We start from the raw sequence: 144,179 nt of genomic DNA on the forward strand, positions 1-144,179 counted from the left end.
AAAACCCCGTGATAAAACAATATGGAAGCTGTGGACCTGGCCGTCAATCAAAGGTAAGTATGATGAGTAAGTTCATTAATTTTAATGGAGTAAATTCTTCTCAATAACGCACCAGCCTCGCTGCCATTATCCCCATTTCTTGTCTTAATACAGTGCTTTCGCCCAGACAGAAGTCTTCCTCGCTCTCCGGTAAGCCATGAATCAAACAGCGAGAGGTGAGGGCAGAGAGAGAGGGGAGATGGAGGGAGGATGAGGAGGGGATGGTAGAGGTTAAAGAGAGAGTACAGAGGCCTGGGAGAGCTTCGGAGACAGATTAGAGACATGCCCCTGGCTCATTTTCCAGCTCTGTGGACAAGGTGATGCTACTCCACCTTTTACTGGGGGATCCCCCATAGAGAGAAAGAGAGAGAGAGAGAGAGAGAGAGAGAGAGAGAGAGAGAGAGAGAGAGAGAGAGAGAGAGAGAAGAAACAGAGGGGGGCTGATAAGGGACAGAAGAGACAGGGAGACCCCCAGAGAGAAAAAGTGAGGAGAAACGAGAGAGAAAGTAAAGATGCAGGACGAGAGAGAGAGCTGGGATTTAGATTGTGCAGCAGCTGGAGAGAGAGAGAGAGAGAGAGAGAGAGAGAGAGAGAGAGAGAGAGAGAGGAGGGGAGGGGAGGAGAGGGGAGGGGAGGGGAAAAGTTGGACGCGGACAATCTTGCAGTAACTTTTTTTGTTCTTTCCTCTCTCCGTAGAAGAAGCCTGCAGAAAAAAAAAAAGTCAAGGGGGACAAAAAACACACTCACACTGGATTACATTTGAATAGCATTTGCATCGCAACACGAGATTTCCAATCTGGTCCCTGGATACACGCGCGCCTTTATTTGCGGATTAATGCGGTCGCGAATTTGTGGATGTATCAGTAGTTGAAGGTATGGCTTTTATTGACTTTAATGGAGGCTGGCGATGCGTGGAGCGGAGAAAAGCGTTTGTGTTTGAGCGTCGCTTAATGGCAGCAGGATTGCAGAAATACAGTGAGGAAAGAGACTGGAGTGGAACTTTATGGTGAAACTTTTGCAGGAAGTTAACGTTGCAGCAAGACTAAGACTTAACTGAGACTTAATACTGTACATCACATGGGGATATCACAGGCGCATTGTGCAGCAGATTATGAAGTAAATACTCCTGTAAATTCACTCCTGAGCATCATAGATAGTCCCAGTGGGAGCGTCAGAGTGATACTAAGGAAAAATGTAATGATTTTAGGAGATAAAATACCATAAAATATAAGCAGGATTAGCCCACTTTCTCCCAGTGGAGATCATTAAAGTTACATCTGCTGAGTGGCCCTGACACTGGTTGCATTGTTGTATTTCTTTATTGGAGTTTTTTTCAAGACACTTTTAAACCACAAATAGTTGGTGTTGCTGCTGGCAAAAGTGACGCTGACTTTCCTTTCATATCCAAGCCAGGCCTTAAGACAAAACATTATGGGCTGAGTTGTTACTGTAAATCTTGTGGCTTGCATCCTACCCCTGTGGCATGGAAAAGCCTTCTGAGTAGCACTGTGTTTGGGTCTCTTTCATGCATAGATCATTCAGGCTTAGTACTGTCTCAGTGTAGCGCTGCGCTGGTTTGAGATCAGTGGGTCCACGAGTGTAACTCCTCTACCTGGAAAGAAAGGAAAGTGCTGAGGAGGAAGCTCGAATTCTACGGTCACATCTGTTTTCCTCATGACTCAGCTGCCCCATGTTCGCTGGCTTTTGCATCCTGTCTGTGCATTCCCATAAAATGCTGAACAGCTCAGCGCTGCATGTGTTTAAGTCATCACAGAGTTGCCTCCTGAAAGAAGTCAGGATTTGTTCCTCTGATTAGAGAGTCACTCTCTCTGTTTTTACCTCCTCATCTTCAATAAACAACATATATCTTTTCTTGAAGGGTCATTTAAGTAAAAACAGAATTTAAGGACCATGGACATTAAAAAGTGGGAACCCTTATGTGCTGCAGTGTCTCTTGGGACACTTTTGTCCCCGGCAATAAGTTCTACTCCCTCTTCAGACCCTGGGGATTATAGCCCTGTAAAGTACAAATTGGTGTTCTTGAATTTAACTACACATTAAAAGTTGTTCACTTAACCTGTTGCATGCTGTGTTAAGCTGAGGGCTGTGCAGAATCTGTTTCGCTGACTTCTTCTAGTTCACACCAGTGCTGCTGGCCTGCAGCCAAGTGTATCATCCACTTGACTCTTTGCGTACTCTGGTCAGCAGTGACATGAACATAAAGCTATCAGAACTGTGAGGTAAAGCTGAAGAAAGGCATCAGGTCGTCCGCTGACTCAGCCGTGCACACCATGTGCTTGAGGCCAACAAGTTCATGTCGTCAGTGTAGGCGTCACCTTACATCAGAACTTTTGTAAGTGGACCAACGTGTCCGTGGCAGTGGAGCTTTGAGGCAGCCCTGAGCAGAGGGAGGGTTGTATGTATTGAACACTCCCAATCTGCAACTGTGTTGGCCTGTCTCTCATTCACAATTATTCAAGGAAAGGCCCTGAACACTGCCCAGAATGTAAGACGAGTGAGAACTTGCCTCTGTCTCTGTTGAGTGCCATACAGGCTGCTTTGCAAGTTTGCGGGTTTCTGTTGCTGCCGGTCAATGGAAATCTGGAGTGCCTATTAAAGCCTCAGGACATCTTTAGTTTCTTTTATTCACTCCTAGTTCCCCATTGGAACAGGCCTGCACTGCGCTCTCAGGTTTGGCCTGAAGCACATCTGAAGTTCAAGGAGCCAAGAGTGTACGTGAACATGTTGTTCAAGATAGCATACAGGTATCTGGCAAAAAGAAGTGCAGACGGACAAAGAAAAGAAAGCAGCACATTGACTGATGCCAACACCAATCTATTATTTATTGATTTGGTTATGTCAGAGGATGAATCTTAATAACTTTTGTGATCCCCCAAGCGTTTCCTATACCCCCACTAGAACCTCAAAGTTTTCACTTATGCTCTGAAATATCTACTGGATGGATTAACTCAAGAATTGGTGCAGGTATTCATGGTTCTCACAGGATGAGTCCTGCTGACTTTGGCAATCCTCTGACTTTTCCTCTGGCACCAACATGAGGTGCACATTGTGGTTTTCAACAACTTTTGCATGAACTGCGATCAAATTTGGAATTAGGATTAATTGTAAGGATAAGCCTTTTTGATCCATTGACCTTTCATATAATACTATCATCAGGTTACAATTTGTAGCCCTTACAACCTGGAAGGTGCTTGTGCTTATTGCTGAATAGTGATTAGTTTCAGTTACTACCTCATTACCACCTCATTAAAATCTAACTAAATAACTTTACTGATTACTTCCACCAAAAAGCAAAGTGTTGCTGTGATAATTCTTTATAATGTCTACTTTGAAATGCAGCCAGATCCCAGATATCCAGATATTGATAATTTCATGTCCAGATAAGAATACATATCACAATATAACACGTAAGGCCTCTGTTTTAAGCACTCGACTGTTCTTTTGTGGCTGGTAGTGTTTCAGTACCGGTTTCTGGTCCGTGTCAGACTTTTCATACCTAAAGCACATCCATGTGTCAGACGTAGCCCTTCTTTTAGGTACGAGCTCCTTGTTTTGTCTTCGCTGGTCGGAATCCTTCTCCTGTTCGGAATTATCCTGTTCTGTGGCTTCACTCTGCTTTCCATCATGCATGCCAAGTGCTGGACTGTTTGCTGTTTTATGTTCCAAAATGCAGATGTCACTTTTTGTTAGTGATTGTAATGCGCAGAACATGGTGGTTTATGTTGCTAATTGTCACTTTTGTGCTGGTTTGTAGTGCTAACTAGTCAATATTAGCATGCTAACATGCTAAACTACACTACACCTGCTAAACAGCAGCATTTTCATGTCATTTTGAGCTTGTTAGCGTATTGTTGTGAGCATTAACTGAAAGCATCAAGGAAAGAAGGATGTCCCCACAGGGATCCATGTGGACACTTGCAGAATGGGCATATGACATCACGACCACTCAGATGCAGAAACTAGGGTCGTTTCTCAATACCAAGTACACCAAGTTCGGACTTAGCAAGTTCGACCTGCGAGTACAGTCTCTACAGGACGGAAGGATGCAGGACGGTCATTCTTCAGTGGGACGGCAGCGTACTTGATGATGTTAGCAGGGCGACACATCTCCGAAAACTTTGGAGCAAATTTTAAACTGCACGCTATTGTGATGAATCGACCACTGATTTTAAGTTTTAACATCCACTTTCTCACATAAAATAATCTTAAAGCCACATTCCATACTACTAAAACAGCAGTATTTCGAAACTTGTAACTTACAGTTGCGAGTCCTCTCCTCTGCCATCGTTGCTACGAAATGCATTCTGGGATACGTGGCTGCCCCAAGTCCACACAAGTCACCACCCGATGCATCCTCGATAAAATGAGAGGTGCAAGAACACATCCGGGTATTTGACTGTACTTGGCGAGATGTTGACTTTTGAATTGGAACAGTACTTGGACTGAGACTGATGACGTTTCTGAAGTACACAAGAACACAAGTTCAGAGAAGAATGCATATTGAGAAAGGCCTTAGGCCTTAAGTACTTTCTCATAGACTGTTAGCATGGCTGTAGACTTTCTCAATCGCTTTCTCAATCGCTTGTTAGCAGCTGAACAATTAGTTTGGTTCTCTCACAATAAAAATTACCCCAACTCACAACAAAAGCAACTTAACAGATTGGCCTCCTGACTGTCTTCTTGGATTTATATCTCTCTACCTATCTGCTTGTCTGACAGAGTTAATGATCTGTCTCACCCCGTCTTTGTACAGTATCTCTGCCTCATTTATCCTCTGTGTAACACATACTGCACTGTACATATAGATTGTCTTTGTTTGTCAATGAACATATGCAATGCATTCACATCTAACTTCTCATTATGCATGTCTTCTGTTTGAGGGTTACATTCCAGTCAACTTTGAAGCACCTACCTACACACCCTCTGCTAAGAAAGAACTTTCTCTGGAGGATTCAGTAAGGGTCACAACCTCACAGACACATCCGAAGATTGTTTTCACAGCCCAGCACCCGGACTACTCTTGACTATGTGTTTGTATGTGTGAGATAGATTGGTAACAAATAGCCTGTGAGTGAGCTGTCCATCAATCTTCTTGCTGTAGTACGCTTGGAGAGACAGCTGGAAAGGCAGCGAATTCCCAAATATCACGACTGACACATTTATGCCAGGTTCTCCCATTTAAACAGATGCAAAGTAGTCTAAACAGTGGGCTGCTGGTTCGCTGTTATTTAATCATCCGTGTCTGGGTCGCTAATAAGCAGTTCTCTTGTCAGGCCATCAGGAGGACATGTTTCATTTAACTCTGTCAGTGTGTGTTCGTCTAAACATGCTTGTGTTGGTGCTGTTCCATCTGTAAGCAGTGGCAATGATGATGAAATGTGTGACAACAAACATTGCTTAGCACTGAGCACAAATGACCTCCATTGTTATATAGGAAAATATCAGTGCCTCTTTTGTCCATTTATTCCAGCCATAAAAAGCACTGGAACTGATAGCTGTACTGGAAATAGAAAATAGGCAATAGGTCTGGACCAAGAACCAGAATGACTGCTGAGCTACTTTGCGGCTTCAAGGGAGACACATTGCTGTAAAAAAAAAAAAGAAAAAGTCAGTGTTGGTCAGCACTTCTGTCTGGCTTTGGTCTTCAGGCTTGTTGTGTTGGAAGACGTTCAAATATGTCATTGTTTTCCTTCCTGTATTGGCTTCGTCCTCAGTGACCCGATCACTCGCAGGCCTACTTCCCGGGCTCATGGCCAGCCCAGCGGCCAAGCCCAGTTGTCTAAACGCTGTACTGCCTTTATCTGCTATAGCCAGCTGGGTGGCCGTGAAGCTGCAGATGGAGTGCAAAGAGAGGAGAAAGAGAGACATCCATGGCAACACATATTAGGAAGCCTATTAAATTGTTTTGGATTACGGCCAGACAATAATAGCAATGAGCTGTAACTTTTCCTTCAGTCTGTGTTCTCTCGACTGTGATGCATTATGTATTATGTACTGTTTGAACTTTCTTATTATTGTGATCATGTGGCATGAAGCCTATAATAATGGCTGCAGCTTTAGAGTGCTCAAACTCTGCCGTCGAAGGCTTTGATTAACCTTCCACCCATCCAACTGCAGGGGAAAACTTTTTTTAAAAAAACTATTCTTCTTGCTGTTTACCTTGCAGCTACTTTTACGTAAAAAGCCAACGGTTGTGCACACAGATAAATTGCGCCATAGCATGATTATACAGTATCATGCTAAGATCTTGCTCTTTTCGTGAAAGTGTAACCTGGCCTTTTAAAATGAAACAAGGGAAGCAGCCAGGCCCCCAAAATTGAATGCATAATTCACAATGTGGGACATGTCAAGCTGTCCCTGTTATTTCAGAGCATAATTTGAATTATTGTCCTCCACCACATTGTCTGTTAACAGCCCGCTGCAGGCAGTCGGGTCAGGCTAGATGGTATTCGCGCCATGTCCTCGGCCGGGCAGGAGCGCCACATTGTGTATCCCCGGGGGAGTGTGGGGGTCATTTCTCCTGGCAGACGGGACAGGTGTGTGTACAGAGACACAGTCTGCTCGCCTGCCTGCCTTGAGGGCCCTGGTGTACCTGTAAACACTGCAGAGTTATGGGGTCCTCACACATGCTGAGGGCAAGTCCAGGTCAGCTGGAATGTGTTTATGCGTGTCAGAGTGGGCGGCATGGGGGTGTGTTTCTCTGCATGCATTCTTGTATGTGTGTTTATGAATAAGGAGTTGTAGTGAGAGAGAGGGACGGTGGCGACTGGATATAATGATTATTGAGACGTGGCACACATTTTAATCAGTGCATGATTCTGTGTGTGTTTGTGTGTGTGTGTGTGTGTGTGTGTGTGTGTTTGTTGTTGGGCCACGTGGAAGCATCTGGTGCAACACAACCATGGCTCCAGTGGAATAGTCTCCAGATGTGTTTGTGTGTTTTGGCCCCACTGTCTCTTTGACTCTGGACCAACCAGCCTGCATGCAAATCATTTGCATTGTGCATTTTGCTTTGTTGTCTTGCGTTTATGTAGGTATATGTTTGCAGCAGTATTTGTACTTTCTTTCTGACTTTAAGAATAGTTCTCTAGATTTGGGTCACGCGTGTGTGCACTTAAGTGGACTTTGTCAAACATATTTAAGTGTGTGTGTGTATGTGTGTAGCAGCTGCCCAGTCAAAGGGCAACCAGATGGACAGGATAATGATTATGATCAGACTTTATAGAGTTACACTCCTTAATGAGGGACATTCTGGTTAATTCATATGCCACTAACAAAGCCCGCATCATACCACATAATTAACACATCAACTGTGACTGACTCATAAATATACATCAATGTCTATTTAGAAGTCAAGCATAATGTGCAGCTGTCGGCAGAGTGAGCAGACTGGATGGCATGCTGACAGAATGTGGGAAGGATTTGACTTTTCTGACTTTCTCTTTTTCTGTTTGTTCATCCATCAGTTGGTGGCTGAGCTGAGCTGAGCTGAGCTGAGCTGAGGTGTTTTTGGAGGAGTGAAACCATGTGGCTTCTCTGCTCCTGTCTGACTCTTTTGGCCCTCAGCTTCGGATCATGTGACACGCTGACATCAGAGGAAGGTGAGTTTCCTCTTCTCTGCTGGTGTTTTCCAAAATATAAGCTTCAGCAGTGGTTATGCAATGGGAAAAATGTATCTTGCCTCCTTGCCAAGACATAAAGGAGAAGATGGACCCTCATATCTGTCCTTGAAATATAAGGCTACAGCCAGCTTCTGGTTAGCTTAGCCTAGCATGAAAACTGGAAACAGGGGAAATGCACTAGGCCTAGCCTGGCTTTGTACATCTCAGCACCTCTAACGCTTGCCACGTTAGCAGCGTAGTGAGCTTCAGGGTGGCTGGTTGGAGTCTCCACTGTTTGTCTTGCAACAACCTGGAAGTCTCTGCACTAACAAATATTCTGGCACAAATCCCCACATAAAACCATAACATGCAATCTTTATACTGTTTTTTGTGCAGATTAAACTAACATGATGGAACATGTCACCTAGTGAGCTTTGATGCTGTCAGGGGGATTTTGTTACTTGACACAACCCAGACTAGCTGTTCACATCCATTCCAGGCTTTGCACTAACGTAAGATAATTGGCTGCCGGCTGTAGCTTTATATTTACCGCACAGGCCTTAGGTCAGTATCAATCTTCTCATCTAACTCTCTCCAAGCAAGCGAAGAACTGTTGAACTACCGCTTTAACAAAAATAAGATTTTAAATAAGATGAAGATAAACATTTATTCCAAATTGGGTGTAAGCAATAAAATCACTGCATTGCATTTACAGCGAATGTGGAGCTCTATTAAACTCCTTTATCCCTCCAGCATTACTGCTGCCTACCAATGAAGGTGAATAAAAAATCTTAAATGGTAAAGGCCATGAATGACGAATTGTTCTCAACCAGCTGCTTCTCAGAACAATCCTATATATCTTCATTTAAATGCTAAAAGGACTCCAACCATTATAACTCTTAGAACCGAGACTTTTTTCAAATGTTTAATCTGCAGTTGTTTGCCTGACCAACTCGCTTTGGAACCCATCTGACTTCGATGGACCTGTGTCCGTCTGTGTGTGTGTCTGTGTGTGCATGCACCCTGTCCTGTAGCTTATGTCTTATGGGGCCCAAGGCTGCAGTGGTACTGGGCTGTAATTACAGCTTATGTGCGTTTCACGCTGGTGGCTGTAGGTTACAGTTTGGTTAGGCTGTGGTAAGGAGGCGTGTGTGTTCACAATGTGCGGTTATATTCCTGCTTATGGGCCATCACTCTGAGTTTCTGAAAATTTGTATTGGAGAAACATGAGAAATGCTAGCTTATTTGTCTGTTGGTGTGTTGGAGAGAATGTGCACGTCTTTCTATGTGTACCCAGGTGTGTGTGTTTTTGTGTGTGTGTGTGTGAGACCAAGACAAAAAGAGACAACCAAGAAATCAAGTGACAGAGAGGTGAAGAGAAATCTTTTTTGTTGTCTCGTTTTATTTATTTATTTCGTTCTGAACTGTCATACTCCCACATCACACTGTCACTGTGTTCTCAGGGGCCGGCCCTGTGATATCACTCAGGGGGCCGTGCAATCCTCAAAGCTTGTGGAGCTCTGAAGGGAGCTTTGTGGAGGATGGGTCCCTCTTGGGATACCCTAGTCAGAGATTTCCAGATGAGACTGAGTCTGAGCTTGTCGCTCCCCAGAGTCTTTTCCCCCAGTGGTTGGAGGAAAGTGCTTTCTCAACTGCGTCTATAACACTTTGCCACAGCAAGCACCACACACACACACTATCACTATTCCTCTGACTCATCCGAATCTCTGCTTACTGGTAATTTGCTGACATTACAGCAAGAAAGCAGGTTTAAGTAAAACTAGTGTTGAGGAGTCGAGCCGGATGATTGCGCTGGAGTTCTGTAATGTATCAGCCAGAGAGACTAGCCCCCATAGTTACATTAAATTGCTGAAATTCCTTGTCTTTGGCAAAGTGTTGCTGATATGGTTTTTTTTGTGCACCACAGACCCTGCACGCTCTGAAGTAATGGATTTATGTATTGATTTGTTTTGACTCAGTTTCCTTCTGTCTGTGTTTGAGCTAAGTTGTATGTTTTCTGGTTCCATTGAATTGTATTAGTAATAAGCTTATTTGCACACAAACAGGATTTAGAGAAGAAAATCAGCTTGCAGCAAAAACAGATACGCATTACTGTGCCTGGAAAAGTTAAATTCTTTCTTGTCGTGAGGATGAAAACGATCACACCATCTGTGTTACTTGTATTCTGATAATGATACTGATTACAGTCTCTGGCCCCATATTTATACGAGGGCTGGGGAGTGTGACCTACAATTTATATCACAGTATTATTATTTTCTTTCCTTTTTTTACAGCAATGGTGCAGAATGCAGAAATAAAAGGGATACTCCACTCAAAACACGATTCCAGCTCTTTTCATTCTGTCAGCAATGTAAGGAAACATGTCCTAAGAAGGAGAAAATTAGTTAAACAATAATTTATTGGCTTCAAATAGGAATGAATGAGGTGTAGACCTACATGTATTTTGGAAGGAGTAACCTGCCCATTAATGTGGGTTAATTAGTAAATGTAATGTGATTCTTTTCTGCAAGAAATGGGATTAGTCATCTCAACAGCATTTATTTGGGAAGAAACCCAAAGTATATTATGTAAGTACAGCAGTCAGTGTACCACAGGTCATGTCTATCAAGCACATTTACATACGGCAGCAACACACACACACACACATACCCACGCAGCACACAGCAGAGAGGGAGCTTTCCTGTAACAACAAAACCAGCTGAGCTTGTGTTGCAGTATGAGGTGTGGAGATAACGTTAGCTCTGGCTGTGTGAGATGACACAAAATGCTATGTGAAAAAACAGTTTCCCACACTCAAGCTACTACTGGCTTCAGTTGAGGCTTAACATTTACACAATTTCTCTTTACTCTCCTCAATATGAAATACGCCAGCATTGCTCAGGCGTGTTGGTCTACAATAGATGGTACTAGCCACATTAGCTGTGGAGCATGCTAACGCCAAATACAACAGGCTAGTCAGCAGAATAACGGTTCTAAGTTTGATGGCAGTCCTGCTTTCTATTGGCCCTCAAAGCAGTCAGAAAAAAAAGATTAGTTCAAATATAGCATAAGAGTTTTCCAGCTGTTGTGGGGACATTTGCATCAAGTTAATCCACTGGGTCTCCACTTCCTCAGATGGTGGGAGTAGATGAAGATTTTTGTTTTCATTCTTGCAGTCAACAGCAGAGAAATTGGCGTGCTTTGATCATAATGTTACCTTCCACATCTTCGGCATTATAGCAAGGAGAATAGTAGTTACTGGATGTAACTCCAGTTCTATGAGTGCATACATACATAGCTCTCTACTGCATGCTATCGCAGCCACAGTAAAGCACATTGTTTTTAATATGCTTAAACCTTTAGCACAGTAATGACAGTATTCTAAAATCCATATTGGTGACGGTGACAAAACCAGTATATCGCCCACTCCTAACTAATAACGAGTTAACAGTAAGTAAAATATTCCTTCACATGCAGTAGACTTTCTATGTATTAAAATACCATTAAAGAGTTTTTTTAGAACTAGAAAAAAAAGGTTATTGTCTTATTGTATTGAGTAACTAAGGCTCAGCAATAAAGTAAATGCACATTTAAAACACATTTAGGAGCACACACATACACACACGCACATGTAGAACAGGACTAATTTCAACCAAAACATAAAACATATAATAAAACACCAGAAAACAATGTACAATGCAGTCACACACTGAGCTGTGTTGGGAGTCACTGACGGAGTTCACTCTCATTTTAGTTCTATTTTGGACTCCACCAGCTCCTGTGAAAAATGTGTGCTTCTTTAGCTGCTAAATCCTTCGCTTTCTTCTCCAGCAAGTCACTAACTTTGTCTGTCTGCCATTTCATGCTGGGCAGTATTGTACAGTGGATTTATCAGAGCTTTTTTGCTGAAAGCAGCTGCCTGCTGCTGCTGCTGCTGCTGCTGCTGGAATCGAGGTTGATGACCGCAGTGAAGCTGAAGTTACAGGTCAGAAAAACAAAACTATCAGTTCAAAAGATGTGAAATTGCACTGTAGAGCTGGCAGGAACTGCAGAATCAGGTGATAAATTTGGGTTTGCTACCACTGTGTGTGTATCCCCCTATCACATTATCATCATTATCCATTTTTAATATAAAATATTGAGATGTGCAGCTTTAAGCACTCATTAGACGGAGTCTTGAAAGTAATGTTATTGAGCATTAATTTTGTAAAGACCATAGCATGCCATGTTGACATTTTTATTTTAGAGAATTTGAAGCGGACCCTTAAGCATTAATTACTCTGACTCCACTGCTGATGGGCAGTTTTTAGAGCTGATGGGTAACCTTCAGGGTGTGATGAGGCTAGTTTGTAAGCTGTAACGGGCAGTGCCTGAACATTACTGGCCAGAAATGAACTTGAGCAAAACCCTCGATGACCATGTAACTGCTTGAGGGCTGCTGCTTCATGAATGAGCCTGTCTTGTGGTGCCAATACTCTCTGAAGAAAAAGAACTGCTGGAAAAAAAGCATAATCGGCAAGCGATAACCTTAAAACACCATTAAGTAAAGTAGTATCGAGTCACATCTCAATACTGCACAGTGCATGAAAATGACCAACAAGTGACTAATGCGGTCAGAAAAATAATTGAAAATGTTTGACAGCCAGTTTCCTTTCTGTGATGGTCTAACCCAGCCTCACTACCCAAATTGTATATGTAACACACGGGATGCCAGACATTATGTCAAACAGAAGATCTAATTTGAGAGATGTTCAGACTTTTGCATGTCCTGTCCAAGTTTATTGTTGTGAAAAGCTTGTAAATTTGTGTGTGTCATGAGTCAAGTCTGTGTGTGTGTGTGTGTGTGTGTGTGTGTGTGTGTGTGTGTGTGTGTGTGTGTGTGTGTGTGTGTGTGTGTGTGTGTGTGTGTGTGTGTGTGTGTGTGAGTGAGAGAGAGAGAGAGAGAGAGAGAGAGAGAGAGAGAGAGAGAGAGAGAGAGAGAGAGAGAGAGAGAGAGAGAGAGAGCTTGAGAGAGTGCACTGAATGTGGGCCAGAGGCCTACAAGGGGAAAATGAGTGAGCTCATCCATCTGAAATGCAGCGTTTTAAGTCTTTCCACTCCTCTGTGCTGCAGTTTTATCTCTGGAAACCAACCAGGAAAGCTCTCTCTTGTCTGCTTCATTTGGCTTGGAGGGCAAGTGAGACACACACTCTCCCTCTGTTTCAATCCCACCCCACCCCCCATGTTAGCCACGCATTGGCCGCTCTGAATCATTGTATTCAATTGTCAACCACATTACCCAGCATGCTTTTTCATCCTGTATGTTGCATGTGTTTAATAGTTTCAGAAGATGGAGGATTCACCCTCTGAGCCTGACTTTCTGCTGATCAGCAGCCCAGGCCAATTATCTTAGAATGCCTCATTGTGAAGCACATTCAATAACGACCATAGCCTCTCTTATTACAACCCACACACCACACACTCTGACACTGGGAGCACACTTCTGACCTCTTCCCCCTAATGAAAGCACTCTGCCAAGTGTTTGCTGCTAAGGAAACAGAATTAAAACTCAGAGGCAGTTGGTTTCAGGGTACCTAGGCCACAACAAAGCACTGGTAGATCAGGCCATTGATTCCTAAACCCTCTGAAGGTTGTTAAATATCAGTCACAATCCAAGAAATGTCACACTACTTATTTTAGCTAGGATAATGCAGTGGGTCAGCTAGAGTTGAGGTAGTGCTGTACACCTGTTTTGTTCTTTGTCATAATGAGTGCCTGAGGAGTAGAGCTTTCTCTGCTCATTGGCCTGAAGGCATGCTATTTTTGAGTTTCCTGACACTCTGGACCCATTCACAATAGTCAAATCCTCCAGGTTTCTCCTTGTCTGACACATTTCATTTGCACGCCCTCCAGGTTAAGCGTAAGTCTGTATACATCAAAAAATAGTGCTTCACTTCTCTAAAAGACCTAAAATGTCCTGAATTTTTATCTTTGGCAAGGGGGAGACTTGGGGGAACTCTCACAGCAGTGCACTGCATGACTGCCAGTGTAGTATCATTACCTGCTTTGGCAAGACTCAAACACATCCCATCAAAGAGGAAGTGAACTCAGCCAACACCATCCAATCTCTTTAAGGCTACACGCAGCTACTAGCAGGATCCTGGAGTGGCACGCATACTATGTGCTAATTAGCTTGTCAACAAGCAAATGCTTTCCTTTGATCACAGCTTGAGAGGAAATGGGGTTCAAGTTCCGCAGTGTGTCCTCTGCCAAAGTGCCTGGGTACGCAACAGTCCACTAAAATATCACCCATCCTCTGAGTTCTGTAGAAACAGCTGCTTTCTACCATGAGTATGAGCAAAAGTCTGTCAGTGTTACAAGTAAACTCAGCATTTAACGTGATTCAGAGCTTTAAAGGTGCTATGAAGTGATTGAAAGTGGTTTCTGATTTATCAGTGTGCGAGATCAGACAGTAGATAACCTCTTGTGACCTCTGTAGAACATCTCAGCCTCAGCTTTTCAATTTTACCTTTGACTTTATGCTCAGTGTCCATCAGTCTAAGCTGTGGCTTAGCTCAGCCTCATCTGGTTTTGTCATTTTCAGCCTTACGCCTCGTTAGTCTCTGATGTTGCCACTACACTGGCAGACGACAAGGTAGTTCATTTCTTGAACAAGCTGTTTCCACGCATTTTGTAAAATTTATGCTCCTGTTACCATTTAAAGGAAATATTTTTCTATTAACTCTAGGTCACCCATACTCATAAGCCCACAGAGAATAATTCTCTGTCTATCATCCAGCTGCAGTTCCTCTCAGGGGACATCTTAGCATCTTTCAGCACTTTGTTTTGGTTTCACAGCTCGCAGCTGTTTACAGTGAAAACCTTCTGATAAAGCTATCAGCTATCTGATGAAGATTCCTCGGTGATCAGATCCAGGTTTCAAGTTACATGCCCTCCTTCACAAGCAGACAGAATGTCATGTCCTCCCACCCCACAGATTTTGTTAATAATTACCAACTATCCACGGAGCAACTAATAAAAAAAGAACCCAGGTTTCATTTTCCTGAATGAAATGCCAACACAGTGGCATCAGCAAATTCTTGTTTTGCTTTACGTTTTTAAAACTCTTTCTACATATATCCTATCCATTCAACTTAGTTTCACTCCATATTTTTTCCCTGGTCATCTATGCCCGCGAGGGGGGCGCCTCCTGGTCTGAGAGCCACTGCACTGTTATCAGCTATCCTCCGATTTGTTAAAGTTCTCTTGCACAGTGGAGTGGAGTCGAGGCTGTTGGTTGTCAGTCCTGCACATCAGCATACATTTCCATAAACTCGAAGTTTTCTCAACTCCCCCACATTGTGCTGATGTTCTGAGTCTCAGCTGCTGATGTTAGTGTGTGGTTCACCTCATGATGGCCAAGATCCTTCTCTGTTCTTCTTGACAGTATGTGTGGGAAGAGGGGGGTCAGGTGTACTTTGTTAGCTGTAGCTCTAATTCATGAACCTCAGCTATATTTTGAACTCTGCGCTTACATGTTAGCATACTAAAGTTTCAAGTTGGGAAGTTAACATCTTTGTATTGTGTGAAACTAATGCTATAGCATGCCATGCTAATGCTTTCAGTCTGCTGTACAGCTGAACTGCTGAAGGATATTGAGCTATAAGCATGCTAAAACTGATGAAAGTTGGGTCAAGTCATGCAACATAGAGCATGAGTCTGAGATGTCTTAAAATGGACATAGGAGAGATGGCACAGTCTTTAGGTTTAAAAAATAAAATAAAAATTGTCTTGTCTTTGTCTCAGGATAGAGGTGCTGCAGATAGCCAGTCTTGACATGACCTCAGAAAAGAAAAAAAATAAATAAATAAATAGCGTCAGCAGTGCTTGTCCAGGTGTTAAGGGCAGGTTGCTTTTTGTCAAGCAACACCTCTCTCACCTCCCATGCCCTCCTCTTCACTTTCCCTCTCTCCGCCTTCTCTGTTCTCTGTTTTTATTTTACTTCATTCTGCTGCCCTCCAGCAACGATTACTCTTGACAAAGCCTTCATCTTGATTCTGTCTGATGGAAATGGGGCAGTGATGAAGAACAACAACAACAACAACAACAAAAGAATGAGAAAAAAGAAAGAGTAAATGGTGAGGAAAGTGTCTTACCATCTCTTGACTTCAAAAAACCTGCAATGGGAGATGTGAGGATAAGTTCTTGGTATGTGTGTGTATGTGTGTGTGAATATGTATGTCTTTAAAAGGAAGCCATGTCTTTGTGAGACTGCAGAGTGCACTTTGTGCTGTGTCAGCAGATAAGATTTCACGATGGACCAGTCAAGATATAAATACAGTATGTGTGATTGTGTGTGTGTGTGTGTGTGTGAAGATAGTGTGTGAGAGTATCAAAGGGCTCAGAAGACTCTAAACTTGTGCGTGATGTTTCCTGTACTCTCCACCGGTATCTGTTACTTTGTTCAGGTAAAACATTCAAATCGGGATATTTCTTTGACTTTTCATCTCGAGTTTTTCTCGGCTTCCCACAACACCGCTGTTTGACATCTCTTTTCCGCACCTTGACTTGTATTTGTAGACAGAGAATGACAGACTGCAGGCAGACACGCTGAAATTTGCTCTGTTTTGAAACGGTCTTTGTGTTTTTAAACCAAGATGAGCAGAAGCTGCAGGGTGTCAAGTGATGAACTTGATAATAGGTGATGAAGCGCTAAATGTGATTTAATTCTTTCTTGCGCCGGCCTCCGTGAAATTAAATTCCTAGCTCTTAATTAAAGTCAGTTAGATGTTATTATTTTATATTAGGCTCTTTCCTTGTTTTGATGAGACTTCCAGCCTGGATAAAGTGAAATTGTGGTTGGAAACACAGATAGTGTGCTGGCATTGCACGTTCAAGGCAGCCCACCATGCAGTGCACTGACTGTTTCGTCAAAGACATTCTTAACAACTTTATCACACTGAATCCTTAAAACTAGGCGACAGAAAAACATTACTTCTGTTTGAAATGCATTTTTATACTCGGTGTCTAAGAAAGAAAACTTTTTCTTCAGGCTTTCGTCTTCTTCCCTTCAATAACCTCGAGTAACACCACCACCATAACCACCACAACGACCATTGCACACTGGGCATGTTAAAAAGATTGACATCCATGGTCAATTATTGAAATCCATCACCCGCCACCCCCACCACACCATAAACACTCTCGCCCATAGAGATAAAAAGTTGTTCAGTGATAAAGGTGAATACCCCCTGCAAATTGAACCATTGTTGACTAATGTTAGAATAACTGCAGCAGAGATGCATTGAGCTGCACGGTGCAAACAGTGCTAACATGGCAGTCTCTCCAACCTTGCTATACTCATGACAGCAAGCTGATTAGCTTGACCACAGAAAGTGAATTATTTGGTGTCGCACACTTTCAGTTTGATGATTGATAACGAATGGTGGAAAAATGCTGCCTAAGCCCTTGGGGGAAAAAAAATATGTATCACTGGAGGAAACAAAGATTTAATATCAGTGTGAGAAAAGGCACATGTGGCGTGAGATCTGTGTCAATTGCGTAAGCCTTGTGCTCATCAGAGTTGGCAGCACTTCATGGCTGTTAGCATGTTTGTCAAGCTTTCTGTTCTTGCATTAACACAAAGGTCAATTGTATCAAATATCATTTATTTTGTCTCCTTAAATGTCCTGAAATAAACAGATTTTACCTGCTATAGCATAAGCTAATGCTAGCACTATCTCCAGCTGACTTTTGAATCTTTCCGTCTGATGGTACAAAAGCTAGCTGTGTGAAAACCTGCTTGCATAAGCAGCAGTGGTTACATTATGCTTTAATGTTTGAATTTTAACAGTATGCTGCACTTTTACATGAGAAAAGGCAAAGTTAGTACTATCTAATGCTAGTGCAGCTGTTTGAGTGTTTTTCTGAAGGAACATGTATAGCAATATAGCTTATGGTCTCTCAACTCTGGAAATAACACAAGACTTTATCTTGCTGGTTAGCCAGTCATGCTAATGTTTGCAGCTTACCTTAGAGCAAATAAACATGGAGGTAAAGCTAGCCCTTACTCTTTTACTTTGTATTTTTTGCTTCTCATTAGTTACAGAGAATCACTCTTATTTGGTCCGCATGGACATTATTTCAGCATGAGTGGTAAAACAAGGCCAATGAATGAGGTTAAATTAAAATATCTAACCTTCAGCTCACATGTTAATAATTTAGATTACAACTGACAGCAACAGCTCAGAGAAAATGATCAAGTTTTATTTTTGGTTAGCGTAGGGCACCACCTGCTTTCAGATTTTCTGCAGTCATGGTAAAAATAATCAAAGAAAAAAAATCCACTTTTTTGAAAACTGTGCCCTCCAGAACGTCTGGCCCGAGGCCTTGGTCCTTGGCCCCAAAGAGATCAATTAACTGTGGATCACAGTGATTCACAGGGTTCATGTCTACCTGTACTTGCCCAGTTTTTCTACTCCGTCTCACATCTCCCGCTCGCTCTGACAGGCAACACTTTTCTCTGTAACCTCCCCTGACAGGGTGAGAACATATCCATCAAACAGAGGCTACCACGACAGACAAGCTTGGTGCTAGACAACCTGTCAGACCGGGTTGTGTTCCTCCCTGCGCAGCTTTGCCCTCATTTCATCTCGCTCTCTGTGTTTTACACTCTTTTTTTGACTTGTCTTTCACCCCCACCAACTCCATCTCTCTTTCTTCCAGATCAATATTTCTGTTCCTTTCAAATGTGTGTGTGTTTGAAGTTGCTTGTTCTCTCTCACGTAAACTCTGCCCATTTCACCCAGCAGTAAGTGTGAAAGGTTATATTTGGGATAACTTCTCCAGAGACTGATGTGCTCCTCTTGACAGCTCATGAATGCTTGAATTATTGTACATTTCAAGGCTTTTGCTGTTATACACACTAACTTTTTTGACTTCTTATTTCCTTTGCCTCCGCAGATGTACAATGCCCGTCCTTACAAGTGGATGAATGGAAGTTTCCTCAGACGGCCAGGCACAATATCACCGGTGAAAAGACGAGTTCTGATATGCAAACAGACATATCCTTCTCTGAGTTTTATTTATGTGGGCGCTGATGTATGCCATTTGTTGTCAGGATTTAATCTGGTGAGGCGATTCTCCCTGCTCAAGAGTGCAGATGTCAAGAAGATCCGCAACCCTCGAGGACCTGTCATCCTCCGCCTGGGCAAGACTGCACTCCTACGCCCCACCGAGTAAGTTCACAGTACATGTCCCACACTTGCTCTTTTCCGAGCACCTGCAGATAAAACGCGTCTTGCGCTATGTGTACAGCTTTAGGTAGCAGGGAATGTATTACAGGAAGTTCTGTTGGATTTTCAGCTTTCTGTAGGCCTATGTCGACAAGCTCTGGCATTTTTTATGCCATGTCTGAACAAAGAGAGACTGAACACCCTACGGCTAATCAGCCTCTGAACCCTCGCTCAACATGTCAGCACTGTCCAATGACTGTAGCATAAAGCGTGCACTTGGTAAACCATGCACCATGGGTCAAACTCTGATTGCATTTCCAGAAATACCACTTAATTTCCCTCACCACTGACACTGGCTTGTAAAGCTGCACTGTAACAGCCTTTTGGTTTTCCGGTTGTGGCCGCATGTACTTATTGTAAGTAGTTTTTCTTATGAAATGCCTGGCTTATTTGCTTGAGCACAAACTATAGGAGTGATGCCTTAATGACTTGACATGATGCTGATGCTTGTAAAAAAATAAAAGAGTTACAAGGGTATGAATTTAATAGCGGTGTTCGAGAGCCCAGGCTTGTTCTGAGCTTGTTTCTGGGTGAAGAGACCTGCAGCCATACTGTAAAATCCAACTGAGCACATCTTCCTTGCACAACATGGTTTTGCAGCTTGACATGGTTTAATTATACTTTACTGGGTTTTCATGTCGTTATTACACAGCAGTTGGGTGTAGATTATGTTTGGAATTGCGTGACAAGTGCTTATTAGGGTTATGGCTGGCTGTTTTTCAGTCCACTTTTCTTTCTTTTCTTTTTTTCTTTTTCAGTTCTAGTGAATTATAGCTGGTTTTCAGGCGGCTGAGCTTCTTTCTACCCACCGATAAAGCAGTTTTTCAGAACTTGCCAATTGGGTCAGCCTAGAGTATTTTATCACTCTGTCCAGCGCTGTGAGCTCCACTTGCTTGAAGGCCCGATAAATCTGTCTACAAAACAGTCTTTTTCGGTAGAGACATATTGTTCTAAAAGTGTCACATATATTGTTTGTCACAGGCTTAGAGAGTAGTTGTCCTTATGAAAAGGGGGGAAGACTAAAAAACTGTCACTTCTCAGGAAATCAGTATCTTTGGAGCCAAAGAGAAAAATCCAAGATGTTTGTGTTTTGCCTTTAACCACACAGAGAGGACAGGAACACCATTCTCTATCTCTTCTCTGCTGCCGATTTGGGATTTTGTTATGGTGCAGTGTTTATTGAAATTTTAATGCTATCGAGGGCTTTGCTGAAGAACGCTACCTAGGTGACTTAACTCGGGCAGAGAATAATCAGTGTTTGCACATAAGCCTTGCCTGTCAGCTGCGCTTCAGTCTGCTTCTCTCTCGACATAAAACTTCCGATCTTGTGTTCATGTTTCTCAAACTGACTAAACAGAAAGAAAGCGAAGCTTGGTTTTTTCCATTTGCCTTTTCCCCCTTTGCCTTCTTGCCACTCTGAAAAGCAGACAGAATCACAGACGACTCAATGTCAGCATCAGTTAGGCATAATGCTTCCCATAATGCTTTGCTTTTCTTTTTTTTCCACTCTTTCCTACTTAAATTGCATTGTATGGAAGGGTTTCAGGCATTTATAAAAGAAGAGTGGAGGTGGAGAACAGATGGGCGATTAAGGGATGTAGCAGTGAGGGAACAAGAGGGTTAAAGGTTTAAATCCAGGCAATAAGTGAATGCATCAGAACAAACCCTCAGGCTTGTTCTGTGGCTTTTTCTCTTGGTAACAGTACGACTGTGCTCAGCATTTATACATGTGTGTCCTTGTGTGCAATGGTGAGCGTGTGTTCATGTGCATGTGCGCGTGTGCAGTTGCGGCATCTTTTCAAGTCCTAGGGTATAAACTGTGTTTCTGAAATTGTATAATACACGGCGCCCTCCCAGCACAGGCTCCCTGTCACTCAAGCAGCTTTATAATTCTTCGCTGGTGAGGTTGACTGAAGTGTGAGACGTGTGTAAAGTAATTGGAAAGCAGCGTTTTGCTTTGTATCAGAGGCTAATCCATTCAGATAATCCAAGCTAACGCAGATGAGTGACAGCCAGATGAAGCTACTTGTCTCTCACCTCTCTCAGTTGTTTGCTGACAGTGAAATGGGCACCAGTCACAGCTGGACACATGCATTTTAATTCCAGTGAAATGTGATTTGATTGCTTTGGGCCTGTTTCTTTTAAGCAGATATGGAGTGTAGGAGAGACGGGAAGCAAATCTGTGATATCATGGCATGAGGCCAAGATCACAACTATTTATGAATGAATGTAATGAGTACTTGTTATCGCATCAGCAAAAGTGGTATAATTTACAGTTTGCTTATACATTAAGCATTTTGCTGCAGATCTTTAAGAAAGAAAAGAAAGAAAGACATCCTTTATTAGTCATGCCACACAGTACATGCACACACATACAGACACACACGCCATGCTTGGTGAAATTCTCCGCTTTTGACCCATCCTTGGTAAGTCCTTCCTCTGCGGCAGAACAGGAGCGGTGGGCTGCCAGCTGACCGGCGCCCGGGGACCCAGTTTCTTTATCGTCACCACTGGTCAAGTGGTGATCTTCATGCATGTTTTTTTAGAGGGGGGTTTCATTTATGGAGGATCAACTGTAGAGTTAATTTTATTTTTTTTAAAAATCAACCAAATTATAAACAACCAAAGATGCAAAGCTGAGGGCATTGGTGCAAACATGTAGGAGGTGAATAAGAGAAAAGCTAAAGGGCAGAATCGTGATTTCATTTTTAGAAAACAAATGCAGAAGGCAGATAGGGGATATGAGTCAATGAGGAGACGGTGGTGTACTTTTTACAGAGATGTTTCAGCTTTCATTTGTGGAAGAGGGGGTGATTTCCTGTCTGAATATGCTGAACTTTTTTCTGGCATCCCATAAGCCTGGCTCTAGGGATGACAGTGGCAGTAGGTCAGTCATTCCACCACTTTGGTCTCTAAGCAGCTCTTAGCCATAAGGATTACCATGAAATGTTATACAGACATTCATGGTCTGCAGAGGATAAATTCAAGTTACTTTTCCTCCTCACTTTTCCTTCTTAAAAGACATGTTTGGCTTTTAGTGTAGTGTCTGGACCATCAAAAGGACTGACATGACATTTTGTACATTCATGGTGCCCAGAAGATGAATGTGAATGGCATTAGCGACCCCCTGACACTTCATCTAGTGCCAGCATGACTCTTACATATGTGGCTTTGAGCGAAATGTCTCAACAGTGGTTACATTTGGGATAACATCTCCAAAGACTCATGTACTCTTCTTCACATGCTTGAATAAGAGTACATTTCAACTTTTACTAATTAGCAAAGCAACACACAAAACTGAGATGGGGAACCTGGTAAACATTTTGCCTGCCAAACATCAGCATGCTTAATTATAGCCTCACATGGCTGTAGACTAGCCTTGTGTTCGACAGGTGAATAGCATGTCGCTAAGGGCCTGGAAAAGACTTGGGCCTGTGCTGACAGTGGTGATATTAATCCCAGCGGGATGCCATCACCAGTACATAAATTCCCATATCCAAAGTATACTTCTCATAACAGTTGTCAAGGTACGGGCTGCTGTCACAGTTCATTTTCTTCCTAAAGTTGTACACATATTCTTTAAAATAATAGAAAAAGTAGAAGATGGCCATTGGGAAAAACTGCTGTGTCTAACATTTGGCCACTACAGCTTGAAACTTTATTCTTTCTTTTACATCTCAGCGTCGAGCTGTTTAAAATTCCTATCAGTCAGGTGTGTATAATACATTCAGGGACAGAAACACTCTCCACTGAAAACAGTTGATTTCAGCACAGTTAGAACCCGGTATAAGGGTGCTTATATACCTCTCCAGGTGATTTTCCCATCTTAAACCAGAGATCTGCTTTTTCAACATTAGATTTCCTCTTCCCCTCCTCCCCTGTGCCTCTCTGGTTTGCACTGACTTTTTTTTTTAACCAAAAAAAAAAAACAAGAGGAGCAGAAGTAACTTTCTCTCAGAGTTGGGAGAGGCTAGATCTGAATCTGTCTGGCCCATACTGAGTGATTTATCTCCCTGTTGCACGATTGTGTGTATGTAGGTGTGTGTCTGTGGTGTTTATGTGTGTTTTTTTCCAGCACTGTGAATGTTATCGGCCAAGGTGAGGTACTTTCAACTTAAAAGTCAATAGTTTGTGAGTGGTTTTCTGCCCTGCAGCTCATGTCACTAATCGACAGCAAAGCAACTCTATTTTCAACATTGTGTCTTTCTTTCTTTCTCTAAACATCTGTCTGTATCGCTATCTGGCACACACTCACTCTTTCCATCTTCATATCGTCTATCCAGACACTTTTTCCACAAAGTAGTTAATGTCAGACTTTCATAAATTTACATAATATAACAGAATTTCTTGGTCACTCACAGTAGTTTTCTCTCCTCTGTCTCTCTTTGTCTTTCTCTCTCTCTCTCTCTTTCTCTCTCTCTCTCTCTCTCTCTACCCGCACTCCCCCCCCCCCCAGTGCCCCCCGGTCTCCAGGTTCAACCTTTTCTCTTTCTCACCTTTTCTCCTACTCATCCTCTCTTTGTTTTGACGTCCTGTAGTTGACTGTTTTCCCTTGGATCTTCCCTCAGTCATAAATCACTGTCACCCTACTTCTAAGAGTGGAAAACCAGCTGCCAGCATCAACAATTTTGTGTGTGTGTGTGTGTGTGTGTGTGTGTGTGTGTGTGTGTGTGTGTGTGTGTGTGTGTGTGTGTGTGTGTGTGTGTGTGTGTGTGTGTGTGTGTGTGTGTGTGTGGATGTGGATGTGTTCTACCCATGTTGTGGGGGCATAAATGTGTTTACGCAGTCACATTGTGGGAACTCGCCTTCTTTATGGGGGACAAAATGCAAGTTCACGTATTTTAAATCATTAATTGTGGCGTGAAGACTTTGAGTCAAGGTCCGGCAAGTAGTGGTTATAGTTAATTTAAGTCTCCAGGAACTGAATGTAAGTCTATGTAATGTCCTCAGAAGTGGTCGAGACACAACTGTATAGGTATGTGTGTGTGTTTGTGCAAAGAGGGAGAGAGAGAGAAAAAGAGCATTTCAGAGTGTTCACCATCTCAGTGAGCATGCATTTCACCGGACTTGTTTGTGAGCCCTTCATCTCTCAATACATCTTCACACACCCATGCACTGAATATTTGTGTGTATATGTGTGTGTGTGCGTGTGTATATATATATATTTGTGCGCTTAGATGCCCTTGACCAAAACTGAGCGATGAGACTTGCCGGACTGTATCTGCTATGAAAATTAATGCCAGGGGGTTACACACAGCGGGCTTTGCATTGTACTGCTGGCTGCAGTCACAATGTGAGGAGACAGGCAAGAAGGGAAAAATAGGGTGGGGGGGCAGGGGACATGCTTAGAATATAAAGATGCTCACACAGGAAGCCAGCATACTGTAAGACCACTTTATCACTGTACTCGTCTGGGCATCAAAGAAAGATATGTGAACCCAACAGCTGTCTTAATTTATCAAAAGACAGTCTTTATTTTCAGAAATACATGCAGTATACACAGTATGCACTCAATATACGCCTCTACACATGTACGCTACTGACTTATACAACTACAGTACTGTTGTAACACTTAACACTAATGTGATTTCTTTTTTAACAAGCACTGAAAGGGATTACAATTTAAAATTCAGCTACTAGTCTCAGCAATGCTCAGTTTCTTGCACATTTTTTGAGGTTGTTTGGTCTTGCAGGGAGGCTTGATTGATCAGTTTTCTCTGTGTAGTCAGTAGAGAGACTAGTCTGGGACGTGTTGGCTTCACACGGGGCTGGAGTTGTGGAGAAATGTTTAGCCTCTACCTGAGGACATGAAATGTGCCTTATTTTATTATCGTTTTAGCTGTTTGCCAGCCAGCGGTAACCTAACCTAAATTTATCTGGCAAGCCTACAGTACAGCTGGGTTTTGTCGGTTGTGAACACCACAGCTTCATAGTGAGGAGAGAAAATGTGCAGTCACTGGGGTTAAACTAACACTTGAAGGTCAGTAAATACTTTCAGACTGTGGACTGGCGAACAGTTGGAGTTATTTACAGGCACCTTTGATGGAGCTTTGGTAAATATATTGCATCTTATAGCATCTTTAGCATCCCAATTTGTAACAATGGGTGCTATAAATTTGCAGTCTCCAAGACCAAGCCAATATAACCCTGATGACATCATCATTTTCTCACACTTGACAAAGATCCTCCAATCACAGTAGATGATATCAAACGCTGATGGAAGACTGACATATTTGTATAAAGTTGGTGGGGCTCCGCTGTACTTAGTTTCACTATTTCTCAGCTGCCACGTATTCACTGGTGATGTTTCTCCAACCCTCCCGAACTTCTGCGTTCCAGTCAGGTGTTTCCTCACGGCTTACCTGAAGAGTTCACCCTGATCTTCACCCTGGCCTTAAAGAAAGCTGCCCTGAGAGACACCATCTACCTCTTCCAGATATCTGATCAGCAGGGATACCCACAGGTGCAGCTCACTCTCTGTTTCCTCATCGCCTGCTTTGAGTGCTCCGACCTCTCTTTCCTCCCATCACCACTCCTTCCCTGTCTCATTTTCTCCTTCCCTTTGCTCTCTCTTCCTCGATCTCTCTCCTTTTGTTCATCATGCCTTTTGTCTACTCATTCCTCCTGTCTCTCATCTCTCTTTTGCATAGTCATCCACTTTCCCCTTCGATTTATTTCCTCCTGTGACACCTTTTCAATTCTCTCCCCCGCTTTCATTCCACGCATCTTTTGTCCTCTCTTATTCTTCATCCGATCCCCCCCCCCCCCCCGTCGCTCCCCGTCACTCTTCCCTCGATCATCTTCCGCTCTCTTCTTTCATTCACCTTCATTGTTATTCATGTGGGTTCCATGATGAAGCGCTGGAGTCCCTCAGAGTCCTCGTAATCACTAAGACTCTGAGGCCAGATTTAAATACTCAATGTGTATGATGGATGGAGGCCAAGTTGCCTCATTAGGAGTGATTGATTGGCTGTACTGCTCGCGTGTGTAATTAATATGTCTTCCCCTTTGCCTCATCTCTGCTGCTGTGTTCTACAGCTTTGTTAGGTGCTAGCAGCATGTACATATTACTCTTTGTTGCCAGTCAGACAGCTACATTCTTCTTATGCGTTGGCATGTTGAACGCATTGTTTGGTGTTTAATTAGCACTTGAGCATATTCATCTATCACTTTTCACCCACCCCTCTCATCGTTGTCCCCTCCCCACCTCTCTGACCCCCATCCCTCACATCTCCCCTCCGAAACCAGCTCTCTGTAGACTTCAGCGGCCCCGACGGCACCCTGTCCCTGCGTGCCAGGGGGGTGGACCCCGCAGCTGACCTGATGACCAGTGTTTTCACTGGAGAGGGGGTGGAGGCTCTGATGGACTTGCGCTGGCACAAGGTGGCCCTCAGCGTGCAACACGAGGCCGCCTCCCTCCACGTGGACTGCAGCTCCATTGAGACCAAACCCCTGGAGCCCCGTGGAGTTCTGCCCACTGATGGACACACTCTGCTGGGCATTCAGGCTTCAGATGCTCGGCCTGTGCAGGTATGGATCCATGTAGAACTGGCAAAGTAAATACTGAAATGAGAGAATTTCTGTGAGCTTTTGAGTGAGTGTTCTGCGTGTGGCTGCCCACTGCCCATGGCTACTGCAGAGCTTTTGATCAAGGTTAAGCTTCGCAAAGTAAATAAATCATCTGAACTTACTACTTAAAAGTGTGATTACCTTTAGTCTCTCTCTGTATGCGGAGCGAAATAATTTCACTGACATCCTTCATTCTCTCCATGCTTACATGTGCCCATTCATATATGTGCTTGCGTATGTGCATTTTAGATCAAAGGCAATGAGTTGCTGTTCCTGATTAAAAAAGGAAACAGACTACCTGGGAGAACGGGCCTGTAGTGAGTCGGGACTATTAACGCTGAATAGATCCAGGAAGTGTTCATACATACACTTACACATGCATGTAAACCTCCTGACAAAGTGCTTTCCTAATACTTAATATAAATGAGAAATTAATTGGCTCTCAGCCTTGTTTACTGCCTCATTCAAACTCTATTTACATTATTAAATAAACAGCCCAGAGGACTTACGGAGACCTGCAAGTTAATGGCAATCTCTCTCTCTCCCTCTCTCTCAGATGGACATTCAGCAGGTGATGCTGTACTGCGACCCCTCCCTCGCCATTCAGGAGGCCTGCTGTGAGATACCTGGGGCACGGGTGAGAATGGAAACCCTCACTAACTGTTAAACAATGATTAACAATAGCAGTGAATTTGTGTGGCGCACAGACTCTTCACAGCTGCTCTACGCTAAATTCTGTCCTGCAGCAGCTTATATAATGCAAAGAAAAGCAAACTTGAAATTTAGAAGAAATGTTCACCTTTTTGGGAAATACTCTTTTTGCTTTCTGGCAGAGAAAGTCTGTACAGTAAATATGAGGATGCAGCCAGCAGCTGGTTAGCATCGCTTAGGATTGGAAACAGGGAAAAAGCTAGCTTGGTTATGTATGAAGCTCCCTCCCACCACTCAGCAGATTTAATCAACATTGGGTAACATGTTACATCGTGTTTGTTTGATCCATACAAAAAAAAAAATTTAAGTTTGCCTTTTGTTATTGGGTACTGATTATTTGCTGGATTATTTCTTGGCTGGAGGCAGTATTTTCCTGGAGTCTCTGCTGTTTGCCTAACAACTAGCCAAGAATTTGTTCAGGACATAACCCTCTAAAAAATGGCTTATTGTCAGTCTTACTTTATTTTTGCACAGATAAAACAAATGAGATATAATGTGTTAAAGGTCCAATATTTAAGATTATGGGATCTACTGGCAGAACATGACAGAAATTGAATATAATATCATAAGCATGTGTTCATTAGTGTGTAATCACCTGAAAATAAGAATCGCTGCATATTCGTTACCTTAAAACATAACTCTTTATACCCGCAGAGGGAGCTGGTCCTCATCTACAGAGTCCACCATGGTGCTCCACCGTGTTTGTACAGTAGCCCAGAGAGGACAAACTAAACACTGGCAATGCAGTCTACAACCTCACTGCTAGATGCCCCTAAATCCTACACACTGGACCTTTAATTGGCCAACTTTGCATGTGCTGGTTGGCTAACTCCCTTTACCTTTGGACAGAGCCAGGCTAGCTGTTTCCCCTTGTTCCCAGTTTTTGTGCAAAGCCAAGCTATCTGGTTGCTGGCTGTAGGTGTATATTTATATTTATATTTATATTTAACTGATATGACAATGATGCATTAATCTTCTCATCTAACTGGACCAGGAAGCAAATAAATATTTCTGGAAACGTCAACGTGCTTTAACAAGTGTGATTGTTCAGCAGCAGCTGCCCAGGGATTCAGTGGCTTGCACAAGGATGAGTCAGTAGTGCTGATGCATCTCAGCAAGGGGCCTGGACCTTTTATGGCAGCTCAAATGAACCCATTTTAACCAGTTGTCCCAGTTGCCAGAGTGACTTATTGCTCTCACCCCAGCCCCAGCATGGGGCAAAGATGGGTATGAGTGTGGAACATCATCTCAGGAGAAGGCTTTGCCGTGGCCTTAAAATGATTTCTGTAGAGGTTTCAGGCTCACACGAATCTTAACCTCAGTCAGAAGGTGCCTTCCACACTTCAACTTATCCACTGAAAAAATTATTGGAGCAATTTTGAGACACTTCTTACCTCTTCTAAACCTAATCGAAAGACACCTGTTGCTGCTGCTTCACAAGAAAATTTGCAGTTATTCCATTTGTTGTGTTCCCAATAGCAGTTAATTATTTAACTTAAGCTTACACACATATGAAAAAGCTTTTATTATCAGTGCCAATTAACAACGGCTCGATTGTGTGCAGTTTTGTCACGTCAGCTGCTAATATTGTTTACTCCTAAAGTGTGACTGAAACCCTAATTGAAAAAATTGCTTGCTCTCTATTGCAGCTTCAGGAATACAATTACGCTATTTGTTGTTCTTTTTCTTCCTCTTCTCTGTCTATCTCCTCTCTTGATCTGTTTTTTGTGCATTTATTGTATTCAGGCGTCAGAAAAAAGCCTCATCAAAATAGAGAAGAGGCTAATTGAACATAAATACACCTTCTTGCTGATAAATGAGGACATTTATTTATAGATAAATGCCTCCTAATAAGTGAATAAATAAAGAATTAATCAGGAATATAAATGATGCAGAGAACAATCAAACAGATGAATAAAAGATATAAACAGTGAGATAAGACTTTTTTTCAGTGGATGATAGTGAGGGGAAGCAGGTGATTTAGTTATCAGAAAAAAGGGATGTGAGATGCTAACATCAGGCGCAATCATCTTCTTTAAAGATGATTATTTTATTAAAAATCAGTTCTTATCACAGCAGCAGATGGAGGTTTTGCCTACTGAAGCAGTCTGTTTTTGTCTGCTGGCATGGGAGGTGCAGGCCTGTAACTCCAGACTATTTCATGAAGGAGCCCTCCAGGTTCCTAGGCTGCCAAGTCCTTGTGACATTGTAGTTGAATGTCCAATAAAACTAATCTGGCTACACTTCTTCAGCTAGGCTTGAGTAATTCCACTGGAGGAAAACATCCGAGGCCTGTTTGGAAAAAGGTTCAATTCTGTGCGTACTACAAACAAAATAGGTAATAGGTTCATTGGTAACAGGTGATAGTATCATGATTGGGTATGAAAGGGGCCTCCTCAAAAGGCAAGGATGTAGCAAGGTTCACCACATGCAACCCACTATCACACCAAAGCGTGTAATACACCAGCTGGTGACTGGTGACGTCACTTTGGCTTGGCTCAGTCATCAATCTGCTTGGTTAGGTTTCGGAAAAGATCACAGTTTCACTCAAAATAACTACTTCCTTAAAACAGTCAACACAGGATGTTTCCATTGTTTCTACAGGAAGAGACATCCTAGAGAAAATGTGTCTTGCAATATTGCAAACATTGGAACTAAATAAAAAGTTTAGCACTTTATCAATCCTGCTTGGGGAAATTCAGTTTTTACGCTCTATTGTTGTATTTTCATTACACAAACAGAACCTACAGATACTCATTAGTGGAGGGATGTCAGAGTGATGGGGCTGCAGTTAAGGGTGTGGTGCCTTGCTCAAGGAGGTGAACCTGCACCTCTCCAGCTACCTGTTCACACTCTGTAACATGGTCCAAGCTGGACCTGACCCAGCAACCCTCCAGATCCCAGGCCAAGCCCCCTACAGACAGAGCTACTGCTGCAACACATCAAATACACAGTGAAGCATCAGACTAAATCAGGAAATATTTCACTTTTGTACTTCAGGTCAGATCTCTGGAGTCTGCCAAATGACTCAACCAGCATCAGGACGCACAAAATGCAGGGGAAGTTTTTATGTCCGATTTTCAGATCCCGCCCAGAGTGGAATTATAGGATTCAGGCTGGAAAAAACCAAAGTGTTATTTTACCTTATCTGAAATTATGTGTTCATTGTACGTTTGCAGTGCCCACCAGACGCTCCGAAGAGCCGCCGTGCTGCTGAAAATGACCTGTTGGAAAACACTTTCAACCAGGTAAATCAAAGCCTGCACCCACCGACTCACAAAACCACACAAAGAGAGACATTTCAACAGTCCGACAGAAAAAACAACAGTGCAAAACACGTGTGATCACACACAAACTGCATACACCAAACACCACTGAGAATACACCTCTTAAGCTTTAGTCATTGGAAAATCAAATACAAACACTTAAGATCCAGAAATAAATTGAGGGACAAACACAAACACTGATGATTCCATCACAAATGATCACATTACACGGTTGCCATGAGACAGGCTTACAGACATGGAGAAGCGCTTGGCCTCAAACAGCTTTGTTCTTTAGACAGGTCGAGTCGTCCTAGATGATCCTGCTGGGAAGCAAACACTGGCCTGTAGGACTTGAACCAAATGGCGCAGTTGTTTTCCTTTGAAACTCTGCTGAGGAAAACATGTTTTCTACTCTGCTGCAGTCTGAGTTTTATACGACTTCAGTTCAGTTAAGTCTGCTGGTAGCAATCGTTCAAAGTGTCGGCGGGCAGTGTCGAATGCATGACAAATAGAGCCTTGTGCAACACATGGGAGCAGTTTTTCCACAAATTTCCACGGTGCTTTTTTACGGTCGCTTCAACGCAGCCTGATACATGAAGTTTGTCCAATATAACGTAAAGGCAATTTATTTTTGCTTCCATACCCGCTTGTTTCATCATTCATATTAATGGGATCTATATCCAATTATCTATTCATTAGGGCCTGGTGTTTGTCTTGTGGAGTGCTGGTGTTAACTTAGTGCTCTGGCAGACTTCAGGACACAGTAATCAATCCCAGAGATGGCTTCAGCCAGACACAGTTACACTAACTCAGGCATCCTGTCTCTCTCTGTGTTTCTCTCTCTCTCTCAGCTGCCATTCTTTCTCCTTCTCCTCTCCTATCAGTTGACTGTGGACTGAATATAATATGTGTATTATGATGTTTAGACTTTTATAGTGTAATGTTCCAGGCCTAGTAGCATTACAACCATCTTCCTGATTACTGTGTAACAGATTCATAACAGCCATGAATGCAGCCCAGACACATTTCTGTCATATTTTCCCATTTTTATATCTATTCTATCTCCTTTTTGTTTTGCTCTGTTTCATAACCACGGACGCACATGCACACACTAACTTGAGTTGTTTCTGTTTGTGTCTGTACCTTTGCACACAGTAAATGAAAAAAAGTCCAAGATTCTAGTGTGCAGGCCAGATGTTTCTGAGCCACAGCACTGCTTCCATTAAACTTACGGAGCGACATATGAAACTCAGAGTACTTGGAATGTCATGTGTTTCGTATGTGGAAAGAGTACTCTACATTTTGACTGCGGAGTGAGCACAGGTTAAACTGGGGTTATCTGTCGGTGAATCACCATTTCTGTCACGTGTGTGCTCCTTTATTAACCCTGTAACACACAGTTTCCCCCTTTTTACTCCTTAAGCAGCCTTCAAGGGGAACTTTTACACAAGAAAGTCTGTTAAAGGTCTTGGGGAGTTGAGACTGAATGTGTGGAAAATGTTTAAGAGGGAGCTGCACAAAGTCTGGCAAATTGCCTCATGTGATGTCACTTGGGTCAGTGTGCCGGTTCAGGACTAAAACTTTGATAGACCTAGACCTCTGTAGCCTGTAACTAACATAACACACCCAAATCTTGTAAAGTTGGTGGCGGTTGGTGGTTGGTATTGTCATTGTATTGTGAGTCAATCTCTAGAATGATCTATTCTCGGCTTGATTATTGCAGTGTCATTCAGAAAAGGGTGTCCTCCAGTGTTCCCTCCACCATCTGCAGTTGGAACAAAACGCTACTGCTCGTCTATTACTGGGACAAAGAGGCTTGATTACATCACCCCTGTGCTTGCCTCCCTACAGTGTCTCCCTGTTAAATTTCAAGTTGATTTTAAAATTTTATTGCTTACTTTTAAGGCCTTAAACATCTTAGCTCCCATATACATTTCTAATTTATTGACCTGGTATGTGCCCTCTCGACCATTACGATCCATAGATGGAGCCCTGCTGGTTCCTCCCAGCTCACAGTGTGTGACTCAGGGTGACAGGGCCCCCACATTATGGAGCTCTCTGCGGACTGAACTCAGACACACTAAGGCTCTGGCTTCTTTTAAATCTCTCCTTAAATCTTTTCTTCTTAGTTAAATCTTTTTCAAATGCTTGATATATGTTTTATTTACATATTTATATTACTTACATATTACTTATTTAGCTGATTTTATTGCCTTTCCTTCCTCTGTCCTCATGTCCTTGGCCTTGTCTCATTTTATCCACCTTAGCTGGTTTTATTTTTTTCTTTTAGGGCACTTTGTTACATTGTCCGGGAAATTGCTATAAAAATAAAGTTTATTATCATTATCATTATTATTATTATTATTATTTTCTTGCTAAGAGTTAGCAAACAGCTAGCCTGGCTCTGTTTGAAGATCAGAAAACTTGACTACCAGCACCTTTAAGGGTCACTTAATTTTGTCTTTCATTTAATCTGCACAGCAATTGAAGTGTACCAACAGGGTATATGAATTTGCAGGGAGTTACATGCTGGACACAGTAACTTTGTGGAGGCTGCACTGGTTTTCTTGAAATTACAGCAATGAGATATTGTATAACATGTTGCATAGCTAGTTACTTTAATTAGTGTGAATTATTTCAGTCATGCTAGCTAAACTGAGCTAGTTAAGACAAGCTAAATAGCTGCTGGCTGTAGCCTTAAATTTAATCCTCTCATCTAATGCTCAACAAGAAAGCAAATAAACATATTTCCAAAGATTTGAACCACTTTTCCATGCTGTCAGACAGTTGAATGATGCTCACTCTGAGCAAAATATTCAACCCAAGACTCAGCCAAACCAAGCTTTTGATGTTTACACCATTCTGTCAAATTGAAATATTCTTGATATGTTGATTATATTTTACACTGACATGGACATGTTTGGCATGTTTGGCATCTTTATGATTTCCACTGGCATCTGAAATTAAGTTCTGTTGGTTTCAACAAGTTTTAGCCGCACAGCATTAGTTTGCGGTGACTGCCCCCTCAAGCTGAGGATTCCAGGACTTAGTTACCTGACAAACAGAAACAAACTCCATTTTCTGCTGATGTTAAACAATCAGTCTTTGCAACAGCTAGTCGAAATCAGGTTTGATGCACAGCTGCGTGCCACTGCTTCTGTCTGTGTGGCTCACAGCGCTTACTGTCTCCCTAAGGTATGACAAATCTCACCCACACTGTTTCATATCTTTCAACACGTATTTTCTCTTGCTTTCAACCCAGCTCCCAGTTGAAAGGCTATATAGTCCTCAGAAGGCGCAAAGGCTTCTTTGTGTCATGTTTCCTCGTTCTCAGTGTGATTCTACTTCAACTTTTTGTGTCGAAGTCCAAAACCAGGTGGAAAATGTCATCTCCCCTCCTCTCTTTGCTGAAACTCTTCCTGATTTCTCTCCTTGCCACCTTGAACAAATTGTTTGTGTTCATTTGTTCAGTACTTCCTGCGTATGTCTTGCTATTGACTTTTTTTTGTCTGATTAGTAGCTCTATGCACAGCAGGGTCCATCTCTCCATTTGTCTCTGGGCTCAAGAGGTAGAACACTTTTCTTTCTCTCCCTCCTCATCCTCTTTCATCTTGTTTTCCACTCACAGAATAGACAATGGCTGTTAATGACCCATGTGTAATCAAGATGGCCCTTATTTCTCCTTTCTCTGTTGTGCATCTGATGCAATGAATTGTAATGCCAGCAAGGTTTAAAGGGATGCACTGCACATGCAACATGGAAACAACAGCTTGCTCCTGCCAAAGATGTCATATGATGTTGATATTAGGGAGACTTTCAAATGCAACTGCTGCCATTTCAGGGAAGATCTTCAAGAGATTCAGTCACTGTGAACTGCAGCGCGGCAGCCACTGACTGGGAATATCAACTATATGCTCAATGGATTGAGAAGAATGTTGAAAATGTGGATTCATTTCTTGATACATTTTGAACAAGAAGTAGGGCTGAAACAGGAAATAGGTTATATTGCTGCCACGGTGGAGAAAACCAGACTAAATCATATTTTTGTGAATGGTCTTCAAAGCTATTTGATTCAGGTTGTTTGATATTTTTTGAGTCACTTTTGACCATGAAACCACCAACATCATCGTCAATGTGAAGCCAAATTGTTACTGGGGTCATGTTAAGATATGATGTGAAAGGAAGAAAAGGCCTGATGTTCGTTTTCTTTCTGTCTTTCTGTCTGTCTGTCTTTCCTTCTTTCCACCAGCAGGAGATTTTTGCATCCAAGGATGTGGCAGAGAAAGTAAGCCTCTCAGATCACACCCACACATACACACAGTACAGTTGACTTGAGTTTCTAATGAGACTTATGGGACGCCACAGTGGCTTAGACCAAGATGGTCGCCTCAAAGCAGGCCTCAAGCTTCCACGGTCCAAAGACAAACAGGTTAGGTACATTGGAGACTCTTGCCAGTCCAAATGGACTGGTCATTAGTCCATTGTGTACCCTTCCAGCCTGAAATAGGGTCCAGAATTAGCAAATATATGGATGAATAAAGGATATGCAGGCCATATGTGTGTATATGTGTGCACATTTATGCTGTGTGTGTGTGTGTGTGTGTGTGTGTGTGTGTGTGTGTGTGTGTGTGTGTGTGTGTGTGTGTGTGTGTGTGTGTGTGTGTGTGTGTGTGTGTGTTTTGTGCATTGGGTTGGAAACAGAAATAGTCTATCTCTATTTCCTCCTTCCTCCTTTCAGCTTGCTGACTGACCAAGGACTGATTTACACCTCATTATGCGCTGAGTCTCAGTCGGGAGTTGCTGCTGCCTATTAATTTTGTCATTCACCTACAATGGGCATGTTCTGTTCACAAATAGAATACAGAACTCCAGACGCTTCATTATGTTGCTCCTGTGTGCGCTTACTAATGCAGCTGGTCGCCTCCCGTGACTTCCTCAATCTAGGTTATTACCTGGGTTGGAGCGCACAGCTTGCCTTGCCACTGGGGGGAACACACTTACCAAGAAACAAAAGTGACTTTTCATCTCTTCTGTGAATATAGTTTCGTCAAATTACATTTTTTCAGAGTAAAATAGTATCAGTCAATTGATAATACTACCTGATATTATGCACTGTAACACAAATATGCTAAGCAGGCCTCTGTATTAACGTCATTATGGTCCCAAATGGTCTCAATATGGGGGAAGATACGGCTTCTGCTGCACAATCCTAAAGCTCAGTTAGTTTTTAATCACAGAGTTCATGCCACTCACCTTTTCCTAAATACCCCGTTCCCACCACATTATAGCAGCTTCTTGGTAATGTAAATCAAAAGGCTCAGCTCCTCCAATCGGCAGGAATATATCAAAACAGAGGGATATTCCAGAGCTGAAATCCCATCATCTACATCCAAATTGGCACTGACACATAAACCCCAAATCTAACCAAAACTACATATTTTGAAAATCTGTGTATACTGATATTAGATTTTCATTAGCATGTGCTCCTTCTTCGCCTTGTTGTTTCAGTGCCTGGCAGCTAGAGAGACGATGCCAAAAAAATGAGCCCACTGGGATGTTCAGTACCAAAGAACGAGGCTCACTGACACGACGGTGGTGCCAAAACTTCAGCCTTTTGAGATGTTAAAGCTAATACATGAGCATAGTTTTGAGTGCCTGTGTATTGAGATGTTCGATATTTGGATAATGATATAGAAACAGATAGACTAAACTGCACCAATCAATATTTGTGCACTGCATTACCTATGGATAAAATGACCATGTGTAGCATGAAAAGCATTGCTTGTAATGTCCCTAACCCTCCACAGAGTGTTTCAACAACTAGCCAGTTAACAGAAGCCTTTGGAGTATTCAGCGTTTAGTAACTAAGAACTAGTAGTAGGTAAAGACCAAAACAAGCGGAGAATATGAAACATGACTCCAAATGCATGCTAACGTAGCTCTGTGTCTGCCAACAGTGTTAAAGGCAAATCTTGGAAACACTTAATGTAACCTTAAGATACTCATGCTAACACTAAAGGGTATGTCTCGAATTGATAAAACCTTACAATGAACTTTTGCATTGGGATGTTTCATTCTCTACAGTCTATGAACTGTACTGCCAACAAGCAAGTTAACGTAGTATTGCAATTTATTGTGCATGAAGAGATCCCACTCATTTGAAACCGAAGTTATTGCTGCAAGTTAGCAATGCAATGCAATTTTATAGTCCAATATCAATTTCAATGTCAAAATTGCCCCCAAGTGCTTTACAGTCTGCACCACATACACCCTCTATCCACCCTCTATCCTTAGACCCTTTCAGATAAGGGCAAATTCACCCAAAAAACTCTCTCAATGGGGGATAAACATGGACGAAACCTCAGGAAGAGCAATGGAGGAGGTAATGCGTCAAGCTACTTCCAGGTGCCTCCAAACAGATAGGAGCTGAGCCACCCAGCGTCCTCTCCACCACGGAGACCTGGAAAGATGACAAACTACACAGTTACACAAGAGGCAAAGCTCAGGCACACCATTCACACAGAAAGGAGACAGGAAAGAAAAACACACACAGGGTGGGGGGGGGCGAGGACAACGTGCACACCAGAGAGAGCGAGAGATGAGAGGAGAGGCTGAGTCTCAGGGAGGACAAAGATCCAGATCCGAAACATCTGGAATGAAACTCTAACAGCCAGGGGAGAAAGAGAGAGAGAGTGTCCCAGGAAGACCGACAGTTCAGCTCAAAACGCCTGAGTGAAAACAGACAAGGAGGACAAACTAGAGAGAGACACACACACACAGCTTGGATGCTTATCACTGCATCTCATAGTACAAATATGAACTCATACAGTATAAATACAACGGGAACGAAGCCCAAGGAGAAAACAGTGTGTTAGACAGTGAGCGTAGTGTTTTTTTGGTGTTCCGACATCCTCAGCTCTGCTCTCAGTTAATTAATCTAAATTCATTAAGAGTGGTAACGACAGCAAAGCGGGCTCAATTACAAGGACATTTCAGTGCCATTTTATAATGCACAGTCCGCCACAGTTTGCTGCTCTTTCGCAGCAATCTGACTTTTCCATTGCAAAGTTAAATGCAGAGAATAAGCAATAGAGGCGAAGCGGCTGAGTATTTACTTGGAGCTATATGAGGACTCAGCTAAGCCCACGGTCAGACAGGAGCACGGAAAGAGTGAGTCGTCATTGCAGCTGGTCGAGCCAGCCATTGATAGATTTGTAGCTCGTAAGAGGGAGGGGCTGGCGGGGGAGAGGAGGTAGAATTACACATTGTCTCTGTGCTGTTACTATCCCGCTTTCATCGTCTCAGCAAGCTCATACTCACTGCCTCACTATATGCAAACTTGCTGGTGCGACTCCCAGAAACACTGGGTGAGGGATTTGGCTTTAATTACTCACTTCCACTAAAAATGCTTCAGTTATTTATAATGGTTTTCCTTATTTGGTATGTGTCTGCGTGTGTATGAGTGTGTGTGCCCTCCTGTGAGGAGCAGCTGGCCTGCTCACTCCTGTGCTGTGGGAATCAGACATTCCTATTGATCTTCATCTCCCATGGGAGGAGTGCGTGCGTGCGTGCGTGCGTGCGTGCGTGCGTGCGTGCGTGCGTGCGTGCGTGCGTGCGTGCGTGCGTGCGTGTGTGTGTGTGTGTGCCCACTTGCCTACCTCTCATCCTTTTTAACCGCATACTGTGGCAGCACACGCTTTAGTTTTGTGTAACAGTGCCACCACCTGGTGACTACCGAAACTACAACCCAGTTACTCCTTTCACAAGCCTCCTTCCACTCAGAGACACAAGCCCTTCAGTGAATATTAAATCCAGTATGATAATCATTTTCTCTCTCTGTGTCTGTCTGTAGTGTGCGGGTTGTTTATTCCTGAATAGGGAAGAAAATGTAAGGATCACTGATCTTTACTTTCAGTTCTTTCCATTAGAACATGTCAAAAGTGTTAACACTGCGGAGTGTGTAACTCTACGTGTGTGTGTTCCAGGTATTAAATCTCGGTGGAGCTGCTGGGTTGAAAGGGGAAAAGGGCGACCGGGTAAGTGTGTGTGCATGTGTGCGTCGTAAGACTAATATCAGTGGAATGTGTGATGTCATCACTTGTCCGGACATGCCTAGCACTGAATACTACTTTGAAGTAGTCCATTATGATGCTGGCTATAGACCAGTCCTCCACCTAGCTCAGTCTTCAGCATTCACTCACTCATCCACTTGTAATCATTCTTCTCTTCATCCCAGGGTGACGCCTGCTCTGGCTCCCATTTGGGTCCAGTAAGTAACTTTTCCATCGTGTCTCTCTCTCTTGCCACGTGCCTCTGTTTGCAGAAAAGCATTGTCTCATAATTTGGCATGCAGTGCAGTATGAACCTGAAATGTGTCCAAAAAGTGGTCTGTGATAATAAATGCCAACCAAGTGTCTCTAACCTCAGTGCACAGAGGGACCCAAGGGCCAGAAGGGAGAGAGAGGCGAGTCGGTGAGTGCCAATCTTCTGCTGCAGGTTACAGCATCACATCCCGCTGCCTCCCAACCCCCCTAACCCTTCAGCTATTTAGTTTGATCCTTATTCAAAACCTCATTTTCAAGCATCCAGTCCCAGTATTAATTATGCAGAGGGAAAGAGCATGTGCTTTGTATGTTTATTACCGAGACACACAATGAGAGTCATTGTGTGTGCATGGATTTATGTGTGCAGGTCTCTGTGACTGTCTTTATGAATACATGTGTAAGTGAACACATCTGATTCATACAGATGAATCTGGATATTCATGCACCCCAGATGATTGCATGCAGAATATCGATTGTTTCTGGTTGCTTGTGTGTGTGAGTGGAGCATATGGGTCCAGCTGGTAGTCCACACGGGTTGCTGACTGGTCACTGTGTTGTTTGCCATGCTCCAGTGGTGTGTGTGTGATGTCTCTTTAGAGCCAGGTCATTGATCCGGGCCTTGTCTCCATTCCTTCTCTCCACAGGCGCTGCCTGCCAACTGGGGCGAAGCAGTTGGGTACAAGGTGAAAGGTTTAAGAAACTTTCCGTAATGAATACTGTAGATGTGACCTTTAAATGATCATCAAATTAATTTCGAACCCCTTTTTATTTTCACTTGCCTCACTCTCTGTATGTTTCTCACCTTTTTTTTTATTCTTGCTTCTGTCTAGGGAGAAAAAGGTCAAAAGGGAGAGCTCGGTCCTCAGGGTCTCACAGGCACTCCAGGGAAGGACGTAGGTGTTTTTGTGTCTCATAATTCTTTTGTCTCTTGCTCTATTTTATTTTTCGTATGAGGTTAATTCAAACACTCAGCTTGAATTGCATATTTCCATTGCCGCAAATACTAAAATGAGCATGCCCTCTCAAACACACTTATGCACCTGCACGCACACACCCACACATATCCACTTACCCAGCCAGTTTTATCAGGCTAAGAGCGGATATTCAGTAAACTTATACGGTATTACTCTTTAAGCTCAGACTCCCATTGATATCTGCTCTCCCCCCTCCTCTCTCCCCTGGCGTTAAGTCGGCCTGTTAATGCCTGTTAGATTAGGCTAAAGCAACAAAGCTTGCACAATCAATGCTGCCTCATTGACTGTTCTGTTCATCTCTCACACAGGCAGGCGCCTATTCAGGAAGACTTAAACCTTATAATCTTCCCTGTTCGGCGCTATGATCCTGTAGACGCATGAAAAGTTTTGAGGAACAAATTACAACGTGTGTGTGCTCTGAGATATTCCCCTGGTTTCCGGCATCAGGCGCTCTCACATTTAGCTGTGCACCAGGCTAAGTGCTTGTCGTGGACAGATGGATTTGGTGGAGGATAGATTTTCTTAAGCCTCCCATCCATCTGACATTGTGAATATGAATGTGCTTGTTGATGTGACTTGAATCAGGCAGGCAGAAAATATTGCATATGCACGGCTGAAGATAATACATCTTACAGACTCTGCAATTCTTCCTCTTTCTATTTCCAATTGCAAAATGTCAAACAAATGAGGGAAATCAACAAGTGTCTAACGATTTATGCAGCCGTTTTGGAGGCAGGTTTCTGGAGAGCTTGTTTGATTATTCTGGGCTGATACTGATGATGTCACGGACCGGTACTGATGCTGTCACCTCCCTTTCTGTCTTTCACCATTTACCAGGGTCGAGCAGGGTCCATCTGTGTAGTCGGCCCCAAGGGACAGAAGGTCTGTCTGCATTAACTCTGAGAGTTTCCGCCATCAACCTGTCTGTCACCTACATTCAGTTCAGTTTGGATTTAATAGAGCTGTGCTGAACTTGTTTTCCCAGGGTACCCCAGGTGTGGTTGGTCCTGAAGGGTTGGCTGGGGAGCCAGGCAAACCCGGACAGCCAGGCCCACCAGGACTTGGAAAGCCAGGCTTACCAGTAAGTGTGTAAGAACTCAGTAAGAACTCTGGAGGCAGGAAAAAAGCCTATATGCACTTATTGTATTGGATGGTGTCATTTCACTAAATATCCTGACACTTGTCTTACAAGATGTCACTTACAGTACGTACATTTACGCTCTCTGGAGTGCATGGTGGGATTTGGCCGGACTTGACAGCCTAAAGGCGTCTGAAGAAAGGAATTTGAAAAGGTATATGTTCTCCCCCCCCCCCCCCCCCCCCCCCCCTTTCAGGGTCCTCCTGGTGAGCCAGGTGGTGCAAAAGGAGACAAGGTAAGGTCAAATTCAGAATGAGCATATATTTACAAAAATCAGTGAAGTTGATGAAGTCTAAAAAGGTTTAGCAAATTATCGCATGCTGCTCCTATTTGTGCTTTACACAGCATCACAACTTTTTTTTTTGAATCCGAGTTGTAGATAGTTGAAATAGTTCACTATATAAACACTGGAAATTGTTAGCTAGTAGTGATGAAATAGCAAAAAGTAATGGATAAACAGTGGGTGGGTGAGGTGGATAGCAAAGGAGCACTTGAGCTCATCTGATAGGACGGTGAGGGAACCACTGATCTACACATATATCCTAACATTTTTTGGTGTTGCTCATGTTTTGACTTTAGTTGAAGGATTGCGTGATCAATAGGCTCGTAAAACCCAAAATGACAAGTTAAAAACAAACATGTTTTTTTTTAGGGTGGATTTCAGGGTACATGTCATAATATTCTCAAAACAAACACAGTGTTATCTTAATGTTACAGGGAGATACCGGACCTACAGGAGAAGATGGATTGCCAGGAGATCCAGTGAGACTCTTTTATGCATTGATTTCTATCCAGTAATGGATGCATGAGATTCCAGCATACAGTGTTGCTGATGCATGTCAGTGTTTGACTTGGATTCTGCTGTTTTCATAGGGACCAAGAGGACCAGCAGGGTTTAAAGGAGAGAAGGTATCGATAAACACTGTGTATAATCTCTTTATCTGCATGCCCATATGATGTCGCTTGACTTGTGTTCAATCTTCAGGGTGACCCATGCGAAGTGTGCCCTGTGCTGCCTGCCGACATGGGCAACACCGTGGCTCTGCAAGGGAAGCCAGGCCTTAAAGGAGAGCCTGGATTACCAGGGATAGGAGAGAGAGGACTTCCTGTAAGTACAACAGTTTGACCGTAATGTCAAACTGTAATGTATTCTGAGCCTGCCCGGAGTGTTCGGTTTAACATTTTTACGATCTCGCTACATGTTTTATTAGGGAGTCGTAGACACAGTCGGAGCTGTAGCTGACGATTGAACCTTGAGCACTTGTTTGATAGTGTATGTATTTTATTTTTCTTATCATTCTGAGGGAAAGGATGGCGTTTACTTTTTCCTTGGGGTTGTATTTGCCCTTGTAATTCTCAGAGTTGCGGCAGCTCAAGGAGACAAAGCCAGATATGCTGTCAAAAGTTTATTCTCCAAGGCAAAGGTCATTTTGTTAATATAATCTTCACGTGTTTTTCTCTCTCTCTGGTGAGTCAGGACGAGGCAGGCTGTGCATTGTGTTTCTCTTTCTGTTCAATCCGCATCTTCCCACTTACTCCACCAGGTGAAATGGGGAATGATTTGTGGGGGAAAAAAGAATATAAATCTAGAGCCTTATGAGATTCTCGGAGCAACGATTTCCAATAATGCCAGCATCCATCTGTCATACCTGGTTAGGGCATAAGGAGAAGGAGGTAGAGCAGCAGAGGGAGAGGGAGGTATGACCTCACTCTAACAAAGTTGAACTAACAACACTCATTCCTGCTCCTCTCTTCTTTTTTCTTTCCCTAAATTTACCAGGGGCCTCAAGGTGCAGATGGCAAGACGGGACAGAAGGTATGAGGTTCACTCCTCACTCATTTACAGCTTATGGTTCATTCATATTCTGTGGCAGTGTGACCTATACATGCTCATCTGCATTCCTCCACATTCAAATATGCTAATATCAGCAGTGCGGGATTCTCTCTCCTTAAGCAGATGCAAGCAAACTAGCTGAAATAAACTCCGCGAAACAGGAAGGGACCAAAGTGCACACGCACACCTTCAGCACTCCGCCAAACAACCACCTTAATAGGTCTATATCCACATGAGAATGAATGTTAAACTGCTCACGTCCACGCACCCACAGCTACCCACTGACGCATTGCTGATATACTCCCACATCTGCCTAACTGCACCGCTGCATGCCTCCTGTGCCCTGTTGAGACATCTCAAAGCAAACCTTCTCCAGGCTGAGCTGGAATTAATTTGCTTTCTTGGGTGTTTTTGGTTGTTCTGCAGGGAGAATCCGGATCAGATGGTGCCAAAGGAGAAAAGGTCAGCTCTGTGTTTTTATTAAGTTTGAGGTTAAACAATTTCTTGTTTAGACTACTTTATTCTGCTGTCAGCGAGACGAAGCACCCTAATTAGTGAACTAAACTCTGTATATATTGGTTAGCCTGAGAGTAATCAATTATGTAGCATTAGTTGAACCTGTCCTGGAGCACCAGAATGTGTTTAAGTTCATTAACCATCTTTGAATGATCTACTTCTGATCTGTCTACATGCTTTAGGGGGAGCCGTGTTCTGCGTGCCCCGCTCTTGGAGATTTAAACGGCAACCTCTTCCCTGATGTCATGACCCAAAACCTGCCGCAGAAGGGCGAGAAGGGAAACATTGGGATTGGACTGCGAGGAGAGAAAGTAAGTGTGTTCTAGTACGAAAAAATGTGATTCCAGCGCTGAATAAAAAACAGTTTGGAATCAGCTCAACTTTATTGTCCCCGAGGGGAAATTTGTCGATTAGTGACAAATCCTCATAAACACAACCAAGGTGAAAACAATAACAAACAGTATTATCTTGTTATTGTTGGAGGATATTGGTCACACTGACACAAAACAATATTTAACCGACATGGTTGAATGAAACTGATTGGGTTTGACTGTATGTCTTTCTTTTCTGATTTGTTAATATAAGTGCGTTTGCTAGCATGTGTGAGCAATGATAAACACCTTCATTAAAATGATGCATTGTTCACTCTTTCTGCTCCACAGGGGGAGTCAGGTTTGCCTGGCTTTAAAGGAGACAAGGTAAGTAACATAAAAAGAAACAGGACTGAGGGTAGGTGACCTCAATAGCAGACTAGGCTTACATAAGGGGAACTCACTCAGTAGGTTGCTGAATGGGGCTCTTAATAGACTTCATGAGGAAGATAATCACAGCAGTGCTCTAATTCTAGCGCCCAAAACTGTCTGCCATAGGGATTTTACTCAGCAGGGAAGTTCTTCATGAAAAGCTTAGGTAGTGAAAAAACAGAATCATTTGACATGGCTGCCTGTAGGGTGCTCCTCACACTGAAATATGAATTACCTATTTAAAAGACCCATCCATTTTTATCAATTTGTGAAATTCAGATACTGTGGTAATTCTTTTATTTGTCTGCAGGGAAGTGCAGGCAGCAAAGGAGCTGATGGGAAGCCGGTAAGTTCAGATACAGGTCTTTGGAACAGAAAGCTTCACATCCTGATTCGATGATGTTGTTAAATGAAATGTGTCCATATGACAGGGAAAACCTGGACCAAGGGGACCCATTGGCAAGGATGGACAGAGAGGCGAAAAGGCAAGAGAATAAAGTGGCAAACCTTACTGTGACGCTTTCTGGATTTTAGCCTCAATGGCTTTCCAGTAAGGAAAGTCCAGTGTTGTTTTCTCTGTAGTCAGGGTTGTTTCAGGAGTGTACTGCATTAGTTATAAAATCGTGTACAAGATAGAGACATCACCCTTTCACAAGCAATCAAGAATGATCATGCAGCAGAGTAGTCAAGTCATTACCATGTTAGCTTCTACATGCACATTTTTAGTGATCAGAAGTGAAGCAATTTGCTGCAAACCAGTAAAATTACTATTTGGAAGTTAACTTATATGTGGCACTCCAACGTTTTCTGCCACACATCGCTCCTTGATTGACATCTGTCGGCTCGTGCTCGCTAACATGACACATGGAATTCCATTGAGAAATGGCAGCTAGCAACAGGAATAACACCAACACACGCTACACAAAATTAGCTTTTGCAGGTGAGTTAGTAAGAGATTGCCTTTGTGTCCCAAACAATCAGCGTGCAGCATGAGTACAGGCACAGAATCCCCCTCATGCACGCAGCATTTGCATAACATAAATGTTGGCATATATTAAATACTGCTATATGCCCACACAGGTGAACAACAGAAGCCCCTTCATTCTAAATATTATATTAGTCAACATCAGCATGTATGAACCAAAAACCACAATCAGTCGAAATGTACCAAACACTGTTTATGCCGGATCTGTTACATTAGTGCAAAACCTTCTATTATGAGGCTGCAGAATATACAGGCAAAGCTTCACTTAAAAGGAACCGTTTCAATACGGGATTTAATAAGTATTATTGTCAGCTACAGGGGATCATGAACAGAGGCTTTGCAAACCTGATTGTGATTTTTTTTTTTTTTTTTTTTTTTTCGAAAAGTTTCCTTCTTGGGATATTTTCCACATTTTCCACATGTTACTTGATTTATGCAGCAGTATGCACAAACACCTCACAGTAATATTTCTCAGAAACCCATCTATATGTGCATATTTTCTGACAACGCCGTTTAATACTTTATCTCATTCCAGGCCACTTTAATATTGTATTTATCCTTTGGCAGGGGGAGCAAGGTCTGCCTGGTCTTGGCCTTTCTGGCCCTAAGGGTGAAAAGGTAAGCCTACAATTAGCCTTTGCATCTTACAGCTGGATTGACATGCAAACTAACCTTCCTGACTCCCTGCCCTTCCTCAGGGCGAGTGTGGCTTGTGCCAGCCGGCCGAGGCTGGGAGCGGACCCGCCGGCATCAAAATGCCCGAGGGAACACGAGGCAAGCCAGGCGAACCAGGTCCTCCAGGTCCACCCGGACCTCCAGGTCTTGGAGCTGTTGGCAAACAGGTTAGGTTGCTCTTTGAGGAAAAGGTGGCCAGCACAAGAAATGAAGAAGCTTAATCAATTTCAACTTATACAAAAGTGTGCAGGCAGCTTTTTGAAATCAAGATCTTGGTTTATCTTAGATCCTTTAAATCTGTTTGAAGTGCTTGCACTGTTGTCTTGTTTGCAGTGGAAGCAAACCAGGGAGATTGGTCAAAAGGGCTAGAAAAGTGACTGATGCTATCCCTGCACTCACAGCGCTGCATACTGCAAACACAGAGAAACACACAGTATGAACTGTCAGATTCATTCAGATTGTTCAGAAAGTCTTGGACCTCTCAAGACTTTCTTGGTCTGTCCTGTAGAGGGCACTGTGATGCTCTCTGAGCCCTTAAAGAACAAAGGACTCCTCTCTCCCTGCTGCTTAAATTGACATGGAATTGTTAAGGGTTTGCACTTTCTATTTTGATAACTCACTTCATGTTGGAGTTTAATAAGTTATTGACTTCCTTTCTGATCTTACAGAATCGTTTGAATTGTATATTGTATTATTGCCACCATTTGCTTTATTGTGCTGTACATTACACATTGTCTTTTTATGCTTGTATTGCATTGTATTGTTTACATACTCATGTGCATTTACTCTGAAAAACCTGAATGAAACAATCCAGCCTGACTGAATGAACATGAGTGCTGTAGCATAGAACCAGAAACGGAAACATTATCTGACAGAATCCTTCAATAGTTTAAACAGCAGAGGTTTACACCACCGCTGTCAAAATTATCTGTGTGTTGTCTTCACACACATTCCATGAAACCAAAGCGGTGAAACAGATTAAGCGGCATCTGGATGAGTGAAAAGTATGAGATGCTGAAAGATTTCACCTCAAGGGCGAATCAAACGTAATGCTTATTATACAAATAGGATATGCAGGGATTGTCGTCTTACTGCACAATTGTTACTTGCTTTAAATGACACTGAAGTAAAATAAATCTCTGTTGGATTCTGTCACCCCTCCCAGTTGCATGCTGTGTGCCTTTGGTTAGGTTGATGGCAACAGTTACCTGAATGGATAGAGTCTGCACATGTGTTTGATAGCATGGGTGTGTGCATGAGCCGCACACCTGCACACACATCATGTATCTGCATGCATTTGTACATCACCTTCTGTTTGCTTACACAGGGCCCACCAGGTGTTGCTGGTCCACCTGGAGAGAAGGTAAGTTTCCCACCAAAGTTTCTTATAGATCTTCTGTCTATTAAAAGTTCTTGTATATGTGTATTTCCATACACTGTATATACCACCCAGCAACAAATTCCCTCCACATTGAACGGCCGAGATGTTAGCTGAGGAAGTAAATTCAATAAATCACTGTCTCTTGGGCATTCTGTGCAGTTTTTAAATAACTCACTGTCTACATACCAAATCAGCCCTAACCTGGAGGAAGTAGACTATTTGGAGTCACTGGTGGCCTTTAGAGATTGAGTCAGGCTCCCTTAACTAATCTGACATCTACTGGGACCAAGAATGTCTGCAGGAGAATCACTCCACTTGGTAGTGAATAATATTTCAAAGAGCACAGGAGCTCTGCTTTATTTCAGGTCACTAAGTGTGTCTTTTGGACCGTTCGCATTACTTTACCGAAAACACTGGGAAATAAATCTGCCATCAACAGAGCCAGGCCATTTTAAATTACAATGAAGCTCTCCTTGTCTTGGACTTCAAAACAGAGGCAGACCGACACAGGATTTTTAAGGCTAAAGCCATTATCAGCATTTGAAGCAGCATGAATAAATCTCCTAATGAAACACAGAAACTAAAATCATCCAATAACAATAAAAGTCATTTCACTTTCATAATGGAGCTACAGAACAGATTAGAGAGGGATTTTTTACTGCTAAACAAACATCTTAGATTCAGTGTTTCTCGCCAAAAACTCATTGTGTTTGGTGCATCCCTTCCTCATCAAACATTTGCGTTGTCGATTTCTTTAATGTTTGAAATCCTGCATTATTTCCATCTCTGTTTACTTGCTAGCAGTCTTCCTCTTGACTGCCTTTGTCATTGCTTCTTTTCATGGTGCAATCAGTGGAGCCGCTAATGAAAACATTACTCCATAGCACTGCGAGTGGTCAAAAACTCCACAGGGCACCTTTAATGTTAGTACTGTGAAAGCTACAGTACATACTGTAGAGTTGACTGTCATGGCCTCTCATCATCATATTTTAATGTTACCAGGGTGAAAAAGGAGATCAAGGAGATAAGGGAATGGATGGAGCTCCTGGAGCCCCAGGACTGCCTGGAGAGTCTGGTCGGGATGGACTAATGGGCTTGAAGGGAGAGAAGGTACAGAGGACCTGAAATGTTACGTCAATCAGCTTTGCTGCAGCTTATTTTTCCTCTGCCTGATTTAATCCAGACAGTTGCCGTGTCCATTGTAAAGGGCTCACGGTACAAAAGCAGCCATGTTGTCTTCACAGACTGTATTCAAGATCAATGTAGATTTGATGTCTTACATGCCACCCGTCCCACTTTTGAACAATGGTGGTTTCCTGTGGTTAAAAATGGTGGCACTGTTATTTTTTAACTTTAGGTCGATTGTTCCTAAAGGTCCCTGGATCATGCTTTACACTTGTTGTGTTTTCCCAGGGTGACGCTTGTACCAGCTGTTCATCTCAGGGCACTCTGATGGGTGATGGTGTAGCTGTGCAAGGCCCTAAAGGAGAGAGAGGAGAACCTGGTGCTCCAGGAGAAGGAAAGCCTGGCAAAAATGTGAGGAAGTTCTGTTGTTATTTATGTATTTATTTCCTGACTTCTGGCTCTCTGTTCTATCAGAGTTGCTGATATTGATATTACATTTGTATCCTCTTGTGTTTTCTTTTCAGGGAAAACCAGGCTTGCCTGGTGTGCAGGGTCCTGCTGGTCCCAAAGGAAGCAAGGTGTGAATGTCCATTCATTGTATTATCATGTTTATAAATCCATATGGAGGATTGTGTCTGCTCGTGTATCACTGACAGACTGACTTGTCTATGCCCCCTGTAGGGAGAAGCTGGAGTTGCAGGTGTCGGCTATGCAGGACCACAAGTAAGACTGATGTGTCCTTAAAAGACACATCTGGAACTATAAAAAAAAAGTTTTATGTGGCACACTTCTGTCATGCTAAACATACACACAGCTCCTAGATGGATGCGGTCCTGTTGTGATCTCACTAATGAACACCATATCCTGCCATGGTATCAGAGTTTCACTGCCTCTTAGATCTAACAATATAGTCAGGAGGTTGTAAATAACCATTTAAAAATAATCCTGGGCCATTCCCTCTGAAATGCTTTGGTTCATTGTGGAATCTTTGTTGCTTTGCCGACATGAGAAAGTCAGTCCTTCCCTACTCCTCCGCTGTAAAACATCTCTCGTCACCGTCTTGCTCTTGTTCTTTTTGCTTTGTTTTTAATTATTTAATAGGGTGAAGAGGGACCAAGAGGGCTCCCTGGACTTGTCGTAAGTTCCCCTCATATTTCTAAAGTCTTCACTACATACCTGTATTCAGATTTTGGTCTAATGTGTGTGTTTTGTGCAGGGACCTCCTGGAGCCAGAGGACTGACTGGCCCTGTTGGCCCTGCAGGTGAAAAGGTAGCATAAATGAGAGAGGCAGAAGCCTAACTTATTGTTGCATGTACCTAAATGTACCTTTTTTGTTTGAAACAATGAATCCAAGTGTTTCCTGCTCATAGGGCTCCACTGGAGATGCCGGGCCTCCAGGACCACAGGGGCCTGCGGGCGCTGGAGTGGCAGGGCCCCCGGTAGGACATTAATGCAAATTTTGCATATGCATATGGGCATACAGTGTCGTGCTGTTATCTTGTCAAACACTGTTTTCTATTTACTTTTTCACCCACAGGGCAGAGATGGAGCCCCTGGCTCTCGAGGACTGCCAGGAGCTGATGGCAGACCTGTGAGCTGTCTTATTCCTTTGTTATCTTAAGCGTGGGTCACATTTGCATGTTTTTGTAAACGAGCATCAGCAAGTCGAGGAGATGTTCAAGAAATTTCAGCTGAAAACTTGCATGGTTGCGCCTGTGTTAGCTTCTGCCCAGAGTTTTAATTTTCTTTGAGCTTCTTTGGGAATTGTCCTTGATTTAGGCATCATTTGTAACCAAGGATGTCTGCCTCGATCCATAACAGAGGCAGTGTCTGCTCCCATCTCATCCTCTGTCCCCTGATCTACGCTCAGCTCACTGCCCCGTGAGCTTTCTTCTAGAACAACAAAGCAAGAGTAACCAAGTGTTTGTGTGTGTGTGTGTGTGTGTGTGTGTGTGTGTGTGTGTGTGTGTGTGTGTGTGTCTTTCTCTGTTTGTGTGCATTTGTGCTGTCTCCTTCTCTTGCAGGGACTTGATGGAGCTAAGGGGGACAAGGTAAGTCTACCGTTTTGTTTGGATGAAGGGATCTGGAGGGGTTTGAATATAAGGGGGTGGAACAGATGGTAATCGCAAGAGATGGTTCAACAGCCCCCCCCGCGCCTCACACACGCACACACGCACGCACAAACGTGCACTGACACACACATGCACACATGCCTCGGGGCACAGATAGAGTAGCAGCAGAGGTGACGAGTGTACTGTTGCTGGCAGACAAGAGGAGTTTCGGGGGCCTAAAGAGAGCAAGTGTGTGAGACTATTAATTACCACATTCATCAGAGCCACCAGTCCAGAATGTCACTGAGAGGGTGGGAGAGATGAAGAGGCAGCGGAGGCAGCGCTTAAGGGTCTGGAGGAGTGTGAGATGTGGGACAGGAGCCCACAGTTATAGAGGAGAAAAGAGAGAACGAGCCAAATAGGTAACATTTTGCAGAGGATTCAGAATCTTTATTCAGTGTATTCATACAGAGTCTGGAGCGATCTTGGAGAGCTCATATATGTTGTAAAAACCTGACTTTAGAGGAAAGTAGCAGGATAGGTGTGTAATTGGGGATATCATGCAGGCTCTTCCGATTATAGATGTTAGGTGAATTACACCTTTCTTTACATCATTGTACCATGCAATCACTGTGTCCTTGCACTTAATTTCCCTGGCGTGGGATGAATAAAGTTTTATCTTATTGTATCTTATCTACTTTAAGGTTTTAGAGGCAAATCCATGCAATGTAATGCTTTAAGTTCACAAAGTGGCATAAAAAATTGTTCATGGCACTTCATCCCCCGCAGTTCAGAATGTCTTTGTGATGCATGAGACTTCAGGATTTAGCAACGGTGCACAAAAGAGCCCTGAATGCCAAAGAGTTCTGACTTTCTTACAGTAACTAGAGTAGTTTTAATGTTGAATGAGGACTCGGTTTTGCAGCCTATGCTTAAAATTGTGCAAAGAGTTTCACTTTATCTTTTTCGTGGGTCTTTTTTGATGTATATTTTAGGGTGACCCTGGAGAGTGCAACTGCATAGTCCCAGTGCACACGGGCGTAGGCGGACCTGTGAGTACATGCATGCACACACACACATGAAATAAACCCATGTAAGCATACAATTACTTAAATCCAGAGAACTGTTGCGGCACAACAGGAGTCTGAAAACACATTGACTCTCAGGGGGTTTATTATGACTCCACAGGGGACATGTTGAGAAAAATGTTCATGCTCAGTTATTTTCCACATTTGTTGTTATTATCCTTAACTTCACACTGTGCACTTTCTGGATATTCTGTTTGTGCGAGCACTGGTGCTGCTCTGATTTTGACTACTTTTGCCTTCCAGGGAGCTCCAGGAACTGCGATAAACATGTGGCAGCCCGGGCCTCAGGTCTGATCTGTCAGCCAGCAGTCCTAACTGATAACTTTGGCTTTGTTTGCAAGCTTTCTGTCATTACCTTGCAAAGTTTCTTTGGAAAATCACAGACTTCTTCAGCTGTGTTTGACTATGAATGTGTGATGTCATTTGTGGCCTTGTCTTTGTGTGTCGTAGGGCCCACCAGGACCTCCTGGCCCCCCTGGCCCACCTGGGCCTCAGGGTGTCATTGGCGTCCAAGGACCACAGGTAACAGAAAGTGGCCGCTGGATGGTGAGGCGGGTCTCTCTTCAGTTCAATGCAGTAGCTGTTCCATCAGCCTGGATTGAATTATAAGCTACTTATGATGAAGGCTCTCAGCTTGGGCATTTGGGGTACTTCAGAAAGGCAATGCTTTGCCATGCTTTCCACTCAGGATCAAATGATAAATGCACTAACCCCTCTGGTGTTTTAACCCATGTGGGAAGCAACTGAGCAGGCTTTGGGAATGTCCGTCAAGACATGAACAGTTATTTGAAGGTCTTGTTTAAAATTTGAATTAAACAAATATTGCAAAGCATATTTCAAAGTACCGGTTTGGTGGCTTTCTAAAATTTGTAATTCAAGCAGACCTTCAAATAAAGTGTTTCTGTGATCTGTGTTGCAAGAGTCAAAGGAGTAAGAAGTGGTGATGTTAACTTGATGGGGTAACTTGTCTTTGACAAGGCAAGAATCGCTGAACACAAAATAGTACTTCATACAAATATACCTTCAAATCACTGAATTCGGTCAGATTTTGAGATTTTTGAAGCTTTTTTAAGACAACAAGAAGGAACAGGTTTGATCATTTTGACCCTGACCCTTTGACTCTGGTGGAGATGGGAGTGGCTACCCCTTGATTGGCAACAAACCAGTTCAACCTCAGTTCCTTCTTTCAGGGTATCCCTGGAAACGACGGGATACCGGGGAACCCGGGTTTGCCTGCATACATCGTAAGTAATATGAGAGAAAAGGAGAAGACGCGGCTTGTATCTAGTGATTCAAACTCTGGGCCCTTATGTAAACTTGATGCAAAAGCCCAAACAAACGCAGGCATCAGGAACTGGGATTTCTAGAAGAGCAGTCAAGAAGGTCCCGTACTTAATTTACTCAGTAACTTTTCAATAAGTCAAAAGTTGTTCATTTATGGAAATTAAGTAATAGAAGAATATGATTTGGATCAAAATTTGGCATCAGTGTGCTGCTGTGTCCCGTTAAAGAGGGAGTCGATATCTATTTATGGATTACTGTGGAAGTGGACATAAGGCTTAGGCACATGCCTCCATATTTCATGATGACTGAGATGTATTACTTGAAGCACATGCAGAAATTTCGCAGACTACATATGCATATTAAGAGTTTTAGGCTGTCGTGCATCTGGCTTCAGGTCTGTGGATACAGCTAGTTTATATACAGTAAGTGCAGAGCGACGTGGAGGTGGAGCATTGTGAAGTTATCTGTGGATTCTTTTTTCGTCTGGTGTCAGTGTTGTTTCTTTGAAGTCTGCTGATGGTTTAATTTCGTTAAGGGAACATCAGTGCTGATCCCCAGTCAGCACTCAAGGGGAACTTCACCTTCAGCACAGGAATTATGGTGTTTCCAAAGGGAGTTTAATGGAGGAAAGGGAGGTCCTGGAAAATCAGTCGAGCATTCTGTAGAAAGGTGTTGATTGATGGCATAAGGAGCACCTCTGTTGATAGAATCACTGCAGTGTTACACATCCAAACAGCCATGATCTGTATTTTTAATGGATCAAGGGTGAAAGGATGAGATGCACAGAAATCTGGAGTGGAACCTCTGACCAAATGCAGTATTGCTCAGTATTCCCAATATCAGAAGTTTGACTGTAGTGGAAGAGTTGGCTCCTTCTGCCCTCGAAACACTCGTGTTCACACACATGTCCAGACTCAGTTTGGCCTTAAAGTTGGTGTTAACCTGCAATGCCTCTTTCTTTGATGGCTCTGCAGGTATTCTGTCCGAAAACAGCTTCTTTTTTGAAACATTGAAAAGTGTAGCTCAGCAAACCACAAAGTTAGAAATTTGAAAAACCCTTTCGAGTGTAGCAGAAGTGAACATTGCACAGTGACATATAATTATAGAGAACAGCCAATAGCGTGCAGCATAAAATAGCCTTTCTGGCTAATGCCTGCAGTTTGAACAATGTCAAATGGGATTGTAATGACTTTGAAACCAGGCCAGGTGCTATTGACAGACTCCCTCAGTGGAAAGGGTCCCACTGCTTTGACACGGAGCAGACCGCCTTCCACAGTAAATGTGATTGGGCTTGTAGAGTGAGAAGTTTTATTTCAGAACCTGCTATATAAAGACATTGTGGTATTTGTCTCTTTTTTTTGTGTGTGTGTGTTTTTGTTTTTGTTTTTTTTTTCCCCCACTTGCACATATCCTGTATGTGTGTGTATGTGTTTGTACAGTGTGTATGGGTTGAGCCATTCATGTGTCTGTGTCTGTTTCTGGTGCAGACATTTCTGGAGCTCTCGACAGAACTTTCTCAGCTGGACTGACGTTTTGTTGTCTTTCTGGTGTTTATCTGCTGTATACACTGTAGAGCCTAATTCTAATAAACACAGGGCTGTGCATGGTGCAGTGAGAAGCATAGGCCACTGTATTTAAATGTGTAAAATAAATTAGCTTTTTACAGAAAATACATTCTAAAATTAGAGCTCTAGAAGGATTATGTAAAAAAAAAAATACTGAATACTGAAAAATACTGAAAATACTAAAAAATAAATTCCCGGAAAATGTTTTAGAATTGGAAAGCAATGAATCTTAAATTGAAACTGATACGATACTACCGTGGTGTTAACAAATATTCATTTCTAGTCTGAACAGGCCTCTTGCATGAGGGCTAAAATGTCCTCAGGTCTGCCTCCTCAGTAATTTATTTTGTTTTGACATTGAACAGAATGAGATGGTCCCACACAGACATATTGTTCGCAAAGGTTGTGGCAGTTTGTAGCAGGTTTTTTCAGACTCAGCAAATTGCAATACAAATATCTTGTGCCACAGTATAAAAAGGACAATGCTTTCATTTCATTATATGACAGTTGCAACGAAGTCAATGAGACAGTGTTTGATTTGCTAAGTATATACTGTAAGTTATTGGAAAGTGTTTGTGTCTTAAATCAGAGCAATAGACTTTTGTCCCTGCAAACATTCAACTTGTCAAAAGACAGAACTTTTTGATCACGGCTGCTTTCCACCCAAGTGTTCACTCACTGTGTGCTGATTGGTACAGTACACTATTTTGGCAGTTTTCACGTAAAAATACATCCGTCAAACTGCAACTTTGAAAAGCTGCTGCCTCAAATTCAGACAAATAGCAAAGAGAAAGGAAGATTTAACACCCCATTTTTTTTTAGATTTTCTGAGATGTCCCAGTTCAGTTTTTCCATGTATGAGTTGGTCCTTCACTTACTCTCAATGCGTGCAGTACGTTGTTTGGAGGAATAATAGTGTCCATCAGCATTTAAGGATCATACAAATAGCGTATCCACATTGACATCTTTGCACAAACATGTCCTGGTTAAAATTATTATGCAGCACAAGGAAGCGTCCTCATCATGTTGAGTCATGAGTACACAAAACTCAAAATCCCTCTCAGCGTTCATGACAGACTTTGATACATAACAGTGGGAGGAAGCATCGGCCTTTACTTTACTTTCATGTTATTTGAACTTCTTATGATGTGATGTACAGTCATGACATTGGTAAAGGAACCATACCTCATCTCAGCGCTGTTTGTGAATCATATTTGGAGAAGAACATTGAGAAACTGTGTTTTGGTTCATTGAATTTTGAAGGAAATAGCAGATTTAGATCATAACAGTTTCCCTTAATTATCGTCGTTGATGCCATAAGGTTCTTAAATGAATATTAATTTAATTTCTTTTTCCATGGCGCCTCTGTAGAACCCCATTGGACCACACCTGCTGCCTCAAGACTCCACTGGAGGACATGGTGATGTAAGTTCATGAGTGAAAATGAATTCTGGGGAATAGGGTTTCATTGTCCTCAGTGACTTTCCTTTCCTTTTGCCCTGCCACTTTTTGGCAACTGTTGTTGTACGCGTGTGTCTTCAGGGGGACTGTGGTGAGGGCTGTTCCCAAGGGTTGCCGGGGGTGCCGGGCACGGCTGGTGCCAAGGGAGAAAAAGGAGACGAGGGCAAGCCTGGTGTAAACCCCTTGGACAACTGTGACAGGGTGAGACTTTGAGGGGCTGGGAGTTTCTAGTCGAAACATTTTCAGCTTCGCTTTGTCATTCTCCATTCCCAGAATCATCTGCAACGTCACCAAATGTGCAGTCGCTGTGTTTGTTCCTGTGCTTTGGTGAATGCAGAATGGCAATCCCTCATTCTGCATTGCTTTCAAGTTTGCATGGCTTGATGTGAGAAGCTATCGGTCTGACAGCAGCAGCAAGGCACTGCTCTGATTACTTATTCTTTTGTCTGCTTCCAGTGTCTGGAGAAACTGCAGAGAGAGCAGGCAACACAACCAGAGGTCAGTTGAGCTCATCGTCATATTCTGAGAAGATGCACACCTTCACAGAGACGTATATGCACATTTCCTGGTGTTTTATGTTTTTGCCTCATAGGACGGTCGATCCTGCACAGGAGTACCTGGAGCTCCAGGAATGCCTGGATCACCAGGATCAAGAGGAGAGCCGGTGAGTCTGTTTTCTCATGTACAGACTATTGATTTGATAAACCTTTTTATCATTTATATATCTCATTCTTTCTTTCTTTTTACCACAGGGTGCACAAGGAGATCGAGGCCAAGCAGGAATACCAGGAAACATTGTGAGGCTTTGTCCAACCTCAGTATTCAGCATGTCTGCCTCCTGCTGAAACATAACTTTTAACTTTCATGAAGAGTGTTTTTAGTAGAGAAACCTGAATATTTTGCCATGGTTTGATTTAAGACACATCTTTTCCTGTTAATAGCGAGAGTGCACATGTACATGTACAGATTTCTAAAGTTTTCCACTAATTCGAACACATCCTTCTCCAATTTACCACTCATGCAAAAATGTTTCAAAACTACAAAGTGCATTCTAGTCAAAACCTTTGGATGTGATGTGACTTGAGAGCTTGTGTTTGACACGTTCCATGCTTTCACAGCACCCCCTACTGGCGTGAGTGAAAGTGTCGCACACTCTGGCCCATCACACTCACTTCTTAAATAATGATTTAAAGAAACACACACTAGCCCCTGTGCAGTGTTGCAGTATTATCTTAACTGTGAGGTTGAAACCTCCTTTAATCAGGTGTAAAGTGACCTTATGTTCATCTTGTCTCTTGTGTTTCACTGTTTTCTGTCCACAGGGACCTCCTGGTTTCCCAGGTCCTCAGGGCCCATCTGGTTTAACTGTAAGTTCTTTCACACGTCCTGCTTCATTTTCAGATTTTTGGTCTCTTGCTCTATTTCAATTAATGATGGAAGAAGTACTCAGATCTTTTAATCAAGTACCAATATAAAAAAAATCTTTATATATCTAATGAATTAAAGTACAGATAGAGATATATCATCAATTAAACAGGCTTTAAGCAGCAAAGTGAAAGTACTAGTTCCGCAAAGGAAAGGCCCCCTGTAACTGATTTATAATTATATATGGCATTATTAAATTGTTCATAGTGATGCATCAGTGCATGCAGCATTTTACTGTTGTAGCTCATTTATATACAGTTTAGTGCAAGTTGGTGCCCTTTGGCCAAAGGTTCAAAGGGCACCGACATAAAAATCTAGGGGGTTGTGAGGGCAGGACAGAAAACGAATAACGTTCAGCCACACAAGACTGTTTTCATTCTTTTCTGATCTTTGCTTTTTCTGTGTATATTAAGTAATATAATAAACATCTGAGAAGTTCAGAGGAGAAATTACTCCTTGAAAACTGAAAACAACTACTAAAAGGCAGGCTTAATATTAATATCATACATTATTTCATGATATATCATATATATGATATACTCTGAAACTTAACTAGTATCTATAGCTGTCAAATAAATGTAGTGGACCACAATGCTACAATATTTTGGGATGAAATGTAATAAAGTGGCATTGAATAGAAATAGTAAAGTATCAAGTGCCTCAGAATTGTACGCATACTTGAGTAATTGTACTCCCCACCTCTGATTTCACTATCTAATCTGCTCATCTCTGCTTTTTGGCTTCTTCAAATACCGATCATCTCTCTCCTCAGTCAAACAGCCTTGATTATACTGTCTTCGCCATGTCTGCGTCCTCCCTGCTTCCCTCCGTGGCTCTTTAATGAAAGTTATTTCAGATGAAGAAACGGTTTGGCCGTCTCTTTCTCCAGTTGTTCAATTATTCCCCCGTCTAAGTGATGGAGAGCGGAGCTGCTTTGCAGACAGGGCCGCCCTCCCCCTCTCCCACCTCATACAGATTTATTGTTTTAGGAGAATAGAGATGCTAAATGGACGAGCTGTGTGAGCGCTGCGTGGAATCCATTTGCAGCGTAGCAGCACTTTATAGCAGGTGTTAGCATCTGCTGTGTGCGGCGGTGTGTCCGTTTGTGAGGGAGAGGGAGAGAAGTGTGACCCTGCTGCCTCATATATTACTTATATGCAGTGGTGAGGAAGTTACTCACAATGATCAGCTACTAATTAGTTTCTCCTCAGTTTGATCAATTAGTAATTACTTTCTCTTAATTACAACCCTCAGTAATCATTTGAATAACTAATCATACAACCAAATCTATCTCACAAGGTTATTCTTAGCATTTTTTAAAGCCCAGCTTTATTGATTTATTTATTCTAATGTGAATTCATGTGAATAAACACTTAATTCTCACTCTCATTTGCCACCATTTTAAAATAACATGAATCTCCACTTCTTAGCGCCCAGCTTCCATGGACATTCATTTTTTTTTTTTCCCGCACTCAACTGTCTTGTGCTTACAAGAACTGTTGCTAGGCAACACATCACAGATGCATACTAGTATTTATGTTAAAACACTGTTCAGTATTCAATTAACAAACTGTGAAATATAAGTAGCTTTTTAATACATCATGGAATCCGTCTGGAATGTGATCCCAGTGTTCTTCTGCTCTGTAGGACATTATCTGCTCATTGTCTTTGTTTGTGTTGGTTTGTTTGATGGTAAAGAGTACTTAATGAGGATGTGGGCAGCTTTGGTCAAATGCACCTGAATCTGCAACACAATGACAAGAAGGGAAGGGAAGGGAAGGGAAGGGATAAAGATGAGGGAAGATATATTTGGAAATCTGTATCATTTGTGAGGAAAAACATGAAGAATTCACCAGCCCACTGGGAAGAGCAGACAAGCAGTTTCTGAATATCAGCTTTACACGCTTGAATCACCGTCCTGAGCCGTCATGGAGGTCTAGAGCAGAGGACAAAAGCAAATGTGGGCAATCTCGAAGGGGGAGCAGTTAGCTGTTTCCTGTCGTCGATATTGACTCGCCTCGTCCTTGGCTCATTTCCCACCTCTCTCCCTGACATACATATCGCATCCTTCATTTTCCACAGGGTCAGCAGGGTGAGCGAGGGCCACCTGGCCTCCCCGGAATGAAGGGCGAGCAGGTATCTGCCAATCAACTTCCTGGAATGATATTATGGGGGGAAATAACTGCCTTCTCTGTTTGATTGATTGTATGATCTTTACCTCAGGGCCCTCCAGGGACGAACGGGTATCCAGGAACCATGGGACCACCTGGGCTGCCTGTGAGTTACTCTCAGTGCCTCATTATGAGGGACTATGGGACTGACAGCAATCTGACAGCTTTAACTGACAGAGAGGTGGTTACACTGATATGTGAACTGACATCGATTGACTGTCTATATGTATTCGCCAGGGACTGAAGGGCGAACGTGGGAGCCCAGGAAACAGTGGTCAGAAAGGAGAATCAGTAAGCCATCTCACCACCCCTGTTATGTAACACACAATGCATCTGCAGCCGGGGTTGTGTATCACTGGCTAACATTTCCTGCCCTTCTGCAGGGTCCTCCTGGTAACCCTGGGTACCAAGGACAGGCTGGCTCACCGGTCAGTGTTTCATCATAGACTTTGCTCTACAAGCATTATTTAGAGCCTGGCTCGTTCATTTATTATCACAGACTTTATAACTGAGAATAATGTGAGCTATTCTGCACTTGCAGGGCATTAAAGGAGACAAAGGACCAGACGGGCCTGCTGGTCCCAAAGGGGATCAGGTAGGTACAACACATGATAGAAAAATGTGATGATTACATACAAATCAAGCACATGTTCATATATTACTCTCTTATATTTCAAGGGCTTCCAAGGACAACCAGGTTTCCCAGGACCACCAGTATGTAAATGCTTTCATTCCTTTATGGCAAATTCTTGTCTTTGGAATATTTTTAGTGACTTTTTACCGTGTGCATTTTTAGGGGGCACCAGGTATTGCAGGTAAAACAGGAAGGGAAGGGCTCCCTGGGCTCAAAGGTGAAAAAGTGAGTACAAATCATACATTCAGCTGTTTCTGATTTGCATCCAAAATGATCGTTTGTTGGACTGACAATCCCTGCTTTTAAAGGGCAATGATGGCACTCAAGGCACTCAGGGACCCACTGGACCCCCGGGCTCACCAGGCTCCCCAGGGCTGATGGTATATGCATGTTTTATTTCTGCATATTTCCTATGTATGACACATTCCAACATTTCTATGAACTGTGTGCTGTATCCCACTCTCTGTGTTTACAATGAAAGGGCCCCCCTGGTATTGAGGGTTTGGATGGAAAAGATGGGAAACCAGGCCTGCGGGTGAGTTACACACATGCATCACATGGCTGGCATGCCCACACATGTGTTGAATATCCAAACACACTCGAGGGAGTGATGCTATAGTCGATATAGTTTAAGACATGCGTATAATAGTTGCCCTTTGGCACTGGCTATTTTTTCGTTATCAGGGAGAAGCAGGCCCTCCAGGCCCAGCAGGACCACGAGGAATCCCAGTGAGTATCACCTCTAACATCAACATGACCTGATTTGATTATCTATTTACACAGTGCAAAAGAGCAATGGGAGTCAGGCCTGAAAAGTAGAAACCTGATTCCAAAAAAAGCTGGGATACAATGTAAAGCATAAATTAAAGATAATGAGATCATTTGCCCGTATTTTTGAAATACACTCAATTGAAAACAGTACGAAGAAAATATATTCAATGTTTGACCTCATCAACTTCATTGACTTTTGTAAATATCAGCTTATTCTGAATTTGATGCAGCAACATGTTTCCAACAAGTTGGCTCAGGAGCAACTAAAGACTGGGAAAGTTGCTCCAAAAACACCTGTTTGGAACATTCCACAGGGAAACAGATTGATTGGTAACAGGTGATAGCATCATGATTGGGTATGAAAGGGGCATCCTCTGAAGGCTCAGTCATTCAGATGGGGCAAAGTTCATCTTTCTGTTTTTATTTATGTTTTACAGCATCCTGACTTTGTTAGAATATGGGTTGTACTATACTGTGTATACCCTGAACAGTAAATTCTATCCAAATCAGATTTTAACATGATATGTCAAATCATTTTTAGCACTTAGATGTTGGGTTTTTTGGTAGGATCGATCTAATATTTACTCTGAAAGCCTGAATTTAATTCTGTTTCATCAATCATATATACTAACACGTCCTCACTCCAAACTCGTCACACATGGATGCTTGGTCAGGACCCCTTGGTGTCACTTTTTAAGGCACTGGGTACCCCTTTATTGTCTTTCTTCAACATGCAGAGTCCTTAGATAGACATCTATAGACCAATTACTCTCACTCCCAACACATCAAATACAGCAGCTTGGTCAGTGACTGTATGCTTCAAACTATGACACTGTAGATACCCCTCTAGTATCATTCCTGGAGGTACCCTTCATTTGGTCTCCAGACAGGCTGCATGGTGGTGCAGCGTGCCTCACAGCAACAAGGTCGCCGGTTCGATTCCCGGGTGGGGCCTTTCTGTGTGAAGTTTGCATGTTCTTCCCGTGCATGCGTGGGTTTTCTCCGGGTGCTCTGGCTTCCTCCCACAGACCAAAAATATGCTCATTAGGTTAATTGGTGACTGTAAAATTGCCCCTAGGTGTGAGTGTGAGTGTGAGTGGTTGTGTGTTTGTGCCCTGCGATTGACTGGCGACCAGTCCAGGGTGTCCCCCACCTCTCGCCCATCGACAGCTGGGACAGGCTCCAGCACCCCCTGCAACCCCGAAAGGGATACGCGGTATAGAAAATGGATGGATGGATGGTCTCCAGACAATGTATTTTCCTGACTTTACTGATCCACTGACTATGTCAACATCTACTGCATGGATTAGATCAAACTGCTCTACAGACATTCATGGTCCCCTGAGGATGAATGCTGATTGCTTTAATGCAAATGTCAAGACAGCAGTCAAATGGATTGCCATGAAATTAGCTCCAGATATCCATGGTCTTTAGAGGATGAACCGTAATCACTTTGGTGATCCTCCAACATTTCTTGCAGCGCCAGCAGTAGATCAAATTTTTCACTCAAAATTTCTCAACGTCTAGTGGATTGGCACAAAGTGCTATTCCCCAGTGCTATCATCAGATTTTTAATTTGGCTTACCTTGGTTTACGACCAAACACCTGCAAAGAGAACATTTCCATCATCCGCAGATGTGCTTTGTGTTCCATGCTAATTAGCAAGTGCTAACAAGCTGACATTTTAAGTGCAGCCTCACAGAGCAGCTACTGTAGCACGGCTGCAGTGTCTTATTAAAAACATGAAATCACTTAGAGATAAATGTTAATGTTGTGTTCCTCCAGACATTCACATCAGCAGTGCCCTCATTATTTTTCACATACAGTAGTTTGTTTTGGTCGGTACAATCTGTTCGGCATTGCCATGACTCATCTTCAGTTTCACAAATAGAAAACCAGAATGCAATCCAGCCTGCACGACTATAAACCTTTTCTAAAGCTCCAAAGCTCTTTATTAGAGAGATGGATTCACAGTGATGGTTGAATATTTCGTATTATTTTTATTTTATTATATTTTGCTCTTGCAATAAAATTAATGCACATGTGTAGAAATATATGCATGTGCATTAGTCTGTGCAATTATTGAGGCGTCTTGTCACTGTTATCACTGGTGATGTGATCCAATTAGAAACTTCTAAGCTCTCTATCATCCTCTAAGATCTCTAACTTTCTGTCTTGTGTATCGACACAGCCGAGATGGTGGTATTCACAGCCTGTTGTCAGCTTCAGTGAGGAAACTAGTAGCTGCCTCTCTTTCTTTCTCTCTCACCCATTCTCTGTATCTCGGTTTGTGTTCTGCCCAAGAGCAGGTGTTCATGATTTCAAAGACACGTCTGGCCATTGGTTGGCAGCCTCGACTTTGTGAATTTTGATACTGTACCAATCTCATTCTCTTTGATGTCTCTCCTCAGGGATTCAAAGGGAAAACTGGCCATGTCGGCTTCCCCGGACAGAAGGTTAGCCAACAGCTCATTGCTTTATCATCACACTATCTCTGTCTGTTTGTCTATTTACAGTTGCTGTCTGTTGCTTGTGCATTGGGCTGAGTCATTTTATCAAGCTGATAATTAGGAAAAGTGTCATGACACAAGTCTGGGTTTTATCACTGTGCTGCCTCATTTTCAGTTTCCACTAGTAGTGCATTCCACTCATGCTTCCTCTATTGCCTCTTCATTACTTCTGTTGTTCCCTTCAGGGTGAGGTTGGACCCTCAGGTCCACCTGGACAATCAGGCAGACCAGGACATGATGTGAGTATTTTTTCTTTCCATCATGTCCATTTGGATAAAGGTCAGAGAGCACATCCATGATCTGCATACAAGCCCAAAGCAAGAGTGTGTGTGTGTGTGTGTGTGTGTGTATATATATATATCATGTTCAGCGTAACCCTGGAGATCTCTAAATGTCAATGTGTAACCTTTCCAGGGTGATCCTGGTGCCCCAGGACCTCAGGGACGACCTGGACCCGCCGGCCACATTGTAAGTTCACTGCCCTTTTAAGCTCAGCTACATGTATGATCTGTTGATATTTTAGTATGTTAGTGGGTTAAACCTGAATAATATATGTGTTTCTTCCACCCCTTAGGGTTCTCCAGGTCCAGCTGGACCACCAGGACCTGCTGGTCCAGCAGGAGTGGTAAGAAGAACGCTCTGAAACATGTGACTGTTGTGCTTTTAGTAAACAAGAAATGGATGATAGCATTAAATTAGCTTTACCCTTGACATTCTCCATGGGGAAAATGGGTTGTTTTAGTAGCCAAATTTGTGTTCCAGATCTGAATAAGATATAGTAAATAGTGAACAGTGAGCATGATAATAATGCTACCATTAATTATGATTATAGTTAAAAAAAAAAAATTACAGAAGACACACACACTGAAAAAAACAAAGACAATAGATATCTGTGTGCAAGAAGGTTAAAACAACATATAGTGCCCTGCTGTAAAAAATGCAAACAGTAGGAGAGAATCTGAATTCATCATCTTCTCTCTGTAGGGTTTGAATGGAGACAAGGGCCAAACTGGTGAGAGGGGACCTCCAGGGATGGGAGGACCCCCAGGACCACCCGGGCACCCAGGGCCCATGGTCAGTACCTCTCAACATGTGTCTGCTTCCATTTATCCTCCATCACCAAGTAAAGTGAATTAAACATCATTCATGCTGCTGCCATGCCAATACATCTCACTTAACCTTTTTTCTCCTTGTGTTTTAGGGAGAGCCAGGCAGTGACGGTGCTGCTGGTAAAGATGTGAGTAATGTCTGGGTGTGGTGTTTGTTCCCATTAAAGTCTAATGGAGAGAGGTGGATGTGGTGACGTGCATAATTCATTCCTTTGATGGATATTTCTTTCTTTGCTTTGACAGGGAGCGACAGGCCTAGCAGGGGACAGCGGGCCACCAGGTCAAAAAGTAAGAGTCGACTCAGGGTGGGAGAGTGTATTATGTGAGTGTGTGTTGCCGAGCAGAGCATCAGTCATCCATTACCTCAGCAGACCATCTGAATTCAGCCAGATTTACGTTTTTTTCTCTTCTGTTTAGCTCAGGGAGACTTAGGCCGGGGCACTATGGTGCTGAACACGCTCACTCTCTCCATTTCTGCCCTCTCAGCACCTGCACTTAACACAGTCATCAGTTCACTAACTCTCCATCCCACCCACCGACACCCTCCATCCTCCTCACCTCACTTCACCGCTCTCCAGCCGGCTAGCCCTCTGTGGCTATAGAGCCTGTTGTATCTCTCCTTAGACACAGGCTTACAGTACTGTAGGTGGATACAGTGATAAAGTTATTCTCTGCCTCTGGGATAATGCTATTAAGCATGAGGGGAGATGCTAGATGAGGCTATTTGTCACACTGACAGGATGGCATTGTCAGGGTTTTAGCTGCACAGAAGAGCAGAACAGAGGAGAAAGACAAGAACGGACTTCTCTATTCTTCTGCCTCCTCTCTATTTCAAGAGCCGCTTGTCTGTCAGTGACGTGTAAACATTAGACGTTCATTATGGGCGGCTTTGTCCTCAATAAATCACTGTCGTTAACATGGCTGGGCTGTTTTTTTGAGTGTGTTTAAGCAGCCTGAATGGTGGGCTCCGTTGTATGGAGATGCAGCCAAAAGCTGTCTTAAAGGTTGCTTCTTCTTCTTCTTCTCTGAAATGAGGGTGGTAAGAATCTTCACACACTTCTCACACAGCAGATAGAAGCAGAAAAGGCAGAACATAGTCATTAATAATTTGCTTTGTAGCCGGGAAAGATGAAAAGGTTGATATGACTCTCAGATCTCTGCGTTGTATATGGAACTGCAACCAAGAGACGGTTAGCTTAGCTTAGCTTAGCGAAACGATTAGCAGCAGTGGGAAGCAGCTAGCTACAACAAAAAATGTGATATAATGGGTTAAGTATTGAGATTTAGAGATGCACATTCACCTGGACTCAAAAATTTACACTTCAGATTATAGTGGTTAAAGGTCAAAGGTTGTTGACACCCCTATAGCTCAGTTGGTAAGGTGTGTGTCCCATGTATTGAGGCTGTCAGTCCTCTGCAGTGGCCGCAGGTTTGACTCCCACCTGTGACTTATTTTGCAGCGTGTCGTCCCCTCTCTTTCTGCCCTCTTTTCTGTCATATCTTCAGCTGTCTCTGTCACTATAAAGGCAAAATGCCCAAAAAATAATCTTTAACAAAAAAAAAGGTCAGAGGTCGCAGTGACCACACAAAGCACAAAGTTTGCCTATAAGTCAATGTTTGTTATGCTAATTCTGAAAAAAATTCAACCAAATGTCTCAAGATAAAATGATACAGTGATGACATTTTTTATCCAAAAGGTCAAAGGTCAGCCTAACCTGACCATTATTCAACACCTTAACTCAGGAACAGAAAGGAAGATTGTGTCTATATTTCACATTTGGTCAGATATTGAAATGGTTCCCCTATTGGGGTCAGCCCAATGGTCCCACAGCCCAATGGTCCCACAGCCCTATGTTCCCACAAGATTTTTTTGGAAGCACTTTATAGTTAATGAATGAATGAGTCATTTTATTTCGATAGGCAGCAGCTGAAATCGTCACAATCACAATCATTACAAGAAAAAATAAAATAGGCTGATTGAAAAGGGTTTCAGCTGAAGCAGAGCTTATAGATGCCCAATCAAAACCAGGAACAAAACCAGATAAGTAAAATTATGCATACGTTATGTACATGTAATCCAATCACATGCTACATATATGCATATACATACGTACATACCTACATACCTACATGCATACATGCATACATGCATACATACATACATGCATACATACATGCATACATACATACATACATACATACATACATACATACATACATACATACATACATACATACATACATACATACATACATACATACATACATACATACATACATACATACACACACACATACATGCATATGTACCTGCACACATACATATATACATACAGTATGTATATATCATGATGTACCTACGTAACTCATGTGTCAAGCACAAACAAATATCAAAGCAGAAAAAAAAGAAATCTTATAATGTATTTTTCAAACATGTCATTTATAAATGTTTTAAAGTTTTTAAATGGACAACACTTTTACTGTCTTTATTATCTACTGATAAACTATTCCACAGTTCCATCTGTAGTCCATTGCGACTGGATAATAGGTTGGATGTAATTGGCTACCAAACTGGGAAAAAAGGGGGATAAATTCTGAAAAAGGAAATGTGGGAACATAGGACTGTGGGAACATAGGAACGCTCCCCTTGTGTTCACCTTGAAACTGTGCTGATTTTGAGGACCTTTGGTGCTGCCAGGTTGAAGATGTATGTGAAGCATCCACTTTTTTTTTTAACAATTTGTAGCTTCTTTGCAGCAGCATCCATAGAGATGAAGATCTCTATCAGTCCTTTGTGTTCCTCTGGAAAAATATATATGTTATCTGAGTCTGGGTAGATGTGGATGTAAACTGCAGCCTAAGCATACAAGTATACAACTGCGAGGACATATTTGAAGTTAACCTCTTTGTTAAGATAAGCTAATGTCTCCTAGCTTTAGCTTCATATTTACTGTACAGACTTTGGTGTCACTAGTGACTGAACAAGAGATAAATCCATATAATCTGTGATCAAAAGTATCTTAATTCCAGAAACTCATCCAAAGATGAAAAGTCCCTTTCTATCATGACAGTATCATCGACTGATATTGCCTCTTATCCTCTAACATTACCTATGGTGTGTGTGTGTCTGTCTCCCAGGGTGAGGCAGGGGCCCCAGGTCAGAGGGGTCCTCCAGGGGAGAGAGGTAGACCGGGACCACCTGGTGGTGGAGGTTACCACTCCAAGGATGCACAGCCCATGATTGGCCCAGTCGGACCCAGAGGGGAGAGGGGAAGCCCAGGCTCAGCGGGCTCCCCGGGGCTCCCTGGACCTCCAGGGTCACCAGGAAATGATGTGAGATGCAGTTTCATTACACTTACTGCACTGGAGCTCTAGCTTTAGCTTTCAGTCAGCTCCAGACTATGCAATATCCAGCTCAGTTGTGAGAAGAGGTGACAAACAGTACAGTGGCCAAAAGCGCTCACTAGCTCCATCTGCTCCTCTAAATAATGAATTTTTTAATTATCTACTTTGATTGAAGTTTGCCCTTTTGTTTTTCCTCTTTGTTTCTCTCTGTGCTTAAACAGGCTGTAGTCAATTATGATGAAGTCAAGAACTTCATCCGCCAGCAGGTCATCAAGATTTTTGATGGTGAGGGCGTTTGCCGATCTCTGTGATGTTTACTGTGTGTAACGCTGCAGTTTCTTGACTGAAGCAACGTTTTCTCTGAGATGCGTATCTCTCTTTCAAAGAATTATTCCATTTCCCTTCTGCGGAATCACTGTTTGTCTTTGAATGTTTCCCCTCCCCAGAGAGAATGGCCTACTACATGTCTCGCATGCAGATGCCAGTAGAGATGGTGGCATCCCCAGGCCGGCCTGGGCCCCCAGGGAAAGATGGAACACCAGGTGCGCCCGGGAACCCAGGTGCACCTGGACTCCCAGGACATATTGGCAGACAAGGCCGGCCAGGAGGCCAAGGACTCCCAGGTGAGCCTTGTCAGTTATACCAGTAATCTTCCCAGCACCATGACACTGACATACAGGAAGTGCCATCGCTAGCTAACTGTCTTACTGCCATGTTGTCTAAATGTGTGGGTCTCTGTCTGCAGGACCACGAGGACCACAAGGAGAAAAAGGAGACAAGGGTGTTGGAGAAATGGGAGATGTAGGACCTCCCGGAGCACCAGGTAATGTAGCCCACTGGTCCATGGATCAGTGAGTTGTGCAGTGGCAGCCGTTTGGTTCGGGCTCATCATCAGTGATATTAGCAAGGTTTGGTACATTTCACCCTGTGAATTAACAAAAATGTTTTCAGTGAAGTTTTAAATGAAAAGTTAAGACATTCCAACATTTGATCTGAAATTATGCAAAGTGTTTTATGAACAATCACAAGCTACACCTGCTGTTAAACCCCACTGGCGGAATTGGCTAACTTTCCATAAATTATGCTAATCGCTTAAATGTTGCATTTGTTGTTGAGGAGCAAATTGCCAGCTTGATGAAAGTAATGTTTCAACAGCCTTAAATTGTCTAATTAAAATTACCAGGCTAATTCATACCACCCAAATCAACATGTGAGAATCCCTAATCATCCTGGAGTTCAGCTTTAGCATCTGCAGTCACTTTACAGTGAGCGCTTTATTTATTTTGGCTTAACAAGTAGTTTTGGTTGTAAAAGCAACCACACTCACATGCAATGATCAAAACAGGATTTTAATGTTTGCTTAATGTTTCCCTCTTGATGTTCATGGTGATAACATCATCTATTAGAGATTCTTACTGTTGTGGACTTTCTTGACATACTGCAGTGTGTAAATCACCGTATTGATTAGTCCTGCAGTATTAAATGGCAGCACTTTACTCACAAATTGAGAGATTAATTAAAATAAACCTTCAAAAGAATAGTTGGACATTTTGGGAAATAATCTTATTTACTTTTTTTTCAGAGTTAGATGTGCAGCTTGATGCCATGTACATGAATTATGAAGCTACAGCCAGCAGCTGGTTAGCCTAGCATTAAGAACAGCAGGAAACAGCTTACCCGGCTCTGTCCAGCAGTAAAAAATCCAACTACCAGCTTCTCTAAAGATCAGTAACTAACACGCTGTGTGGTATTAGTTTAATTCATACAAACACTAGAGGGTTTAAATCACAAGCTGTGGTTTATGACAGCCAGGCCAACCTGCTACCGGCTGTAGCTTCATATTTAGCAGAAGAACATGAGAGTGGTATCAGTCTTCTTATCTACGTGTCAGCAGGAAAACATGAGTGTATTTCCCAAAATGTCAAAGTATGCCTTTAACTTTTCCCTTTAAATTTGTTCCTAAGGATTAAAGTACCTGACAGTGATAATGCCAAAATCATTACATTCCCTCAATTTCCTTTCTTCAGGTATCCCAGGCCCCCCTGGCTATGGTAAGATGGGGCCCCCAGGTCCAGTGGGCCAGCAGGGCGTTCCTGGGATCCCAGGCCCTCCCGGGCAGGCTGGTTCTAAGGGACGTGATGGGCGGTGTAATCCTGGAGACTGTATGAGCCATCAAGTAGAATACCCAGGCCCCAAGGGCCCACCCATCAAGGGCCCCTGGTAGAGTCATCAAGGAGAGGGACTGAAGCAAAGAGACTACGGAGAAGACACGAAGCCTAAGACCGTGAACCAAAGTTAGAAAACCTGACCACAAGATGAAACAAAGAGGGTGCTTTGTTATGAATCGTGTAGATTTACCCACAGTTCCACAAAAACCCACAATTTCTTTTTAGGGCCCTGCTGGAGTGATGCTTGCCAAGACGCACCAGCAGCACACTTTTATTGCATCATTCTTTTTCACGATGAACGCCAATTCATTACTATATTACTGCCTCTTATTTTGGTCTGGCCTTTTTTTTTTGTTTCACTCCTTTTGTACAAACAACCCAGGGGAGGTGACAAGAATCACAACCTGGATTTTCTTCTCCTTGATTAATTCTGCCCTCTTTTTTTTTTTTTTTTTTTTTTTTTGTTTTCTTTGTCTAAATCTGTAGGAAGAGAATACACACAATAATTGTAGCACTTTGCTTCCACGTCTCATATCTTTTTTCCTTTCACACAGAATCACATTCGGAGTGCATCCCATGCATTTCTAATACCCTGTCTCAGTGCTTATGGTGTGATGCATATTTGAATTTGACTTGCAAGAGAATATCCAGAGAAATGCATTTCAGTGCTCTAAGAACAGATGTCAGAAACTTGCATTGATACACTCTTTGATGGATTGACTGTTGTATATATTTATATTTATATATATAGTGGCTTTTTATACTTTTTCAACTGATTTGATAAAAGGCACACGCATGGTTAGCCACTCGTTTTCCATTTTCAATAGCTATGAAGCAACAAATGCCAAAGGGATATTTTTCTAAGGTTTACACGCTTTCAAAATGGAATAATGTGTTCAGCAAAAGACAAATTATTTATAGAAGAAAATTGCGTTTACACAAGAAAGCACATTGGCTTTTGTAATGATGTTGCGAAAGTTCATTTTGTGTCATTTTAACTCCAGTCTTTTTCGAAATACAGCCATTTTAAAGCATCTCATCTTGTATTCCAAAGTAGCTGTAATAGCCACCTGTCTGTTTCGCCAGCCACTTGTTTGAGAAAATATGAGCAATAATTCAGCCCAGGTACTCACAGGTACTGTAATACACACTGAGCACGGCCACCAAGCCCTCACAATCACAGAAAGAAAATATTCTTAAAAGCAGGACACGCTGTTTTTATAATGTTACTGTATTTTGGAGTTGTTCTATGTTTTTTCATCATTTTTATGTCTGTAAGTCTACAGAGTTTTAAATCACTACCCACTCTTTACCGTCTCCAGTTTAATCAGCAGTTTAAGCTATGAGCTGCGGTCAGACTTTTGTTTCTCACAGGCTAACCCATGGGAAAAAACAGAATTCAAGAGAAGTTATACCATTGTCACCTTGTGTTGTACCAAACACTATTCAAACACTGCCATCCATCAAGAGACCAATTATGGGCCCCTGGGCACAGACATGTCAAAGGCCCCCCACCTCTTCTACAGAGGAACAGACCCACACTGAAGCTGCAGCTGCTTTGAATCTCTTGTCTCTTCTGAGTCGTTTTATGTATCTTTGTAGTTGTTTTGTGTCTCTTAGTTGACGTTTTGTGTGTGTCTGTGGTTGTTTCATGGCTCTTTACAGTTGTAACTTCGAAGACAGTCTATGGCCCAGGGGCCCCTGAGCCTGTGCCTAAACATCAACCCATCCTTGTGTCCATCAAGTCTCCAGCCTGTATATGTTTCTTTCCTGTCACTGTTATCAAACCCATCATGTACCTTGCATACTGTTTGTTGTATCATGAAACATTTGAGGAAAAAAAAAAAAAAACGTACATTTTGAAAGCAGAATTGTACAAGTGTGGCTGTTTTTGCACGTGCTCATTTGCATTTGAACGATGGTGTTGCGTATTCCAGTGCAGTATTACAGCACGATCGGAACGTTTGGCCTTGGTGGTGCAAGAACGTTGACAAAGCTGAGCATCTGCAGCTTTGGAAGTTTATTTACATGCATGAATAGATATAATTAAAGATTTGGAAGAACAGGAGAAATGAAAGGAAGCAGAGCTGAAAGAGGTGAGCTCAACTAAAGAGACTCATTTCCATTCCCCACATGATACAGAAGAACATTACATCGTAGAAAAGGTTCCTCTTTATTAGTTTGGGTTGACTTGAACAGCCAGAAAAAAAAACCCTCTTTACAGATGAGTATATAAAGAACAATAAATAATTTCTGTTGATGAAAATAAATCAGTCTTTAAATCGCTGACAGCCTGTGGAACGTTGACAGTGGCATAGGAAGCACATTGACTGATTCGTTTTGAGAAAAAGTCGTTATATCTGTAGGAACTTTTTATTACTCACTGAATTCATTAACACAGGATTTTTGTTGGTGCATATCGTAACCCATTTCTTTTTCTCTACATAATAATCAACACACATTTACAAAGATTTACAGCACTGCATTGTGGGAGATGGGAGTGCCCATCGGGATATGCTGTTGCCAGGCAACAAGAGGAAGAGATAAAGCTAGTCGTTAGTTTCTAAAATGAGACTTGGGGAGAAAGTGGGGATCTGGAGGGGAGGGGGTGGGGCAATGTACACATGAGGTAAATCAGGGATGTCACTCAAGCTTATAGAAGAAAAAACACTACATTTTACAATACAGTACAGTACTGAGTGTAAATTTAGGCTTCAATCATTTATTGGTCCTTTTTGTACACTTTGAAGGCATCAGATGTGACGTCTCAAGAGAGGCAAGGCATTAAAACTTCAACACATCGCAAACAAAACGCTGCATATGTAAAACCATGTAAAGTGACCGCGGTGTACAAGAAAAGCACCTTTCACCGCACTCGGCTCTCAGCTCCCCTCAGCTCAAAGACACCGTGGTGGTGGGAGACAAGGAGATGCAATCTGAATCTGTTCCTCCTTCACTGCTGGAACAGGGCTGGGATGTTTGGATGGGGCTGACACTGACATCATCCAAAAACACTAGAGAATTTTTAGGGATGTGGGTGGCTGTGAGCTGCTGTTGTCATGGTGATGTGGGGGATTATGATCAAGAGTATTGTCCTACCGGTCAAAACTTCAGGTTGTCAGTTTCAGGAGGGGGCGCTTGTACACCCAGTCACTGTTATTGTCCCTCACCCCTCGTTCGCGATGTTGTCCTGCTGAGAAGAGTGGTCTCTCTCCCCCTCTCTCCCAGGTGTTGTGAGCTGCTCACAGAGAGACAGCTCTCTAAACATTGGGTCCTTTGATTGTTCCCGCCTCCTGTAGTCTCGGGGAGGTGTACGCTGATGCAGCCAGACACATCGCCGTCTCACAAAAGCCTGGAAGACCTGGTGAGCCCGCCTTACCAGGGCGACCGGCCTCTCCAGCCGACCCCTGAGGTCCTCTCTCGCCGTGCCGACCGTCCCGAGCCACACCGTCAACCCCAGGAGGACCTGTGGAGGGTGAGGGTTGAACATAGAGCAGGGATTTTTACTGATTCCCAGGGGGCACGATGGCTAACTGCACTGTTAAAGACCGCTCTGGACTGGGGTGACACGTGCATACTGTATGCACTCCTAGATTTAAGCCGTGTGTGTGTCTGTTTTCCACAGTTTGAAATAGTATGTACTGTTGCAATCCTATTACATTTTCATTCAAGAGCATCTGTTAAATGACTGGAGTTAATGATGCTTTTAAAATGCCTTTGAGCAGCCTCTCCTGTGGCAGGAGCTGTAATGCACAGTCCTTCAGTTTCTTATTGTGCTCTTACTCTTCTTAACCTTTGGTGACTGTTACATACTGTTTTACAGTCCATGTATGTGCATTAAGCTTGGGAGGCTTCAGCTCTTACCCTGTATTCCTGGGGGTCCTGGTGGTCCTGGATGGGGTTTACCAGGATCTCCTCTTTCTCCCTTCGCCCCTCTCTTTCCTAGGGAAGACAAAGGACGATGTACATTAAAAAGCTATACTTTTCAACTGTGTAGTAATCATATGTAAATGTATTTCTACCTTTAAGTCCTGTGTTTCCAATCTGTCCAGGTGCTCCAATTATGCCAGGAATGCCACGGGCACCAGGTAAGCCATGTGGGCCCTGAGAGCCCGGTGGCCCCGGAGGTCCAGGAGGCCCTGGAGGACCCATCACACCTGCTCCACCAAGCACTGCTCTCTTAGCGCTCACCGCCACTGCTGCTAGCCTCTCTGCAACGGAAGAGACAGCATCATCATTTTCATTAAATTACCTTTGATGATGGGCAACTGATTGCTCAGGAGATGAAAGTAGGGAAATGAGCTAATCTAATCTCCCCTATGGACATCAAAGGTGAATATTCAGGTCGAGTCGCTCACCTTGCAACATCTTCAATACCACTTCAATAATATGCTGGTCAGATGCATCACGTCCCTGGAGAAAAGAGGAGGCAACAGAACATCCGACCAAGTGCATTAATCAATACGCTCCATGCATCATAAATGTGAACAAGAGGAAAATGAACTCACTGGCGCTCCCTGAATGCCCGGCATGCCAGGAACTCCTCGCTCCCCATTGAGTCCCCTTGGACCAGGCAGTCCTGATGCTCCCTGGTCTCCAGGTTTACCAGGGTCTCCAGTGGGTCCATTGTGTCCAGGATCGCCCCTAATTCCTTGCTGCAATGAGAGGAGGAGTGAATTTATGGAGAGAAAACAAAGAGGCCAGTCAAAATTAATGATGTTAAAAGTAAAATCCAAGAAAGAAAGAAGAAAACAAATGAAGGGAAGGAAGCCTTTTTATGGAACAGTGATTAGAGTTCTTCAGAGCACAGCCTCACCTGTCCTTTAGGTCCCGGTTCACCAGACAAACCCTGTCACAGCCAACACAGAGACTGTCATTTTCACGTTCATCACGTCAATCCATCATTTCTGCCTCACAGACACTCATTGAGCAATAATTCAAAGATGAATCTTGTAAATGAATGTCTAAAAATGCTGCTTCAAAGAGCCAACGCGCATCATTGCTTCACTGTCATGTCAATAGCTCTATTTGCCATCTGGATTATTATGGGGATTTGTATGCAAATTCAAACACAGACTTCTTCTGCTTTTTAACTTCAGAATGGTTATGACATATTCTGCCATGTGTCGCACTGCTTTTATGCCTTAAAAGCCAAATGTTTAAACCTTCTTATCGAAAGCCTGCATGTTTTAGCACTTTAAAGACTGAGGAACTTTTGTGGTTCCTTACAAGAAAAAGTATGAAACAGCTTTCGTTGTACACAAATGATTTTCACCTTTTCACCTTTCTCGCCAGCCAATCCCTCAACACCAGGGTCACCCTAAAAACAACAGAAAATATGTGTCAACATACAACAATACGGGACAAGTTTCTGAGAATCTGGTTTAAAGGAGCAAAAGTGCTACTCACAAAGTCTCCCTTTGGCCCAACCTTTCCTTGGAAGCCCTGAAAAGAAAGATGGGTCGAATACATGTACTGTAAGCACCGTCAGATTTAAATTATAATATCCTCCCAAAAAATAACTAAGTATTGATTCAAGCCAGTGACACCACAGATCACAAAGTAAGAAAGATGTCTCATTTCTGAAACATGGAAAATGAGGATGCTTAGATTATCATTTATATTGCTTATTTATACTGCCTGCCTCATTCAGTCATTTGCTGTGGATTCATGAGTTTCATTCATGGGTAAACACTGCCCCCAATGGACAAGTGTGGGTAAGTAAATTATTAGGAAGAGTGTGTGATTATGGACAAGGATGCACACAGACCTTGTCTCCTTTGGTTCCACTGAGACCCTGGGCACCGGGAACACCGATTGGTCCTCTCTCTCCTTTGTTTCCCTGTCAAGAAGCATTGAATCTGTCCAGGAATGTAAAGTGACGTATCAGCTCAGGTTTATTTTTTGGAAAAGGAAATGCAACTTACAGGTTTGCCGACTACTCCCTGTGGCCCAACTTCTCCACGCTGGCCTCTGTCACCCTGCAGAAATCAGGTAAGGTGAGTATGTTTGGCTCACAGATGCAGTTTGAAGTGCTGTCATGTAACATTCTGGATTTGTACCTTGGGTCCAGGAACTCCTTCCATACCAGCCTCACCAGGAAGACCAGGCTCACCCTAGAGGATTGCATTTAAAGTACAATTATCCGCCCTACTGCACAATGTAATAACACAATTGAAAACAAAAATCCAGATTTTGTGTATATCTGCATGTGTTACCAGAGGTCCAGGGGCACCGGGCATGCCAACTTGGCCCCGAGGTCCAGGCTCGCCCTATCAAAGGAGGACAGGTGATAAGAGAAAGGTATACATTTAAAAAAATGAAAAAAAGAAAAGTGCAGTACTGTGATATGATGTAATATGAATATTTAAAAGGCTCACCTTAGCTCCAGGTCCTCCCTTTGCCCCAGGACTGCCAGGCAATCCCTACAGACAGAATTGGCAAGACTGAAATTAGAAATGAGTCTGTATCTTGAGCGGCCAAATGGTAAAGATCCAAACGATACAGTCACAGCGTCCCCGGTTTGATTCCAGCTGGACAACTTTGTTGTAGGCCTTACACCCCTCTCTCTCCCTACGCTTCTCTCTCTAGCACTGTACATGATCCAATACATCCCAAAATGGCAAAGAAAAATCTTAACAGGAAAAAGTTTAGATCTTCTATTCTGACAGAGAGAAAAGTGGCACTGAAGGTGGAGCCACAGTGACGGCTATTGGCGTATAGCTTGCAGCATGTTTCTTGCAGTGATTGTGTGTTTATGTGTGCGTATGTGTATGTGTGTGTGTGTGTGTGTGTGTGTGATGGTATATCACATCAGGGCATAAAGCAGGGTAAGTTACGGTGTTTGAGTTTGCAGCAGTGTTAGTGTCACCGCAATGACCACACAGCAAAGTGTGCATCTCATGCTCCATTACCCCTTAGTCAGAATGACGCGCGCGCACACACATAATCACACACACACAACCACGCATACGCACACAGAGTACACCCAATAGTCTGATTGTGATAAATCACTCGCAGTGGGAGGGAGAACGTTATTTCAAGGTGGTTTAAATTCTAAAACAGCGTGGGTCACAAGGTCGCTGCTAACCTGGATGAGTGCCCAGAAAACAAAACATACCAGAATTTACAGGCGGGTTCACACTGCTTTCCCCTGTCTGGCTTTGTTCAAATGAGGAGGAGAACACATCGACCCCCTATACGACCCGAGTGACAATAAATGTTTACAGATGAGCTTATTTACATGTGTCTTCAGTAGCACAGCTGAACAGTCCTCAAACAGATTTCCCCTGTGCTACACTGAAGGATCACTCACCGCTGCTCCCTGAGGACCGGGAGGACCGGGCATCCCAGCCTGACCAGGGCCTCCCTGCAGAGAAGAGGACAGAAGAAGAGTAAACGGCCATTTTTAACTGAGATTGAACTTTCTCATCATTATCATGGCTGGCAACCCTTACCTTCAGTCCAGGAATACCAGGTGTGCCATCTTTTCCATCAATACCCGGCAGACCCTGAAAAATCAGGCAGATGAGTCATTTGGCACATTCTCTGAAAAAGACTCCAACTGTGTGGTGCACAGACAAAAGTGCGCTCACTCACATTCTCTCCCTTTTTGCCAACTGCACCCTGTGGGCCCTGGATTCCTCGGCTGCCCTGCAGAACCAAACCAGTCAGTGTATTCATAATGCACATTAAGATCCTTGCCCCCATTCAAATCCTGAGAAACATTTCACATTTTTTGTCGAGTGCCACAGCCTTGACAATAAACTCCGAGGGAAAAACTTCAAGAGAGTCACCTACTTTGTCTCCCTTGTCTCCTGCCTCTCCAGGTGGTCCCTGAGGCCCCTCTTCGCCCTGCAATCAAAGAAGAGAGGCTTTCTTCAGATGTACTCTGGGCACCTGTTTTTATATGAGTAGTCAAGTCTGTTTGGTGTGAGAGAGTGTGTGTGTTCTTACAGGAGGCCCAGGAATTCCTACAGGTCCGCTGATGCCCTTGTAACCACGAGGCCCCTGCGGGAAAACAAAAAAGTGCCATCAATCACTTCAGATCAGGGAGGATGCTAAGTCATGGTAGCCTACTATTCATTGTGATAAAGGGGTAATTAGCGCTTAACTCACTTCACTAATGGGAGCTACACAGAGAGCCAGCCACTCTTGCTTTGGCACTAAGCCGGGGTGCTAACTTGGCTAACGCGGCTAATGTTAACAGTAAGACGGATGGCTACAGCGGATCATTAACTACAGATGGAGGCACGGTGGACCCAGACAACCCCAACTCATTAGAGGAGGGGAGAGATTTGTGTTAGCATCATTTCCATATGTCCCCATTGCTGGTAATGGATGATGTTTGTATAGTGGGGGCAGGTCTGGCTGTGCCTCCTTGGTGCTCATCTAAGAATGAGAACAGGCTTGTGCCCAAAGAGAAAGAGGACAAAAAAGTTTTATTAGGTAAAAGAAAAGAAATGGTAGTACTCACCGCTTCCCCTTTAGGACCCATCATTCCTGGATAACCCCTAAGACCCATCGGGCCCTTAGAGGGGAGGAAGGAGACGCAGGGTGAGAGAGGGACTGACGCCGGAAACAGCACAGTATTAGCTTATGTTTCAAACTTGACTAAAGAAGCTGAATTTGCAGCATACCGGAGGTCCTGGGATGCCCTGTTCCCCAGAGATACCAATTTCTCCCTTGATGCCCTGGTGGAGGAAAAGCAAAAAGAACAGGCTGAGTACTTCTCATTCTGTGCTGCTCTCCGTTGCACAGCTACCTGCTACCAATCATGGCACATTCAAACATTTTCACAGAGCTGTAGGAGGTCCTGATTTTGTGGACATGTCCACAGAATCTGACAAAAGACACTCTGAGCTGGAGAGAAAAGCCAGTTGAAAGCAGCCTGTGATGCTTGCTGGTTGCTCTTGCAGCTGTCTGCAGCTAAAGCTCGCTGGTGAAGGAAAGCCTTCCGTAAGTGTGGAGTCTGAACCAGTTCGAACAGCTCATGGTTTATCTGTGTTATCATCACATCTGTAGACAGGTGGTGATTAGCTTAGCGGCTAGTTTGGCTGGGATGCTAGGCGGTGCAGCCAGGCCAGTGACTTCCTGGAGACTGTGAGGTAGCCAAACAACCAGTTAAGACTCCAGGAAGTCAGAGCACCAGGCCGCTGTTGGCCAAGAAACAGTGTGGTTTTTATATTTCTGTTTGGGTACAAATTTAGACATATATCTGAGAGACAGCAGCATCACAGTGCAATCTGGGGCCATGGCAGGTCTTCTAAAATACTGATCTGCCTGGTAACTCGGTGCATTGAGCGTTTTGTGTGGGTAGATCAGAGGCTAATTCCTGGGGTCCCAGCTAGCCGCTCCCCTGGAGCCCACTGTGTGCTCATTAGCTCTGCTTAATACAGCGAGGTGAGAGGGCTGCGTGAACCCTGACTCTCTCATCCTCCCCTTCATGTACCTGGCTCTTCACCACCTCTTTCATCTGGATCGCTGCATGCTGACTGCAGGGCCAGGGCCAGGCCTGACTAATCGCAGCCAGATTAATGCCAGTCATGTGCCTCGGGGGGCTTCATTAGAGCTAATCCTGGCCTCTGCTGGTCCTGAATGGTGGGTGAGTGTGCAAGACTGTACAACATGTGACTGACAGCTCTAGCAGAGATTGTGCAGCTTACCGTTTTTCCTATGCTACCAGCATCTCCGAGAATACCAGCACGTCCTTTGTGTCCCTAGAGGGCAACAATCAGTCAGTGGGGTGTCATAACAAATTTGGAATGCAACATAATTACGGACGCTGAGAAAACTATGCTTAATCATTCAGGGTGACTTCTCACCTTAACTCCCTGCAGTCCCTGGGGGCCTTTAGGTCCTGCTGGACAGTTAAGAGGACACTGTTGTCGAGAGAAGGAAACATACAGATTATGAAAAGTGAAGTCGGAACAGGTGTGTAAGAAATGGCATGTTGTTAGATCTCACCTGGAAGTCTGCGCTGCCTTCTTCTCCACCAATAAACTTCCCTGGAGGACCCTAGATAGACAGATGGATGGACAGAGTCACTTGGTCACAGTTGCCTCTACTCCCATGAGCTGAGCCAGCACTATCTCTCTCTCTCTCTATCCCCCTCTATTCCTCCCTCCATCTTTCCTTCTCTCTGTTTATGGATTGAGTTAGAAAGCAAAGTATCTCTACAGGGGATGATGTATTCCTGCAACAGGCAGATGAGACAAGCCACTGATCTAATGGGGGTTTATTTACCCTAGGACAGCACTAAAGCTAAACAAATACGCTCCCCTGGGCTGGGAACATCACTCTCAATGAAGACACCTTCCCTACTTGGAACCACTCAGAGATGTACACAGGAGAGTACGTACACCGTCGGAAGACACACTTGAAAGTGCTGCACTCAGAACTGTTTGTGGTATTTCACTGCTTACTGTCGGCTGGGACCTGCACAAGCTGCAGCGCGCAAGGTGCTTTGTTATCCCACAGCACACTTTAAAAACACATTAATTGCTGCTGGTTTTACAGAACAGAGCACACTTCAGCATAGCATGACTCGACATGATGCTGAGTTTTACATTGAGCTTTACACTGTGATCCCATTCAGTAATATATAAATTAACTGCAATTAGCTTGATGTAACTATCAGCTTGATTAAGTCCAATGAGCTTCGGGTAGCTCTGTCAGTTTGTCTGCAGCTGTTCTCACCAATCTCACAGAAAAGACATGATACATTTGCTGTGTGATCAGCTGATATTACCTTATTGCAGAAATACTGTTGTGATGAAAACGAGCTTCTAGGCTAACTCGGGACATTTACATTGATGTGTTAATTGGTGTCTGAATATAGGGAAGCAAAAGATGTTTGAAGTAACATTTGCATAGTTTGTCCACCAAAGAGACATTACAAGTTTATTAACTATTACTATGAAACAACATGAGTCCATGTTATGATGGACAAAAATGTAATTTTCTACCCCAACCAAAGTGTTGAAATGTGTCTCGTTTAAAAACATGAAGAGTGACCTGGAGGGAAATTACAGGGTCTGACTCCATTATTGTAATGTATTATATGAGCAGAGGATGTTCCTGTTCCTGTCATTCTATCCACCCCCACTACAACAGCATTATACTCAACATCAGCCCAGCTTCTTAATCTCAGGTTTTCCAAAGCTATTATTGCACCAAGATCATCTTTGTTCCATTAAAAATCAGGCAGAATGACAGCTGGATACGTTTTCCTGGACAATCAGTCCTGGGTGGACACTTACGGGCTTGCCAGGAGGTCCAGGAAGTCCTGGAGGTCCAGGTGATCCCATGATGCCCTAAATAAAGCAGAGGAAGGAAAGAAGCCTGTCAATCAGGAGCTGAAAATGTAAGGGTTCTGGCGGCTTATAACTGGTTTAGAAGTCATGAAGGCAGTACAGAAAAGTGAAGCTTGTGTCCTACCTTTGGTCCAGAAGGTCCAATTTCACCTGGAAGACCAATCGGCCCTGGAGCGCCCTAGACAGAGAGCGGAAGAGAATAATGTGTAAGCATCCCACCAACCACAAAATTATTTCCATACCTCAAAGCAAAGCCATTATGTGATAAAGGCATAATTGTATTATACCACACAAGCTACTTACAGCCAGTCCTGGAAGGCCTGGTCCCTGTGTGGACAGAAGGGACGAGGGGTTAAATTACTGTATAACAAGTGGAACCAATCCGTCAAAGTATCAATTAGCGTTTGCAAAAGCCAATTAATAATGGCAGCAGTAATTCAGTAATACGTGTGTACAGTGTCAGAGTGCAGGGTAAACAGTGCTCAAGAAGAACAAAGACAGAACGCAATCAGTTTATGTTTGCTGTGTCTTTTGCTTGGAATTAATTATAAACAAAGTAATTAAGTAAGTAAGCCTTCTTGGAGGAAGAACAGCCCACAGGGCAGGATCTCCTGTCTCTGCAGCGTGAGGCAGCTGGGTGTACAAGCACAGCCCCCAGACAGGACGCCTGTTAATGCTAAACAAAGGATTTAACTAATAGTGCTGCGTTCAAGCATGACATTGGATGACTCTGAACCTAATGTTTGAATATATTGGATGATGGCTGATAGGTGGACCTTGAGCACCACCTAGTGGTGTTAGACTGTGCTACAGATGATGTGCTGCTACAGTATGCTCACACGACTGCTGAACCGACTGTCCGGGCTTTTAGAGAGCGTGAAGTAAGTGGCTGCATTTAGTGCTAATATGTATGTAAACTGTGCATCGTGGATAGCACGCTTCTTCTTCATTAGGGACTGTGTGTTGGAATAAGGCTCGTGTCAGCTGTAGAAGGCATATGTCACATCTGGGTAAACTAAACCCAAAAGGGGGCACAGCTGGTCAGGCATTCAGGCATGACGAAAAAGGGGCTCGGGAGGTTGCCTTATGAAACCAGCTGTGTTACAGTATGTTCGTTAGGAAACTGACTAGGCTTCAAACAATGCCTAATTCAGCCCGTCGTAACTCATTTTCATAAGCATCCTGACAGCCGTACGTGATACAGTGTTATCTAACGAGTCATGCTGTACCTTATAAAGATATGCAGTAAATACATTTATTATCTAAGTACTGTACTGAAGTATTTGCACTTTAAGTTTTTTTATTTAATTTTACACTTCTACTCCACCACATTTCAGATGGAAACATTGCTCTTTAGATTTATCTGGTACCTATAATTGTTAACTACATTTCATATTTGACATGGTTGGTTCCCAACATTTTTGGCCCTTGTGAGCCCTTACACAAAAATGACATTTCACCTCGAAGCTTCTCAGATGGTTTTAGCTAAACAACTGTTCCAATCTTTCATAAAATTGGAAAATTTTAGAGAAATATCCAAAATATATGTGTGATTTTTTTTGATCAGCAAACTTTTTTTTTTTCATCTCATGACCCCTCATCATGCATCAGTTAAAAGACGACTTTTACTTTTGGCGCTTTTTTACATTTTGAGAGATTTTTCTGATAATACCTCTGTAGTTTCACTAAGTCAGAGTTTGAATACAAACTTTGACTTGTACTGGAGTATTCTGACATTGTATTGGTACTTCCACTGAAGTAAAGAATCTCAATACTCCTCCCACCACTGAGTATAATATGAGATATAAACTGAAAGATATACTACAAATTTGTTCATACCTACTTAAAAAAAGCGACAGATAACAGTTTACTCACAGGAGGTCCAGGTTCACCACTTGGTCCAGGTTGACCCTGCAGACAGAAAACAACAATATAACTAACAGACATGCTAGAATTGTACATAAATAAATGAGAACAACACCCTTAGGGCATGAAAACAGCTAACAAGATTTTCAGTGTTCTGTTTTATTCTTCTAATTATTCTCAGCATCATGCTCAACATCACAGTGACAAGAGAATGGGAACGTGACCCTAGACTTTTTTTTTTTTTTTTTTTCGAAAAGTGACCCTCAGGAAATAAGAAATCTGCTCTATAATGATCTTCTCAAGTGGAGGTTTAGACACTTGCCTTCGGGCCAGGGCTCCCCACAGGACCTCGATCCCCCTTTGCTCCAATCAAACCCTGGAGGCAGACAGAAAGAGGTGTTGGCAGGCAGATAAATACTTGACATGTAGATTAGGGGTCAAAATAGCAAAGGGGGTTAAAAAAGGAAAATATCAGTTACCACTGGGCTTTCCACAGGCTGTATGTGACTTGAATTCACCCAAAAATAAAGCTAATCCCACATGTGATCGAAGTTGACACTGTTCTTGTTAGTAATTAAGAAACAAAGCCCAGACTGAGATTCCAGGGCGGATTACTGGATTAATCTCTGAGGAATGCCTGTGAGTGTGTGTTACTGTGTGTGTATGCTTCTGCTAGCATGTGACCAAGAGGTATTAATCGTCAATTCAGCCACCTATTGAAGACTGAAGCAACAACATGCATTAGCGCGACTGAAACCAGAAAAGATGCACCAAAATTAATATCAAGTATATCAATAAGTGAAGCGCCCAAAGCTTTAAAATGATTTTAATCTCATCTGTTCTCATCTTTATCTCCAACTCCTCGATGCTGAGTAGGTGTAATCAGCGAGGGATTATGGATTTGAATGCGTATTAGCGTAATTTCTGTGACTGAAATGGTGAAATAAGATTTACATGCTAAATCAATGCATTGACAATAAACCAATAAGAGTTCAATCACTGGAAAGTGAAATCAGAAGGAAGTTCTGAATGCTTCAGTGTGAAAATAACTCAGCAACTGAACTGTAGCTTAATGTAGCTTCATGACTTTAAAAGTCCTGAATTGGAGGATTAAGGTTTGAGACATTGGGATAAGAAAAAGCGCAGAGAAGTAGGAAGAATCAAAAATAATTTAAATATTACATTAAAGCTAAAAACAAAGGCTGAACGCCAATGACTTCATAATGAGGAAGGTACACTATCAAACCTGCGAAGTGGTCAGTTTCTTTTTATAAATCGTCCTCCCAGTCAGCACAAACGCATGTCACGTGACTCCAAACTCATGGTGTACTGTACATGTGTGTCACTGTGCACACACCAGTGCAGCAAGTGATACAAACAACACACTCACTAAAACCCTGCTCGACAGCACCACCTACAGAGTACCTTTAAACTTTCGATCTCCTCATTTTTCCTGCCTATTTTTTTGCATTGTCATTATTCAGGACGGCCTACACAGAGCCCTTGTTTGCTTTAATTTGATGGTTCAGTATTCCAAACACATGCCTCACAGTTAAGATTTAACTGTTTACCATAATAATAACTCTGGATCCAAACTTTTAATCCAAATTTATAACGGTAATTTAAAATTTTAAGCTCAAGAAGAGGCACATACTGTAAGGCACATACTTTCATTAGAGAAATGACAGTTGTCTTTTCTCTCTTTCATATTGTTGATTGTTACCTTGTTTTTTTCCTTCTCCTTTCCTGTTTTCCCATTAAGCCTCTTAGAACGTTTCTTTTGGGAAGCAGTTTTTGTTATCACGTCATTACGATTTTCAAAGCTCTTTCTCTCTTTCTTTTTCACTCCTTCTCTGTCTCTCTTTGTTAGTTCTCTCAGACACATTGAATACCGCCATCAATCTTTAACTTACATCAATGCCATTCTCTCCTGGTGCTCCATCAGGACCTGGCTCTCCTGGCTCTCCCTTTTGTCCCTACAGTACAAATAACACCGTATTGTCATGGACAAAACCAAATCTGGATGAATCAAACATTCAAGTTTTTGTAATATAAATTCAGTACAGTACAAACTTACTGGGGGACCGGGGGGCCCAGGAGGTCCTTTATCTCCCTGCAGAGAGACAGAGCCAACATGTCAACCCTTTGAATTTGGAGTTCTTTCATTCAACAGAGAATAAGATTTGGACATATTACATGGTAAGCATTCATTCACTCACAAAACTCAATCATTTTTTTTATCATGACAATGTCCTTCATCATCGAATAAATCAGGTGCTTGTGGTTCATGATGCAGGTTATCACTAAAATCAATGATTATCTTGTCTGACACTTGATGTCTTGATACCATCTTATACTTACAAAATAGGTTTCCAACCTTATGTGAATTACCTTGTTAATTAAAAGGTTAGTTAACAAAATAAAGAAATTATCAAGAGCCTGTGTGTTTGAGTAGTCAGTCATTAAAATGGACATCATGGGACAAGTTGAGAAAGTTACACTGCTACTGAGATGGACAACGTAGCTTTGCGTTAATAATGCTAAGACTGAATGCAACATTCATGAAAGACTGCAACATTAACAACATGTTCTTCCAGGCAGACACACGTGTTCAAAGACTGCACTGATTATGGTGTCAGATATCTTTAGATGAAATCGAGGATTTTATCTACAAAGGCTGGATTCTCCATCAGGCTGGCATCGCACCTTTCCTGTGGCAGAGACCCAAAAAGGAAAAGCCACAGAGGAAAAAAACACCTTCCAGTGTGGACTAAGAAACATTGCTCTTTTTCTTTGCCGTGGAGGGGGGGGGGGGGGGGGGGGGGGGGGGGGCTTTAATGTACTAACTTGTCTCAGCTGCACTGGGGTAACAACATAAATATAAGAACTTACTGTAACTGAGCCTATCGATAAGCTATAAGTTAAAATGCACAAAGTGAATAACTGGGAGATACACAGAATAATGTGCAATAAAGCTTAAGATCATAGACTTTTGCTGATAGTTGAATTAGCTGATCTAAACAAATCAAGTGTTTTACCCCATCTGATTCTGGATCATCAAAGAGACACCAAAAACGGTTTTACAGGCAGTCTGTTTCCTGCTCCACTAGCCCGGCGACCTCCATTTACAACATATTTATCCAACCTGTGTGTAGTTAATGCTGAAAATATCACATTACTGTGACACAAACTCAGGATTGAGGCAAGGGTCCTTTCTCAAAGACCCCTCTCTCTGCTGGGAACAGGGCTCTTTTGTGCCAGTATGTTTTCCTTTGCAGTGCCCTCTGCTGGTATGCCTGCAGTACTGCAGAGCAGCGCAGGGTTGGTATTTCTCCAGCACAATGATGCTCTTTGTGACAAATCTGCTGGGCAAACCTGTGTGGATACTCACATCAATGCCGTCTGACCCAGGGGTGCCAGAGGGGCCTGGTGGGCCAGGCTGGCCCTGAGGTCCAGGTGGACCCCTCTGAAACACAGACAGAAAGACATTTTAAGACTGTCAATTCACACAAACCGTAAACAAATTCTTATGGTACTGCACAGGTATCACAACAATACTGTGTAAACAGCAAGATCCTGTAGCAACATGAATATCGTGCTAATTCTGTAAAAAATAATACCAAACGGTACAATTACATTTAAACCTGCAAAGAAATGTGATATAATAGTAAAATTTTGACTTAATCTTAGAAAATCGGGTTCCATCCAAACTCAGTTTTTAACAAAATTACACAATTGAAATTCTGGAAAAATGCATATCAGATGCAAGTTCAGATCCGTCCCCCGACAATGTTGTCAAAACATTCAAATAGCATGATAAAGACTGTGTGCTGTACAGATTGCTGGATACCAATCAGTGGAGTGAAAACAAATCATGCAGCAATAACAAACAGCACAGGAATAAACAGTAGAACAATATGAGTTAATTCATACGATGCAGGGTAGACCTGCATGAAAGTTCTGGGCAGATTACTACACTGTACTCATTGATGTCAACTTGGTGTCAACTATGAAAGCATCACAACGAAAAGCACAAAAAAGGTTTCATCAAAATCTGAAGAAATTGCAAAGTACTGAATAAAACTGGTTAGGAGAGGGCTGAAAACAAAGGACTGAGGAGGAATGTGGAAGGAGGGGTCATGAGACCAGCACTGTTTACCCCCAACACCCCCGCCTCACCCCCCCTCTCCATCCCAATGTGTCCTTAGACTGTCTTGAATATCATCTCAGTGGTTGAATCAGTCCATCAGGTAAAAAAGCCAATTTGAATCCAACCAAAACGTGCAAAATACAAAAAAACAAGAATAATCCTGAAGAGTGATAACTGTCAGACGTCCAGAAGATAACACGTAGGTGATTGTTTGAATAGTGTCTTTGACGCTCGGTGTTCAAAGCTTGTGTGTGTAATGTGTGCGTTTCAATGTGTCAGTGCCCACTGATTTCCATCTCTGTACTCGTCGCTGCTGAGTTTGTCCATGAAAAACTAAAAAATCTTGAAAGTTTTCATCCATTCTTCCACTGATAAAAATCTTCTCGGCTGTAGTAAAGTAACCCAGGTAACGGCACATCCTCGCCTTCGAAAGCAACTCCTCCATTAAGTCTTCAAAAGAGATAAGAGTCCATGCACGATAAGGATTATAATCCACAGAAGATAGTCCGGTTTCATTCTGGCTCCACAGCAGAAAACCCATTTCAAGCTCATCTTTCTTATACATGCATGCTACAAAGCTAGACGGTCAGTTCAACATCCAGCATTCTGATCACCTTAACCAGCACCAAGACAGCACACAAAACTATACCATCACCTCAAGACATTAGCACCCGTTGGCCCTTTCCAGGGACCCTTATCCCCACTGACCCCCAGATAAAGGAGCTAAACCTGGGCAGAGCAGGTCTCAACCTCCCCTGTCCACTCACCACTTGGGCCAGAGCCAGGCACAAGGTCTGCAGCAGTACCCAGGTCTTCAGCAAGGCAGAGAGAGCAGCCATGGTCCCTCTCCCCTGTCCGTCTCTCCTCGGTTCACCAAATCCTCTCTTCTCGCTCCTCTTTCCGCTCCCTTACTCCTCTGCAGGCCGGCACAGTGCGGAACTGGTGGAGCAAAGCTGTTCGAGAGGAAGGAGGGGTGATGGTGGGGGGGGTATGTGCACTGCCCCGAAAAAATCCTCTCAGGGGGGATGGAGAGAGCTGAGAGTGGAGAGGGATGGATGGAGGGGTGGAGGTGGAGAAGGAAAAGGACAGAGAGAGGGAGATGTAATCCTGCTCCACAGGCGGGTCCTGAAAGCAGAAGGAAAACACACTATGTACACACAATCACACACACACACACACACACACACACACACACACACACACACACACACACACACACACACACACACACCTTTTACATTAGATTTGGCTGCCTGCTGGATTTGTGCTCAGCAGGCAGCCTCTGTCACTGTGATTGGATGCTTAATGAATAATCAGCATATTTTTACAAGGTTCTGAAGCCAATTGGTTTGATCAAGCTCCTCCCAGTGGAAGGGGACCGTTGAGTGACACCTGGGTGTAAAGTCGGCTGTGGAAAGCATCTAAACACAGGCCTTTGAGCGACTCTTTTTTTTTTTTTTTTTTTTTTTTTACCCTGAGGCAATCATTTGCATGGTAGTGTAAATATCTGCAAACATTTCCCATGTGAGTGTGGCGCTGCATAGATGACAGGGCCTGGAAAGCTCCTCGGAGGACAGAATGAAAGGGATTCGATCAGAGAGGTAAACGGGACAGCATTCACTCTGTTAACAATACTGTGACTGTTAAGTGTCGACATGAAAAGACAAGCAAGAGAAAGCAAATAATGTACCTGATCAACACTCCCCTCTTTATGTTTTGAGGACTCAGTCATTTACTGACATCTAGTGGTCATTGTAGGAAAAGCAGGTTAGTTCCCACAGTAATCAGAAGTGGATGTTTGAGGCTGAATTACAAAACACACAGAAATGTGAAAAACGTCCTTATACTGACCCCTAATGTTCAGACATGACATTACAGCAAGTCTATCAACTACCTTTATGTCCACTAGATGGCAGCAAATACACATGAACAGATGCCAGTCTGAAGAGCAGCTTGGTTGCTATGGAGCCCGCCCCACTGCATCAAGCGGGGATTATCCATTCGTTTTCCTCAGGGATGATGAAGACAGCACTGAGGATGCAGAGAAGAGATGCCTTTATTAGTGAATTGAGATTTATTGCACTCTACAGGGAATCTCAACAGACCCCATTAAATAAATTAGGAAACCAGCTCAGCGGTGGCTTCTGTACCATGTGTGTTTTGCACATTTTTACTGACTACATTTATCACATTCTAACTCCGAATTGTTATTGCCTTTTTCATACTATGCACAAAAGGATTAAATATTAACCACTGCCTGGTGAACACTTCTTTCCTTATGACATATTTATTAAAAACAGATGATTCACAGTGGCGACCCCTAATGGGGAGCAGCCGAAAGAAGAAGATATTTATTAAAAACAACTAATAGTCATTAAGCAGAATAATTAGAATGAAATATGTTGCGACGCAGAGAAGTTCCAAGCTGTTTTTTGTATAATTGCTCTATTTTACAACCACTGTTTTACAATGGCTGTTTTCTTAGCCGCGAGTCTTTGCACATGAAGGAGCTGTTGGGTCGCTGCAACAGTATTTGAGAAATATTTGAAAAGTGCTGCAATCATTGACAGTGAAAACTGGCACTGAAGCACAAAAGGTACTGTAACTTGAATAAATGGAGGCAATCGCAGATGAAATGACAGAAATACCTTTGAGTATAAAGCAATTCAGTATGATTTGGTGAAGTCTGTCTTATCGCTTAAAAGGTGTTGTAGTAACGGTCTGCAGTGCTATAGTCATAGATTGTATTATACTGTAAGATGTGCCTACACACTGTACATTCATGAAATCGGGTTGAGGTATATGACATGACAAGTGCTGTGTCCACAAAGAGTCCACCAAATGTGCATTTTGCAGGGGTCACACGCAGGCACTGTTAATGGTCTTCTCATTCATTACGCTCTACTGAACTGTGAAGTGTTTGCCTCAATGCAACAAGTGTGTTTCAAAAGTGACCATGTCAGCAGAGTTCTGCAAATCCAAATGACGAAACTGCATTTTCCTGTAATCCTTATGAGTCACTTCCTTCTAGCAGTTGAAAATTGCAACATGGAGGAAGAGCTTGGTTTAAATCCCATTAACCCTTTGATGCAGCGTGTAACCAATCATAGAAATATAAAAAGTGATTCTAGGGGCTTTTAAAGCTTTAAGATGAGGCAGGCTAACTGTTTCCCCGTGTTCAGTTTTTATGCTAACTAAGCTAAGATAACCATCTTATTCCTGGCTCTAGCGTCACACTGAACAGACAAGTACGAGAGTGGCATCAATCCTCTCATGTGTCTCTCTGCACGGAAACGAATCATTTCTCAAAATGTTGATGTATGGTTTTAAAGAATTCCATCAGGTCACCCTCAGTGAACACGAACTAACAGGTCTTTCAGGCAGCCGTCTGATACGCATCTACTGAGCCCGGCTGACTAGTGCTGCTCTGTTGAAAGTCTGCCAGAGTGCAGCAAATCTTATTTGATTTTGCATTTTTCACATCAAAATGTCACACATATAAAACACTGAGAGAGCACAGGCGCATCGAATTTCAGAAAATTGAGAGATCAAATGCATGGAAATGTGTCTCTATCCAAAAACCCGCGGTGCTGATCTTCTCACGGGTGGAAACCGAAAAGAATCATCATCCAGTTGTTGTCTTTCTCATTACAAACGAATCCCAAGCCTCCTCAAACTTCGAAAACAGACAAGGAAAACATCGGCCTCTCCCCGTTCCTTCAGTCCCTCTGAATCTTTCTCTCGCTCTCGGTCTCCCTGCTCATGTTTAAACTCTCATGGGAAGGTGATTTAACTGTTATTTTTCGAAATGAAAGCATCACATCTTGTTCCACGAACGGATAGCATGCTTATCGTAGCTTACTGAGAGATGCATGAGGCAACGTGCCACCCAAATTCAACCAATAGGTGATCATCAAACACCCTCCCTTCGTACACCCAGCTGAGTTATTATCTGGACACACACACACATGCTCATGCATTTAAGTAGCGCCTGATTGAACTATTGTGAGCGACCGGGGAGGCTTTGCTTCTGCGCTAGCGTTCAGCTCTCTGCTCCCACTTTTCCAGAGAAATATCCGTTTCACACAGACAGGCTGTGCCCGCTCCCACTGTAATAAGACACCTGAGACAAGGAGAGCGTGGAAGTCATCATCAAGTCTGACGCAAAGACAGGAAGACACATCCGAACGCGCACCCACCATGTGATGATGACAGACAGGGTAAATATTATTCCTGAGTGCAGGTGTGAGGAGTAGCGGCAGAGCGATAACAGAGGAGGTCATTAACACCCCAGCAAGGTTTGAGGCTGACCCTGAAGCCCGTAATGTGTCAGGCCTTCCATCGAACAGCCGCGGTGTACAGTCAGAGCAGAGGGAGGAGAGGCACACGCTGACAGGCTGATGATATACAGGCAGAGGATATTAGTCTGTCTGCTATGAAACGTATTCATTAGTTTCATGGTTATTCTCTCGGGGTGAAAATCGCTCCAGTCAGTCAAAGGCTAAAGCTTCTTTGACATGGAAAATTATTGGGGAATTCAGCAGATGAAGACATTTTGTGGCGTGATTTGGTTGTCGATCACAAAGCGGCGCAGTGCAGTTGAAGGCGCGTGCCCGCGGACTCTGTTTGCTCTTTGTTCGACGGCTTCGATCCGAGAGGGCTCCAGTGCAAATCCTCATCTGTTCGTGCACTTCCCGCTGCAAAAAACAATTTCGAGGCGCCGATCTTTGAAGTGCATTCACAAAGTCGCCGAGAGTCAGATCTAACCGAGGTGGCTACCTGAGCTGAACCTGATGTAGTGGCGAGACCCAGCTGTCCGGTGAGATCTGGCCCACGGACAAAGGCTGACAAAGCGGTGGCTAATGTGGAGATGAAAAAAAAAAAACACACCGTTTAGCAGCCGCTGACCCCAGTCTGAGCTTGGTGAGGTGTTTCAAACCAACGAAGCGTGGTACACAGTCACATATCGGACCAAAGCCCAGAGCGGCACTCCACCAGCACTGAATATAAGGGATAAGGAGGAGGGGGCGACTGATTGTAACTGTTGCTTTGATGTGTTTGCATTGGCTAACATGCAAGAACATTTCATGTTCTGACACTATTATGGTAGCTAGACACACTGTTATAGTTGTCTCCTCCACGAGTTTTCCCAGCCTCCTCCTGAATTTGATTTAACTTTTGTGGTGATGAAATGCTGTTTTCAGCAAACATAATTGGTAAGATATATTGGCCCTGCAGAGGTGGTCTGGAATGAAACTGTGGTCTTTAAATCCTGTTTGAGCTTTTGGTGTGATTTCCAAACTTCAAACATCATAAATAAACAATAAATCAGTAAAGTTATCACAATAGATGTGTTGCAGATGTAAACTAGAAAGAGATTATATTTTAAGTCATGTTCTGGGGTTTTTTCAGGGATTACACTGCCAAGTGTTCCTCATGTTGAGCTTGTGCACTCTTGTATGGCACTTAAAGGAACAGTTTGCCATTTTGGGAAATTCACTTTATTTTCAAAAGTTAGGAAAGTAGATTGACATCACTCTCACGTCTGTATGCTAAATATGAAGCTAGCAGAGGGTTAGCTTAGCTTAATTGTCAGATCACTTATTCAATGTTAGAGAAAGTTTGAGGAATGCCACTGAGAAAAGTTGCCTATAACTCTAACATCTTTTACCACTTCTACAGCTCTGGATTTAACATGCGCAATAAAATATCAGGCATTTTCCGTTCCTTACAATTAAGTACTGTGGAGACGCCAAACTCAGAAACAGTAAGCTAACCTTAGCTCCTCTCAGCTCTAGCGTAACGGAGCACTAGCACCCCGCTGTTCGACGTCTACACTGTTTTCTATACCCAGCCAAGAACAAGTCCGCGGATAGAAGCTGGGGGTGTTTTGGACCTGCAGTACCGTCCTCTTGAAAAATGAGTGAAAAATGTTGTGTTAGGCTGATGACCGTAGAGCACAGCAACTGTCAACTTGCACTGATGGAATGCAACATAAATCATAATAAATCCACAATGGACCGCCAGCCAATGTTGTCCCAAGAAGGCCTGCATCCAAAATGAGCCAAGACAACCGAACAATGGTCGTAAACAGTTCAGCTCCGTGCCCCCTGGATGATCCTAGAGACTGCCTGAAAGCGATATACCAGGGTTCATCTGTATCAGTCTCACGTGTGTGTGTGGGATAGAAAAGGGACACTGTCCGGGCTGGACGTATCCCACAAAGCCTGTGTGTCTTTCTTTAAAGACATCTTTATACATATCTTTGATGCGAATGATCATATTTGTCAGTGATATTCCTCAGAGCTTTTTGAATGACATAATCCATTCATCTCTGTACATTTGAAGATAGATGTGATGTTACTGTGGTGAAGTGGTGCCGTGACATAGTAGGAGGCAGGACAATTTCATGCAAGTTTGCTGTAATCAAGCTCATTTCCTGCATTTAGGCTTTGAGGAGGTCTTCATCCAGTAAGCTGACATGTTTTTACGGGGGCACATTACATTTGTCATTCCATTTCTCTCTTAACTTTCTCATACACACATGCATGCACACGCACAAAAACAGAAATATCAGAAATGCGGAGATAACCTTCACACACTTAGAATTGCACAAAGATTGAAACGCAGGAATGAGATGTGGAGAGCGGTGATGGGAAAATATATTCCTAGCTTTCAAAAGGATTTTTAAAATGTGACATGCTGGATTTTTTTTAATCACTAATCACATATCACTTAAAGCTGCACTAATCAATATTTTACATTAACAATGGCAAAAAATGATGACCCTGCAGTTCCCCTCAGAGTATTTTAGCATCTTTTAGTTTATTATTTTGGTTTTACAGCCTGAAACTTTACTGTTTTGGCTCATTCTCAGCTGCCTCAACCTCATTTCCAGCTGTGGTAAACCTACCAAACAGCAAACAGATTAGAGTGGCCACAAGCCATTGGTAATGAGCTATTTGCCTGAGGAGGAGACCAAAACCAAGCTAAAACAAGAGTGTTAGACTTTGCTCCCATATTTGCCACATCAACTTCACATGGTTGCAAGAGTTCAAATGTCTGATGTTTAGCTAGTTGTCGAGTTCTGGCCCCAAGTGTAAAAAAAAAAAAATCAATTCATGGAAAATGATCCAGATAATATAGATGAACTCCCATGAGTCACAGCCCCCTTTGAGATAATGGGATAAAAATATTTGCATATTCTGTCACAGAGCGTTAAGAAAGAGAAATAGAGGAGTAAAACATGTCAGAGAGAGAGATTTCCCCTGAAACGGCTGTTGTGGGCCGCGTCCAATCCTTTTCCACAGGGATCTGAGATGGGCTGCTGTGACGGTGTTAGCGCAGGTTTGTTTGTATGCGTAGACATTGACAGTTTCTGCATTACAGTTATGAAACATGAAGTTGTTAAATAGTAAAGGCGCACCATAATTACTGTATTACATCTGGATGGCATGCACAAATAGATCGTTAACAATGCCGCATTTAAACTGCTAAAGAGAACTGCAATTAAATCTAACGCCTGCTGTGACATTCCAGCGTCAGCTCTGAAATGGATTAAGCAAAGAATACAGCAGAGCACGAATCATTTCTACAAGCAGTAAACACAAGCTCTCTTGTTCATCTTCTTGCATTCATCCCCTCTTTTCACATCCAGAAGGGTCCAGGTAATCGCTCACTTGTGCCAGTGAATAATTGTGCACAGCAGAATAAAAGGTCCAGCTGGCTGCTGAGCCTGCAGTGACAGATATAAGCCTATACACCAGGAGGTAAATTAGAGGACGCACAGAACAGTTTCCAAGAAAATATACACTTCAACGCTTCAAATCCAACCCTGACACAATAAATATCTAAAATCCTGGCATGTTTCAGAAGCTCCGTCAAGCCCAGTTCTCCCTTAAACTCCTCCGACACCTCTGACAAGCACACACACCCCAGGTTCAAATATATCAGCTGCAAGAAGGGACGTATTTCAGATACACTTTAAAGCTAGACTACTCAATATTTTCATAACTGTGGATCAACTGGCTTTGTGTAATGCGGTTGCTTATTCTGACACCGCTGCAGATAATCACCACCAGACTCTGCATTTCCTCTCAGCTTCTTGTTTGTTTGTTTGTTTTTGTATCTTTCAGCTCATTGTTTTGGTTTTATGGCCTGAAACTTGACTGTTCCGGTGCAGTCTCACTGCTCTCGTCAACCTCATCTACAGCTGTTTTCAGTGAAAAAGATCTGAAAAACCCCACTGTATACTTTCCGGCCCATGCAGAACCAAACAGCGGACAGACAAACAGATAGCTGGTGAGAACACATAGTAACATTTAGCAGTTAAAGAGACAGATATTTCCCTCGGGAGAGTGAATGTAGGGCATCCGTTGGCCAGGTGGCTACGAACACGACTCAAAATGAATGCTAACGTTGTTTCATGTCTACATGCTAAAATTTTCTGCTCTGTTTTATGAGGCGGTAAGTCAGTTGTTTTTACAGCTTGTTGTGGAGCCCCCAAGTGGCCAAAACAATCAATGAATGCAGGTATAAGTTAAAGTTGGACAACATTTAGTATGGCAGATTTCGAGTAGATCATAAAATAAGTGACATTGTGCTTGGATCCACAGAAGTCCTGCAAAAGGCAGAATGCAAAGCCAAAAGAAAAACAGGTTTTATTCATCTAATTCAGAGAATGTGTGTTTTGAATTTGGCTAGGTTTAAGCATTGGCTTTTTTTCACCATGTGAGGGTTACACTGTTGAAAACCATCAAATAGCATCAAACAGCCATCCACACATTTACAGACACACCTGATTATCAACACTCATGAATTATCCTTCAGATTTTCAATTAGTTGCCTCAGATCCCATGCTGACACTGTCTGACAATTCATTTGTGAGTAGAAAGCATTAAAACGGGCTAATAACAAACACTCCCCGAACAGCATGCAAACACACACACCATATGGTAGACGACCGGCTTAAAGATCAAACGGTATTTAGGTTTAGATGCTGATTTTTCCTGCAGTGAATGATAATGAAAACTCGAACGTGCTCTCCACAAACTGAGCAATAGCTTAGCTCAGGTACAACATACAGGAAGTACGTCTTTTTTCTTACTTCACACCAAAGAGTAAGTAAGGTAATCAGCACTATGAGAGTTTCTCTTCGGGTGCTGGGGGAGGACTGTAGTGAGCCAGGGTGAGCATATGGGTTGCTGCGTCTTTCTGTTTTCCATCTCTCTCCTCACAGGTTTCTATGAAACAGACCAGCTGTAGCATTCCCATCATCCCCTCCTCCTCCTCCTCTCCTTGTCCAGACTCCACTGTGGAGGACTCTCATCTCATCCCTCAGGCTGATCTTGTATGATAAGACTTGTTAGTTTCAAGCTTTAACCCCAAACTGCGGCTTTGCGTCCTCTTACAACCAGCTTCTTCCTTCTCTGGACTCTGTGAACTCTTTCTCTCTTCACTCCTACTTGTCTTCATTTGCGTTATCTCCGACCACTCCCTTCTTCTGCCTCCTGTCCGGCTCCATCCATCTCTTTATCTTCCACTCTTTCACTGCTAGTCATCCCTCCCTCTTCTACCAATAACATGCAACCTTCAGAGCTCTCGCACTGCGCATTCGTCACTGGCACGTCGGTGAGAGTTGCCACACCGCTTCCTCTCATACTGAGTGGTTGATTGAAACCCTCTGTGGCCAGTGATGCATATTGTTGACAGCATTTTACTTTAACACCTCCATCTGACTTAATACTTCCTCCATATAAAGACCTGTGTGGCCTGGCGTGCAGCACACTGAACAGTTTCTGGGTCAGTAGACTATGGTATATTCCATGTTCCTATGGATGTAACAGTAATGGACAATGATAAAAGTGAGAGGCAGCTGCCATGAAAATGAAATCTCCTTATGCTCTTGATTGCCAGAAAAAGAAATGAGTTTGAGGCATTCTTTAATGAAACAAGAAAATGACAAGGTTTGCCGTATCAAGGCTGTTTGGAAATAATGTCTGTTTGCAGAAGTGAAGAATTTCATACGTCCCTGATCTTACAAAAGGAGCATTGGTCATGGAACAAAAATAGATTCATATGATGGAGGCATGCAGTTAAAAAGACTCAATATTTAATCAGAGCTGATAAGCTACAAGAGAATTAATAACATGTTTGATAGAGAGGCCAGGGACAATTTCATGGCACGAGTCGTGATAATGAGTTTCCATTATAGGACGCATTTATGTGTGTGTAATTGTGCGCATCAGCCCTTGCATTCCTGGGACATTTTGTCCTCGCCGCAGTCCTCTCTTTCCTCTACCTGCCGCCTAATGCAGACCGACTCAGAAACAACCTGGGACCCAGAATTGAATTCAGAGACAGTGTCGAAATTGGTGTTTCAGTTCATGCAAGTCTAAACGCACCAGTGTTGTGCTTTCATATTGTTTGGATCCCACCTGATGTCAAGGCCACTTTTCCAGAGCTGCCGGTAGAGGAAGGGACCCTGCAATGAGTAAATGAGAAAAAACAAACACACACTCAACCACACAGAGCCCATTTTCTGAGTCACAGCAGTCGTGAGTAGTTATCAGTATTGGAGGGATCTCAAGCCCTCCCTCATCACCATCAATCTGTCTAAATGACTCCTCTCCCTGCCCGGTCTCTCCACTGCTGCTGCTGCTCACCCATTTTATCCACACATTTTATCTCCCTCCAGGTCATATCATCATCTGTCTCCCCCGCTCTCTCCCTCTCCTTAATTCCTTCGTTTACAACCACTTATCTGCATGCTTTTTTTTTTTTTTTTAACATTTCCTTCACCGTCCTTGCCATTTCTTTCCACTCTTCTCTCAACTCGTTGCTCTCTCTCTCTCTCCATCATGTGTATTTCTCCGGCTTGATGAAACGGCTCCATGACTAAGCGAGCCCTGGTGTGATGGATAGTCTAATGGGAACGGATGAAGCATTAAGACCATAAGTCACAGGGACATAATCTTCAGTGAGATCCACTCAGGATGGTCCTGTTTGTGTGCTTGTGTCAGACTGGAAGATTATCTATGTTCGGGATGGAGTTGAATTTGTACTATATTTGTGTGGGCATGGATTTGCATTGTCTTGATGCTGCGTTCAAATCTTAGATGTTTTGTGTGCAGTTTTGGTTGAGCACTCCTTCAAAAAATCAGACATGGAGGGTCATCTTTTTAAGTTTGGCAGTAAATTTAGATACATAAAAGATGAAGTTTGATTTATGTTTTGTTTTCGATCTCTCTCACATGCTGCTTATGGCTCACTTTCACCTCTCAAAGCGCTTTCATTTTAACGCGGGGCACGAGAGCCATGAGAGCTAGCTATGGCAATACTCTCGACTAACCTGAGCTAAAACTAAATTTCTATCCCCTTAGGCTGGATCTGTAATAAAAATATAAATTTTGATGAGCCATCATCTTTATAGAACAAAATGCAGCAGTTGCTGAATCCCATCAGGATGGAGGCAAAAAAAAAAAACCCAAAACAAAACACCTAAAGGGCCCCTTAAAAAATAGGCTAACTAGCGCTAACTAGTACCCTAAGCTATTATTACTAAGCCATTATTTATGATATATAAATAAATAAATAACCAGTCTTAAAATGCATAAAATTAAGGCATTACAATGTTTCTATTTGTTATGCAGTTTGCTGGTCGGCCTAAAAGCTCTAAAGCCTTTTGTCCCAACTCCAGAGCTTCTGGAGGTGCAACTCTTAAAGCACTGCTTGTGAGGAAAACTTGCAAGTGATACGAAAGTAAACACATAAATGCATGCTGACGTGCACACACACTCAAACAAAACACAAACTACTTTTAATCAATCGTCCTCTGAAAGGCAGCACACTAATGAGCTCCAATCAGTGACCATGTTGCCTCCTCCAGAGCCGGACGCTAGGGGCCTAACATGTACTAACATGCACATGCCTACACAAACACATGAACACGTACACACACACACAAAGGATACCCCTCGGGGTAAAGTGGAAAACTGCACCCAGGTGTTGTCAGGAAAAGGAAACTGACTACTGAGTGTGTGTGCGAGGGGTTAGAGGTCATGTTGCATGTGTTCCACGTGATACCTAATGTAAGTACGGACATACAAAGCCATACGCAGTGTGTATAACATGTTTCTCTGGTTCCTTCTGAAACACATGGGGTGTTAATAGCCCTCCAATTTTACAAAGCGGTGACACATGCGCCTCCATGGCTAATACAGCAGCAGTACCTGGACAGTGCAGCCATCTGAAAAGAACTCACTTTCAGCGACACTGAGTGAAAGTAAACAGACTCAAGCCTGCATATCTGTAAGTATATATTTTTCATGAGTTTGAAAGGTAGTAACGGTTGCGCTTTCAGGGTGGACTTCCTAATCCTCAACACACAACAAAGGCAACGCGAGAACAGCTGGGGAAAAGCAGCTGCTTCCAATATGCATTTCATCCATAAAATGCTTTTGTATTACCTAATCTCACTGCAAGAGAGGTGCCTCCTAACCACGTACACACACACTCTCGCTCCCGCACACACTGCAGTTCGAAATCACATATGAAGCGTATTACGGGTCTTTCTATTTAAATAACGTGTGGAGCCACTGAAAATCTTTGGAACCAGAGGGGGTATAGAAATGGAAACAGACATGTTAACGGGCCAGAGGTGACATGAACTGCGACTGCGTGGAGCAGATGATTTTCCTGATGGCTGACAGTTTAGCATCTGTTGCGACATCATCATTTCACATACACCAAGCACGTCAGCTCATTCGATGCCTTGATCACACTCTTACCAAGCATTGTAAGCATTTCTGTTAAAATCCTGCGTACGTCTTTGGGCAGGAAGCAACAGTAGTAAAAAACACCACATTACAATGTTCATCTGCCGATTTCTCTAATTAATTGCGCCCAGACTTCGAACAGGTTCTTGTGGTGTTTTACAAGAGACAGCTTGCTATGAATAATGGTCTCTGGGCTGTGTAACAGGCAGCTCTCACATAGCAGACTGTATGTGTCACAGACGCATAGGAGCAGCAATTTAGATGGTGAAATTTCTAAAGGGAAAGCAAACTCAGGACTTTTTTCATTCAAGAGAAGTGGACCAAATGGGGAACGGATGAGGAAGCTCGATGAGAGACAGACGTGGATCTGGACCCGCTTTGCTTAATGTTCCTGTTTTTACGAGCGCTGTTAAATTGTCTATGCAAAGTGGTTGGCAGGCCTGAACGTACACTGAGAGCAACGTTCTCTTTACCAAATCTTTACCTGTGTACTTTCAACATTAGACCGAGTGCTGGAGTTGGAATCTGTCATTTCCCAAGTGCTCATTTGTCAACGGCAATATTTTTTCTGTCCGCATCAGCCTCCACCAATTACACACAACTGCATTTGATTGTTTAATTGTAGTAAGGTTTGGGTTTTATGGCCAGTAATAGTTTTTTCTTGCCAGAGCAGGATATTTCCTCTTTGGAAAAGCCGGGTTTCTTTTGAAAGGTGGGTCAGGGGAGGTGAAGCTGTCCCGTGTAGGCAAAGAGGAACATCACCCGTTCTATTTGTTTAGTCACCATGGAAACAAATGTGTATTATTGTGTACACAATCAAAAGCGTCCACGGGTGAATCACTCTCCATGGCATTTGAGTCACAATTCAGTCTTTGTTTGTTCTGGACCTGTCAGTTTGTGATTATGTCATCTTCAAGCACCTTTGCCCAAGTGATTTGTCCCACAAGGGAGAGCACACATCAGGAGTTTGATTTAGTTGCCCTGCGTGACTTTAATGAACACTGACTGTAGCGGGACTCGTCTCACTCTTTGGTCTGTGGGACGCGGTTCATTTAAGTTCATCTTATTTCCAGTTCGAATTAGCCGAGCTCAGCTTTGTTTTCTCTTCAGAACAGCTCCCCTGGGCTCGCTGTTGCCTGGATGCCTTGTTCTCCCAGAAACAGCACGAGGGGAGTCAGTGGAGCTATGCTAACATCGTCATTGTTGCCATGATCATTATTAAGCCTCTGCAGATAGCAACAGAGTGGCCTGCGCTGGGCACTTCTCACACTTCTCTCATGAACAAACAGATCTTAAACAGATGGTCAGCCTGAGTGACAGCCTGAGTAGATGAGAGTGGATGAGGGTGTTAGGTGTTTCTGACTGGCCTGGAAAGGAGGAACTTTTAAGGGGAATCTGGGGCAGTTCTGTTCTCTCTCTCTGGTCTTTCCACCCTGCCCAGGAGGAAGGCTTAGATTGCTGTGTTGAGTGATAGGTCCCACTGCGTGAAGTAACAGATAGGTTCAGCATTGTGAAAACTTTCAGCAAGTTTAGCGTCTAAAAATAAAATGTTTTTCTCATTTAACACAAAGAAATCTCTCTCTCTGTCTCTTTTCGTGGGTTTGTTTCTGTCACTTTCATAGGCCTTTTCTCAGGGGACAGGGTTGGGTGACAAGCGGTGCAGAGGAGGAAGAAACCCAGTCGCTATAACCAGACCAGAGGGAGGGGAGGCTGAATGTCACCTTCAAATCCAGCAGGCGGATTGATTCAGGGCCTTCAGGGAGCAGCGGGAAATACCTCGGCCTGACAGCAGACACTAAACTAAACAACCCGCGTTCTCCTGGGAGGGCGCACAACTGCAGCACACAATGAATTATGGGCCCCTGACAATTTCTTTTTACATCATACTTTGTTTTATATGGCAGAAAATGTGTTTATCTTTGAAATGTACATTTCAATAAACAAAGCACTTAACCTTATATATGAGATGTTTCCTTCGAATGTCTTGGACAAATGTAAAAACGGTGCTGATGACTGACACGAAAATATGTCAACATGGGTTTTCATTGCACCGCATAATTCATCACAAAGAGGACATTTCAGTGTGTCTGGTAATGTATATGTTATGTTTTGACCTTACGGTTGAGTCACATTGGTTTGATACAGCGTAAACCTCCTTCACTGTCTATTGTTTCATGGTTTGACAACCGTGACTATGTGACGACTGCCTGTCTGCAACCATGCTAATGACTCTGTCAGGATGTCCAAAGGAACAACAAGGCTATGAGCGAAATTCTAATGTCATCATGCTAACATGTTCACAAGGATAATGCTAACACGCTGATGTTTAGCTAGTTAAGCTTTCACCATCTTAGAGTGTTAGCATGCATTTGCTAGTTAGCGCTAAACAGCAGCTCCAGCTGAGGCTGACGGGAATGTCATTAATTTTGCAGGTATTTGGTCATAAACCAAACAATCCAACAAATAAAAATTTGGAGCTGATGCATTCCAGCTGGGAATCCTGGCGGGGAGCAGTGCGGGACTGGGCACCAGAACCGGGCACAGCAGCCTCGCAGTGATCACGGCCAGACTGGGACCAGACACGAGACAGACGGAGGCCAGTGTTGACGACAGGGAATACAGTACAGAGGTGATTCATCGCAGCTCCAACCAGGACTGTGGCTCCAGAATGAGCAAGACACTGTGGGTTCAGGCACGGACAGGAGAGGTATGAAGAAGAAGAGGAGCGTGAGGAAGGTCAGGTATCAGTCAGAGACCACCTCCAGAGGATTGAGCGGGGGTTATGGAGGGGTTAGCACAGGGGGTTGCCAGGAACCAAACCTGGCAAGAATACCCCATTGGTGAACCAACTCTCAACCACACAGTTACTGTTGGGTTCATCTGTGAGTATACATCATCCATCGTGTTGATAAGTCCACAAGTAGCTGTTTGTGTGAAGCTGGCAGTTATTCATTCCCATGTTTTGAACTGCTTGATTCGTGTGGTGTTTTACTGTGTTGAAATAAATTGATAAATTGTTCCATCATCTTGCTGGTTGTTCCAACACATTTTAGAATCATTACCGCTTTTGCCATTAGCATCGTCATCAACAGGCAGCTCGCTTTGTGCGTGTGCTAGTAAAATCTGTATTTTAAAGGTCCATTATTATTGTTTCGTATTTCTCTGTAAGGTAGCACAGTGTTAACAATGTTAGCTATGACATTCTTTCTCAGCCCTGGAACCATTTCCAAATGCCCCAGACAATATAAAGTTAAATAATTCAATTAACATCATAAATGTATGATGACTAGTAAACTAATGACTCTAGCAAAAGAGAAAGAGGAAAGAGCATATGGAAGAGTTTGTTCCACATGTATCCAGCTTACCTGCATGCATGGATATTTATCATGTGAGATGCTACACGGAGTGCTTCAGAATGGGATGTATGCATGGTTTATGAGCTGATATTTGTTTTATGAAAGAATACTGGACAGCAGTCAAACTCCTCTCGGCACACAGCAACAACTACTTTTCACTTTCGCTCATATCCAGTTGCGTAACCGAAAGCAGACTCTGTTTAATATTTACTCTCATGTTGTGATTGAACACTGGAAACAGTCAGATGATACATAGCGTCTGTCTGGACACACAACAGACCTCAGGCAGTTTGATTGTTCAAGCCATCTCCATGAATAATTACATCAATGCATTGCTCTCCAACGCGACTTGCTTCGATTGCCACTTATTTCTGCCGTCTGCCAAAAAGATCTGGTACCATCTTCCTCTTTGGTCTCCCTTTATATGAAAAAATAAGTGCAATAAAATGTTAATGTGCTCTTTTTATTCTCCAGAAAGAGGCCATGAGGGGAACAATGTTGAGAGTTCTCCCTCTGGATATTACAGTGTCAGTGAGTTTGCACGAGATCATGACTTACTTGTGTCCTGTTACCCAATATACTTGCTACATCCATCTTTCATTTCACCCCATAAGCCTCACATGTAAATATCTTTTACATATAAAAACAGCAGCGCACTACATAAATCGTCTCAGTGGGAAAACTCCTTTTTTTTTGACTATCATGTGTTGCTCACATCCAAGTTTCCAGATTTTCGCAATTGTGGAACAGCACTGAACATAAAGTGACATCTGATTATTATCCGTGGCAAGAGCAGATACAACAGGGAATTCTTCCTGCCGTGAACAGTAGTTAGAAGTCATTTAATTTAATCAACATTCAAGTCAATTTGTGTGACAAATGTCTACAGAGAGACGCTACGCATAATGAAACAAAACCACAACATAGTTCGAGGCTGAAGTAAAACACTGTTTTTCTTGCTTTCCACAGGAGATGATCACACACTGACAGCTCTGCTTGTGAAATCTGCATCATCATCATCGATGCAACAAAGTTAATTTACACATAACAATCAATCGTGTCGCGGTTCGCGAGGAGGAACTTGTATATACAGTGCGTGCATGACCGGGGTGGATGTGAGTTGATGCATATCGCTATAGATCCAAGTCATTGCGGTGTTGAGTGATGGGGCCACACACAGGGGTTTAAAGCTGCTGGGTCATTAAGCGTCCACACAACGGTGGCAGTGTGGAATGCTCATCATGCTTGGCAGATAAGGGCTAAGACTGTGTGAAAAGAATATGCAAGATTAAGACTTACATACTGTAATCCTAATGCAATATTAACATGGGAAAAAGCAAAAAGAGAGAGAGAGACAGGCAAAGCTGAGGAAGCGAGAAAATGTGGAATCTGAAAGTATAATATTGGCTTGCTCCTCTTTGGGAGTATTGATCACAGGAAGCAAACAAACAGCCTTCATGTCAAATGTGCGAATGGGCAACTTCCTATCTTGCTATCCTTGGAGACTTTTTATTTTGCTTGTTTGAGTCAGTGGTACTAGATCACTGTCACAGGAGAGTATTGAAAAGAAGCAGGATGCATTGAAAGTGAGTTTGGTGTCCTGCTGTGACTATGTACATTCAGACTATGATTAAGTAGAGAATGTGTGCTGCAGTGTGGATAGAATGTTTTATAGCACAGTGGGAGATAAGCCCAGGAAGGAATTTATGATACATCAGGAAAGAGGATGATATGAATAAAACAATAATTTTGTCGATGGAGGAAATGGAGAGTGATGAAGAGGCAGGTTTGGCTGACAATGCAAGTGAGGAGAGGGAGAACATCCAAGGAGTCCACAGAAACAAAGCCGGATGCCAAGCTGATTTAGGCCACTTTCTACTTTGATCAGTATATAAAAAAAGAGCAATAAAATTCTCTAGACACCTTAAAGGCACTGAACCCAACTCCTACCATTGTATGGCTCTGAATTGCCTAGTCCCATCCTCCAGCTGGTCTTGAGGGCCCGGTCTTGACAATGCTAGCCCTGAGTGAACATAACCATGTTAAGGACATTAAAGTCATGCCTCGGCTTCTCTGCATGGAACTGCAGTGGACCAGAGACAAACAGCAAGAGTTTCAAACGCAACATACCGAAGAAACCAATCCCGTCAAACTTTGGGGTGGGGCTACGCTGAAACCTGGGGTATCTGAGGAGAAGCAAGATATGGCTATGTATTGTATTGTATTACCCATCATTTGAGAATGTAGCCTGCAGTAGATTCTTTCCAGGGCTCCATTTTGCCACAAAACATATATTGAAGCCTGGTGCTGTTCCATCCATTTATCCTGAGGATAGTGAGGACAAGCCAACATGTAACTAAGTTTATTTTTGTCATGTTTTGTGTCCAAACAAATCTGCAGTGTGCTAGATAATGCTATGCAACGTTAGCCTGCCAAGTGACGCGATGATTCATGTCGAGCGGTGAAGGGACGTTTTATATGGCTTGGGGGTGTTGACGAAGAAAGCTTGGGTAAATGTTACTCAAATCAGTTTGTCAGATAGCTAAACTGCTGATGAGGTTTGTGTGTTTAATGAGGAGAGTGGAAGGGGACTGCTTGGATATAAAGGCAAAGGTGTAGTGTTACATATGAGCTAAGGTCAGGCACTTTTAAAAATGTAATTTTATTGAACAGAAATGAGTTTTAGGGGTACCAATGCATGGAGAGGAAGATTTGAAGCAAAAATGAATTTTATTTTTGCTAAGAAATTGTCATAGGTGAATTCAATTTAATTAACTGAACACAAGTCAAGTAATTCTCCAAAAATTCTCCAAGAATTTTGTGCTCTCACTGACGATGTGTGTGCTGATAATTTTATTAATACAATATTTGTGTGCGTGGACACTAAAAGTTGTTTGTTGTTAGCAAGCTAGGCTAATTAGCTTCCACTTTCTGACTGGAGGGTAGTGAGCCCACTTTGCTGGCTTCGACTTTTTGACTGGAATACAAACTAGACAGCACAATGGTTCCTTCCAATTGCTGAATTTTGTTGATAACAAGTGCTATATGGGCTCTCACATGTCGGTCAAACACTGCCGTGAACGAGGGCCACCCAGAGTGCTTAAGCTTTCATGCAAAATTGTCCAAAAATGTTTTCTACTTTTTAAAAAAATAGACACAATAGCTGCATTCTCACTAATATTTCCTGCCATAAAAAGTCAAATTTCAGTTTGACTTTAACTAAATACCTTTGTTAAATGCAGACTGTGACCACAGCTTGGCCAATGAGAGTGGTGGACACACTCAAACCTGGTGAACCAGAAAAAGCAGTCCAGCCAACAACTAGAGGCGAAGACAGAGCAACACGAGGAGCTACGCTGCAGCCTGTGTGAAAACAGAAGGATCAGGTTCTTCACCAAAATAAAAGTCCAGTCCCAAGAACTCCACACTCTCTCAGACCAAAACCAAAAAAACTTTTATTTATTGTTTTTCACAATTACCATCACATGTGTTGAATTATTTGCTAAACTATCTAATTTTAATACTCTTGTTTTCAGTGATTTCGTTGTAACATCTGTTTTGTTTTTGTAGTATAGTAATGTTATATGGCGTACAATACTTTACGTGTCTAGCTTGCTGTAGTGGTTGCATTGTGTTTGCAGTCTGCCAGTGGGCAAATATTTGTCTGAGCATGGAGCCTGAGGTGTTGACTCATCTCACAACCTTCTTCTCAACAATATGGTCAAAAGCTCTGGAAAACTGTAGTCACTGACCTCTGAATTTAAAATATGTGATCACAAACCTTTTGCTGTATTTCTAAATTATGTTCAGAACAAACATACTTGTATCATTTTAGCTTTCTAAATATATTTGAACACTTTTAGAACATATTTGTGCAGCACTGTACTTAGTTAATTACGGCCATGCCAGTAAAGTACATTCGAATCTCAGAGAGAGAGAGAGCATGCAAGCGAGAGAATGGGAAGGGGGGGGGAGTGAAAGTTGTGAGAGAAAGTTCCTCGTTCATGCTCCGAGCAGTGTGTATTTCTGCAGCTTCCTCTTCTAACCCCCGCGAACAGGAGTAGTGGAAGAGGGAGGGAAAAAGTGGAAGAGGGAAGGGTGGTTGAGTGATTATGTTCTAAGGAGGTGCATTTGTGTGTGTGTGTAGAGGTACGCCACTCTCTCTCTCTCTCTCTCTCTCTCTCTCTCTCTCTCTCTCTCTCTCTCTCTCTCTCTCTCTCTCTCTCTCTCTCTCTCTCTCTCTCTCTCTCTCTCTCTCTCTGCTTTAAGGGCTTTACCACTTCAGCCAACATCCTGAAGCGGGCCACTCTCCACTTCACCCCTCCTCTCCCCTCTCCTGCAGACCAACGCATGGACTCCAGTAGTTGAGAAGAAGGCAGTGAGGAAAACAACTTTTCAGAAGAGAGATAAATGGTGGGAGGGAAGTCTGCTGTTGGTTTCCTGGACCGAGCTGCATGCGCCGGCTTAGTGTTGGAGCTACAATAGGAGGCAATCCCCCTTTCCTGTGTGTGTTTTCAGTCTGCCCTCAGGAGGAACAGCGGGAGCAGGAACTGAGCTGAAGAAGACTTCTGAATTTATCAGCAAAGAGGAGGACCAGCCAAAAGAGGAGCAGAGAAAGTGATAAAACAGAGACAGACGTAGCAGGGGTTGGACGGAGAAGACAGGAGGAAGACAGAGTCTTGAGGGACACCTGAACAATAGACGGAAAAGTTAAAGGAGAGATAGAGGACCTCACCTGACCCACTTCTCTGCTCTGCCAGGTGGAGCAACCTCCTCCCTCCCTCCCCCTTCTTTCTCTTCCCCCTGACATGGGCCGCCTGCTGGCCCTGACTCTCGCCTACCTGGCCTACCTGCTGGCCGCTGTGATCGGCTCAGAGCGCCAACAGCACCGTGTGCAGCACGGCCCCTGCAGCTACACCTTCATCCTCCCCGAGGTGGAGCACTGCCATCCCTTAAAGGACTTCCAGGTCACCAACACTCTCCAGAGGGACTCCCCGCCCGAGGCAGAGCCTGATACAAGCCAATCCAAGCCGGGCAAGGCCCAAAATGAGAGGCCTTCCTGGCAGGAGAGGAAGCTGGAGAGTCTGGAGAGTGCCATGGAGAATAACACCCAGTGGCTGCAGAAGGTATGATCTCTGACCTGCTGACTAAAACCACTTTCTCCTCTTTCTCAAACCATTCCCACTCCTCCTCTTTGCTGTCTCACTGTTTCCTTCTCGTCATTTTCACGTCACATTTTAGCTTGAAGACCAAAATGTGGGGAAAAAAACATGGGATTTCCTCAGAGTACACAATCCAATAACATCTGTTGACAAGCCTTGATTATTGATAAGTTCAGTGCTTAGCTGGGATTTCCTGGATGCTTGCTCTATGCATATCTGGCCTGGTCTATGACTGTGTGTCCGTATTTAAGACCACTGGGATGCCAGAACTCCCCGTTGCATGCGAGAGGAGAAAGACAAGATGAAATAAGTTTGTTGATGTCAGACACTGCCAAATATGTCTCACACAGTTGAACCTGCTAAATTAGTATTTTCCCTCTACTGGCAACAAGTACACACAAACTTCACTCTTAACTCATTTTTCAGCCTGTCTCGAACATAGTACGTTCCTCACTGAATAAAAAATTGTTTATCTGCTGGAGACACATTTCAGCATGTCTCTTCTCTAGGCCGTTGGCCTTTGCAATTCCATTTAGGCCAGATTATGGCTGTCTAAAATGAAATGATGCGATTAAAAGTGGCTTCACAATAGTCCTTTCATTGCTAAGGTCATCAGGGCACAAAATCAGTGTTGGGCCATTGTCTAGGAGAGACTGACTGACTGACACGCCGCCCCTCTCCACCCGTCTCGCTATTCTTGTCTGCTTCACTCACAGAATATTTATGGTATACGCTAATCCTCGGGCCAATTATGAGGGTTTGTGTCGAGTGTTTAGACTGGCCGTCTGAGAGCAAACATGTTGATAATATTTCAGGATTTGAAAATGGGGCATTATGAATGGCGAAGCTCTCCCTGTGCTCCTGTCACTTCCTCCTCTCGCTCTGGCACACCACTAAACTGTCTGCATTTTTCCTTCCTTTCCTTTCCCCAGCCTCCTTTTTCTTTTGACACCCTGCTCCTCTCTATCCATCTCCTTTGCTTCTATCTGGACTGTCGTGCACCTCTGGGATGGTGAGCGTGTCTCATCTCACACCTTGACTCGTCGACCATCAGTTCTCAAACTCTTTGTCCATCTTGCTCACGCTCTCACACACAAACACACACACACTCAGCTCCTCTGTGCACAGTCTGTCTGATGCTCTGTGTATGAACCGGAGACCTAGCTTCCATGGGAAGCATCCCGTGAGGCCACAGTATATGTGTGTGTGTGTGTTTGAGAGACAGAGCGAAGAAAAGCTAGACTTTCCCTCATGCGTGCATTATATTATTCATGCATACAGTCTGCACCGGCCAAACTGTAGAATACAAAAGCATCACAATTTGCACATATTTTGGGCCCATTCTGTGCAGCATGCAGTCTCTCCCTTTCACTCTCTAAACAGAGCTGTGATACGAGCGGTCATACAGGAAATGTCGTTTAAATTGCCAACTAAAGAAAACGCTCTGCTGGCCCATATCTTGCTCCGTTCCCAAACCTCTTCCACATAACGTCTGGAACAACACAATTACCACATGAGGGATTTCCACCTAAACATAGCACAACCCTAGGGACGCTCTTTTAGATGTACAGGAGGTGTACTGACCTTTGACCCCAAATGGCAAAGGCTTTTCAGCACCTTGTGGAGCTCATTAAGCGCATCTGCATACGCTTGGGGAGAAACTGTTGATACGCATGCGGAAGAGCGTGAGGCAAGTGTGTGTCGGTGTGTCTGTGAAACTAAACACGATCTCACTCAAAGCTCCCCTGGGATGGTATGACTCTTACTGTGAGCCTTCCTCCCAAACCCATTGAAGGAAAACACACACCCACACACACACATTTAGGAGCACACACACTAATCCGGCATGTTCCGCAAAGGAATCTCCAAGAGTGCAACATGACTGTATTAATGTTTCATATTCCTTCTTTGGTGTTTCCAAGAGTGAAGTAGTGTTTGTTTTCTTTGTTCTAACCCCCGACACAACCCCTCATCTAGTTCCTTTCGCCATCTGCTGCCCCGAGGGGTTGGCAAAAAGGATGTGAGTGTGCTTTTGTTACTACTTTTAAGAGACTGTGTGGATTATGCTAATGAAGAAATATTGCATTGAGATTAAGGTAGCTAGGCTACCCCTTGGTGACTTGATTTTCTGGACCACTAATATTTCAATACGGCAATACCAAAGAATGTCACCCCCATTACTCACAATATCTAATGTGTGTGTGTGTGTGTGTGTATCTAATGCATCGAACATTATCAAATATTGAAACTGAGAAATGGAATTGTTTTTTGAAATGGTACAAATTAATTTGACTCCAGCGACACGTTTCAAAGAAGTTCAGACAGTGGCAACAAAAGACTGGAAAAGCTGTGAAATGCTAAAAGAAAACAGCTGGTGGAACACAAATCTCACCATTAATACTCAACGATTTGAAGCAACATATGCTGCCAAGTAGACAATGTGTTTTTCAGGGTAGCCTTTGCTTATTTCAGCGTGACAATGCCGAACAGCATGGCTCTGTAGTCAAAGAGTCCGGGTGCTAAACTGGCCTGCCTGCAGTCCTGACTTGTCACCCCCTGAAAACGCTGACAGCATTTGGTCTCCTCAGTCCCCGAACGCTTACAGGGTGTTGTTAAAAGAAGAGGTGATGCAACAGAGTGGTAAACATGACCCTGCCCATCTTTTTTCCAACATGCTGGAGGATATAATTTTTAAAAACAGCCTGAAATTTCTCCGTTTCATTTTATACGTTGTCTTTGTGCTATTTTCAATTAAATATGAGGTTTCAATGTTTTGCAAGTCATCACATTCTGTACAGTACAGATGAGGCTGGTGAGATTTTAATTAGTCTGCTCATAAACCGGAGTTTTGGACCAAATAACATTTTGACCTGGTGATGGCCCAAGATGAAAAGATAAGGGATTGCCAACACTATTAAATTTCATCCTGAGGAACAAATCTAAAGGAAGTCCATCCAGTAGTTGCCAGATGTTTCACTCAAACTAAAACTACATGACATGTCAAGGATGGCAAAAATCATTAGGACTCCTCTTGAGAGCATTGATTTCATGACCGTCCACCCATTATTTTCTTTAGATGTTTCTGTGGCGACCAAAGCAGTGGATCAACCGACACTGCCATCCTGTGATGAAAACAATTTCGCAGCAGCATCTCTTTCCAGAGACAATGTCCTGGTTCCTCTGGATAATCCCCAGAACGCGCTGTCAACCGTTTTCATTGGGACCAATTTTTCAACAGAAAGTAGTTCCAATGAAAACGCTCCACAGTCAGATCTGTGGATTACCCTGAGTCGTGGGGGAGACTGATCCTGGACACAGGTTTTGCTGCCGATTCCTCTAGATGTCATTTTAAAATGCTGTTGGCTCCACAAACAAAATAAAATTCTCTGCATTGGAGTGGACACAGGCATCCAAATAACGGTTAGGCACCATGAGGAGTAAGAGCGAGAATAGGTTTCTTTATCATTTTGGTGAACAGACCCAAGAACGCATTTGTCTCTGGTGAGAGGTGGATTTACATGGTGTCACACTGACACATCAATCAAGGCTCCTTTTTCACGAAAACATATATCAGCGTTCCTCACAAACAGAGCTATCGTGATGTGTCTCGGTCCATCATGATCATCTGCCAGAACACCCAGCAGATATGTTCCCCCTCTGTTCTGTAACTGTAACTGAGAACAAATGTGTATATTGGCTCAACAATTAAGATATCAAGTGATACAACTCATTTGATTTTCTCAGCACTGATCCCTACTCTGGCCCTCTCAGACACAATAAAAGAGAATTACACTACATCCCAAATGTGATTTATCTGGCTGCATGGAGCAGCATGTGACAGAGCTGCAATTAATGCAATTGGCAGTGGGAGACGGAGTGTATCACGACCTCTGGATTGAGCTCTATCACAGAAGAGTGTAATAGGAACACTTTGGACAGGCGGCTGATAGCAGTTTCAATACATGAGGCTGATTATGACGCAGGGATCTTTGCCTCTTCCTCTGGAGTTGGCTTTAATCCGCTTGGTAATCTCTTCATAACCTTCGTTATGAGGGGATTTTTTTCTGCTGTTTCAGTTGTCCTAAAGTAGCAAAATGTGAGAGATGGATTTACAGAGCAAGAGGGGAAGAGTTTGAATATAAGAGGGAGTTAGTGAGAGAGATCAATGGGAAATAAGAGACAAAGAGAGAAAGATTACAAGGAGGCAAACAACTTAATTGCAGATTCATCTCTATTTGCCCACTTGGATCAGACCACATGAAAAATGGAGAAAGCCCTCTCCTGTGGCTATGCATTATCATAATTCCATTCCTCTCTGCAGTGGGCATTTGCATTGAAAAAACACAAACAATCACAGTCTCATTCGAATCCTCTTCGATTTTTTGCGAATAGCTGCTCATTAGCTGGATCATTTTGAATGCGTTCTCCTCAGAGACTTCATTTTCCAGTCATGTGGTTTAACGAGTGAAGTCTGATCTCTGCCCAGAAAAGTCATAAATATTATTGTTCAATATTTCCCATTTTCTTTATTGCAAGGCACAGGCCATTGCCCGTTAAACGTCAGACAAAATTCCATCGTTCAGGAAAAGCCGTATTTGTCTTCCAGATGCCATTTGCTCACACCAACCACATTAATAAGAAAATCTATTTATTGGAGCAAGATGGATGCCAGTCTATTTATACTCCTGATGCAACATGTGAGGCTTTTGCAAATGATTCTTTCTCAGAGCTTGGTGATTGATTACAGAGCGGAGGTGACTATCCCTGAAGTCCTGCACACAAACATCATGAAGCCGGCCTCTTGGTGTATACCCTTACTGCTCTTCTTGAAATCCCATTTTGAAGCCTCTACACTGCCTAACTTTATTAATGCAAGGGTTGGTATTTGCCTGAGGTAGACTTGCAGATGAAAAGGTGGATAGATGGATGGGGAGACACTGCAATGCCCTAGGGATACTACATTCCATGACTGCATCGTAGTACCTGAAAAGATTGAGCTGGAAAGACTCTGAGGCTGCTGCTGTCACACTGCATCAAGCTGTCAGTGAACGTATGGGCGCATTACCTCCTAAAATATGATTATCGCCACAATGAGACTCCGGAATCTGACATCCTGGATAATATTCTCAGTGTGCTTGTTCTCCGTACAGCTGGAGAACTTCATCCAGGAGAATGTGCGCTCTGGGATGGAGGAAATGAAGAGAACTGCGGTACACACCCAGACAGCAGCCATGCTGGAGATGGGAACCAACCTCCTCAGCCAATCAGCTGAGCAGACCCGCAAACTGACCGACGTGGAGACCCAGGTGAACCCAATAGGAAGCATTTGACCGAGCCTGAGATAACGTGCTTGCAGCCAACTACAGAGGTCACACCCATGCAAAAACAAATGATGTCACTTGCGAAACACTTGACGGAAAGCTAATTAAATGTAAATCAGATGTAACCCGCTGAGAAGCCATGCCCAAAGGTGGCGGTAACTGCCTTAAAACAGCTGGTATTTGGTTCTACAGGCTCTGATTGACACAATGAGTTGAGCTCGGCGGCTGACAACAAGCCAATTAAAACATAAAACTCAGTAGCACAACACAGATGTGTCTTCAATCATGCCACAGAGCTGTTATTACAGATTGGCCTGTTTCGGTCCTCATGCTTTCTTTTTCTCTTATCAAAGTTGATATGATGCTGCAACCTGTGCAAATATCTGAGCCGCTTTGTTCGAGGTTTCGTTTCATCTGCAGCCTCAAAACATGTCACAGGCGCAGATGAGATAATTCTTGCTCAAGTTTTCATTGTAAGATCAAAGAATGAGCTTCGTGCGCTTCTTGACATTATTTATCCCCAACCGTGCCTTTTATGAATTCAGCTGGTGGGTGCCCTTTTATCCCCCACGAGTCTTTTCATCAATACCCCCGCCGGCTATTCTTCAACCTGAACATACTGTGAGAGAGTTATTGTTCCGTTTTCTTTTCTTTTTTTTGTTTGCTTGTTTGTTTGTTGTTGTTTTTTTTTGTCAATCAATAGGTGTTAAACCAGACAAGTCGCCTGGAGATCCAGCTGCTCGAGTACTCGCTCTTCACTAACCGGCTGGAGAAACATATTCTCCTGCAGACTCAGGAGATCTCACGCCTCGGTGATAAAAACAGGTACACACGTACACGTACACGTACACACACACACACACACACACACACACACACACACACACACACACACACACACACACACACACACACACACACACACACACACACACACACACACACACACACACACACACACACACACTTCAAAAGAGTGGGTTTGCTGATAGGTTTTTACTGTTCATTTTCAGAGCCATTATGTTGGATTCATTTCTGCAGTTGAAATGATCTATCAGTCGAGATCTGTGCTTTCCACAAAATTGTCTTTTTTTCTTGGATTTTCTTGCTTTTAGTGAGGCATCAGTATCTCTAGGTGGCGCTATTTTCTTTGCTCACTCAGCTGCTGTTTTTCCTTTACGGACTCCAAATGAGCTGGTGCAGCTAATACATAATGCAACATAATGCATCTCTTCTTGTGAATGGTTTCCCTGGAAAAAGCTATTTGACACCGGATGGCAAATATATAAAGGCCTTCAAAACACTGTACAGTACATATGCATGCACATGTATGGAACTGGTCCCTTTTTATAGGAGCTGGAAAAGAATATGCCAAATGATTGGCATATATGAAAAACAGGGCACTTCACAACAGTATAATGTGTATTGTGTGAGCCTGCGTGTGCGTTTGCCTGTGAATAGGCAGTGCGTGTTGGGAGGGGTTTCCCATTCTTCTCTCTAGGAACACAAGGTCAAATTAAGGCCAGCAGGGGTTAAGGACGGGGTGCTGCGTGTTTTCTCTCTTCTGATTCTTTATCACTGGGTCCATCTGTATCAAGTGTGACTGGGAGAACACAGTGCCTCAGCTCCAACACCTGTTACACATCTGGCCCTGCTTGATCCTTCTCTGCCCTTTGGCTCACATCCTTCAAGTCGGTGTCAGGGCCCTGACTTGTAAATAAATGAATACATCTTCACAAGGGTAAACACCATGACGTGATGCATGAAATTAGAAAGGTCACAGTAGATTTGCGGCCAGGCAGATGTGGAATAAAAGGGAAGTAAGGTCTGCAGCGGTTGTAGAGGGCGACTGCTGCTGGTCCTTGAGGGCATGGAGCCAGTATTTGAACCACTGCCAAGTAAAAAGAGCAGAGAGACATGTTTGTTTTCATAGCCATTACATGTAAAATACTATTGGCAGGAAGTGGAGCATTCTGTGTGAGAGCAGGCTAATAGTAATATCTGTATTGCAATAACAATAAATATCACAAGATCATAAGCATAACAGTTTAATTGCCCAGGATGCAACATGATCCAAAATGCCATATTTGTTCTGTCAAACCCTCTAACTGTTTACACATTGCTGTGCTGGTTTACCGCCACATTCTACACTTTGACTGTTCCTCAAAGTAAAATACACATCATCGAGAGGAATTTGTTTGCCATTTTTATTGAGTGTTCCCCCACAAAGCAAATATGAAATGGAAATGATGTTAAAAACGGACTGATCCAGCTTTCCTTCCAGGCCTCATACCAAGCTGCTGCCTAAAGTGGGAGATTGAGGATGCACGTTTAGTGCGGCTGCAGCGTGTGCACAGGGCTGAAAAGTAGCTTGTTCAATCTGGGTGGTGGGATTGTTTCAATAAATAACTGCTGCAGAGTCATTAGTCAAAGCCATAAAGATCAGGCTGCAGGGATTTATGATCTTCATTTGGAGGTGGGGGTGTGGCAGCACACGCGCGCACACACACACACACATACACACACACACACACACACACGCTGTCAGATTGTTGCCTCATGGCTATGATGGAGAGGTTTAGCATGCAGGCCCATCTGTGACTGCTGCTGCAGTACAGGTGTTTATATGATGTTAGCCCAATGAGACTGTCGCGCTGATGTCTATTAGTCATCCTCATGCAAATGTGCACGTTTGTGCAACCTTCACTGTGAAAGGTAAATGGATTCACCACCTGCACCCACTCTCTTATATCTTCTCCCACCCATTCCATTTAGCATGCACCTAAACACTTGATATGATAGTATGTCTTCAGATGTTTTTAGAGAAACTCAACACTGGACTAAAAATGACTTTTTGTCTTTTGTCAGTTTTCTAGAACAGAGGCTCTTAGCGCTCGAGGCTCGGTATGGGAGGGAGCTGCAGGGCTTGGAGAGCGAAAAGCAGCAGCTTCAAGCGCTTCTGGAGAGGCAGAGCCGACTGGTCGGCCAGCTCCAGGGTGAACTGGGCAGCTCCATACTGAACAGCACCTTACTGCAGAGACAGCAGGCTGTGCTCACGGACACGGTTCAGCAGCTGCTGGCTATGGTCAACCACTGCAATGGCAAGGCTGAGGGGTTTACTGTCTTTGAATGAGCATACTGTTCTGTCAAAATCATTATTTGATTATTCATTTACAGAAGACACACACTTATATACTGCATTCCTATGATTCAGTACTTCTTCAGTCCAAAACAGACTGACAAATAGCATCAATAAACACCAGGATTTCATTAAGGCAAAAGGAGGATCTGCAGTATTTCATTAATGAGCGGTTTAGTCTGAAAAAGTAGCATTTTACAAGAGAAATATCACCTTAAGCAGCTTGTAATTCAAATCTCAGACACACTACATACACGCATGCACCGCAGACATTGCAGGCTTAAGCCAGAGCTTAACATTACAAGAGAACTCACATATGGGGTTGGGATTTGTGTGCAAAACCCATAAGGTTGCCATCTGTAAATAGATGCCTGCATGTTTTTGCAGAAATCTCCAATGTGCCCGAGGAGGAGCCACTTAGTTTCAGGGACTGTGCGGAGATCCTGCGATCTGGAATGACAGAGAGTGGAATATATAGCATACGCCTCCCCAACTCCACCCAGACTGTCAAGGTAGTAAGGCTTTAAAGGTCACTGGCCTTTTCTTGCAAATATCACCTAACCGACTGTGACGTGAAACTTTTTTTTTTAAGAAATTTCATCCATTTGTCCATATTTAGCACTGGAACCATTTCACTTTGCCCAGCCTGCATAATGCAACGCACACACATACACACGACACGATGCCATTCAGGCAGCTTATTGTTATTTTGTGGACAGGAGTAAACACCGATAGGACAAACTAGTCTCATGTAATGGTGGTTTGAAGGGTTTTGGTATAGAGGTTGATGGAAATGCCATGCTGGGTTACTGGAAGCTAAAATAATAAGCAACAGGAGAATTAAGCCCCGCAGGCTTCACGGGGAGTGAGCGTGTGCTGCTGAATGCAAAGTCAGAAAAGCTTAAGAGGCACCTCCGCTGACCTGAGGTAGCTAGACCTTGCCAGGCTGACCATGACATCCACCAGCAGGCTATCCTTTCTTTGAATCACAGCTAGCACTCTTAGCTGGGAACTTTACCCTCTGAGCTTTCCACAGAAAAAGAACGATAGCAGTGAAACAGCTTGTTGTTATTCATTACTTTCAGTCTTGTTTGCTGGTTGGCACCATCTCCTATCGCCTCTGCTCTCTCTCTCCCGTTCTTCCTCTTCATTTCCTGTGGGCAAGGCAGCCAGGTGTTAGGCCTTGGTGCCATGTGTTTCCTGCCAACTGGGGCCAATGTACGTTTCCACTGATGCAAGTTAGTACTCCCCAAATCATTGCTGCTTTCAATCTATGCCATCTAATTCCAATGTGGCTGGCAATCTGGGTGGCTGCTTAAAACTGGGGCAGATACAAATTGCCCTATTTTCAAAGCAGCGAGCGGGCTTCTTCAGTTGGACAAGAGACAAAAAAAACCATATACACACGTGTGATGAAGATCTGCCTATATCAGATCCATCTATCTGACTTTTCATCACCGAGGCTGTGCATAATGATGATGTTTACGAACCAAATAATTTATGTTGCTTTTTAATTTTTCAGAACTCTTGTGCATATTTTTGAGAGCTACATATGCGCAGGGCTCATAAAATTAAACACATTAGGACTTCTCTCCAAACACATATTGTGAAGTAATTGTTTTGTCCCATGAAAGCCATTTACAAAGAATAATCACACTATAATTGTTTTTTTAAAAAATCACAATATGCTTAAAGTTGTCTGGATTCTTGCGTTTCACTGTAATGTGTTTGGCCCTAAGTGATTTCTTGCTGGCTAATAATAAGTGAATTTGGAGTACTGAATATGGCTCTGGTATAAATCAGGCTAACGACTACATTTGGCAAAATGACTTATATTGAGAAATTCTATTTTGAGATGCTGTTTTTGTATTCAGTGCGATGCCTCTGAGGCCAGATCATTGACTTAATGTGCCAGAGGATAATCACAGCATATTGCCAGCCGGCTCTGTTTGCTGAGGTAAAAGACCTGAGTGCCTTCTGACCTTGAGTTAGCTTTCCTATTCTGGGAAAGAGCTGGAAACTCGCATTTCCTTTCTAGCAGAAAGCAGCCAGTTTAGATGTCGAAATACAGAGAGCCCTTGGGATGCTGTCCACATACCGCCATCTATACTGCCTGACTCTCGAGACAGGTCAGGGCGGTTGTTTGGTGGACAAGATTCAAGCGACCAGCCAGGCAATCAAGTTTGTTCCGCCAGTAACTACCCACATTGCAGGTTGTAGAGGTTTTTATCGAGTCAGAAATGTCACTGGCAACATCTATAATTTGAGGTGACAACGTTGCGTAGGGATTCAAACATAGTGCCTGAGAAAACTGAAAAAGCAGGCATGCAGGCTGAATACACTTGTTCAATTTAAAAGGATCTCAGCAAGAGAAAGCATCTAATCTCACCACCCACAGAAGAAATGCACTCAGTTATTTAATCACGATACCGGAGGGAAGCTGGAATATGTCCAGTTTAACACCTTGAATATGTAAAACAAGTCCCTTAACAAGTCTACATTTCAAATTCTGTCACTAGATGAATGAGTGGAATTAATTCCTGTTTGTTCTTCCAAACATATCTACATATGGTAAAATGTGCAGCCAAGTAAGAAAGAAAACAGTGTGTGGAACCAAAATCGCAGATGCCTCCTCCTCAACCCCCACTCAAGGGGATAAGAGCACATGCTGATATGTTATTTTTCCTTCCCACCTGGGTCATATCATTGCAGGACACCCTGAAATGTTGTGTGCCCTCCCCCCCATTCCTGAGGCTTTCAAGGCATCCTTCAAATAACAAAAAAAACTAGAGTGTGTTTTATTTTTTCATGTCTACTCTCCACTCTAGACCACTCCAGTGCTGAAAAATGTGACATTTTGAAACTAATCTCCATTTCTTGACATACACAGTCAGGACTGATTAGTCTCCAGTGTCGAATAATAAGAAAAAGCTGGATATTGCTCAAATACTGCTACTAATATCGAAGATACCAAACCAATATTGGTTAACACAGTGAGGCATTTGGCTGCTAAATAGCTAGATATCTCCCTCAGCAGCTGGTGGAGACCAAAGCAGAGTGAATATTGGTCTTTGATTTGGCTTGAAACACACCTCCAAAGTGAATGTGTGATATCATTGTGCCAAATGTAGTTTCTATCAGGTGATGATTCGTGTTTACTGCTTGTTCTGCTGCCCCCAAGTATACAGAAACCATCAAAACTGCTGCTTTGAAGTGAAAAATAGGAAAAATCTGATCATCGACAAAGCAAACAAGCAAAAGAATTATTATTTTTTGATTCAGACGCGTTGAAGTTGCCTTTACTTCCACAGGTGTTCTGTGACATGACGACCAGAGGCGGCGGATGGACGGTGCTGCAGCATCGGAGGAACGGCTCCGTTGACTTCCATCGTGGGTGGAGGGACTACAAAATGGTGAGTTCTGCAGGGGGTAGGGGTCAGGTTGCACCATTATCAGTACAGGTAGTATGGATCAGTACTACAGGACCGGACAAGAGGTTCCAATAACGATCCGCGGGGGGTTTGGCATGTAGAGGCGTGGGATACCGGCGAGCCTGTGATCCCAGGTGACCCGTGGTTGTTGCCTTTGGCCGCCCTCTTGTTCCCTACTACCCCCCATGTTATTGCACCTGCTCTCACTCCCTCTCCCTGTTGAACTCCCACACACCCATACACACACACTCATGCACACACATAAGCACATCATGTACTTCGATGACCCACAGAGCTCTACTGTTTGTATACATCTTTAACATTCCAGCTCTCCACTGCAGGGAAATTAGTGTGGTGATGAAAGTGACATTATTTCCAAATAAAAAGTGCGTATAATATAATTTTGCACGGGAGACTATGAAGTTGATTTAGTGTTCTGGCCAAATCAAGAATGTTTAAACACGTTCGGCTCTTGTTTGGTTTGGACCTGCATTTAGATAATGCTTTTTTTGAATCTCATCACAAAGTTTTCTCAATAGAATCGATATTCTGTTTGCGCAATAGGGAAAAAACAGAGAAAAACATAGGCTTGCAAGCCCTTCCAACTGTGTTAAATTACACACAGAACAAATGAGTGAGGCTAGTTTGGGATTGAGTGAGAGTAGCAATTTGTCTCTCACCCACGTCAACAAATCAATTGCCACAGAGGACTGTGACTGCAAACAGAAAGACTGAAAGAGAGAGCCACCAAAAAAAAAAAAAAAAAGCTTAAAAACTCCTTTCAAGAACAATATTTTCACAAGAGGATGATAAATATTTGGTTTGAGTTGGGGCGTGGGAGCACAGGGGCCCTGTAGATGGCAGATAACATATGTACTAAAATGCCTCAGTGCCACGGCCCACACTCCATATTCTCAGAAACTGTGGCCGGTGTTGATCAAATGTTGCACCCAGGCCTGCTGGTCAAATGATAAATGCTCCAGGGCTCTCACTATATATTTGCTCTCACTTAAGACCAATAACAAACAGAGAGTGTGACAGCTAGACAAAGTGACTCCGAATTCGCAGGTAAACAAGGAGAAAATGTCCTTCTGAACGAGGAATGCTTAATATCTGCAGATGTAGAGTTTGATTGTTCACAGTTCTGCCTGGAGGACGTACAAAAGCAAACAGTCTTCATGGTTATATGCTTACTGAACGTCAGTCAACATATCCTCTAAACCAGCTGGCCTTATCACACTGTGAATTGGCCCCTGAGATTCGCTTGTTTGAGCCAAGCAAGTGTCATTTTGTAACAGCCCTCTGTGAGATGTATTCACTGAAGCTTTATTTCGCCTCTCTCTCTGAATAGAACGTATCATATGATGTCCTTTCCCGGCAGCATCTGTATCTGTTTTCATACAACGTCACAACTTCCTTTGTAAAATCCTGATCACAGCACTGTGCCTTACACCTGTTAACATCACCTAACATTGACCTGACAGTTATCTTCTACATACCCGCTTTTTCACACAACTGGCTGAAAAAAAGAAGGAAAAACCTACATAAAGTGTCTCAGGAAGGTGTGGGAACACCACAGGCAGCCAGAGCAGCTCCACTGCATCATTCTTCTACAAGACATCCCCTTAATTGATGATTTGATGATGGTGGCAGAGAGTGCTGTCGAACGTATCAGTCCAAAATCTCCCAAGCTGTGTTTGAGCCATAACTGTGTGGGATGGGGTCACCGCTCCATCCAAAGGGGACAATAAATAACTCTGAAATAATGTTAGAATTATACAAGAAAATGATCCAAGAACCACTATTTTAGACAAACAGTGTAGCTCATTAAAACAATGCATTTTAAAGACAATGCATTGTCATTCATGTATTGATATATGTAATTGTAGTACGGTTGTAATGAAAGCTAAATCTCTCAGCTGTGATCAAAGTGGATTCTTTCCTTTTGGATGCTAAGCTCATGTAGCCTGAGCTAAGGTTAGCTAATGTAAATGTAATGTTTGCTGAGATAACACACTTCTGTTTATCTCTCAATGTCTGAAGACTGAGATGTTAAAATAAAATGTGATTATTTTGACTATAACTTATTATTGTTTCCTGTCTGCTAGCGTGATGACTGTTATTTGGTTACGATACACGGTGCTGGGAAATCACGTGCAGGCAGCTCATCGCTCTGTTGGACTTTGCGAACAGTAAAACCATGCAATCCTTGCTAATTTGTTTAAATATCAAACTGATACACACCATTTTCCTCTTCTCCTTTATTTTGCGGAAGCATCTGCATTTGTTTTGCTTCACATTAATCAAAATATATTTCCTATCTTCTTGCATGGTTTACCCTGCATTAGTAATCAATCAGTTTTGTTTTCCATTCTTAAAAGTGATCATGTCCAGCTCTGAAGTTCAAACAGTGGATCGGTTTTATTTCACTCAAGTTTTTCAGGCACACATGGATCATTGGTAAGATATTAGCACAAATTAGAGTCTCAGATGACCGGCCGCTAACTTTGGGAGTGGAGTATTTCACTTCATAAACTCAGTGGACTGTCTTAGGCCATCACAATGATAAATGTGACTTCTTAAATTGAGGTCTATTTTCATATTAACTCCAAAAACACTTGGCAGGACAATGGTAAAATCATCCCCACTCCCCCACCCCCCACAATATTTTTCTATTGGTTCTTGCTCTTTGTGCCTAATCCAGGGCTTTGGAGAGCCATCTGGGGAACACTGGCTGGGGAATGATATCATCCACAAGCTGACCAGCTCCCAGGAATACAGCCTGCATGTCCAGCTCAAAGACAGAGAGGGGAGCGAAGCCTTCTCACACTACGACCACTTCTACATAGACGGAGAGGACAGCAGCTACAGGTAACCTTCCAGCATGACATGCTATTCTCATTTATGACTGAACATGAAGGCGTTTAGTTTGGGTTGAAATGATGTAACGCTCAGATCAGAGTCCTCTGTTTGAACGAGTAAATCATCCAATTAGTGTCTGATAGCACAGGATGTGAAAATACGACGTTAAAACACTTATTACACACTCTGGCGTTCAATTCATTCACTTTGTCAAAAATCAGACACAAATAGGACTATAATGAAGGTGCTTAATTTCAGCAAAGTGTTTTATTAAGAGCCGTCTATTGTGAAAGGCATAATTGCGATGCAGGAACACCCTTTCAGTCGTTCCCTCTGGGTGAAAGACTCTTAATATCATGACAGATTAGAAACCATTATCAACAGTTCAAATTCCTCCCTATTTTCTCCTTCTCTAAGCTTTCTGATCCCCGAGCCCTGAAGTTAAGGAACCACTTGGGCCATTTTTAAGAATGTCATTCAAAATGATGAGCTCAGTGGAGGGCACGCAGCCACTTTCGCTTGCCTCCATTTTTCTTTTCCCATCACCACGGCTACCGCTGCCCCTGAAAATCCCCAAAGGGAAGCCGCATCCACTGGAGTATAACAGGAACGCTCGGCAATACCTGCCCCTGCCAGGAGCCGACAACTCAAACCAGGCTCCCTGGTAACCCCGCAATCACTAACAAGATTATGTGTGGGTGTGCTGAAGCCGAGCTTCCTCCGAAACAGACAGAAATAAAACATAAACCAAAATAGTTCAGTTTAGATTTCACTTAAATTCACAGGAATTCGCCCTTGTTTTGTGTAAGTTTATGGAGACTGATGCTCTGAGAGATGACAAATCATAATCACATGTGGGTGTCTGCCTTCCAAGATCCCTAATAGTGCAGCAAATTGCATTTGCCTGAGTTTGTTCCACATAATTAGCGTGATGAAACTGAACGTTTCACAACTTCGCTGTAGGCTGCGCCGTGTGAGGTGAAGCACCTGAGTGAATATAATCACCTCTGTAGCCTGCTACCTCTGAGATCATGTTCTGTGTAACTAGTTCAATATGTACCAGCTTTCCTAGCATGCTGAAGACCCTGGCTTCGTCTGTGGGATTAAATTATAACTCCCAAGCCGGAGCTGTGATGCTATGCAGCCAGTCAGCCAAAGCAATCCTCCTCCTCAGCTGCATCCCGTCTGCTCCCCAGAGCAACATGAAGGTCTTCACCTAAAACTCAGTAACATTATTCATACATTAATCATCAGCATGACAGACCACTTTCCCCTTTGAGGTAGCCAAGAATAGCCATTCTTGTAGTAAAACCAATGGTAGGCATTCCTTATAATGTAACAGTATATTTGTCATTAAAGGATACAATAACAATAAAAATAAGACAGTCACCTTGAAAAGGATTAGCCTGTGGTCTGTGGTATTTGTGGAATTGCTGAACTAATACCTCTGGAAGTTATGACTAATGCAAATGTTTTTGAGAGTAGGAAGAGCTGGCGCAGTCTGCAGGCCTCTCTTTCCAATAGGATATCCTGCAGCTCGTGGTTGCCATCCTGCCTTATTTGATAGTTTTTAATTCTCCCTACCTCACCGATCCATCACGAAGAGAAAAGTTAAGTTGTCCGGCAAAATATCTCCTTCATGTATTATTCCAGCCTCTCTGCTGTGCCATCATTATTCCCGGCCCCCGGCAAACCCCCATTTCTAGCTGTCCTCTTGCTGCCCTTCATGATGTGTTGCCCTGCCCTGTGAACTTACAAATTCAAGAGGAGGATTCTTCATTTAGTCATCACAGACAGCGTGCCCCGGGCGACAGAGGGGGGGGTCACATAACTCAGGGGAGACTCCGGTACTAACTAGACAGAATGACAGGGCAGAGGAGAGGCCAGACAGCGGGGCTGACCTCCCAGTCCACTCTCTTCAAACCAGAACTGACACACACACACTGACGGACAAACAGTCTCACACACACACACACATGCACACACACACACACACACTGGGCCGCTGTGTGAAAATAATTGAGCGAATCGATTTAACTCGGGCAGAGATTTCTTTCAGATTGTTTGGTTTGTTTCACAAAGCACAGCATGGAGTAAAAATAATGAGAATTATTTAGGTTAGTTTTTGTGTTGATGCTCGGCAATAACGGGAACCTTGAGATGGTACCTTGAATAAAAAACTATTGTATATATACTGTAAAGTATAATATACAGCTAAATATACAGTACTATGATCTCCTTCAGCAGTTCACAGGTGTTTAGACCTCTATATTCTTTGATTGTGAGATTATTTATGCAGGCAAGAGTTTTAACAAACAGTACACTCGTCTACACAGACAAGATGGAGCTGCACTTGTGAAGAGCGCTGAGTTTTGCCTTACTAGTTATGCTGCTCAGTTTGCCAAAATGTATTTCTAAGGTCAGGTATGCCCAGAGGCAAATCAGACAAAGAGAGGAAAATTAAAAGTGATTTACCCACTGTCCCCAGAACAGTCGCTCCAATCAAAGAAATGTGGACTCGCTCAGTTCGATACTTCGCCTCTCTCATCCTTTTGGTGTCCTGTGGTACTGAGAAATAACAGACCGGCCGATGCGGTAAACATGATTGTGCTGCGTTGAGTTTATTTCAGAGAAGCTCGACTTCAAACAGTTTTTCGGCCAGTTACCACTCACTGCCATTCGGAGCGCCCGACAGGCAAGGTCGTTGCCTGCGGCTGAGCTTTTCACTGAGATTCTTCTTTTGCTCTCCCCAATCCAGCCTCCACGCCGAGGGCTTCAGTGGCACAGCTGGACGCACCAGCAGCCTCACCCACACCGGCACCCAGTTCAGCACCAAGGACAGAGACAACGACCGCTGCACCTGCAAGTGCGCCCAGCTCGCATCTGGAGGTGCGCAGCGTCCCCCGTCTCCCCCATCGTCTCATTCTGTCTCTCCTTATATCCCATCCTGTTAAACATTTCTACCCACTCCCTTGTAAATGTCCTGTAGTGCGTTTCATTTTCCCTCTGCGCCAATATAAAGTTACTGCTGACTTCCAGCTGTACATTTGGGTGTTGCATTTCATGAGCTCGGATTCAATTAATTCAGACTTTTTCCTTGAACTCTCTGACATATTTCCTCTGCAGGTTGGTGGTTTGAGGCTTGTGGTCCATCCAACCTGAATGGCATATATTACCCCGGGTCATCCAGCGTGGTTCGCTACAATGGCATCAAGTGGTACTATTGGAAGGGCCCCAATCTGATGGCGACCATGACGACCATGATGGTGCGGCCGGCAAACTTCTGATGGCAGTGAACATCACCTCTGATGAATAAAATGAGCAATATCCAGAAAACTGTATGTTTTGAGAGGGAATTCAAATCAGACTTTTGGGGGTTTCAGCTTCTGGACATCTCGGAGGAGACGTGTGCAGACTCTCAGCAAATGACTGTGGTTTCAGCGAATTCCCAAGTGAGAAACGGCAGTAACATGACAAGATCTCGTCACAAAGGTGTCCACGCTGTATTTCAATAAGGATTGTTCAGCTGAGACAGGGAGGAGACAGAGGGTATGAGCTTTGCTGCAGGTGACAAAAACACAACTGATCACATCCAATTACATACGAGCAGTTACTAAAATTACAGGCAGTTAGTAAAAAGAATTAACCTATTTTTATACTAGAGTATGAAAACATATGTTTTGTGTTGTGAAGAGACCTGCAATGATTCAGACTTTTGTATAGTTTACAGAAAGTCAACTAATTAAAAAAAATTTCACCCCTGAGGCTTTATTAACATGGAGCTTTTTGATACACAATATGTTAGGTGTGATATAAAGATACGCTATGCAGGTGCTGCGTGCTCTGGGATGCTTGCTGCTTACTGTCTGGCACTTTATCTAAGTCCCGACCTGTGCGCTGGCTGGGGGCTACGCACTCAAGTCCAAAAGGTTGCAGCCCAAAAAGTCCCACACACAGCAAAATAAGAAAACACAGGCAGAGGGCAGGGTCTCTGCAGGTAAACACACCACCACACACTTCTAGCGGGTCATAACTGGTGATGGATGACATTTGCGTGAGGCTGTACATTGTTTTTAGGAAAATCCTGCATAGTATACCTTTAAATTATTGAGCTCCAATGATTGTAACTCCAGTAGCATCATTGGGCTATAAAACATCAGTACTTCTTTAAAACTTTACTTCAGTCCATACGCATTTTACACAAGATAACAGTGTAACACAGTGACTTCAATAGTTTACCAATGTTCATAAAAAAACACCATAAAGAACAGCAACAATAACAGGCTTTGCCCTTTGCTATGTCTTCCAAAAGGCTTTTCATGATGGAATATCGCCGATTCTTTCCAGGCACACCTCTCATAAAACTTTATTTGTTAGAGATTTCACTCATAAAAGTACATCATACGCTTTCATTGGTGTGATATACTTTCAGAACTGAAACATTTTGTAATAACATCTGGGAACAAAGTTGTAAATTCAATTCAGACTTTGTTAAAACAATAAAATCGTACGTGGTCTTTGGTGACTATAATAAACAGTGCCAGGTGCTTGTTACCATGTAAGCTACATAAACTCCAACAAGCTGCACATGCTGGATGAGAACTCCCGGCCATTGATCTGATGAATCATCCAATAACACCAGTCCCTGTGGTACCCATTAGAAAGCGGAGGGGTTTCACCTCCACTAACAACGACCCGGGTGTCCCGGTGTGCGCCGCGGATAGCAGCCGTCACTCACTGGAAGACGACACACAAGGACGCGGGCTGGCCGTGTCTGCTAATTGTTGCGCTTCACTCACTGGAGGACAGAGAGGGCACTTAAAGATCTCATCTGAAGCGTCGAAAGAAGCGCCTGAGTGGGATTCATTTCCGACTGCTGCAAGCTTAATAAAGCTGCAGATGTATATAATGAGCTGTTTTGACATGTGCTGCTTATGAAAGAGACAAATATTTGCTCTCTGATGACGGAAAACCCATACTAAACAAAAGAGGAAATTCATTTATTCCAATAAATAGCTATTCTGCGTATGTCTTCACTGAATCTCTGAAGGTCTTCCTCAGACTGCCTTGGATTTACTGCTCTATTAGAAATATGCAGGAGCTCTTCAGGACACTGAAGCTATTCAAAGGGGTAACAGCTCTTGCTGTGCCTGGCCGCTGCTTAAATGTGTTTGTATAATATATATGATGCAATCATGCCAGAATCTAATAAAACTACAAAGATCATCACTAGTGGATCCAGTGACAGCAGTTACACTATATGAATATACAACACACTGGTCGTGATGATATGCCTGAGCCACATCATGTACGCTGCAAGCACACATACATACACACACGCATACACACTCACACGTACATGCTCGGCTTGCATGCAGTGACCCCATTGCTAAACAAGTTTATTACGACCTCCAAGAGCCGGACAGGCGATAGATCACCGCGGGGAGGCCAGGGGTGAATCCATCAAAGCGACTTTAATAAAGACCACTTGATTTGGCTTACTGGCTCAACAGATGAAATGGTTGTGTTCAGGTCCAGTGAAGCAGACCCGAGTCTAGGCTGCATTGCTTCTCTACTTGTCCCAGTCCCTGTTTATTAGATGGGTTATTTGCAGGCACAGAGAGGCAGAGAGACAGGGAGACAGCAACTTTAAAACTGTGTTATAATATTGTCAATATTTGTCTGTTGTACATACCCGCTCTCACAGCGGTGAACCTAAGGGGAATAGTTTATTTTACTGTTTTTACAAATATGGAATGCCCAGCATAGACTCTTATTAGCAGAGATTTGTCTTTCGTCCTGATTAGCTCCTCATGCGCAGTGTAGTTCTACCATCTAATACTTAAGCTTTTTGGCAGGTCCATCATTACAACTCCTTGACACAAGCATTGCTCAATCCCACAAGACTTCATTTACAAATGTAGTGAGATTCAAAGGTTTTAAACAAACCAAATATACCATACATGCACAGAATCTGCTTATAAAATGATGCAAAACACATGGAAAATTTTCCATTTTGGAGTGTAGCTTTTCATTTTTTATTCAGTGTCACATGACCTGAAAGGACCAATGGAGTAACACAGGTTACACAGTGTATGTCATAGCGTCAGACAATGGGGAAACTGTATTAATTAACTTTGAAGCTTCTTAAAGGAAAAAATTTGGGAAATATACTTTTTTCTACAGACGTCTTCATGTCAGTTTGTCTCACCGCCGCCCAATTCTTCAATACGCCTGCCATTTTGTCTGAACACACACAGTAAAAATGACACGTTGCGATTTTACGAGTGCTTATGTGTTGAACTGTATCTTGGCTGAGCGCAGCAGCTTCCTGAAGTCTCTATAGGTTGCCTGTCAACTTCAAGGTAATAACAATGCTACAGGAAGTCAGTGTGCCCAGCCAGGATATAGTCAGTTGTCATTTTTACAAGTTTTTTGCACAGACTACAGAAATAGGATTGAACGTGTTTGGTTGTGAGCTTCAAAGGAACTGGTAGGTGTATTTTGTTACCTTTGAACAGAGCCAGTCTAGCTGTTTTACACTCTTTTCAGTATTTATGCTTAGCACAGCTAGCCAGCTCCTGGCTGTAGCTTTATATTTAGCAGACAGATAACAGAGCAGTGCAAACCTTCTCATCTAACTGTACTCGAGAAAGCAGATAAGTCTCTTTCCCAAAATGAGAATTTAAATCCAATATTGGTAACTTGGGGAACAGGGAATTATGATTCAGAACGTGAAACTAAAAAATGTTTTAAGCCCAGTAACATGATTTGAATGCTCAGTTGTTTTGCTGCCTATTAATCTTAGAAGTTGTGTCAGCATTGAGCACCAAGTCGTGATGTCAATGAAGCAACTAAATTAAACTAAGCTGAAAGAGGCATAAAGAAAGAGAGATGTGTTTGTGGTTGGGTGGAAGGGCAGAGGAGCAGCTGGGCATGCATGTATTCCCGTAAACTGATGTGAGCGGTGTGTAACCTGGGCCGTTTCTGCTCCACTGGCGTTTTAAGGCATGCCTGAGGATTTACCATCCAACCCAGCCAGACAGATAAATGCAGGAGGGGAGAGAGAAATGTACACACTGCAAGAGAGAGAGAGAGAGAGAGAGAGAGAGAGAGAGAGAGAGAGAGAATAGGGAGGCAGTGCCAACTGCTCATAAGTCCTTGTCTCTCTCTACTTCTGCTCCAGTATCTTTGATTCATAAGGGGTATGATAGCTGGCCAGGGCAAGGGCCAGGTATGGCGTTTTGGCAGGAGAAGGAAAGAGGGAGGGCTGGGGGACTGATTTGTAATAGTCGTCCTTGCTTTGTGGTTTACTGTGTCAGCATGCAGCCCATTTAACAGTGGTCATCGAAAAAGCAATACCGTCCGTATATCAGCCTGTCACGTGCGATTCATCAGGTCCTATGTCTCTTGAGTTTTTCTTTATAGAAAGAGAAAAGGCAAAGCAGCAGTTGTCATGTCACGTTTGAAAAGGTGAAGAAAGGAGAGGGGGGGAGTGCCACCTCAGGCCACTTGGGGGCACTGCTGGCACAAAGAATCTCTTTGCCTTTCTCTCTTGCACTATGTCTAGAGATGTGGAGCAGGCTGCCGCTCGCCGTCCCTGTCTCTCCCCTCCACCACAGGTCTAGATTATATAACTATGCATTCATTAACACATCTCCTGCCATGTGCTCTCTTGCCAGCAGATGGTTAACTGAAGGCTCCAGAGGACATTAAGCAAAAGGGGGGATTCAGGAAAATCACATTAAGGCCTCTCAAAAGGAAAAGGATGATAATCAATCCACGGCTCGTGAAAAGCATGAAAACGCTCAATAAAGATGTTTGTCAAGACAGCTGGCTGCCACATAATGAGCCATACAGTAACTCTTATTGGGAGTGGGATCCAATTATCAGTAAAACAAAAGCAAACCAAAGAAAGCCTGACACCATTGGAACTGTCTGGCATTTCTGTTGTCATATCAGCTTGCAGACTCTCCCTCCTTCTGTTTTCAGCTCTATCTTTCTCAAAAAGCACTGTCAGGTCGTACTTCCCTTTTTATGCAAACAGCATGTCTTCCCAGACTGAGTGATGTGTAAATGAGACATGACGCGGGCGGACAGAGGTGAGAGGCTCGGTTGTTCTTCAAATAAATGCTGAAATGGGCAAGACGTGAGATTTAAGTCACTTTGAATATAATATGATCATTACAGACGCCCCATTTGCTGCACCTGACAAACAACCGCCACACTGGAGTTTACCAACTGGCGGACATTGTGGGGACAAAAATGCACGATAAGACGAAGGAGGTCAGAGGACAGTGGCGTTGCTAGCTGACAGACATGTGAACCTGCAGCTGTGACGTGCAGAGGGACCTCTGTCAGAACACTGTACTTGGGTGAAGCATACACTAAGAACTACAAGATAAAGCCACATATTACCTGATCTGCAATAACTGGAACCTGAAAATACGAAAAATGTCACCTTGTTCAACAAATCCCATAACATAGCGCCAGCCGTGCATCATTTGAACCCCACCGTGTACTCACAGATCGCTGCTGACCAAAGTTCAGCCATTTATCACCGCAGTCTACTCTTTTTCAAATGGATGCTTCCAGCAGGATAATGTGCCATCAGATGCCTTAATGTGCCCCTGAAATACCTGCAGGAACTGTGTGATTCTATCAAGTCAGCATGGGCCAAGATCCCTGTGGAAAGTTTCCAGCACCTAGTTGAGTCAGAGCTTCAACGAATTCAAGGTTCTTTAAGGGGTGAGAAGCAGCCCTGCCCTTTAAAGGGAAAGTCGAGTGTTGCTGTATAGTTTTGATCATTTCAACAAATCTGAAGGAAATAACGAAACCAACAATGAATTGATCCCAACAACTACTGTCTGTAGTCAAAGCTTGATACAGTCTATTCCTCTGTGCTAGGCAGAAGTACGCTCCAGTGGGAACCAATGACCAACCAGGGCAGGGAGGTCGGCAAGTATTCATCGTGGATTAATGGATTTGGGTTTTTTTGGTAGCATTTTATGTTAGGGTTCACCATTAACTTGTTGCATATTAGCATGCATATGACTAGAATATTGGCTCTTTATTAGTCGTTATGAGGCATTTATTAAGGCATTATTCTGCATGACCATAATCTAAAACTATGACATTAACGAGTTTTAACGACTTAAGAGCTTTCACTCTATAACCTCCAAATTACTTCTTATTGACAGTAAGGAGGTTGTTGTGCATGAAATATAACCAAAAATAACCTTAACCTACATCTATATCTATCTATTGAACCTGTGAACTCCCATAATAAGGCATTAACACATGCTGTTTATAATGACTAACAACGAGCTATTATGCTACCAATATGCACGCTATGAAGAAACTACAGTGGATTTGTTGACAATACATAAATATAGCATATTGGCAGCATCACCCTTTAGGAGGCTAGATGCGTATCTGTGGTCTCTATTTGGCACTCAAGTAAGTCTTCAGCCAGTCATCAGATATTCCTCCCAAAAACATCCAGAAAAGGTGTCAGTGCTCTCTTGACCCTTGAGTGTGCTTGAGATTTCTTAATCAAGACAGGCAGAAACTCTAACCTTATGAAATAATTGAATAATTTATATGGACTGTCACCGTCTTAATAATAAGTATGCACCACTTACAGACTGAGGGCAAATAGGAGGTTGACATTTAACTCAATGATGTTTGAAGACCTTAAACTCCTTTATGCCTCCATTAATGAGTGTTTTCACATATATACAGTAAAAGCATGCACAGATGTAAATATCTACACGTGTGCATGCGGAGTATTCTGTGTGGGTGCGTTTGCGTGCACCACAGTGCTCGAGACTATGGAAATGGCAGCTTGTCTCTCGGGCAGCGTGTCTGGCTTGGTCCTCTAGTATGTGGGCAGAAAACAGAGAAGCTGCTTTCTGGAGCCATCACAGCCTTGACAGTGAGAAGACACACCGTGGAAAATGTGGCACTGAGAGAGAAATATTTGCAGAAGGACATGAAGCGTACCCACAGCAAAGGTTAACAAGCATCATATTCCAAAGGTAGTCAGCTCCTTTGTATTCTACACTGCTGTTTTACTTAGATTGATGTGGCTGACAATCGTTTCATTAGTCGTAGAGTTTTTATGTAATTAAGTCAGACTTGAATATGATAATTGTTCCTTTTGCTCTTGAGTAAAAGCTGTACAAACCTGACTTTTGAGACCAAGCCAGTCTCTCAAACACAAATGGATATCTGCCAAACTGCTCTATTTCTGTCCCTCTCTGTTCAGTACCTGGCCAGGCCAATCAGAACAGGTTTCTCTCCTCATAAGCCCAAATGCCAAGAGCTCTGCAATTACTGCTGTAATTGGCTTGAATTGGCCATTAGTACTCAGCTTGAGTCAGAGTCCAAAACACACATAAACAGACAGATGTGAATTCACACAAACCCAGTGCCACACTAATGCACTGGCTGGACCTTTTTTCTTTTCTTTTTTTAAGATTAAGTCTTTCAAGATGAAGCAGTAGGTTGGTGACAGGATGGAAACAATGTGACACTGAATGAGACAGAATGCACAGTAACAAGAAAAACCTTTATAGCTATGCTAGCATTTCTACACATTCACACTGCCAATTGTCATTACGAGTCCCTGACACTCTTCATAGCATCTAATACTTGTAATCAGTGTTGTTTGGCATGCTGGGTGTCAGTTTGTTGATGTTGGTCAGACATAAAAGGTGTCTGCATTTACAGCTGCCAATCATCATTGAACAGGCTACGAGCTAATAATCACTTGCCGCTGCTACCGGCCGGCTGCTCTGATTTCATTATGAGCAGCAAACAGACTGCTCTGCTTTAGATGTCCGTGATCACAGCCTAACGCACCGTGCTGCAGGATGAAACCACGATCAGGGGCCGTTAAGATGTTTCTATGTCGCTATTCTATGCTCTGTGCAGTTCTTGGAATCTAATGTGCCCCTGCAGGTTGAACAAAATTCAACTGGAATTGGCTGAGCCGTTGTTCGTGCTCGGTCAAGGTAATGTGTCATCAAGAGCTATTCTTGGCAAGCTACAGCCACCCACCTACTGCAACTACAATGTTTTGGAGTACTGACATGGTAAAGTCATTGAAAACGCAATATGAATATATAAAGTGATAAAAACTATCTGTACAATCCGACAAGCAACTTGAAGGTCTTGGATGAACCTCAATGAACCTCATTCAGTCGACTCTCGACTCACTTAACTCTCCCTTTCATTTCTAGGTTACAGCTCCACAGATTTTAATCGCACAGCAACCAGCTTGCTGGAAACAGAAAAAAAAAAACACTGAGGTAAAACAGTACTACAGAGAACAATGTTTATCCAGCAGTTTTTAAAAGCAGTGGTCATCCTTTTCTTCAAGGTTATTGATAAGCTGTAACAAGCCAAAGCACGTACAGCATTCTTGGACGTAGTACAATTTAAACAAGATAATACTGTCAAGTTTCAAGCACTTCCACTAGAACAGCATTAGACAAGGACACGAGTCCACTCAAAGCAAAGCATTCAAAGCCAATAACAATTACAGCCATTCAGGTGCATACGTCTCTTATCTTATATTCCATCTTCACCTGAACACATCACCCGTGGCCGTCTCTAAAAACACATGAATTCTGGACCTGCACTTTCAACCCAACCTGCGCAATATCAGTCCACAGTGAAGTGGACTGATATTGCAACTTTTTTGGACAGCTGTATGTATGTTATATTTCTGTGTTCACAAAGTATTCAATTACATGTATCCAGATAATACAATGTAAACATATTCATGAATTTTATTAGGCATGCTTCGCCAAACATTATCATGACAACACTTAACATTCTCGTACATGAGTGTTTGCTCAACATCAATGATATATAATTAAAAACATAAATGGCATGGAATCTACATTTGCATATCAAACGCATTCATGTAATAGGCTGTTGCATATTGTCAGTAAAATACTGGAAAACAGACCATACCCAGGGGGTACATTGTACTGAAGTCGGCCCGACTGATCGTACTGTTACTCTGTGTTAGGACTGTTTGGTTCCACTGCTACATGATGTCAATTTCTTTGTAAATTAAACAGAAACCTCCTCCTTAATGTTCCCATGATACAAAGCCGTTCATTTCAAATTTCTGTACTTGACCAAGTCTCTGCTTACGCTAGCCAGCAGACAGACAGGACTGCGGTATGTGATTTACAAGTCCTGGAGCTGCTCCATAGTCACTTAATAATAGAACAAATCCTACCACTGCATGACAGCGCCCATTGTGATTTACTGGGATATAAGAACAAGTTCTGATTCAGCCATACGGTCACATAAAACTCATTTTGATGTAATATATCTTCAGATTCTATAAGGGCAAGGAGTCGGTTACAAATTCTGTGTCAGTGGACCAATGCCAAAAAGTGTCACCTGATGACATTATTAGTCCAGTTCTTGCTATGATTTCCAGTGTAGGGAGACAGTAATCTGTGCTTGGGGATGTTAAGCTTAAAAACACAAAATCATAATTAATAAAGGATGGAATTGTCATTGTTCCAAAAGGACCCACGCAATCCCAATTCCTCATATCTGAAAACATCTTAAAATAGCTCAAATACATGTCTTTTTGTCTGTGAAACACATCTCTGTATGCCCCCCACTTTCTACCATTCTCTTTCTCACAAACAGAAACACACTCCTGTACACACAGTCACCGCCAATCACCACACACTCGCGACTTTTCGCAGAGCTTTGTAATGGCTTTGATCAATTATTGATCAAGGGAATCTTCTGACTGTTCAAAGAGTGTAAGGAGCGTGTGGAGGCAACCATTTCCACTTTCTCCCGAGATCCGCGTAAAGAGGAGCCCCGCCAAGCAGAAGCGCCCGGCACAAACCCGCTCCACAATAACATAACACAGCATCTCTGCATGTCTGACATTACCTGAAGCTCTAGGACCTGCCAAGTCATATACATCCAAGCACCAGACAGCAGACCAAGGTAACATGTCACCTACTGAGATCTTAAATGTCTCTGGAGCTGAGATCTAAAATGTCATGGCCTCAGGGTTCGACTGCTTTCTGATAGGCAATTCAGCTTGAGAAATCTATCCGGGTTCAGGGGCTTGGCTGTGCCACTGCCACTTGACAGCTCTATTTCCTGGCCCATGAAAAGGACATGTCAGATTGGCTTATGCAGTCATTGTTTCTGTGTTGTGTGTGCATGGATGCAGAAGTGATGTGCAAGTTCGATGACAGAAGTGAAAACCTTTTCCATTCTTTCCTTCTTGTTTACTCTTTCATCGGCTCGTCTTATTTGTGCAACTGGGCTTAGATTCAGTCACTAAATCTGTGCTGGCTCCTTCCTTTCGGATAGCTGTCAATCCTTTTGAGTGACCGCAAAGTAAACACAAAGTGCCACGAATGTGTGAGGTTAGGCTGCAAGTGCGCTGATGCAGCGCTGCTGAGTGCTCTTCTGTAGTGCGCTGAGTATGAATGTGTGCGATCCCAGAGTGCATTTGCTCCTGCTGTACTCTCTGGCAGAAAGGATCTCTCTACATTCCTCTGCCCTCTCTCCACATGCCCAGCCTCAGGGACCCCGAGAAGAAGGAGAGAATGGACGAAAAAAAAAAACACTGGAAAGTAGAATACGCTGTTATCTAGGACCTGTTTACTCTGTCTGCAGGCTACATGCTGTGTTTTTTTTGCAAGTGTGAATGTGTGTGTGACTCTCTCTCTCTCTCTCTCTCTCTCTCTCTCTCTCTCTGTGTGGGGGTGTGTGTGCACACTTTTATGTTTACTCCCCCTGCTTGTAGGTGTGCTATCACAGACCGAGCAAGAGACAATACTTGCCAGTGAGAGAGGGAGAGGACCAGTGAGAGCGAGAGAAGGAGAGAGGGGGCGAGAGTTGGCGGAGGAAAGTGAATGAAAAATTCATATGGCTGCAGGTCCCAAAAGCCCTTCTGTCTTTGCCAGGAGTCCTCAGCTTCAAACTGCTGGGCAGGGGCAGTGGGACTGTGCCAAAGGGATGGTAGGCACATACACATGTGTAAGAAGTAAATGGAAGAACAGGGCCAGAGGAGGTGTTATCTAGGAATCAGGAGTAAGTAGAAAAGAGAGTCAACAGCACAACAAGAGTATCCCTTAACATCAACAGGGTGCGCAGGACAGCATCCTAATAGCATCCCGTTCCAGAGGCAGCCATTAAGCGAGGAGCGTGATGCAGTGCGTTCGTCTCCCAAAACAAATCGAGTGTGCTGAAGTGTATATGATTTTACCATCCGCCTTTATCATAACCACTCCACCGAAATAGTGTGGAGAAATGATTTGATCCAAATGAGGCTAAATGAGAAGCTCGCTGCGGAGAGAAATCCAGACGCCGGCATGCTAAATAAATCAGAAGATAGGGATCTTTGTCATTATAAAGACAACATCTAGATGCATAGGCGCGACACAGCCTTGAGCTGACAAGATGAAATAAAAACTAAAAAAAAAGGAAAGGAAGGGAAGGGGAAAAGGGAGTGAGCGAGAAGAAGAAGCCTCCTCTTCTTTACTCACTACTGCAGCGTTGCCATAGCCACCGCTGCATCCTTAGGATGCCAGGGCAGAGCGAGTTAGAGGAGGTAGCACAGAGGAAGGAAGGGGGGAAAACTTTTACAGCTCTACCTCTCTCTCACTGTGTGAAAGTGGGTCAACAAACACACACCAACTCTGTTCTCTCTCTCCAAGACACACACACACACACGCACAGTGCCCGTCATTCCCCAAACTGCTCAGTTCTACTTGTGTGTGTTTACTGGCATCAAGCACTTGGTGAGGTGGGGTCTTGAAGAAATCTGGCTTTTCTCCAAGGGCACATGAAGACGAGCAGAGAAGCGAAGACAAACATGGTGTGTTTGACATGGATTCCCTGACGCCTCTGAGATGTGCATCCACAGTAAATCCAATCAGGCTTGTCAACACGCTGCATGAGAATATTTGATGAATTCAATTTCGCCACACGCTGCTGTACATCCATTTTGGAAAGAACTCAATACTTTTAATATCCTGAAATTATAAAACTTGTTTTTTTGTAGGTGCTGTCCTTCAAATAAGACCTTGAGTTATTGCAGTTTTTGGTGCAAGCCAATTTTGTAGGTTTGCCATTTTGCATGTATGAAGCACTTCAAAGAGCCAATCATGGTTAAAATGGAAAAAGTCTGTTTTTCTGAGTGATGTTAGGATAGATTCACATGCTACCGCTGCCCTCACCTTGACATGCAGAATAAATACAAACCCTGGGTCCAACCACGAGATTAAATACAGTGATTTTTAAGAGTTTTAATGTTTGCTTGCTTGTACTAGCCTTCTATCCAAATGAAAAATGTTGCATTCTTCTTTCTTTTCAGCCACTGTAAGTACTGTAGAACTATAGATTTTGGAGATTTCTTTTAGAATCTACAGTGTTTACCTCCTTTCTACTTCCAGACTGGAGGAGTTCTGCGTCTTACTGTGGAAACTATGCGAATAGTCCTTCTAGTAGACAGGGCAGCCTGAACATGGCTGATGCCATCACTGCGTTTGCTGCTGCACAATACAACATGTTCTTTATACAGCTCAAATAAGGCTACAATGACGAAGTTTAGGTCTGCAGATGAGAAAATTCAGCATGCGACTTTTAGATAATGGGCCTCATTAATTTAACAATTGTGCAGGTGCATTTTACAAATGGTGGGATATAGTATTTCCAAAGATTTTACACATCTGTTTAAGTAACACTGCAATTCACATCTGGACAACCAATCAACCTGTACACACAATACAAATGTCTGCCATCTGGTTTTAGGCTATGAAATGGCAAATAAAGCATTTTTATGTGAAACAGTACCAATATAAAATATTTCACTTGAAAGAATAACTTTGGAAACAAAAAACATGAAAATCAATTTAGCGACAGTATTTGGGGTCAGTTGTCAATACGCATTATTTTTATAGTTATTTTACATGGAAATACTATTTCAAATTAAACTACAGACCGTTGGATCCTGATGTCTCATTTTCAGCCATTCTTTATCCAGAAGGCAGGAGGCCGGACTGTTAAATATATGACGGGGTTCGACTGCCTGGGTTTGCTTTGGATGCAGAGTTTTTGAGAAAACACTGGCTGTAACTGCATTGTGGATTTATCTAACATTATTTTACATTACATTAGCGCATCAACACTCTCTGGGCTCTAAAATTAAAACACAATGTTTTTGCACGGTGAACGTTGTTCCAAGCAAGACCCGAAGCCAGAATCTGCAGACTTGCTCTTGGCGGGGCAGAAGGAAACAGCATACACAGAAAACTGGGTGTTCTGTCATGCTGAAGCAGGAGGAGAGAGAGTAGTAGTCTAATGCCACAGAGTGAAACTACTCCAAAAGCAAATAATAGCACATGTTTATAAGGCACATATATGTACCTGCACACATACATACACGAACAGCACCTAAACATCTGCAGTAATGTGGGTTTCAAATAATTCCTCCTGTCAATCCCTGATAGCAAAAATGGCACCTGTTATGTTTCCATCGACATCGCCAGTAATGCGCGCCTCAGTGCACATTTACAGTGTGTAGAATGTGACCAATGGGCCAGAGGCAGCATTTAAAAGTGTGGCTAAGCTTCGGGACACACAGCAGTGATCCAGCAAAATGCAACATTTTCTAAACATGGAAGATTCTAAAAACAGGATTAAGGTCTATTTGATGACTGACTGCTCATGCTCTGCCGCTGAACATGGCTAATTCATTGTTTGAAATGATTTGCTGTTTGTTTTAAGTGCTTGTTTCTTTAATGTGATCTATTTTACAGAGGATTTGTTTTCTGTTTCGAGACTGCTGTTTGTTCTTTTTATGTTAAACTTTTATACACAGCCTAATTACTGATCAGTATGCAAATATATGCCATTCAGGTTATGTATTAAACCAAGGCCATAGCCACAACACTGTGGGTTAGGGTTAGGAGTTAGGGTTAGGACCAAATCCGCCATGGGAGTCCTCCCACCAGAAAAAAAAATCTGACAAATCTAATGTAAGGGTTGAGGGTAGCACGGTGGCACAAGTGGTAACACTGTCGCCTCACAGCTAGAAGGTCCCCAGCCCCCCCCCCCCCCCTAAAAACATGCAAGAAGATCACCACCTGACCAATGGTGACAAAGAAGGATGGGTCCCCGGGCACGGGCACCAGCATCGGCTGGCAGCTGGCAGCCCACCACTCCTGGTCTGCCGCGGAGGAACAACGGACCAGGATGGGTCAAACGCGGAGAAAAATAATTTCAAAGCATTTTGGAAGCATGGTGTGCGTGCAGTCTCCTCCCTGTAGCATGTGTGTGCAGTGATTAATAAAGTAAGCTTAATCTTAATCTTGATAAAGACATTAATTTTGCTTGAATACACCTGGGAGCACCATTGTTTTTCACTTGGTGGATGTGTGGCTAATTGACTTACCATGTAACTTAGCCATGATTGCTGATGCTAGTGATGGTTGATTGATTAGCACTTCTAAATCAGTTTTTTCTTAAAATGTTTCCTTTCCATTCCATGAAAATACGAGCAATACTGACTTTGAAATGTTATTGAAACTCTGCAAGCTTTACAATCATGATGTGTAACATGTGACTCTCGCTCATTCTTTAAACAGAATTAAACTAGCTGAAGTGACTTTGCTCACCTCTGTGAAGCTTGAAACCCTGCTTGCGGCTTTAATTTTGGCCGACTGAGCTGCTGCCTTCTGTTGAACGAAAAGGGGCTGAACCTGGACATACCGCTGGTGTATGTGTCCCCCTTAATATAATTAAAGCCCTGCATTAAGCACAGACGCGAACAACTGAGGTGTCTTAGGGTACGAGGTATTTGTGAGGGTATCACGGCCCTGTGAAAGGGACAAAACTCTCTTTGCGCAGTGTTGACTCCCCAACCCCCAATTTCATTCTTAGTTTACATGTAGGTCAGACCTTTCATTACTAAGAGTGCGGACATCCATCTGTAAGGACTATTGGTTTATTCTCACGGTCAGGATGGTCGTTTCTCTGTCAGAGTGGAATCAGACCCTGGAGAGCCGGAGGGGCAATTTACCAATAAGACATATGGCACATAAACACATAACTGCTCACGTGCACATACATACACAAACACTCGAGCCATTTACCAATATGACACAAACACAAGAGTGATGGGAACAGACCCAAATGTCAAGGAAAATCACATACAAGTAGAGGAACTGTGCGGGTACGAGTGTGTACTTTCATGTGTGCGCTCTGCCCCAGTGCCCACATCTCTCTCTGTGACATGATGAGCATGTGACGGGAGCAGGGGAGCACTGAACTGAGTCATAGTCCCCAGGGGGCAAGTGCAATGATCAAGATGACCTTTGGGAGAGCAACTGAAGCTCGACCTAAACAGCCCTCCACTCATTCCCAGAGTCATCTCCTTTACCACTCACTAACCTGGCCCCATAAATTTACAGGTCAGGTCCCTGTGGACCCATGCTGATGACGGACCTTGAGGAGTTAAAGTTATCATAGACTATTATTATGGTGGGGCTGGTGGAAGATGTGTGTGAGATCTGAATGTGAGACAAAGCCTGTATGTGGGTCAGAGATTTGGTTTGTACATGACATGATATTCTGGGTCTGTGACTGGTTCACAATGTTCTCTTTCTTATTCTATTCTTTTTTTTCCCATCACCCTGCGGCCTTATTATGCTCTTATGGCCTCACTCGGTTCTATACCACCACCCTCATAGAATCGTTGCCTTCCTTCCTATCCTGACCCCCTCTGGATTGTAGTGTCCAGAGTTGGGGCCTACAGCCTGAAGCATCGCCGGCAGGCACCAAGACAGCAGCTGTGCATGACACATGTTCACCAAAACCTCCTCTCTTTGCTTCATTTCACTCCTCCTTACCCTTCATTTCACTGCTCCTCTTCCAACCCTCCCTTTCCTTTTCTCCTTTGGTCCCCCACCACTCCATTCAGAACAGGTGATCCCCCCAGAGGGCCAGTTTTAAACCCTTCACTTACTCTCCATGCTGCTTCCTCCTCCGTTTCTCTCGACCTCCACTGAAAGCCTGTTGTGAGTGACAACCAGAGACATCTGTCCCAAGAGCTGGCAGCACAAACCTGAGAATGCCTCAAAGAAATGTTCAAACTCAGTGAAAGACAGTGAAAAGAAGCCAAGGGGCAGCTACTGACGAAGACTTTTCCAATCTTATCCATCCAACAAGCTTGACAGCATTGCTCAGCATACCATATACCAAGTATAAAAACTAAATGACAAAAATAACTCTGGATTTGCAGATCCACACTCAATTCAATCAACCTTTCACCACAAGGTAAAATACGTTAGCAGCCTAAAGCTAGTTTAGGGTCGACACTGAGGGTTGATTTACAGCTGGATGGATTTCAGCCATTGATGGAACCATCAGCAGCTGCATCCATAGCCAGGCCATAACCCTGTAATGCAGTCCTCTACTTTACTGACCTCCTGCCTATGAATTCTGTGCAGTCACACTTCTAGGATTGTAAAACGCATCCAGGAAAGAAAACCCGAGATGCAATAAGTGTACTCCAAAACGTTATGTTACAAATTTATATTGGCCACCTGTTGAGGTCAACATCGCACTTCAACCCTCTACTCACCAAGAGGTGTCTACAGCAGTGGAAAGAAACACTTGACGCGACAGGATAGGATGGGCTACCTGGTTAGCATGCTAACTTCAGTAGATATCTCTGCAACACAATAAATAGATGTCTTTGACATAACTTCACATTCTGTTGGTAATTTTAGTTATTTTTTTTTTTAAATATAGCCTCTTTAAAGTTGGAAAAGTTATGGCTGCAAAAACTCACATCCTTTTCCTACAAAACATTTTTGCTAATGCAACCAAACTGTCCTTTGCATGACTGTATTTTACAGAAGACTGGGCTGTAAAAGAAGGCATAAAAGAAGGAATGATAGTTTTAGTGGGTCAAAAAGTATACATATTTCCTCACAGCTAATCAATAATGGAAAAAAAGAACGTCCATTATGTTCACAGCTACAAATGTGTACAGCTGCGTAAGGTAGAAAAGTCCATCAGTAGTCCATGATTGATGCCTAACAACATAACCCTTGAGAGGCTCAAGAGTTGGATGTAACGCAGAGAGCTTCATCACCCTAAGGTGAGCAGAAATGAAATCCATCAGGTCTAAATCTAGCATCGATATCTCTCAACACTAGGCCCTGACTCCAGCAGTTTGTTCCATTACCATTCCTGCGGGTTTATCTAGAATATGCCTTTTCCAGCTCATTATGCCCACTTTAGGCTCCCATAAGGTCATTAATCCCAATCACTGTGTTCATTTTCACACATGCCAAACCATTATTCCACACTTGGCATGTCTTTTTACCCTTCTGTAATGCTCTCTTGTGCGTACACGTGCACACATAGACACACACAGATCGCCACAGTTTCCCTCTGCTTAGTCATTCTGTTTGTGTCATAGTGTCTGTGATTGCATAATAACAAAAAAATACTGTGAGGGGTATCGTAAGATGATAATGATCAGAGAAAGTCTTGCCATATATACGCTTAGGGACTTGAAATTTATCTGTGATGACACATTTCGGCACTCTTCAATACTACGAGTTAGATTTGTGAGGCAGCTTGCTTGCGTATAGATGATCTGACCTCATCCGGAATATTTGTCATGCTGGAGAGCTTTCCAGCATCAGCGCTTAATGCCTTATAGAGATTACTGCTGTTTTGGGAATACATTTGAAAATCGGCTGAGGTGCCCCTTGGCACTGAAAACTCACATAAGAAGAAAATGGAAAGCCATACGAACACAGATTAGTGTTTCTCTATTATTTGTTATTCATTCAATTGTCCAGTTATTGATTCGAAACAATGGGACGTCATGCTAACAGGAAGAGGAGGACAGACCTGGGTTCATTAGCATTCCTCAGCACCAGCAGGGAACATATTCAGGTTAATATGGTATGCATGAAGGTATGTATGTGCATGCTTGCAAGCCTGAAAAATGAGTCTA

General features: G+C 43.1%; 3 protein-coding genes across 3 annotated transcripts; 2 read left to right on the forward strand and 1 right to left on the reverse strand.

Annotated features, from left to right (window-relative positions):
• The first annotated feature begins 7,554 nt into the window (after window positions 1-7,554).
• Window positions 7,555-71,600, forward strand: col16a1 (collagen, type XVI, alpha 1). The gene is made up of 70 exons (XM_070985397.1): window positions 7,555-7,661; window positions 18,603-18,671; window positions 18,760-18,877; window positions 25,274-25,397; window positions 26,183-26,464; window positions 27,060-27,140; window positions 30,394-30,462; window positions 34,733-34,765; window positions 38,333-38,368; window positions 38,466-38,516; window positions 38,717-38,749; window positions 38,908-38,952; window positions 39,449-39,487; window positions 39,635-39,697; window positions 40,616-40,660; window positions 40,764-40,859; window positions 41,113-41,151; window positions 41,634-41,678; window positions 41,790-41,825; window positions 41,902-42,024; window positions 42,697-42,732; window positions 43,177-43,212; window positions 43,449-43,577; window positions 43,929-43,964; window positions 44,320-44,355; window positions 44,441-44,494; window positions 45,562-45,612; window positions 45,693-45,836; window positions 46,997-47,032; window positions 48,053-48,160; window positions 48,464-48,586; window positions 48,700-48,753; window positions 48,857-48,898; window positions 49,277-49,312; window positions 49,392-49,445; window positions 49,547-49,615; window positions 49,714-49,767; window positions 50,201-50,227; window positions 51,223-51,279; window positions 51,559-51,603; window positions 51,766-51,837; window positions 52,506-52,559; window positions 55,536-55,589; window positions 55,707-55,826; window positions 56,082-56,123; window positions 56,218-56,289; window positions 56,378-56,422; window positions 56,948-56,992; window positions 59,133-59,186; window positions 59,274-59,327; window positions 59,459-59,512; window positions 59,605-59,649; window positions 59,763-59,816; window positions 59,900-59,935; window positions 60,018-60,080; window positions 60,164-60,235; window positions 60,337-60,390; window positions 60,540-60,584; window positions 63,038-63,082; window positions 63,322-63,375; window positions 63,551-63,604; window positions 63,711-63,761; window positions 64,121-64,210; window positions 64,338-64,373; window positions 64,489-64,533; window positions 67,384-67,578; window positions 67,812-67,875; window positions 68,037-68,213; window positions 68,336-68,413; window positions 69,618-71,600. Exons 1-70 carry the CDS (start codon window positions 7,586-7,588, stop codon window positions 69,812-69,814), a joined length of 4,851 nt encoding a protein of 1,616 aa, XP_070841498.1. The 5' UTR covers window positions 7,555-7,585; the 3' UTR covers window positions 69,815-71,600.
• Window positions 71,601-71,910: 310 nt separating this feature from the next.
• Window positions 71,911-88,019, reverse strand: col9a2 (procollagen, type IX, alpha 2). The gene is made up of 32 exons (XM_070985302.1): window positions 87,857-88,019; window positions 86,331-86,405; window positions 85,017-85,052; window positions 84,853-84,915; window positions 83,262-83,315; window positions 82,949-82,984; window positions 81,377-81,400; window positions 81,198-81,251; window positions 81,020-81,073; window positions 79,725-79,775; window positions 79,583-79,639; window positions 79,424-79,477; window positions 78,398-78,451; window positions 78,235-78,288; window positions 77,715-77,768; window positions 77,559-77,612; window positions 77,358-77,411; window positions 77,216-77,269; window positions 77,074-77,127; window positions 76,139-76,183; window positions 75,977-76,030; window positions 75,821-75,874; window positions 75,686-75,739; window positions 75,529-75,600; window positions 75,168-75,203; window positions 75,034-75,078; window positions 74,575-74,607; window positions 74,267-74,413; window positions 74,117-74,171; window positions 73,781-73,969; window positions 73,623-73,700; window positions 71,911-73,224 (listed from the first exon to the last, which is right to left on the reverse strand). Exons 1-32 carry the CDS (start codon window positions 87,926-87,928, stop codon window positions 73,019-73,021), a joined length of 2,076 nt encoding a protein of 691 aa, XP_070841403.1. The 5' UTR covers window positions 87,929-88,019; the 3' UTR covers window positions 71,911-73,018.
• Window positions 88,020-107,527: 19,508 nt separating this feature from the next.
• angpt2b (angiopoietin 2b) lies at window positions 107,528-128,330 on the forward strand. The gene is made up of 9 exons (XM_070985453.1): window positions 107,528-108,347; window positions 113,534-113,689; window positions 114,408-114,529; window positions 116,573-116,805; window positions 117,231-117,355; window positions 120,155-120,256; window positions 122,979-123,145; window positions 125,895-126,025; window positions 126,263-128,330. The coding sequence occupies exons 1-9, from the start codon at window positions 108,030-108,032 to the stop codon at window positions 126,421-126,423; spliced, it is 1,515 nt and encodes a 504-aa protein (XP_070841554.1). The 5' UTR covers window positions 107,528-108,029; the 3' UTR covers window positions 126,424-128,330.
• Window positions 128,331-144,179: the final 15,849 nt, after the last annotated feature.

This window comes from Chaetodon trifascialis, chromosome 17, assembly GCF_039877785.1.
Source record: "Chaetodon trifascialis isolate fChaTrf1 chromosome 17, fChaTrf1.hap1, whole genome shotgun sequence".
Lineage (NCBI taxonomy): Eukaryota > Metazoa > Chordata > Actinopteri > Chaetodontiformes > Chaetodontidae > Chaetodon > Chaetodon trifascialis.

Excerpts from the sequence above, each read along its gene's own strand:
- col9a2 (XM_070985302.1), bottom strand. The coding sequence starts at position 87,928 with ATGGCTGCTCTCTCTGCCTTGCTGAAGACCTGGGTACTGCTGCAGACC. Across the intron at positions 86,406-87,856 it reads GCCTGGCTCTGGCCCAAGTG|AGGGGTCCACCTGGACCTCA; the intron begins GTGAGTGGACAG and ends TCTGTGTTTCAG. Across the intron at positions 81,401-82,948 it reads GTGGTGAACCTGGACCTCCT|GGACCAGGCCTTCCAGGACT; the intron begins GTGAGTAAACTG and ends CTGTCCACACAG.
- col16a1 (XM_070985397.1), top strand. The coding sequence starts at position 7,586 with ATGTGGCTTCTCTGCTCCTGTCTGACTCTTTTGGCCCTCAGCTTCGGA. Across the intron at positions 56,290-56,377 it reads CAGGATCAAGAGGAGAGCCG|GGTGCACAAGGAGATCGAGG; the intron begins GTGAGTCTGTTT and ends TTTTTACCACAG. Across the intron at positions 59,936-60,017 it reads CAGGTTTCCCAGGACCACCA|GGGGCACCAGGTATTGCAGG; the intron begins GTATGTAAATGC and ends GTGCATTTTTAG.
- angpt2b (XM_070985453.1), top strand. The coding sequence starts at position 108,030 with ATGGGCCGCCTGCTGGCCCTGACTCTCGCCTACCTGGCCTACCTGCTG. Across the intron at positions 116,806-117,230 it reads TATGGTCAACCACTGCAATG|AAATCTCCAATGTGCCCGAG; the intron begins GCAAGGCTGAGG and ends ATGTTTTTGCAG. Across the intron at positions 123,146-125,894 it reads GGAGAGGACAGCAGCTACAG|CCTCCACGCCGAGGGCTTCA; the intron begins GTAACCTTCCAG and ends TCCCCAATCCAG.